The sequence below is a fragment of the Thalassophryne amazonica genome, chromosome 7 (assembly GCF_902500255.1).
Source record: "Thalassophryne amazonica chromosome 7, fThaAma1.1, whole genome shotgun sequence".
NCBI classification, from domain to species: Eukaryota; Metazoa; Chordata; class Actinopteri; order Batrachoidiformes; family Batrachoididae; genus Thalassophryne; species Thalassophryne amazonica.
Window position 1 is genome coordinate 52,310,894 of NC_047109.1, and position 144,179 is coordinate 52,455,072.

Sequence of the window (144,179 nt, forward strand, 5' to 3'; positions counted from 1 at the left end):
TGTCATGGCAGCAACAGAAAAGCCCACTTTTAGACTCTAGTGATAAGGGAAGCCGTCAGGCTGAAGAAAGAGGCCTGTTGTGCTTGGTTGGCACAGAGGTCTCCGGAATCAGTGGATAGGTATCGGCAGGCCAGAAAACAGCAGCCTCAGTGCTGGCTGAGGCAAAAACTTGAGCAAAGGAGGAGTTTGGAGAGGCCATGGAAAATGACCTCAAAGCGGTTCTGGCAAAATGTCATGCGCCTCAGGAAAGGGAGGCAGTTCTTCAGCAGGGGAGGAGAGCTGCTAAACTGTACTGAAGATATGTCAGACAGTGGAAAGAACACTTTGAGGTTCTTGTCAACCCTACTGACATGCCCTCCATCAAGTTGACAGAAATGGGTGACTTTGATGGATCTGGTGCCTTCACTGTAGTGGAAGTCACTGAAGTAGTCAATAAAACTCCTTGATGGCAAGTCACCAGGGGCGGATAAGGTTTGTCTTGAGTGTCTGAAGTCTCTGGATGTTGTTCAGCTGTCATGGTTGACATGCTTATATAACGCTGTATGGAAGTTGGGGATAGTAGCTCTAGATTGGCAAACTGAGCTGGTGGTCCCCATCTTTAAAAAAGGTTATCAGAGAATGTGTTCCACTTATAGAGGAATCACACTTCCCAGTCTGCCTGGGAAAGTCTATACCAGGGTACTAGAGAGGAGACTTAGACCGTTACTTGATCCTCAGATTCAGGAAGAGCAATACGGATTCCATCCTGGTCATGGAATGGTGGACCAGCTCTTTAACCTCAGAAGGATATTGGAGGGCTCTTGGGAGTATGACCAACCAGTCTACATGTGTTTTGTAGACTTGTAAAACGCATATGTGTTGTGGGCTGGGGTGTTTGGCTGGCTTTGTTTTTGTTTTCTGTTTCTCCCACCAGGTGGTATGCGTTCAGGACTGAGTGGCTGACGTGTGGCTGAGTATTAGGACCTCACCCTGAACACCTGAGGCTTGTTATCACGTGCAGGTCATCAGGACTCACAGCTGTGGTGTATCTGTCTTGATCAGAGCTTGCTGCACTTAAACCTTGAATGCACAGTGTGTGATTGTCAGAGACTCGACCTTGTGAGCAGACGTGTGAGATCGACGTCAGGAGAACAATCTCACCATTACGGACGCAGAGACCGCTCCAGGTTTGACGCCACAGTCTGTGAAGGAGGATTGGGTGAGGTCTCACGCTCTTCAGCACACTTCCTGAGGTAATTTGGTTTTGGTGACTTTCATGAAGTAATGACAGTGGATTTGGTGTCCCTCACACCTTGTTATATTGAGCTGTTACGCTATGCTAATCGCCTAATCAGCTTCTGCTGCAGTGGAGATTTGAACTGAGTTGTTCCGTGCCTGCAGGGTGAGAAGCTGAGTTATATTAAAGCCAGGAAGTGTTTGCTGATTGTGTGCACCTTTGAGCTGTGTCTCTCTGTGTGGAGAGTGTTGGACTCACCTCATGATTTCTTCCTTCGCAGACTCGGTTTGTCGCGGCCGCCTGGGGGGTGTCGGCGGGGTCCCTGGGTCCGAACTGCTGTGGCTCCGGACCGTTTGCGCTGCTGAGAGCGCGCCGTGTTTCCACCTCACCAGACTGCGGACTTTTTGGGTTGTTTATCACTCCACTCACTATTATGTTTATTAAATTCTGTTACCTTTTGAACTGTGCTCTGCTTATTTTATGCTGGGTCCTGTCAAACGCTGGGTCGATGCTCCGACCACGTCCGACACATAACAGTATGACCGGGTTTCTCTGTGAAACCTGTGGGGACTGCTGTGGAAATATGGGGCACCGGATTTGCTGACTGTGGAATCCGGTCTCTATGCGACCAGAGTAGGAGGCGAGTCCATATTCTTAGCATTACATCAGACTTGTTTCTGGTGAGAGTTGGACTCTGCCAGGATTGCCCCTTCTCACCAAGCTTGTATGTGATGTTCATGGACAGAATTTCAAGGCGCAGTCAGAGCATGCCCAATTTAGTGACCTCATAGTTGCATCTCTGCTTTATGCAGATGATGTGGTTTTGTTGGCTTTATCAAGCGGTGAGCTCTGATGAGCACTGAGCAGGTTTGAGGCTGAGTGTGAAGCAAATGGGATGAGAAACAGCACCTCGAAATCTGAGACCATGGTCCTCTATTGGAAAATGGTGGATTGTTCCCTCTGGGTCAGGGCAGAGTTATTGCCGAAGTGGAGGAGTTTAAGTGTCTCGTGGTCTTGTTCATGAGTGGGGGTAAATTGGAGCGTGTGATTTATAGACGAATTTGGGCGGTGCATGAAATTTTATAGACGTTATACTGGACCATTGTGGTAAAGAATGAGCTGAGCCAGAAGGAGGGCTCTCAATTTACCAGTCAGTTTACACTCCTCACCTATAGTCATGAGCATTGGGTAATGACTGAAAGAATAAGATTGCAGATACAACTGGCAGCAATGAGATTCCTCTGTCGGGTACCTGGGCTTACACTCCTGGACAGGGTGAGAAGCTTGATTATCTGGGAGGAACTCGGAGTAGATCCGCTGCTTCTTTGCATCGAAAGGAACCAGTTGAGGTGGTTTGGGAATCTGGTGGGGATGCTTCCTGGTCGTCTCCCTAAGGAGGTCTTCCAGGCACATCCAACTGTGAGGAGGCCTCGGAGAAGACCCAGGACATGCTGGAGGGATTATATTTGCCATCTGGCTTGGGAACACCTTGGGATGCCCCAGGAAGAGTTACAGGACTTGACTGAGGAGAGGGAAGTGTGGGATGAGCTACTTGTTCTGTTGGCACCATGACCCTGACCTGAATAAGCAGCTGAAAATGATCTAATGAATAACTTTCAAAGATAATCAATGATAAATGTGATTTGAGTATTAGAATATAGGTTGGATTTGGTAAAATTGAAAACCCTCTTTAGCTGCGGTGGAGGTGTGTGGTCTGTGTGTTTCTTTAGCACTCAATGAGATTGAACATTCCAACAAGTTTCATGGAGATGGGCTGAAACAAGTTTTGAACTGACAGACTAACAATGGTGATCACACCACATCTTAACATAATAAATATGTTAATCATAACAGATCAGTCGCTCTGCTAAAATGATTGTGCAGAGGAACTGCTATTTAAGCGCTCACTGACATTTTTTTTGTCATGACACAAAAGTGTTGAAAGATGAGATTATATATCTCAGATATGTTGGGATACATTTGGTCTGTGTGGATTTGGTGTTTAATTGTGCAGTGGATGCCCCCCCCCCCGGTCATGCAACAAAGTGTTTTATCGCTTTATTCGCAAAAGAGCTCAATTTCCCTCTCTGTCCACAATGCTCAAAATTGAGACTTTATTAAAAAATACCTTGATGTGCTTTAGGTTCACTAGTTCCGTATGAATAATCACAAAGTTAGTGGATCATTAACGGCTGGTGAGTCTTTTGAGATCATATTGAAAAAAAGCCTATTTTGGATTCAAGTACCTACTGTCTAATGTTGACAGAGAGAGAAAATACATTTGCAGGAGAAATGTTTAATTCCCGTGCATGTACTTTCACTTACACTTCTGAAAGTTGTGTTGTGACTTCTGACTTTATTTAATTGTAGCAATAAAGAGGAACAAGCTAAATTTACAGTGTAGGCAGATGTGCATGAGTGAACCTCACTGTGTTGGTCACCTGCACCACACTCAAAAACTAATGGTGCAAAATACCACTGAAAGTTGTTGGGTTTTTTTTGTTTAGTTTTTTTGGGGGGTTTGTTTGGGGTTTTTTCGTGTAATCAAAGAGGAACTACTTTTGCCGCTAAATAGTACCAATTATTTTACATTAAAATCCATTATATATATATATATATATATATATATATATATATATATATATATATATATATATATATATATATATATATATATATATACGAGGTCTGTCCGTAAAGTATAGGTCCTTTTTATTTTTTTCAAAAACTATATGGATTTCATTCATATGTTTTTACGTCAGACATGCTTGAACCCTCGTGCACATGCGTGAGTTTTTCCACGCCTGTCGGTGATGTCATTCGCCTGTGAGCACTCCTTGTGGGAGGAGTCGTCCAGCCCCTCGTCGGAATTCCTTTGTCTGAGAAGTTGCTGAGAGACTGGCGCTTTGTTTGATCAAATTTTTTTCTAAACCTGTGAGACACATCGAAGTGGACACGGTTCGAAAAATTAAGCTGGTCTTCAGTGAAAATTTTAACAGCTGATGAGAGATTTTGAGGTGATTCTGTCGCTTTAAGGACTTTTCACAGTGCGAGACGTCGCGCAGCACTCTCAGGTGGCGTCATCAGCCTGTTTCAAGCTTAAAACCTCCACATTTCAGGCTCTGTTGATCCAGGACGTCGTGAGAGAACAGAGAAGTTTCAGAAGAAGTCGGTTTCAGCATTTTATCCGGATATTCCACTGTTAAAGGAGATTTTTTTAATGAAAGACGTGCGGGCGGATAGCAGCGTCGGCTCGCAGCTGCCGCGACGCTCCGCCACAGAAAAAACACCTCTGTTGGAAGCCTTGAGGACAAGTTGGAACATCTCCAGCTGATAAACAATTTCTCATATACTCACTCCACTGAAAGCCATCAAAAGCCAACTGGATTTTAACAAATGGTTATCAACACGGAGGTGTTTTTCCTGTGCCGCCGCGCCGCGCCGTCCGCACGTCTTTCATTAAAAAAATCTCCTTTAACAGTGGAATATCCGGATAAAATGCTGAAACCGACTTCTTCTGAAACTTCTCTGTTCTCTCACGACGTCCTGGATCAATAGAGCCTGAAATGTGGAGGTTTTAAGCTTGAAACAGGCTGATGACACTGCCTGAGAGCGCTGAGCGACGTCTCGCACCGTGAAAAGTCCTTAAAGCGACAGAATCACCTCAAAATCTCTCATCAGCTGTTAAAATTTTCACTGAAAACCAGCTTAATTTTTCGAACCATGTCCACTTCGATGTGTCTCACAGGTTTAGAAAAAATTTTGATCAAACAAAGCGCCAGTCTCTCAGCAACTTCTCAGACAAAGGAATTCCGACGAGGGGCTGGGCGACTCCTCCCACAAGGAGTGCTCACAGGCGAATGACGTCACCGACAGGCATGGAAAAACTCACGCATGCGCATGAGGGTGCAAGCATGTCTGACATAAAAACATATGAATGAAATCCATATAGTTTTTGAAAAAAATAAAAAGGACCTATACTTTACGGACAGCCCTCGTATATATATATATATATATATATATATATATATATATATATATATATATATATACGAGGTCTATTAGAAAAGTATCCGACCTTATTATTTTTTTCAAAAACCATATGGATTTCAATCACGTGTGATTAACATCAGACATGCTTGAACCCTCATGGGCATGCGAGAGTTTTTTCACGCCTGTCAGTTACGTCATTCACCTGTGGGCAGTCTTTGAGTGAGGAGTGGCCCACCCTCTCGTCGATTTTTTTCATTGTTTAGGAATGGCTCAGAGACTGCTTTTTTCAAAAACTGTAAGGCACAACTGAGTGGACACCATTCGATAAATTCAGCTGGTTTTCGGTAAAAATTTTAACGACTGATGAGAGATTTTGGTCTGGTAGTGTCGCTTTAAGGATGGCCCACGGTGCCTGACGGTGATCTGCACTTCGAGGCGGCAGCGTCTCGCAGTTTCAAGTTGAAAACTTTCACATTTCAGGCTCTGTTGACCCAGTAAGTCGTCAGAGAACTTTCAGAAGAAGTCGGCATGAGGAGTTTATTCGGACATTCCATTGTTAACGGACATTTTGTAATGAAAGAACGTGCGGGTAGAGTCGCATGTCGGACCGGACCCGACCGCGGGAGGTCGCGACAGGAAAAACACCTCCGTTGGAAACCTTGACGGGCAAGTTGGAACATGCCCAAGCTGTTAAACAATTTCTCAGTTACTCATTTGTTGAAAGCCATCAAAAGCCGCCTGAATTTTACAAATGGTTTTAATTTGCGTGCACGTCTTTCATTAAAAAATGTCCTTAAACAGTGGAATGTCCGCACAAAGTCCTCATGCCGGCCTCTTCTGAATCTTCTCTGTTCTCTCACGACGTCCTGGGTGAATTAAGCCTTAAATTAGGATGTTTTCAGGTCGAAAAAGGCTGACGACGGCGCCTGGAAGCGCTGCACGACGTCCCGCTCCGTGGGAAGTCCTTACAGTGACAGAAACACCCCATAATCTCTCATCAGCTGTTAAACCTTTCACCAAAAACCAGCTAAATTTCTCGAATAGTGTCCACTCAGATATTCCTCACAGGTCCAGAAAAAATTTTGATAAAGCAACGCGCGCCGTCTTGAGCAGCGTGTGAAACAAAGGAATTCAGCCGAGAGGGCTGAACCACATCTCACTCAAGGCCTGCCCACAGGGAAATGACATCACCGACACGCGTGAAAAAACTCACGCATGCGCACGAGGGTTCAAGCATGATTGGTGTAATCGCACGTCATTCAAATCCATATAGTTAAAAAAAATAATAAAAGTGTCGGTTTCTTATCTAATAGACCTCGTATACACACACACACACACACACACACACACACACACACACACACACACACACACATATATATATATATATATATATATATATATATATATATATATATATATATATATATATTCAAGTGATATATATTTTTATGGCTTCTGGTGTGATTCTAGCCCCAGACCTTTTGCTGATGAGACCAAAGCACTACCAGGTCAGCCAAAGGTGATTTTGCCGCTAACCAAGCCAGTAGGAATATATTTCAGTGTGGCTTTCACATTGCTACATATCTCCTAGCACATTTTTGACCTCATCCTGGAGTCACAGGTGCTCTTAAGTATGGAAAACCTAAACCTGTTTCTGCCTGGTCAAATGCCACATCCTGCCAAGATCGCCAAGTGATATACTGTATGCTTGTATTTTCCGTATGTTGTCTGAACAGATGCATGTCTATAGATGATGTCAGCATAATCCAGGACTGTCATGAGACACTGAACATGGGAAAACTCACAATGTTTCTGTACGTGTGTGTGTGCACCTTTGATCATGGAGAAACTGGGGAGAGCTGACATTTGCTGTAGCAAGATGAAGGTCCTGGGTCCTGATTGAAAAGATGTTCCGCTAGCTTGGCTAACGGGGTATTCCCCCTTTGGCTGACCTGGTAGATGAATGGTCTTTAGTGCAAGCCGTCCGGGGTTTGATCCCACTGCCATCCCGGCCACAAAGGTCCTACGGTCACAATTGGCATTGTCAGCAGGATGTGGGTAGTCACAGAACATGCTTAAACACACCTGTGACTTCAGGACAAAGTCAAAAATGGTGGGGAGATATGTAGCAGGATGAAGGTCCTGGTTCCTGATTGAAAAGACATTCCTGCTAGCTTGGCTAACGGGGAATTCCCCTTTGGCTGACCTGGTAGAGGAATGGTCTTTAGTGCGAACCGTCAGGGGTTCGATCCCACCGCCGTCCCTGCCACAAAGGTCCTACAATCACATTTGCCTTTTGGTATGCATATGGGCTGGATGGTGTTGAAGGCGCTCAAGAAGTCCAGGAAAGGAATCCTCACTGTGCCGCTTCCCTTATCCAGGTGCGAGTGGGCTTGGTGTAGCAGGTAGTGAATGGTATCCTCCACACCAACACCTGCCCTGTATGCAAACTGCAGACTCTCCTGGGCATGTTGCATCTGGGGTTTGATGAGGCTGAGGAAGAGCTGCTCCAATGTCTTCATCAGGTGTAAGTGAGTGCCACTGTTTGGAAGTCATTCAGCTCACGAGGCTGGTTCTTCTTAGGGATTGGAACGAAGCATGATGTCTTCCAGAGGGTGGGCACTTTCCCTAGCTGCAAGCTAAGGTTGAAGATATGCTGTAACAGAGTTCTACCAGTTCAACTGCACAGGTCTTCAGTAGTTGGGGACACACCTTGTCTGGGCCTTCTGCTTTCCTGGGATGAAGCTTCCTCAGCTGTCCTTTGACCTGGTCCACAGTGATGTATGGAGGAGGTTGTGATGAGGTGGGAGAGGAGGAGGAGGGAGCCGCTACTGTGATGTCTGGGGGGAGGTGTGCTGAGGGAAGGAGGAGAGATGGCTGCAGTGAGGGAGAGGGTTGAGAAACATGGACTGGTTGAACCGGTTGAAGAAGTCATTAAGTTCATTCGCCTTCTCCACAAAGACCAGATGACTCTGGTCTTATGCCTGTAATGGATTTCATATCTTCCCAAACCTCCCTCGTGTTGTTTTCTTTCAGCTTCTGCTCCACCTTTCTCCTGTAGCTGACCTTTGCTTCCCTCATGAAGTGTTTCACCTCCAATTGTCCTGCTTTCATCGCCTCCATATCTCTGCTTCTGAAGGCAGCCTTCTTCCTGCTGAGGACAGCTTTAACTTCCTGCATTACCTATGGTTTGTTATTAGGTTAACCGTGGACAGGCTTGGTTGGGGAGACTATGTCTGCACAGAAGTTAAGATAACTCGATAACGATTTTATCATATACATGTACACTAAAGGCAATAGTAATAAATGCTGTGTCAATTGTAATCAGAATTTTATTAAATAGAACATTTCTAAACAATTGTAATAAGACATTGAAAATATCTACGACAAACACATTCAATTGATAATGTCATTGAATAGAACAGAAACAGTTGTATTAAATTACACATTGACAATATCTAGGATCGCATGTGCCGTGACGTCACATAACATATGTATGGATTGGCTGATTACCAAGGCAACATTCATTTTGTGGGTTTTACTTGGGTGGTATGAAAAATATTACCGGTCCGCATTGCTATTTATTCTTTAGTGTTTTATCCGATCATATTGGCGTATCATTTATAGGTATATGATAATACATTATCCCACCGCTCACTATTGTGACCGACCATAAAAAAAAACATCTTTTCACCTGCTTTTCTATGAAAATTAAAAAAAAAAACATTGATCATTTCAAAGGGGTACTAATGGCACATGATTTACATATTTTCATGTCTGGGAAAATTTTGGGATTAAATGGGTTAACGATGTGAAGTAATAACGAAGTGACTGGTAGTAAGATACACTGGGTCACCAGAAACTTTTTCAAGGCATCATTCAGGAAGAAACCAGCGGTCTATAAGGAAATAAGGCATGAACATGTATAATGGAACCAGTTTGTAACAGTTTATTACTAGACTTTAGACTGAAGATGCGATAGTGGGCAGCCATTGCTAAACTATTCACCTGCGGTAACCAAGTACATCCTTCTAGTTATTTTGCAGATATATTTACCACTTAGCTTAAAACATTTACCACTTTTAAAGCATTTATCTCTGCTCAGCTGTCAGCATAGTTTTGACTGTGTTGAATGCTTGGTTTGCAGAGTAAATGTCAAACAATGTTGACGTACATTGGATTCTATGACATGTGACGTATGTTACCCTGTAACGTGACAACTAAGCATGACACATGTTGCAAACTATTCCTTTTAAAAACCCTATTAACTCAACCAATAATCCGCATCACATTTGACAAAAATTTGAGGAACTTTAACTTTTGACCCCTGTACAAACTGAAACTGACCTTTCTCACCATTTTTGCTGTTTTTACCCCATAACTCCATAACATTCAGTCACAGATAGCCAAAACTATACCTTTTTGGAATCTTTGTGATCAGACACATAATGTGGTATAGCTTTCAAAATGATTGGAGCATTTTAAAATATTGACCCCTGTGTAATTCTTCATTGACCCCTACCTGCCCCTCATATTGAATTTTTACGTGGCCAGCACTTTTTTCCCAAACACTGATTTATGTAGAACTTTCATGCCAAATCTGATGCTTGCATACCCATGTGAACAATTCTGGCCAAAAGTCATTCTTATCTGCTCCACTACTTCAGTCAGTCACCACTCTTTCATGCTTGGGTACACTCTCCATCACCTCATCTCCCTCACTCCAAAGCAAAGTAAGCCCTTTGAATTTATTTATTTATTTTTAATTCTTGTCCATTCTTATTTATTTTTAAGTTGTTATTTTTAATTTGACGGTTGCCTGTTCACTTTCTATTTATTTATTTATTTATTTATGTACGTATGTCTGGCTTGGGTTAGCGTACTCCTGTCCAGTTGGTGGCGGTACAACATTGTAACAGCGTGTAGAAGAAGAAATCGAAATAAGGGAAAAGGGAAACTAAATCATCATCTGTGCACATATCGAGGTTTAACGTCGTTGTGAGAAGTTCTATCACTACAATGACTCGACACGGAAAGAACTGTACGGCTGGAGCTGTTTACACATACCACGAAAAGAAGAAGGATACAGGTGAGAAAACAGACTTGTTAGCTGCTCCGAGCTAATGCTAGAACGTAAGGAGGCTGGAGATAAATATGTGGATCCAAATTTTGGATAACTGTGTTTTCTGGAGATTATAGAGTGTTTTATACAAGTTGGTAGCTGCCTCATGATATGTGTCATAATAGCAGTATATCAAACGACAAATATTGAACAGCGTTTCGTCTTCCTCAGCGGCGTCTGGTTATGGGACACAGAGTGTTCGACTGGGCAAAGATGCCATCAAAGACTTTGACTGTTGCTGTCTTTCTCTTCAGCCCTGTCACAGTCCTGTTGTCACGTATGTTTGCATTCACATACCCACTGTAATTATAACCTGAACATGATCAAGAGACCAAAGTGAATAAAGTCTTTTTGTTTGTGTTTGCTGTTATTAGTCCCGATGGATACTTGTATGAAAAACAGGCTATTCTGGAATACATATTGCACCAGAAGACAGAAATTGCCAAAAAAATGAAGGTAACTGAACACCTGACAGGACATTTACACTAATGATGTTGAGGTGCAAGCACCTGCACCTTGCTCATACTGAGAGAAGACACTCAAGTTTTTTTTTTTATTATCATTATTATTATTATTATTATTATTATTATAAGGAAAAGGCGTGGGTACTCGACTGGAATGCCTGAAGTCCTGACCTGTCCCCAGAACATTTAAATGAACAGTCGAACAGTGACAACCCTGGTACTATTACACTCCTGAAGATTTCTTTGCAGGAAGAATGGGACAAAATAACACACAAACGCTTCAGTGTTTAGTGTCTTCAATGCCAAAACATCTTTTAAGTGTTGTGAAAAGGAATTAAACATTACAAAATGATAAATGCTTTAGCATTGCAAACTTTATTTGGAATGTGTTGCAGACCTTAAATCCAGTGATGAATGTATATTCATGTATTAAATGTTGACCACATAAAATGCGAAATAGCTTTGGTTCATTCTACAGACTGGACTCAATACCCAAGGCCATCAAATATGGCCATTGGGTATTGCGAAGCCTTCATGTGGATCTGTCTGTCCGTCTGTCTGTGCATAAGTCCAGTCCAATTACTGAGTCTTAAAATTCACAGAGAACATTCTTGGGACATACACCTTGGACAAGTTCAGAGATTTTTTGAGATTAATTCTGTTCAGGGTTTTTTTTTTATTGGGTTGGCGGGGTGACAGTCAATCAGAGTAGAGTAGCACCATGATGTCAGTGGCAGGTCTAGCTAGCTGCAAACTCTGTTAAGTTTGTGTGGAAATATAACCTCTTTGTCATAGATTCTGTAAAAGCTAGCGAGAAATAAACACTTCTAAAACTGAAAACACTGTTTTTGGTACCTGATAACACCTCTGAAGTGGTTTATAAGATGTTTTGCCAACATTAGTGTGCGCTAACTTCCACTCTGGTCAAAAGCTTGTGTATGCGCTCAGGCATGCCCTCTTGCAGATGCTGTTAATTAGTTTATAGTTAATATTGTTTATGATTCACTGATTGATGGAGGGGCTTTATTGGACATGTACCAATTGTACACAAGACAATTGGATCTTGATAATGAATGTAAATAAGAATATGTGTGTGTGTGTGTGTATGTGTGTATATATATATATATATATATATATATTAATTTAAAAATTCTAAAGAAGACAATGCTCATATGGCCGAGGGTATTTTAGCATTGCGTTTAAAGTTTTTCATTTACACATCCTGTTTATATTACATATTTGTACTGTTGTGTATTTTAAAACTCTATTTAACTTCGCACTGGGATGAATAAAATATTCTGAGTAATATCTAATGCAATTAAATAGTTGTCAAAATAAATCTAAGAAAACGTTTTTTTTTTTAAATGCATTTCTATTTTTGTATTTACCATCCCAACCTTTTTTGATTTGAGGTTATAGCATGAGGAGAGGCTCAAACATTACCAAGACTAGTCATTAGGGGGCAGTGCAAATATGTAGCTGTTCAAGTGCACTGTGTATGGCATAACTACTATCTTCTGACAGTCTAAGTGTGAACAAAGTTTGTTTTTGCTTCATGTGGTATTTCTTTGTCTATACACTGCATCCAGAAATTATGCACAGCACTTCAGTTTTTCCACATTTTATTGTCTTACAGTCTTATTCCAAAGTGTAACTTCAGTTTCCCCTCAAAATTGTACTCACAACACCCCATAATGACAACATGGAAATGTTTTTAAATTCTGCAAAAAATTAAATATAAAAAGTAAGAAATATAAAAACTAAGAAATCACATGTACATAAGTATTCACAACCTTTGCTCAGTAGTTTGTTGATGCACCTATCTTTGGGCAGTTTTGTCCATTCCTCTTTGCAACACCTCTCAAGCTCCATTAGGTTGGATGGGGAGTGTCAGTGTACAGCCATTTGCAGATCTCTCCAGAGATGTTCAGTCGGATTCAGGTCTGGACTCCAAGGATGTTCACAGAATTGTCCTGAGCCACTCTTTTAATATCTTGGCTGTGGCCGAGATGTCTCTGTACATTGCTGCATTCATCTTTCCCTCAATCCTGACTAGTCTCCCAGTTCCTGCCGCTGAAAAACATCCCCACAGCATGATGCCACCATCATACTTCACTCTATGGATGGTGCCTGGTTTCCTCCAAACAAAGAGTTCAATCTTTGTCTCATTAGACCAGAGAAGTTTATCTCATGGTCTGAAAGTCCTTCAGGTGCCTTTTGGCAAACTAGTTGGGCTGCCATGTGCCTCTTTATTAAGGTTTCTGCCTTGCTACTCTAACTACCATATAGGCCTGATTGGTGCATTGCTGCAGAGATGGTTTTCCTTTTAGAAGGTTGTCCTCTCTCCACAGAGGAGTGTCGGAGCTCTGACAGAGTGACCATCGGGTTCTTAGTCATCTCCCTGACTAAGGTCCTTGTCACCCAACCACTCAGATTAGATGGGTGCCCAGCTCTCGGAAGAATCCTGGTGGATCCGAACTTCTTTTATTTATGGATGATGGAGGCCACTGTGCTCATTGGGACCTTCAATGCAGCAGAAATGTTTCTGTACCCTTCTCCAAATTTGTGCCTCCTGTCTCGGAGGTCTACAGACAATTTCTTTGACTTCATGCTTGGTTTGTGCTCTGACATGCATTGTCAATTGTGGAACCTTATATGTCGACAGGTGTGTATCTTTCCAAATCATGTTCTAGGTTTACCCCAGGTTGACTCCAGCTAAGCTGTAGAAACATCTCAAGGATGATCAGTGGAAACAGAATGCACCTGAGCTCAATTTTGAGCTTCATGACAAAGGCTGTGAATACTTGCATACATGTGATTTCTTAGTTTTTTGTTTTGTTTTTAATACATTTGCTAAAACCTAAAAAAAAAAACTGTCATATTGTCATATGGGGCATTGTGTGTAGAATTTTGAGGAAAAATTGGAAAAAGGCTGTAACATAACAAAATGTGGAAAAATTGAAATGCTGTGAATACTTTCTGGATGTACTGTACGTTGGTAATTTTGCATTTGTTTCTAAATGTGTCTATAGAAGTTTCTGGTCCACTATTGTAAAACCTGAGAGCAAATATGTATTGTGATGGAGTCTGTGGTTCTGATGGCTTTTTTTTTTTTTTTTTTTTCCCCCCCAATTGCTCAGGCATACGAGAAGCAGAAGCAAGCGCAGAAGAGCACCAGCCAGTTGGAGTCCAAGTCAGAAGAGAGAGAAAGAGTGGAAAGGTTTAAATCCAAAGAGGACAGTATTGTATCGAAACCCATCAACCCTTTCAAATCAGGTACTTGTGTGTCCAGTGTATCTTATTCCAATGCAGCAATTATTTTTCTACAGACAAGACTTGATCTGTCTGTACTAATGGTATTTATTTGCAGTGAAGAAACTACAGGCTGTGCATTGTGCAGTGCCAGCAGCATGTTCACCCTATAGTTCATAGAGAAACCTTGAGACAATGAGTGTTCTTTTGTGTTGTTTATAAATACAATATTGTAATGGCATAAAATACAGTGATGCTGGACTGATACTTGGGGAAATCATGACCTTCACAACATATTGTTTGCTTGACAAAGTCTTGGCTGTTCTTTTACCTGGCTGTCATCTCCGGCACACACAGTGAGCCATAGACTGTAAAATATATTATACAGTTGACAGAATTCAGTTGCGCAGTTGGAGCGAGGATGACAACAGTCATTACAAGACTTTCTTTTAAAGTGCACACAACTATCCCCCAACAAGAGGAAAAGGAAAATATTAGAAGTCTACTTGTAACTGTAATTCTGTCCATTACTCGGTATATTAGGACTGCCGTTCTCCAACTTGATGTAATTGAATAAAGTTTCTCAGTTGTCTACTCATCTTGAATGGCTTTGAAGAAGAATTTAAGTAATTTTTAGGGAGTTATAACGTTTGACTCATAAGAAAGCAATCCTACGTTGGGGACATTGGCTGTAGTGTTGCAGAACTTAGAATTGCACAATAAAATTTACTACATGTTAAGTAAGGATTAAACAATGAGAAGCTGTGCATTATACGGTTTGAATGCACGACGCGAAGCGGAGTGGTATTACTCCACGAAGTGCATTCAAACCGTATAATGCACGGCTTCGAGTTGTTTAATCTGCCTATACCATGGTCCCAACACAGTGCGCTAACACAGAAATATTTAAGTTAACAGAACTTGATAAAAATGCGTAAGTATTTGGGACTATTTTATGCCAGTCTCAAGATATTTCCATCCTTGGCAACCGTTCTCTTCTTTCCCATCTCAGTCTTGTCTAGGGCTGCCACAAACGACTATTTTGATAGTTGACTAGTCAGCGATTATTTTTGCGATTAGTCGACTAGCCGGATCATACATAATTTCCTAAATTAAGGCCTGCAGCATTTTCCGAGAAACATCGGGATGAAAACATGAACATTTCCAAATCAGTAACTATTTCTTAGACTTCATTTACAGCAATCAGTCAGAAATACAAACAGTGTGGTACTTTATAGTAAATCTGTGTCAGGTAGGCAGTTTTCAAAAACTGAATGTCCATGCTGGAAGGAGACAAGTGAGGGAAGCCACCAAGACACAACTCTGGAAGAACTTTTGACTTCTGTGAGTGGAGAAACTGGGAATAGTGCAACATTTTTATTTTTGTCTTCATTTTACTTATAGTCCCAACTTTCTCTGATTTGTGGTTGTTTCTGCTGCATTTCTGAAACTACAGAACTGCTATAAAGAAAAGTATGGCATTTTATTGTGTTTTAAAACTTTGTGGACCAAATGTAAACACCAAACTCCTATAAAGAAGGAAAAAAATACACAGATGTGCAGGAAAACTTTGATATAAACTGAACAGAACAATGCAGGCTGATTTGACTCCCCCTATTTTTTTTTTTTTTTTTTTTAGAAATAAGCCAGAATAAAATAAGAGGTAACTCACTTTGAAATAATTAAAACATATAGCTGCTGCTTATAATTACTTTGAACAATAACAAAAATCAGCAGCTTGTATTTTTATTTTGACTCCAGTTCATTTTAGTGTGATGAAGTCATTTTTAAGTCATTTTTTTTCTCCTCATCAGTCACGTTTTGTGCTTGAACACTACTTTAAGCTTAAGATTGTACAAATAAATACCTTTGGAAAATAACAACTGTTAAATTTCAGAGTTCTCACCTGCTTTTTGTGATCTGTGCCTCTGAACATCACTGCAGCTTCTCCACAGCAGGGTTTTTTTTAGCCCGTGACTCGCACACACTTCCTCCGGTAAACTGCGCATTTTAAACGGCTTTGAACAAGACGGCCACTGTTTTAATTGGCCGTCTTATCCAAATTTGAACATCCAAATGACGGCGGGACGGCTCGCTGCCTAAAACTATGAATTGAGAGAAAAAAAAGACTTAAATAAAATAAACGACTCGTCGACTAATAAATTAGTTGTCGACGGTTTCACTAGTCGACATTGTTGTGACTAGTTGACTAGTTGTGGCAGCCCTAATCTTGTCCAGTTCGTCCGATGTTAAATCTTTATGCCGTTGCTTTTGCTGTTCTTCTCGTTTGCTCTCCTCCTCTTCCCATTCCTCAAAACGTTTTATTTTGGCCAAAAATATTAAAATTCACTTGGAAATCCATGTTTTATTGCATTTCTGGCATTCACCTGTCAAAACACAGCTGATCTGCGCCAACTGATTTGTGCGTTGCTGTGGTGAAGACCAGAGCGGAATGATATTACAGTGACTTAACTCGCCAAACTACGTGTGCGTATACACGAAAATAATGCACGCCAGTTAGACTTGGAATTCTCACTGACCATGGTATAATTTAGAATATATCATTCCACAGACACAGCTCTCACTAAAGTGGTAAATGATCTTCTCCTTGCAGTGGATTCTGACACTACTACGGTTCTGGAACTGTTAGATCTTTGTGCTGCTTTTGATATGGTGGATCACCGTATTGTACTTGATAGGATTGAGAATCATTTTGGGATAACTGGGAATGCCCTTGCATGGTTGACATCATACCTAACCAGTGGTTCTCACTGTATTGTCCTGTTCCACAGGGGTTCTTCTTAGGCCCCTTCCTTTTCTCCCTTTATATACCACCCCTTGGGCACATATTGTGGTGTTTTCAGATTACCTTTCATTGCTATGCTGATGGTACTCAGTTATAAATGCGGATAAGTCCTGGTAACCTCATCCTGATAAAATCCTTAGGGGATTGCCTTGCATCAGTGAGAAACTGTATGTCGAGCAATTTACTACTTTTGAACTCTGACAAGACTGAAATGATGGTTCTTGGTCCAACAAAACATCAACATCAATTTGAGGCTCGTGTGTCATACATCACACTGACAAAGAGAGGAACCATGGGGTGATTTTTGATCCTACGTTGTCCTTTGACCTACACATTAGGGATATTACGAGGACTGCTTTCTTCCATTTGTGAAATATAGTGAAGATTTATCCCATCCTGTCTATGGCTAATGCAGAGACCTGCAGTTGTTTCTGCTCGATTAGACTACTGCAGTATTCTATTTTCTGGTTATCACAGTCCAGTGTTAGGGGTCTCCAGTTGGTTCAAAATGCTGCTGCCAGGCTCTTGACATGAAGCAGAAAGTTTGACCACATTACAACCATTTTGGCATCTCTTCGCTGGCTTCCTGTTTCTGTGAGATCAGATTTTAAGGTTCTGCTACTAACCTATAAGATTATTCACGGACTAGCACCTCCCTACTTAGCTGATCTAGTCAAGCCCTACGTATCGGCCCAGGCTCTGCATTCTCAGGGCGCAGGGCTACTTTGTGTCCCTTGGGTGAATAAAAAGTCTGAGGATTAGTAAACAGAGTGTGTCTCTCCATCAACTTTATCTAAAGTCTGGGTCTGTTAGTGAATCTTAGGGCTAGTGGCTGGTGATCACCTTTGTATTTCTTCTGCTTTCCTGTTGCTTAATGCTGATGAATTATACCTTAAGTGTAGTTCTTCTGGCCGACTGATTCTGTTTTTTCTGTCTAAGATGCGGCTGGATCCACGTGCTGGATTAGATTATTTCTGTAACTGACATGGAACAGACTCTGCCGCAGGAGCAGATCCAACGAGTTGCTCGATGATACCCCCCTCCCCCCAAAACGATGGACTGGACGCCTGCATGGACTCTCATTAATTCTTTGTGTTCTGTATTGTAAACCTTTTTGGGAGAATGGCCTAAGCAGTGAGTCATACCTTTGAGTGTGGTCTGCTTGAGGTTTCTTCCTCAATATCATCAGAGGGAGTTTTTCCTTACCACTGTCACCTAGTGAGGGGTATCGATAAGATTTTATCAATATTGTTTCCCTTATCAACACCTCTTGTGAATTTTCTGTGTACTAAAAGTAGGCTTTACAGGTTTTCTATGTCAACAACATTTTATTGAGTCTTAAAGTAAATAAATATGAAATTGGTCACTGGATCCTTAAACTCTGGACATAATAAACTCTACATGGTTGATCCTTTATCTCTGGACAAAATGAAATAAAGTATAATAAGGAATAGTCAAACATGCAAAACAAAAAGAATAAATTGTGTGTGTTAACTCCAGTTAAGGGCAAAGGAAGTGAGGGTACAGTAGACAGCTCAGGAGAAACTTCCACAGCCTCTACATCCAGCCAAAACCTGCCCAGCTTCTGGATTCCCTCTCTGACACCAGAGGCTAAGCCCACCCTGCTGAAGAAACCAGTGAGTGCATTATCATCATGTTTTCACTCTTGGGGACAGTTGTGTGAAAAATGTAATTTCTAGTGGTCAACCTACGTATCGTGGCAGTCAGTGGTGGGCACAGTTCAGCTCATCCAATAACAGATATTTATCAAAGCTAATGTTTTTGCTAGCGGATTAGAGTTTTAGATAAGTTTTATAACCATCATCGGACCAATTATCTTCCAATAAATTTAGTTACGATAAGTTTCAGTCCAATAACTTTTTTTTTTCTTTTTTTGGTCAAAAACATTTGTAAACCCTAAAATCAAACATTTTAGTCCATCTGTTGTGTATTTGTAGCAGACTGGCTGCCTGTCGCTTGCTGATGACATCATCATTAAGCGCAAAACATGATTGGCCGGTCGGCGCAGGGAGCATTGTGGGTAGTGTAGTGCAGGTTCACTTTGGACGTCACAGTGAGGCGTCCGCTCGACAAAAACAAAAAGGACTAATTTTAACATGTTATTTTATTTCTTTGTGGCTGATGGTATAATTTAATTTCCAAGACTTGGCAAGACTTGCTCTCACGGTGCAGCTGTGTTTACAGAGAGACTTTTCGTCACCGTTTAGACACTGTTTTGGATTTTAAAAAAAGGACACTTTATGTTGATTATGTCTTCAGATGAATCCCACTGAAACTAACAGATAAGAATTTACATGTTGAGGACCCCCTTGACAACGAGATTATAAATCTCAGGGGGTTTATCCTTTCATGTTAAAATAAATAAATGTCTTTTACTCTGCCAATCAATGCATTAATGGACGTATTTCGGTTGTGTAAGCCACAGGGTTGAAAGCGTGTGGGGGAAAAAAGCATCAGCTTTTTAGTTAGTGTATCTAATACTGAGATAAACTGTCTTCTAATACTGTGTTGTACTGCTTTTGAAAGATGATGACAGTGTTTGGAGTTTTATTTTTTTAATTAATTCATTTTTCATGTGTTCTTAGGTGTTTTTGATCCTTTAATTTACCCAGCAGCCGCATCCAAATCAATACTAAAAGTTATCAGTTATCTGTAATAAAGATACATTTTTTTAGCAGTTTAGCATCATAAAGATAACTTTTCAGTTATCGGATTAATCAAAGCTAACTTTTTGGTTAGCTGTGCACAAATAAGCATATCATTCTATTCTACTGTGTTTCAAATTACCACACAAGGCTGTTGTCGTCTTTCATCACTTTTAACATTCTCCTCTTCTGCAGTCACACATAAGCTCATAATTGAAAGGGAGTGCACTGACACAGGGTTTTCCCCCACACAATGAAATAGTGGCACTGCTCCATTATATTCATTGTAGTGGCGCTATGCTGTGGTGTCATCTTGTGATGTTTTTTGATTTGACAATTTATTTATCAACCTTCATCAAAGCTGTTTAAAGATATCAGTGATGACTCACCTTTCTGATGATTAAAGTCACTAAGCGGGACTCTTGTCTGTTCTTGCGGGCAGGGTTCAAGCCACGGTGGGCGGCTTCAGGTGGCACTGCCCGGTACTGCAAATTTCCAGTACAAATTTTCCAAAAAATTATTTGAAATGTTCCTGAAAATGTCCCAATTCAATCGTATTTCAAGCTTATACTCGTATAGTCGTAGTTTTGCTTTATTTTGGAATTTCAAACAGATAATTAAAGAAATAAGAAATATATTTCTCATTTTCTTCATATCAGATCAGCCACTGATCACAAAAGCATTATTGTAAACAGTGGAGATCACTAGTCAGTGAATGCAGCGTTCTGTGAGGCCACAGCACTTTGTAACTGCAGCTCAGAGCGGAGCAGAGCACAGCTGAAAACAGTGTCTCTGCCATCTGAGCGAAAGGAAAAAAAACCTCCATCAAAAATCTTTCATTAAATAATCCAGAACTCCTCCTGTTTCCGTAGCTGCTGTTGCATTCAAAAACTTAGTTTATTTTACAGTTGAAAGGCTTTGTGTTTCCAAAAAGCTCCAAGTTTGCTCGGAAGAAAAACAAGACTGTGTGAGTGAGGGAGAGAGAAAAAATTGTTTTCATTAGAACAGTTTCATTAGAAAAATAGTTTTCATTAGAACAGTTTACAAACTGCACAAATTGTTTACTGTTTACAAATGATCCCATGATAATTTGTGTGAACAGCACTAACTGTTCACTAAAAGCAGCAAAGCAACTTAACCATAAGCTATCATCTTCACCACACAGTCTCAGTGAAACAGGAAAATGTGAAAAACTGATTCAGAAAGTTTCTGAATAGTTTTTTTCTGTCAAATGACAGAAAAACTAAGCTACTGTGTGTAAATTTACATTTACAGTCAGTGTCACTGTGTTAAATTGTGAGACACGGCTCTCTCCCTCACCGGATTAAAGGTGCGGTGTGTCATTTTTGTAAAGATGAGAACAAATGGTGTATGGTTTTTAACCTTTTCAGCATTATTTATGACCTTTTCAACATTATTTATTTTATTAACTTAGTCTTTGACAGAAACATGCAGCAAAGTTTGATATTACAACATTTTCAATACATCTAAAACCACTCAAAATTAGTTAAAATAGGGCTTGCCAATAGTGTTTTAGAGATATAAAACCCTATAGCTTATCATTAGAGGCGACGCAGTGCGCGCCACCTTCGGTGATAATTGTCAACAGCACCGCTATACTAAATTTTCTAGGGAGAACCCTGTGACATGAGTTTAATTCATTGTGGGATTTGATCTATTGTGTACGGAGAAGGACAGGAGAATGAGCTCAGGTCCAGTCCTGACTACATTAGACAGAATGACGTGGACTCTGTACAATTCTACGCCATGGTCACAACCAGTTCTACTTAAGCATGTGCAATCCTGAAGTAATTTATCGAGCAGGCAGCTGTGTCTGGATGCTTCAAAAGCTATGACGTCGTGAGGAACAAATCTCAACTAGTGCTTCCCACAAAGCACATGGAAGATGATTCTGTGATCTGATGGAACTGATTTTACCTTTTGGGTAAGGGAGTGAATACTTATGTACATGTTATTTCTTAGTTGTTTTTGTTTGTTTGTTTTTTTGGTTTTTAAATAAATTTGCAAAAATTAAAAAAAAAACCATGTTGTTATTACAGGGTGTTGTGAGTAGAATTTTGAGGGGAAAAATTATTTCATAGGACAGGTTCTTTAGTGCAGACATTCCTTAGGTAGTTCTCTGGTTATGTTAAGTTGGACTTAATCCCTGATTGAATCCCTGTGCCCCCAGGCAAATTTCAGGAAAATACATAGAAATTACTTACTTAATGGGTTCCCCTTATTTGGTCAGAATTATTATTGTTATTATTATTATTTTAAATAAGTGGTGTAGAAGTTTCCCTTGCAAGATTGGATGGCATCTTCATATGTTCAAATTTAGCTATGTGAGATTACTGACTAGCTTTCTACTCTTGTCCACAATTAATGTAGATGAAACTTTCATTTCTTATTTTTTGACAGAGTAAGGTTGTTATGTGTCCTATGTCGGGAAGACCCATCAAGATGAATGAGCTCATCACGGTGCGCTTCACCCCACTGGACCCAAGCCTCGACCGAGTGGCCCTGATTAACCGCCAGGTCAGTTTCACGCTGCTTGTTCATCTGTTACATGGCTGGACCCATCACTCAGCCTCGCCAAGGGTTGAAAACTGACATTACTGAGGGTTACTTTAAAAATCTCTTCTGCTCAAGTTGCTAATTACCTACTTGGAAGAAAAATCTACTCTATAATCTCAGTATCGTAATTTAAAGTAATATCTGATTACCATAATTTTAGATTGCCTCAGTGCAGTATGCCCACAAAAAATATGATCACCACCAGATGTCCTTTGCTGAGTTGTGTTCTCAGCACACCCGCTCAGTTTTTGACTTTAAATTTTGTGATTTGTTAGAGGTTTCAGCTGTTTTGGACCCACAGGCTGCCCCGAACTCTGCAGCTGCCTTCATCCAGCTCTGTTGTGAGGTTTAATAATGCTACTTCAGGCCTGGGTTCTATGGTTGCATATGCAGCAGATAATGCAGGAACAACTGCCGCTAGTGTGGACTGGCACAGCTAACGTGTCCCAAGCAGTTTCTGAAACAACAGAAGTCGTTTCCAGAGTGAAAAGAACATGCCTCAAGTCAGTGATGGTCAAACTAAGAGGGTCATTAGGAAGTAGGTGTGAATATTTTCCATTGAGTGCAAGAAAAACATGGTTGTGATGATTTTAAAGTGAGTGTATATGAGTAAAAAAAAAATAAATGGCAAGCCTCTGTGAGAGGAAAAGCACCAGCTTTTCTTGATCCACTTCTGAACATTCTAGCATTTTGTGACAAGATGCTTAAAATCATCAGCATTGGAAACAATTTGCAACCCATTTCTCTCTCTGTCTTTCTTTCAGGACAGATATGTATGTGCAGTAACCAGGGATGTCCTTGGCAACAGTGTCCCTTGTGCAGTTTTGCGACCTTCGTAAGTAATAACGTACTGGAATGCTACCCTTAGAGGCATTGAGTCACTGTGGGTGTTTTGCTTTTACTGAAATTCTGTCCTGTGTTCTGGGTTGCTACAACAGATTTCCATCAGTTGGAGTTTCAAAACGCCTTGTCTGAGATCATTGTAGATGCAAAGAAAACTGAGTCGGGGGCTCAGTCTCAACTCGGAGAAGTGGTTATGGGTGTTTAGTTTTGAATTGCCAAGCTGGTTATTTGATCTGTTAAGGGCCTTTCACACCGGAAGCGTCAGAGGCACCAGGAATTGGTCTAAAAAGCATTATTTTCAATGAGATGCGTTGCTTTTTAGAGGCGTCAGAAGCGTCGCGTCAAAAGCTGAGCTAAACCAACGCTTCTGACGGGAGCACGCATTGCCACTTGTCGACAGGCTGACGCGGTCAAAGTTCAATCCAGTCCAACTCTCGCCACTCTCAGCTGTGACGTAGCTTCACTCTGTCCAATAGGAATGACACGACGGACCAAAACAGAGTTTTCTGAAGAAAAATCCTTGCAAATGTTTTATTTTTACCTCAAAATTTCTGATTACTGTTAATAATAATAAAACAAAGAATCAGAATCAGAAAAGTTTTATTGCCATATGAGTGAACAAGTTCATAACATTAGGAAATTGCTGCAGTACTCGGTGCTAACATAAACGACAAAGTTCTAGGGCTGCAGCTATCGAATATTTTTGGAATTGAGTATTGATTATTTTATCGAGTAATCAGATAAAGAGTACTTCTGTATTTTTAAACAATATCAGTAGTGGCAGGGCTCTCCCTGAGCAATGGCACAATGTTGTTGTGCCATCATGCAGATTTTTAAGTTTAGGATGTTTTCCCTCTCTCTGTTTTCCCAGGTAATTATTTATTTTTTCACATTATTAAGTTTTGGAGCTTTGCCAAACCAGTATCTCTTTGAAATCTTCAGTCTGCGGACAGGACATACTTTTTTTTTTCTTATTGCACATTTCATTTGCACTTTTTATTACTGTGATTTATTCAGTGTTTAGTGTATATTTCTACATGCCGTACAGAGCAGCTCAAACCGAAGTCAAATTCCTTGTTTTCTGTGGATACTTGGTGAATAACAAAGCCTTTGAAAAAACGGCTGTGGAGTGCAACATTTCCACAACAGCTGCACTGATAAATTAACTCTACAGCCTTTTGATAAAAACTCTTATCAAATCTGAAAAAAGCATATATATATATATATATATATATATATATATATATATATATATAAAAAACACACTGCTTCACTTTAAATACATAATAAGTCCGTTTCAGATGATCAGCATGGACCCTTTCTCTTAAAAGGCTTTATTTTACTCAGCATGTGGCTTTGTAAACTTGTATCATCGCCTGCGACATCAATTAGCGCTTATTAGTTATGGACATGCTCTACGGTCTTCTCGTTTTTTTTGTGGGAGCGTTACAGTGCCACCTACAGGCCTGGCATATGTACTACAGCTTTAAACGAAGCTTCGAGGCAAAGAATTTACCTCAAACATTTTTTGTAATCGAATTACTCGATTAATCGTTTCGGCCCTACAAAGTTCTGTGCAAAAAAAAAAAAAAATAGAGCAGTAAAACAAATAATATATAATAAAAACTTTACACTGACAATGTTACAAAATGTACAGAATCTGTGATCTGTGCAAACAGAGTGCATAACAGGGTTGTCACTTGTAATTAAAATACACTTGTAATTAAAATAGCTAAATAAATAAATGGTTCTTTAGAAACCTTTCTTCATCTGTAAATTAAAATCACCTGTAACCTTGGACATTTATTTTTAGACAAATTAAAATAACATGGAAATTTGTGCATTTTTTTTAAGTCTGGTATATTATTTATATCTCATTTCAACCAGAAAAAGACACTGTAAATAAATATAAATGTTTATTATAAATGCAACCGGTGATAATTTAAGAATGACTGCAGTGTGATTATAAAGTAGGATTTCTGTGACATAAACCTCATGATGAAATTTTTTTTAATTGAGTCATTTCAACTTGTAATTACATCAAAATATGTGATTGTCTTTAATGTGATCATTAGTCATTTCTAAAATATGACTTTGACTATTGATTGTGAATGTTTTAAAATTGTGCACAATAAGGAGGAAGAGCTTCTACCTGTGCAAATGTCTTTTAACTTTGATTTTGTAGACATTTTAATGATCCATTCATTTATTGTTAAAATATAAAATGAAACAGCTTTTTAAAAAAAAAAATATATATATATATATATATAGTTGCTGTTTAAACAGCCTTTTATTTAGAAGCAGGTGATGTTATGCTGGATTCTCGGGACCAGATGAAGGTCTCTTCTGCAGCTTTGACCTCTGGTGTTGTTGTTGAAGACACTTTTCTCCTATTTTAAAGAGCAGAGATGTTTTCTTCCGACTGGACTTCATTCTTTTCAGCAAAAAAAAAAAAAAAGTAAGTTTCGATCTCATATCATTAAAAAGTTATTTATAATTTAGTAAAGCTTGGTCTTAGCCGTCGTATACAGAGGGTTAAACCTACACAGCAGTGCAGTAAACGTGACATTTTATTTTCATATTATTCTCACATCGATAAAGCTGGAGAACTAAGCTCCATTGATCAAACTGGGAGTTTGCATATATCCAAAAAGTGGGAGATTTCGGACTGAGTGGGTCTGCTCCATCATCCTGGCTGCCTGCCTTGCTCTGCCCAGGGATGATGCCTGAACCCCGGCTTCTCCGTGTGGGTCGGCTCGCTGTCGCAGTTCGACCGATATCCCACCAAGTCATCAGTCCTCCCTCGGTTGGCGTCACTCCGAAAAGTAGCTGAAAAGAAGCTTCTCCTAGCAGGGTGATGGGAGAATCATTCTACTGCTGTTTTTTTTAAAAGCTTTTTTTGTGGTTCAGGCGATGCAAATTCAAGATGGCAATTGCTCAACTTTTTTTTTTTTTCAGGTTTTGAAACAGCCAGAGTGTGACGTAGCAATCTCTGCCCCCCTTGCCGCTTCCTAAGCGGAGCGTGTGACGTCACGTGTTGAAGCATTGGTAGGCGTTGCCTGAAGCTTATGAAGTGTCCAGTGTGAAAGGCCTTTTAGGCTGTAGGATATCTCAGCAGTCAACGGGTGAGAGGCGTGGTACACCGTGGACAGGCTGCCAGTCTATCACAGGCTTGGCGTATATGGAGAAAAAAGTCATGCACTCCTGCAGTCATTTTGGAAGTAGGAGGAAGCCGGAGCACCTGGAGGGAACAATCGCATACACAGGGAGAAGATGCAAACCTCACACAGAGAGGATCTGGGGGGAAGAGATTCCATGACCTTCTTGCTGTGGTCAACTGTGTGAACCACTGAACCACCGTGCTGCCCTATGTCACCTCAGCAGTTAGCTTATAGCTGTATTTAGACCTGAAATGTAAACTTTTTTTTTTTTTTTTTTTGGTCTTCTGCTGACTTGACCACAAAGCTTTATGTTGAATGGCCTCTGTGTGGAAGTGTTTATAAACTGAACTGAACACATTTTATGTTGCTGTCTTTTAATTCATGTCCTGGGGGTCAGCCAGAATTTTTTATTTTTCCCCTTATTTCCTGTGTGTTACAGCGGCACTGTGGTGACTCAGGAGTGTGTGGAGAAGTTGATCAAGAAAGATATGATCGATCCTGTGTCTGGAGACAAACTGTCAGAAAAAGACATCATACCACTACAGCGGGTATCTGTGTGTGCAAGCGTGAACATGCCTGTGTTTTGTTTTTCTGGTGTGTGTGTGTGTGTGTGTGTGTGTGTGTGTGTGTGTGTGTGTGTGTGTGTGTCACTATAGAAATGCAGTCCATATAAACTTCAGCACAGAAAACCCAATTAATAGCTTTCTTACAGTATATATGATCTTCCCTGGAAAGATGCACTATACTACAAGGTGACAACTCCAGGACTGTCATTCATTGATGCTGTGTAGGAAATCACTTGTACAAATTTGTCTTTTTGGAATGTTAGCATGGGCAGCATGGTGGATTAGTGGTTAGCACTGTTGCCTCACAGCGAGAAGGTCGTGGGTTCAATTCCCATGGCCTTTCTGTGTGGAGTTTGCATGTTCTCCCCCGTGTGTGCGTGGGTTTCCTCTGGGTGCTCCGGTTTCCTCCCACGTCCAAAGACGTGGGTTAGGTGGATTGGAGTCTTTAAAATTGTCCGTAGGTGTGTGGGTGTCTGTGTTTGTTTGTCTGTTTGTGGCCCTGCGACAGACTGGCGTCCTGTCCTGGGTGTACCCCGCCTCGCACTCTATGACTGCTGGGATAGGCTCCAGCCCCCCGCGACCCTTAATTGGACTAAGCGGTAGAAGATGGATGGATGGATGGAATGTTAGCATGTAAAAAAAAAAAAAAAAACAACTGATATTTATTTTGATACATCTATAAATGAATTGTCTTTACAAGTTGATCGAGTGTTAATCCTTTCTGTATTTTGGTGTGCAGTATTCCAGTGGCAGTTCACCTTTCTACCATAAGGTGCTGTGCACACACAGTCAGGGGTGACCTTAAGTACATGCACATTTTCAGTTCTAAGTACAAATTGCTGAATCCCACACATAGAAATGTTTGTACATGTGATTTAAACACATTTCTGTTTACATACAGTGTTGTTAAACGAGGGCCCTGGATTATTTTTCTACGCTGCGCTTTCTGTCACTGTGTTGTGAACGTAAAAATTGAGTCGAGACGTGAGCCTCTGTGTTAATCTGTAGAGCAGCTGTTCCCAAACACAAATCTGAAAGTCTTCTGCAGCCCACCCAAACTTTTAAATCACAATTTGAGACAAAGATGAAGTGTTTCCATACATCTGCTAAACTAGAGCACATAATGAAGACTAAACTGGAATTTAAATCACATGGGTTTTCTTAGTTCTGATTACATTTTAAAATCATAAATATTTGTGGGCAATTTTAAACTTTGCTACAAAATTGAAAACCAAAGGCTTTATTTATATGTAATGATCTTTCACTTCCCACCTGCTGTACCTTCACTAGCCACATTTTGGGAATCACTGCTTTTAAGTAGGCACTATTTACCTGCTTACGCTGTGGGTAATTTGAACCTCAGTGATGCATAATTTTTGTAAGACTTTATTTTGTATCTAAAAAAAAAAAAAAATTGTTAAAAAGGAGTATGTTATTCCTGAAGTTGGTGTTATACTGTGGTGACACTACTCAAGAAACATGACGCAGAATTGTACTGTTGTCAAATGCATACATGTCAAATAGATGTTCTCATGTGTTCCTTAGGGTGGAACCGGATTTTCTGGCTCCGGGGTTCAACTCAGTGCCAAAGAGGCACGGCCAGTCATGCAGGTGTGATACAACAGCAGAAAGCAAGACTGCAACATGCTCCCACATGGATATGTGCTACGTGACAGTGTGATTTTGTTTAAGATTTCTTTATCTTTCTGCAGATTTTTTTTATTTCTCTTTTTGTTCCTTTAGAAAACAAAGCAACCTCTGTGTCTGAAACATCCAAGCTGTTCATTTGTTTAATCCAAAAATGACTTTTTACATAATTTTTACATTTTCTGTGACCGCATCTCAAAGTCCCACAGTTCTGTGTGTGCATGTAGATGTACCCGAGATGAAAGATTAGATTTAAGGAAAGGAAGAGGGAGAGGGGCTGCTGTGCATTTAAAGCCATGGGCACGGACCTCATTGCCTATGGGTTTTTTTTTTTTTTTTTTTTTTGCAATAAACCATTATGTTTTTGGACATCTGGTGATCTTGCTCTTACCTTGATCTTATCTTATAATGTGACCACTTCAATGATTGTCCTATTCATTCTATACTTGTTAGCAGTTTCCTACATTTTTTTAATCTGCCGTTTAGAAAAGGTTGAGCCTTTTGAACTAGAATGTGATGATTATGTATAATTAGTGCAGTGACGCCACATGCACATGCCACAAGCGGTTTTGTTTACGCAGCCATACTAGACAAGCTTCGTGTACACCACAGCAAGGCCAATGCTGGATCGTCGGTGGATGGCCAAGCTAATTTGTACGATATACAACCCCTGGCAAAAATTATGGAATCACCGGCCTCTGAGGATGTTTATTCAGTTGTTTAATTTTGTAGAAAAAAAAGCAGATCACAGACATGACACGAAACTAAAGTCATTTCAAATGGCAACTTTCTGGCTTTAAGAAACACTATAAGAAATCAAGAAAAAAAGATTGTGGCAGTCAGTAACGGTTACTTTTTTAGACCAAGCAGAGGAAAAAAATATGGAATCACTCAATTCTGAGGAAAAAATTATGGAATCACCCTGTAAATTTTCATCCCCAAAACTAACACCTGCATCATATCAGATCTGCTCATTAGTCTGCATCTAAAAAGGAGTGATCACACCTTGGAGAGCTGTTGCACCAAGTGGACTGACATGAATCATGGCTCCAACACGAGAGATGTCAATTGAAACAAAGGAGAGGATTATCAAACTCTTAAAAGAGAGTAAATCATCACGCAATGTTGCAAAAGATGTTGGTTGTTCACAGTCAGCTGTGTCTAAACTCTGGACCAAATACAAACATGGGAAGGTTGTTAAAGACAAACATACTGGTAGACCAAGGAAGACATCAAAGCGTCAAGACAGAAAACTTAAAGCAATATGTCTCAAAAATCGAAAAATGTACAACAAAACAAATGAGGAACGAATGGGAGGAAACGAGTCAACGTCTGTGACCGAACTGTAAGAAACCGCCTAAAGGAAATGGGATTTACATACAGAAAAGCTAAACGAAAGGCATCATTAACACCTAAACAGAAAAAACAAGGTTACAATGGGCTAAGGAAAAGCAATTGTGGACTGTGGATGACTGGATGAAAGTCATATTCAGTGATGAATCTCGAGTCTGCATTGGGCAAGGTGATGATGCTGGAACTTTTGTTTGGTGCCTTTCCAATGAGATTTATAAAGATGACTGCCTGAAGAGAACATGTAAATTTCCACAGTCATTGATGATATGGGGCTGCATGTCAGGTAAAGGCACTGGGGAGATGGCTGTCATTACATCATCAATAAATGCACAAGTTTATGTTGATATTTTGGACAATTGAAAGGATGTTTGGGGATGATATCATTTTTCAAGATAATGCATCTTGACATAGAGCAAAAACTGCAAAAACATTCCTTGCAAAAAGACACATAGGGTCAATGTCAATGAGCAGATCTGATTTGATGCAGGTGTTAATTTGGGCGATGAAAATTTACAGGGTGATTCCATAATTTTTTCCTCTGCTTGGTCTAAAAAAGTAACCGTTACTGACTGCCACAATATTTTTTTCTTGATTTCTTATAGTGTTTCTTAAAGCCAGAAAGTTGCCATTTGAAATGACTTTAGTTTTGTGTCATGTCTGTGATCTGCTTTTTTTCTACAAAATTAAACAACTGAATGAACATCCTCTGAGGCCGGTGATTCCATCATTTTTGCCAGGGGTTGTAGCTAAAGCACTCAATTTTGAACATCAGAAGAGATATTTAGAGAAAATACAGAGAATCAATGTGGATATCTACAATATTTCGCTGAAATTCACAAGTTTTTATCGATTTTGAGCAGAAATCAGACATGCAATATCCAGACATTATAAACTAATATAGGAACACTCCATCACCCTACACAGGAGAAGTCCTGAGGAGTTCGGCGCGTCGTGGTGCAGCCGCTTGGCGCAAAGAAACGCCGTGATAAAGCCTCACAGGACATGTTGGGCTTGTCCAGCTCAAGCTCAATTTCTCGGATATTCACACGACAGAAAAGCAACCGGAATCCATCTGAAATCCGTCCTGAGAGACCAACACCGACGTGGTTTTGTGCCGCGTCAAGAGCGGCACGGTGGCGCGTCCCTCGGCTTCCTTTTCCATGAAAAAAAAAAAAAAAAACTCCTGTAACGGTGGAATGTGCCGGAAAAAGTGCTGACGTCCACATCTTCTGCCTTTTTGTGAAAGTCAGACGAGGTCCCGGATCAACAAAGCTTTCACGTTGGAAATGATCTGGTTGGTTGTGCGGGGTGTCAGCCTGTCCATCGGCGCTGGGAGTGCGCCGCGCTCTCAGCAGTTGTGGGCTGTCCTTAAAGGGGCAGTAACACCCCGTAATCTGTTTAATCCCCATAAAATCGTCCCTGAAAGCCATATTAATTTTTCAAATGGTGTCCACCTGGAGGTCTCTTACAGTTTCTGGAAAAAAAAATTGATGCAGCAAAGATCCAAATCATTCAGACGTTTATTCGCAATAAAAAATAGGAGAGGGGTGGACCACATCTCACTCAAAGCCTGCTCACAGGCGAATGAAGCAACCAACAGGCATGAAAAAACTCACGCATGCGCACAAGGGTTCAAGCTTGGCTGACGCAATCACACGTGATTCAAATCCATATGGTTTTTGATAAATAATAAGGTCGGATACTTTTCTAACAGACCTCGTATATATATATTGATTGAACTGTCCTGCTCGAAATGGGGCAAAATGTAAAAGTGCGCTAGCTGCAACCAAGCAGTCAAACCTTGATGTGATCAACACAACTTAATGTATACGGGAAATCCCATTTTCCATAAATTTATTGAGAATGGAATAAATATGTGCATGGTGCAGGTGTTTTAAAGCTCTAATCAAACTACCATGTGTTTTGTAATCTTTCAATTTTCCTACTTTTTATTATTAGTTCTACAAATTTAAAACATTTTGTCCCACACGTCTGACAGAAATGAACTGTAGTATTGTTGCAGTTGTGCCATACATTATTTCACCAGTAGATGGCAGTTGACTGGAATGGTTAAACGAGTCTTCAGGGAAACGTCTGTCAGGCTGTCGGTATGAAATATTTGCACGGAATTCCATCTTCTTAGAAATACTACGAGTGTAGGCTGCCATCAGTTTTGCAAGTTTGTAATTAGAACTTTTTCACCTTTGCTTTGCTAGAGGACCATACCAATTAATGAAGAAAACTCATTAATTCCACAGCGTCAGCTGTCATACCAATGCAGAAAAAAACAACAAAAAAAAAACAGTTTGACCACATGGCATTTGTTCCATTCTGAAAATGTAATGTAATGTTGTATTCCTCAAACTGCTTTGAGAAATATGATTCATGAATTCAAACCAAAATGATCCCTGCAAGACAGTGGCCTCCTGTCCAGGGTCCTTACTTATCGCCCCGTGACAGCTGGAATAGACTCCAGCACCATCGTGACCCTTAATGAATGACTAACTATAAATGAATGAATGAATATCTATCTCACTGTAGCTGCACTTTGCATAGCTACGTGGTCTTTTACTGCCACCTTGTGGTCATGAGATAGAACTACACCAACCACCAGGACTTACAAACCTTTCCACACGTTTTTATTCACATACATGTTTAAAGTACATACAAATACTCACTTTTTTTGTGCATGAGATCAACAAAATCGCCTTTGTGGCAGATGTGGCAGAGTATGTAATAATAAAACATTCAGTGTAATACAATGCAATAAAATTGATGCTTATGATCATGATAATATTATTTCATTTTTATTTTCTGTGCGTTTCTACTAAAATTTCAGTAGGCAGTAATATGTTATTTTCTTTTTTCTCGTCTTTTTTCTCTCTTCTCGTGTTGGTGCAGGTTCTAGATGTTGGGTTTCACATACACATACAGGATTGATATGTGTCATGGTTTGTATTGATTACAGTCGCTTTTTAAAAAAAAAGTCAATGAGTCATAATAGTTTTGAATCCTCAGAGACCATCTCACTGAGAACCATTAGGGGACCCAGGAAGCCCAGAACTACTCCAATCAGAATGGAGCCTCCAGCCATCAGCAGCCTCTTACCACCTGCACCGCCTCCTTTTTTTGACTCAGCTTCAGCTGCTTTTTGCTGAAGCTCATCCACCAGTTTCTCCAGTTGTTCTACCTTCGCCTCCTTTTCCAACAGATCAGTTTCCATCTCATCTGTCAACTCCTGGATCCGTTTATTCGCAGCTCTCCGAGCTTCCATGATCGCCTCCTGTCTCTCCTCCATGGCTGCTCTTGTCTGTTCTTCCCTTCTCTGGACCACCATTAGTTGGTCCTTCAAGACGTAGAAGTGCTCGTTCACAGCCTTCCCAGCTTTTTCAGCCTGAAGCTCACACATCATTATGCTGCTTTGAAACTCCATCCATGTATATTTTCTGCTGTAGCCTGAAAAATTCAACGAGTTCTTTGAAACTGTGACCAATTCTCTGTTTGTGTGTCTGCTCTCCAGGGAAGGAAGACGCCAACTGACGTTATCTGCGCTGCTGTGCAGCCTTTATATCATGTTGGGCGTTCTTTATGACGTCACAGCATCAAGAGTCATAAAGCGCCCTCAAAGGGCTTGTCAAATTAATTTGTAATGAAGCAATGAAAGGACAATTTTCAAAAACTTTATTAAAAAGTATATAAATTTACAAAACAGCAACGCCCCCCCCCCCCCCACTCCCAATCTATCGATTCCCACGTCACGTCGGAGGGTGGCGGTAATGTACCAAACATGGAAATTGAGACCTGGAATGGACGTCACGTGACTAGCAGCGTGTTGCACGGCGGCCATTACTAAGGGTGGAGAGAGCACCTTGAGCCAGTTAAGGCACCTGTTAAACAGAAGAGAAATGAGGAGAAAAAAGTGCTTCACCATCAACTGCACCAACTACAAAAACAAATTCTCCAATACTAAAATGAACTGTACAAGAGCCTTAATGTAATTATGTAAAACAAATGTCTATTTTAAAGTTGTTATGTCACAATTTAATATCGATATACTGAGACTATAACTCAACACCATAAGTTCTTTTCATTAAGTTGTGTTCACATGCATACAAATACGGAAACAAAAAATGTTTAAATACATACATACATACATATATATATATATATATATATATATATATATAAAACGTCATACATTCTGAATGGCTTTATATCTACTTGTAATAAAATGTTAGTAAAAATCATATATATGTTGTTGTCATTAAAAGACTAGCAATAATATTACAGTGGAAAAAGCAGCAAGGTAAATGAGCACAATGGCAAGGCATACTTCAGATTTATATTTTAATACATAAGGATTTTTTTATCCAGGCTTGTATGGGTTCATTAGAGCTTTTAATCAGCTTGAATATGGGCATGTTTCTCCTACTATGGTGTTGGGCCAATATATCACATACCAGGTATCATGGATCAGTTTGGATATGTCAGAATACTTGAAGACGTCATGTTGCTTTATGCTGAAGAGGACATGCCCTTGAAATGGGTGTTTCAACAAGACAGTCACCCCAAGCACACCAGTAAATGAGCAGAATCTTGGTTCCAAACCAACAAAATTGATGCCTCGCAGATGTGAAGAAATCATGAAAAACTGTGGTTATACAACTAAATACTAGTTTAGTGGTTAAATAAAGGTTTGATGATGAAGGATTACGTCAAAACTACTTCATGGATTCTCACCAAATTTCCACCACATATAGATATTAGGGCATGGAAGACTCCACTGAATTTTGGAGGCGATCCAGATCCAGATTGGTGGATGTCAGAAAGGTCTGATTGTGCTTGTTAGCAATTGCCCTAGGAGACAGTTGTCTAGGGGGTAGTTATCTGGGGGGCAGTTGTCTGGGGAGCACTTGTCCTAGAATCAAAAATCAAAAAATTAACAAAATCTGCGAAGAAGCACTGACGATATTCACATCATGTTTAAATGCAGTGAGTCCTTGCAGAGATAGGACGTGGCAGATGGTTGAAATGTTTGCACCTGAAACAGATTGAAGCAGTCTTCAGTCACTGAGCAGGAAACAGCTGGCACCGACTCCCACTAAAAATTACAGTTGCAAATATCTTTCACAGTGCAGATGATCACACTTTCCAGGAAAATAAATGTTTCTCATACAGAGTGCTGTCTTGTTCTATCTCTAAGGTGCATTGAAATTATATATTTTGAAATTTAACTTTACATGAATAAAACTGAGGTGTACTGAACCCACTGACAAGCGTTTTTAACATCCTTCCTCCCAGTTGTTCTAGTTCCTGGGAGACAGCACCCAGTCATGTAGTCTTTGTTACTGTACATACTGTCGTCAATCCCAAACGTCATGGTCCTTTAAAGTGGAGGGAGAGAGAGAGAGAGAGAGAGAGAGAGAAGTTGAAGAGGACCCCTCTGTGGTTGGTTTCTGTGAGTTATTCACTGACTGCAGATCAGCTGATGAGGTAAGAGCTCTGCTGCTCTCACATCATTCTTCACAACATGATGTTTGCTCCATTCTGACTCCCAACTTTTCTTTTACAATTCTCTTCACATGTTACTCCTCCCTTGAACATTACATGCTTACAAAAGAAAGTCAACAAGGAGAAAATTGTGGAGAGCTGTGTTACAGAAATTAATTTTGTATGTGGACTTTACTGCTTGTCGGATCATCAGATATTTCATTAGAGTATATCCATAATGCTGACACAGCTGAGAATGATATGCAGAAAATAATAACTATGTATTCTGAGTGTTTGTGTATTTATTTAGTGAGAGATGTGGTTAGGATACAGGTTTTTTTATTTCATTCTTTTTTCAATTTAAGAATTACAAATGTTTTTGGATCTTTGCTGTCGAGACAAATTATTACGTGTTCAAGTTCATCATATTTTTTCATTTACAGTCAGGTCAATGAACAGACAATTTTTTGGTAATTTTGGCTCTGTGCACCACCACAACTGAAATCTATATATTTTTTGTTATTTTTAGTGCAAATCATCACTTTTACAGCAAACCATCACTTTTATTTGTTTATTTTGGGGGACAAGTCAGAGGATGAATACATGAACATTTCCAAGTCACTAAATATGTCTTAGATGACATTCACTTCAATCATTAAGAAATACAAGCAGTGTGACACTGTGGTAAAACTGTCTGGAGGAGGCATTTCTCAAAACTGAGTGACTGTGCAAGAAGTGAGGGAAGCCATCAAGACACAGTGATAACGCTGATGGAGTTCTGGGCTTCTGTGGCTCTGATTGGAGAAACTGTGCGATTTTATCTATTGCGCCACCAGCTTTGTGAAGGAGTGGCATAAAAAAGCATTTTCACACGAGCACCGCACTTGTAAAGCGCAAACCTCCACCAATGCTAGTTTCCAATTCCACAAATTTTTACCTTGGAAAAAAGTTTCAAGGCCAAAGTCCTGTTAGAAGTGGCTTTTCACAAGCTACAATATATGTGATCAAATATCAGGAGTATGTATTTAGTTCATGCACTTGAATTCAAGTTTTTTGGTGCTGTTGGCAGATTTTTTTTTCCCAACTTTTTGAGTTTCTGAATTCTTTTTCAGATAATTTTCACAGAACATTGGTTATCTCTGCTATGCACAATTAGTCATTGCTTTTTGGCACTTGACTTCTGATTGATAACTGGAAGATAGACAGACATAAAATTGGACCTCCATACAATTTTGGTGGTGTAGGTAAATCTGTTACAGAAAAATGAGTGATTGAGGCACTTTTGATTGAGATACAATGCAAAATGGACACCAAATGGGCTTTTCAATATTAAATTCAAATGTCCACAAAATGCACAATCCGCATCAGATCCAGATCAAACTTTGTCAGGTGATAATGACTGCCAGTCTGCACCTCATGTTCAAATATGTGAGTGATTGGGGCATGTTTGATTAAGATATAAAGTAAAAAGTTCTATATTATAATAGCCAAGTGGCCTATATTAGCTAACAACCCTGAACAATGGACGTTATGCTGCAATGCACCATGGGAGTTCAGGATTTTGAAGTTTTAAATGTTATGTTGTTATGTTGTGGTTCATGCTAGTTTAACAGTGTTGTTAATGTTATTGATTTATTGTGTTTTTGTAGTTCAACTGGTTTAGTCAGTTTAGTTAAATGTCATGTTGCCGTTACCATGAGTCAAAACTGTACTGCATTTGATGTCTTCCACCACAACTGTTTGGGTGTGCGTGCGTGCGTATGTATGTATGTATGCATGCATGCATTTCAAAGATGGACAAACTGAGGAGAGCTTGGTATGCTTATATATTCTTGGTCAAAGGTGAACACAACCAAAATGGAACGTTGATAGGAGTACGTAATATTTCTAGAGAAGCTACAGATATTAGCTAACACTGAACAATGGATGTTGATATTTACATTCTGGACTCACACACCAATCCAGCAGGGGTCATTAAATCATCTACATATTAAAAGCGTGCATGTGTGATTTTCTTCAGTAAATTCAATGTAAGTACAGAATATACAACCCAAATTCCAATGAAGTTGGGATGTTGTGTAAAATGTAAATAAAAATAGAATTCAATGATTTGCAAATCCTCTTCAACCTATAGTCAATTGAATACACCACAAAGACAAGATATTTAATGTTCAAAATGATAAACTTTATTGTTTTTTGCAAATACGAGTATTTGCTCATTTTGAAATGGATGCCTGCAACACGTTTCAAAAAAGCTGGGACAGTGGTATGTTTACCACTGTGTTATATCACCTTTCCTCCTAACAACACTCAATAATAAAAAAAAGAAGAATAGAAAAAGGTGTTTTGGACTGGGGGGGGGGTTCTACCTGAACTCCTGTGTCCTCTGCGCCTGGGGCCTACTCTGTGTTCCAGGAGTCAGTGCTGGAGCAGAGTTCTGCTGCGCCAAGTCCTGGAGAAGCAGGACGGAGACGAGCATGGTCCAATCCACTGGGCAGATCTATATGCACAAATCGGTGAATCCACCTGCTATCGTTCGTCCAGACCAGAACAATAAAGTCCACTTCATCAGACTGATCACGCTCTGGTTCAGACTCTGATGACACGCTCTGCACTTTGATCGCCTTCATACGCTTCAGAAAAAGAGAGAGACATCATGCGCTGTTCCAAGATTCCTCATTATTTTGATGCACGAAATAAATAAAACAACTGCACGGCAAATATCACACAACTTTAAAAACTGATCACCGACTGCTTTTCACTGCACACAAAACCACAATTTTCTTCTCTCAGCATCCAAATTACGTGCATTGGGGATCATTGTTTATTAGGTAATATAATTTACACCAGTGATAAAGAAAAATTTGTGTATTTTTTTTTTACGTTTGCTGTCGCAGATGGAGAGAGAGACGGAAGAAAAGTACCTTTCACAAAACGCACACACACACGAGCACACCCACATGGGGTCTGTGGGTTGTCATCAAATCCATGTGGAGTTGGTGATTGTGACTGGTTAGCTCCTGAGTTTTTCAGTAATGGTAACACCCCTTTCTCCTGCTGAAGATGAGGGAGTCTTTTTTCTTTCCACTAACCCTAACCCACTCCTGCAGCTGAATGAGGAAATGAGTAATTTTTGCTGGTGTCTGACAAATGCACAGCAAATATGAGAATATTATCCTTCAAAATTGCATAAATTACACTATGTAACACAATTTTTGTTCCTGACTTCTGTTATATTTCAACTGCTTATGTCTAAAGTCTATGGAAAAATGACTACATTCAGAACAAACTTTGATTTTATTTTATTTTTTTTTACATTCTAGAAAGTTCTAAAGTTTCTTAAAATTTCTAGATAATTCTGGAAACTTCTAAAAAATTCTCCACAGTTCTAGCAGTTAAAGAATATTCTAGAAGACTACTCAGTCGTAGTGAAGGCGAATCGAGAATATTCTTGAAAACAGACAAATTTCAAAATATCATTGTCCTGATCACAGAAGCAAAGTTTCTGTGGAATAACAGCTATTTTCTATTTATTTAAGGCATAACAGGTTAGGAAAACACTGTGTAGGAACAAAACAAAAATAAAAATTTGTTACATAGTGTTATTTATCATAATTCAAGCTGTATTTGGCCTATTAACAAAATTTTAAAAGTGGTGTGCAGGCTGAATTCCTCACGTTCAACACACATTCAAACAGACACTCAGAGTGGAGCGGATTATGTGCTACGTCCACTTAATTAGATCATGTGACTTTTGGCGCGGAGGCACGTCAATAGACCAAAGGGTTAATTTTAAACAGCCACAAAATCTGTAATCTGGATCAGATCTGGGTCAAACTTTGTCTGTCTATAAAGGATACCATCCTATGTAATGCTCCCAAATATGAAAGAAAGTCGACGTTTTCTGACAAAGTTATGAATTTTTGAAAATTCATTCAGTGTTAAAGGATAGGGATTTTTCCAATTTTCCATTATTTTTCCTGACTTTGGTCATTGAACTATGACCTTGAAAATCAATTCTTGCCTCTGTAAAAAATTTTTTTCATGATGATATACAGGAAGACATGCACTCATAATTTATTATAATCTGTCTTTGGTACACACTAGGTGGCGCTGTTACTGCTGCAAATGTCTTTTACTGCCACCTGGTGTTGTGATAGAGATACATTTTTATTGACAACTTCATAACATAGAACAAATTAAAAGTTACATCAATTTTCATTACACTACAGAGTCAGTCATTTCATAATTATTAGGACTTTAAAAAAGATGAAGTTTAACCTTCTTAAATAAGGGCTCAGTGTGTCTGTAGCTGCTACTTCAAAATGCTTTGAAAGCTTTCTTTTGGAAACTAATACGGGTCAGTGACCGGAAAATCACTAAGGACCTTTGGGCAAGGTCCTTAATCCCCAAGTTGCTCCCGGTGTGTAGTGAATACCTTGTATGGCAGCATCGGGGCATCGGGGTCAGTGTGAGGCATTATTGTAAAGCGCTTTGAGCATCTAATGCAAATGGAAAAGTGCTATATAAATGCAGTCCATTCATATATATATATATATATATATATATATATATATATATATATATATATATATATATACTATTATAAAATTAATACTTTAAAATCACAATGCAGGGGCGCTGCCAGAAATTTTGGGGCCCCATGAAAAGAAGTCTTACTGGGACCCCCCCCCCCCCAATATTATTTTGTCAGTATTATAATTGTATTAGGTGTAATTGGGACTTTTCTGGGCCCCTGTCAAGCATTGTCCCCAACATTATACATGTTCAACATTATTATTGAGCTGCTGTGTGTATGTGAAATGGATACAAAAAAAAATCTAAAGGCAATGTAACTGCATCCACCCTGTTTTAAAGTATTTACTTTTTTCATGACTTTCAAATAATCTTAATATGTATTTTCAAATATATCAAATAAATATATCTGTTTTTCAGTCCAGCCTTAACTGAGGATGTGGGTATAGACATGGATGGATGGATGTTGTCCAGTGCGCCTTTCTTGCCAACTGATTCAAATACAAAGTTTGTGAACAGCCATAAAATGTCTGAAATACATGTTTGACCCAGATCTGACAATGACACACATATATAATGAAAAGTCCAATCATACTGTGACAGCTGCAATGCAGCTTGTCCCAACTAGGACAAATTTGAGATTATTGGCTCCTTTGGGAATTAATTCCCTATGAAGACATGGAGATCATCCCATAAATGAGGGCAATAATTCATTATTGAAGATCCCAATGTGGCACTTTGGACTTAGAGACACACACATTAATTTATTTTCTATACCCGTTTACTCCAGTCAAAGTTCATGGGGGGCTGGAGCCTATCCCAGTAGCCATAGGGTGAGAGGTAGAGTACACCCTGGACAGGACACCAGTCTCCCGCAGGGCCACATATAGGCAGACAACCACAGTCTCACTCACACCCATGGTCAATTTGAAGTCACAAATTCACTTACATAACCTGCATGTCTTTGGAATTGGGAGGAAGCCGGAGCACCTGGGGGGAACCCTCATAAACACGCAAACGCCACACAGAAAGACGCAGGCAGGAAGCGACCCCACAGAGTCAGGATGAAAAGGATGATGAACAAATATATTAGAGAATGAAATAAATATAAAGATACCTAAAACAATCATTTATAGAGAAGTACTGGCATGTTGCCCGTGGGGATCCACAGGCTCTACATTGGCTAGTGTTTATAAAATAGGTAAATGACATTTTTCAAGGGTGGTAATAAATTAAGCAAAGCTTGTATAATGAGTTGGAATGGAATGTGAGTCCAGACTGTTTTTAGAACCTTAGACTTTAAAAATTTTTAGAAGAGGAACTCTTTTATTTTCTGATAATGGTGTAATTTTTAATGTTCATTTACTGTCTTAATGTGAGGCAGGGGTGGTGGCCAAGTGGTTAATGTGCTTGGTTTCAGTGCAGAAGGTTCCGGGTTCAAATCCCACCCCTGCCACATTTCTCCATGTAATGTGGAGTTGCGTCAGGAAGGGCATCCGGCGTAAAACCTGTGCCAATTCAACATGCAGATCCACCTTGGATTTGCTGTGGTGACCCCGAGTGCAAACAAGGGAGCAGCCGAAGGGACTTACTTTTTTTACTGTCTTAATGTATTGATAAATTGTTTAGATTCTTGTTATCATATACACACTATTATTATTGTCATCATTACTATTGTTTTATTATTACTTCTGTTATGACATTTGATTTTTAAATGGACCACATTGGAAATGTTTTCACTTTCTTGTGTCATCCATGTATTTTTAAACATATTTACAATTATATTACGTACTTACATTGAACTTAGTAAATAAAATCACACACATGCACTCATGCTTATGATTTGCCACCCCTTGCTGGAATGGTGTGTTAGTCCAGAATGTAATTAGTAATTTTAGCTAATATCAGTAGGTTCTCCAAAAATATTAGTCCTATCAATGTTCTGTTTTGGCCCTGTTCATCCTTGACCCAAAATATATCAGCATACCAAACAGTAAATGTCGGCTGTCCCCAGTTGCACGCATGCAGAGCTTTTTGTTTTTCTGCATTCTGCTGCAAGCAGGCAGTTTTAATTTTACACACACACATGGTGGCGGAAGACATCAAAAGCAATACTATTTTCAGTCAAGGTAACGACAACATGACACTTAAACTGACTAAATAAACCAATTGAACTACAAAAACACAATAAATCACTAACACTAACAGCATTGTTAAACTAACATGAACCACAATAACAATGTTTAAAACCCCAAATACTCCCATGGTGCAATGTAGCACAATGTCCATTGTTTACAGATTAGCTAAAATTTGCAATTTCTCAAAAATATTAGCCCTATCAACTTTCCGTTTTCACAGCGTTCATCCTTGACCCAAAATACAAAAGCATACCAAACGGCAAATGTCAGCTCTCCCTGGTTTCATGCAGAAAGTCAATGGGTCATAAATAACCCCACTCGGTCATACTAGTCAATAAAATAGCTTGGTCACTGGAGGGTTAAAGTAGCAGGGACTTAGGTGCTGATAAATGAGATAACACCTTGTTTAAAGTATGTGCTTTTCGTGCAGCTCTTTCTACACCTCTGCTGGTTTGCGCGTTGTCCCCACATTCAGATGCTTAAGACTGTAATTATGGTGTTACTACAACTGAAACTAGAAGATGAAGACAGCGTGCATGCCTCTGTTGGGGTTGTAATTACCACAATCATCTGATAAAGGAAAACATTAAAACATGGTTGCATGCTGCATATTCTCATTGCCGCAGAATGGGTGTAGATCTTCATAATGTCATAAGGCTAGTTCTTTATGTGAAGAAAGCGATAAAACATTTGGAATCAGTTGTGGATCTGCATCAACATTTATTTTTTAATCTCCTGTGACCCAAAGATCATTTATCAGTACAACTGCACTAAGATGGAGCTGTGTAACAAGATAAAATAAACTTTATACTGTGCCCAATTTCTTCAGTCACAGCCATAGAACTTTGTAACTCCTTCACAGTTGTCTGGTTGTTTTGGTGCCTTCCTTCACATGTCTACTTTTTTGATAGCTGCCTACTCCAGTCATATTTACCATACAGTACCATACTGTTTAAATTTTTTAATGATTGTTGCAATGAAGTCCAAGACATATTCAGTGACTTAGAAATGTTATGTATCCTTCCTTCGACTCATCAAAAGAAAACTGGTTGGAAAAGTCATGGTCTGTTTGAACAGTACCCCTTATATTTAGTTTGTTCAATAACTTATGACCTATAAAAATGAAGGAACTGTGTATAGAAATGGATGTAATTGCTAAATGGTTAAAGTGATAGTTTTGTGAAATCCTTGAATTAAAGCTGAAAGGCTGCTCTTCACAGTGGCGGCGCCAGGAAATTTTTGTTGGGGGGGCTGAGGTGGGGCTGGGGTAAAAGTTGGAGGGGCTCCACAAAATGTTGTTGAAATGAACAATATGTCCACAATTTCTCGGATAGTCACACCATGTAGTACACCATGACTACTTCATTTCAATTTCATTGTGGTAGTCAAAATTACAAATCTCATGTAATTGTAAATACTTGTGGATCTGAATGAGTGGTTTTGAAGTCACATGCAGCTTGAAAGGAGCATGTGTGTTAGTTTCTTTCATTTCCACAGCTTTCGTCTGGTGGCCACTCAGGCCATCGGTGCTTGTGGTTATTTATAGTGATAATATCTCAGAATGTGTTTGATTTACTCTGTCTCCAGATTAAACTGTGAAACAATTGTAGAGAAGCTTGAATCTGACTTCTGTCTTGACTCTTGTAGAGAAGAATAACTTCTTCTCTACAAGAGTCAAGACAGAAGTCAGACTACCAGAGCAAGAATTTTAGCTGAGAAAGCTTCTGCGATTAGAAGCAAAACTTCCTCGCGTCAAGCAACCCAGTCCAGCCGAAGATTCAAGCTTCTCTACTATGGAAACCACCTAGACAACTGAGAGCCTTCACAGAAACGTGTGAAACAATTGAAACAAATTATGCTTTTGCAGGGCCTGAGCTTCATTCAGTCACTACACAGTAGTAAAGAGCGCTACAAACACTTATTTAAGATACGCAGACTATGTGCCTGTGCTAAATCCATAAGTAAGTATCCTTCTTATGCCACGTTGCATTTACCTCAGACATCATAAATTGGGACTTGTAATGATGTCACACTCAAGGTAAACATGTTCCAGTTTTCATGCAACACTACAAGTTGGAAAATATGCTCAATACTTCCAGGATTTTGGAGTATAGCACACTACAAGAATATTTGGTCCACCATAGAGACCTCATCAAAGAGGATAGATGGCAAAGAAGTTTTATTAGTGTTTTAATTTACATTTTGTAGTGATGTATAGCATGTCATTGTTGTTAACAAGATCAACTGAGTTAGCAGTAGCAGTTGTCAACACATTACATGGTGTGTCATGCATAAGGTCACTGTGGCAACATTTTAGGACAGTACTGTATGTATGATTTATTAAATTTGACACAAAAAACATCACATCATCAGCCATCCAACAGCCATCTTGGATTGTGAACTCGGTATTTGGTTGGTGATGGGAATAACTGAAATTAAAACCTCAGAATACAACTGGAATACACCATTATTGATTATATTATATTCTGGACCTTTACATATAGTAAAAAACTGAAAAGCAATTTTTTTCTTTTCATTGTGACATCTGATGAGCTTAAGCACAAGGACTGGGGCAGTCCTTTATTAATACAACCCCTGGCAAAAATTATGGAATCACCAGCCTCGGAGGATGTTCATTCAGTTGTTTAATTTTGTAGAAAAAAAGCAGATCACAGACATGACACAAAACTAAAGTCATTTCAAATGGCAACTTTCTGGCTTTAAGAAACACTATAAGAAATCAGGAAAAAAAATTGTGGCAGTCAGTAACGGTTACTTTTTTAGACCAAGCAAAGGAAAAAAATATGGAATCACTCAATTCTGAGGAAAAAATTATGGAATCATGAAAAACAAAAGAGCGCTCCAACACATCACTAGTATTTTGTTGCACCACCTCTGGCTTTTATAACAGCTTGCAGTCTCCGAGGCATGGACTTAATGAGTGACAAACAGTACTCTTCATCAATCTGGCTCCAACTTTCTCTGATTGCTGTTGCCAGATCAGCTTTGCAGGTTGGAGCCTTGTCACGGACCATTTTCTTCAACTTCCACCAAAGATTTTCAATTGGATTAAGATCTGGACTATTTGCAGGCCATGACATTGACCCTATGTGTCTTTTTGCAAGGAATGTTTTCAGTTTTTTGCTCTATGGCAAGATGCATTATCATCTTGAAAAATGATTTCATCATCCCCAAACATCCTTTCAATTGATGGGATAAGAAAAGTGTCCAAAATATCAATGTAAACTTGTGCATTTATTGATGATGTAATGACAGCCATCTCCCCAGTGCCTTTACCTGACATGCACACCCATATCATCAATGACTGTGGAAATTTACATGTTCTCTTCAGGCAGTCACCTTTATAAATCTCATTGGAACGGCACCAAACAAAAGTTCCAGCATCATCACCTTGCCCAATGCAGATTCAAGATTCATCACTGAATATGACTTTCATCCAGTCATCCACAGTCCACGATTGCTTTTCCTTAACCCATTGTAACCTTGTTTTTTCTGTTTAGGTGTTAATGATGGCTTTCGTTTAGCTTTTCTGTATGTAAATCCCATTTCCTTTAGGCGGTTTCTTACAGTTCGGTCACAGACGTTGACTCCAGTTTCCTCCCATTCGTTCCTCATTTGTTTTGTTGTGCATTTCTGATTTTTGAGACATATTGCTTTAAGTTTTCTGTCTTGACGCTTTGATGTCTTCCTTGGTCTACCAGTATGTTTGCCTTTAACAACCTTCCCATGTTGTTTGTATTTGGTCCAGAGTTTAGACACAGCTGACTGTGAACAACCAACATCTTTTGCAACATTGCATGATGATTTACCCTCTTTTAAGAGTTTGATAATCCTCTCCTTTGTTTCAATTGACATCTCTCGTGTTGGAGCCATGATTCATTTCAGTCCACTTGGTGCAACAACTCTCCAAGGTGTGATCACTCCTTTTTAGATGCAGACTAACGGTGCAGGTGTTAGGTTTGGGGATGAAAATTTACAGGGTGATTCCATAATTTATTCCTCAGAATTGAGTGATTCCATATTTTTTTCCCTCTGCTTGGTCTAAAAAAGTAACCATTACTGACTGCCACAATTTTTTTCCCTGATTTCTTATAGTGTTTCTTAAAGCCAGAAAGTTGCCATTTGAAATGACTTTAGTTTTGTGTCATGTCTGTGATCTGCTTTTTTCTACAAAATTAAACAACTGAATGAACATCCTCCGAGGTCGGTGATTTCATAATTTTTGCCAGGGGTTGTATTACTTTGCTAATGTTAGGCAAGGCCAATGTGATTGTCTGCTTTATCTAGCTCATGTTAGCTATTTAAACTGTACATTAAGGCAAAAGTTAGAAACTAGCTAAAGTTAGCATTCATTAATGCACATTATATAATATCTGTGTGGATCCTTGTCATTTGATTGGTGGCTTGTATGTCACGTGAAATGGATTATTCGTACCATTTGCCATTGTGTTTCATTGACTGTGCAATAGTTGTTTTTAGCGTGGAATTTTCATGCTATATGAAATTTGCTATTGCACGCCTGGGCGGCGTTTAGCTAAACATGGCAGAGTTTGTTTTGCTGGTGGACAATGATTTGAAGGAACTAATTGACTGTGCTAATTCTTCTAACAGAAAAAAAAAAATCCACCACACCATAAGCCGTCTGGAGGCATGAAGAGCTGTTAGGATGAAAAGCTGGACAAATTTCTGACATGATTTTTCCCTGGACTGAGGAAAGCAGACGGCAATCTGTACACAAAGTCAGTGGATGTCATCACGGGCTACTGAGAACAATTTTAGACTCCTATTTAAAGTTTGTATTGGACCGTTAAGCACCAGTGACGAACACCAAAATGTAAGTCCCTTTTCTGTTGTTTATAAATTAATAAAATATCTAATGACAAGGATCTTTTTTTTTGCCATTATATAAAACAAATAATGTTTCTCCATTCTTTCAATGGAACGAATATTTAATTCGGTGAAAGCTGGAACATACTGAAGGAAAGAAAGTAAAGTGTATTAAATAAGCTAAGTAACTACATACATGAACGTACAACAGTATTCTTTGGCTGGACAATAACCTGAAACATAGACTGAAATGAGCCATTGTAATGATGGAAGTGAACCTAAAATTAAGAAATGGTATGGTCCACTTTGGAGTGTCTGAAACCATACTACAAGATACCTCCGGGCATGACTATGAGACCTATACTTTAATATTTGCAATTTGAGGTAAGAAGGATATATTGGTGTTTTTTTCCTCTTTTGCAGGGTTCCAAGTCTAATTTTGTAATGAGGACCATGGTCTTTCTCCTGGTTTTGACAAAATACTTGCCAAAAGTTTTTGATACATTTTTTTTCTACACTGAGGCATCAAGATGTCACTGTTGATTAAAATTAGCAGATAGCATTTCCTCAATAGCTGTTCATTTATTTGCAAACTGGAGCCATCCACACTTTCTGCATTGAAATGCACAATGGATTCTTTTTCATTATGTTCTGTCATTAAACACAATATCAGCATTCCTGTCTGTCACCCCCAACCCCTCACTGTTTATAACACTGAAGGTCCATGTCTGCCTGTGTAGATGTGTCAGTGATGCTGAGTAGAGCAACAATAAATGTTGTCAGCTGCTGAAACTTTATCAGTTGTCATAACTGATCAGTAAATGATTAAGTGAGGTATCTTTAAAAGCAACGCAGGTGTGAAAGTACAGCTGGCCTTGCAAGTGTACCCATAATTCTTAGTTGCTGTCTTGTTCTAACCATGATTGAACACCAACAGTCGAGCCACTTAACAACATGGAGAGAAAGGTCAAACAAAAGCAAGACAGAGATAAACGAGCAAGGGCAGAGAAAAGGGGATTGTTGTGATTAAAAGACAATTATCTGTGCACATCGACTTCCCAGTGTTGTGCGGTGTCAGGCTCGAGCTGAGCCCTTCTCTCCCAGAAGGCCTTGGGAGACAATGGCTACTGTGTCAGGCAGAAGGGAGGGGGCGTGATGCCAAGACTCAATGACAAAGTCACAGCACCATACAACTGTAAGAGCACTCCCAAAGCACAAAACAAAACAGGTTTTAGCTGAACGACAAGAAAACAGGACGCTCATTAGAGTGCGTGGCTTCACCTAAGCACCAAGTGCCCAACGGTACAATAGTAAACTATAAGGACGTGCTGCAGTAATAATGACTGACCATTATTACTGCAGCAGCTGACAAACTCTCAATTCTTTAATTTGCACCTGCTCTTTGTGATGAACAAAGAAGAGAAAAAAGGAAATCATCTGATGCACATCTGGATCACCACCAAAAATGTTTTGTATTTTTTTTAATTTTCTGCTTTTATCCATTTAATTTTCTTTGTGGGCTGGGTTTCCTTTGATCCTTTGCATTGCATTCTGTAAAACATCTATACCCACACACTGACTGGTTGACATTCACAAATGTGATTCAACAAAGATTGGCAGTCAGCAGAGGGATACACCACATGCTGTCTCCAAACTGTGCCAGTATGTCCGTGTTGTTGTTTCATGTGCAGTAAATCAACATTCAAGTACCTCACATGAGTGCATAAAACCTAGATGTCTAATTGTTCTGTTACATCGGTTGGTGGACTGTGACGGTAATTATGGCGTTATTACTTTTTCTGAATACATCAGAATATGTCAAAAACAAAATTAAATTTCAGTGAAATTTGTTGTAGAGTTATATCTTCAGTCAAAGAACAGAGCCAGATGCAGATCCAAGATCACTTTTAAATCAGATTTTTATAATGTTTCGATTGCCATTTTATTTGTAGTTTAGCAAAAAGTGTTTCCACCTGTGTGTCAACTCAGTTAAGGCCACATAAACATATGCAGTGACAGTTGAGATGTAGCAGAGGTCTGCATGCAGAGGTCTGAGTGCCATCCTCGTATTGTTCTCAGTCCTGTGCAGCTGTCCACCTGTCCGGCTGCAGATTAGTCTGACTAAACCAAGACAAGACCAAAGTACATCCGCTGGAAGAAATACATTTCCAATATATCCTTCCGCATGTTTCTTTTTAGTACATCACCTTTAACCTTGTGTTACAATCACAGTGCAAACTCAAGATCATAATTGTTTAACTAAAACATGATGGAAAGGTTCTGTGTTAGTCAAGGATAAAATACATCAGTTCTGGATACAATTGCTCAAATGTCAAGGCCACATGATGGTATCACTGAATCTCAGAAAACTGCATGGCTCGGTGTCAAACAGGTAAAGTCCCAGTCACACATGGATAAGACTGTTGGCCATTTGTGAGATTCACCAACGCCACAGCCCCTTCAACAATTTGGTCGCTGATGTTTTGGCAAAAAATAAAGTTCATGCAAATGCACTGTGGCACAACATGTACACAATGGTGGTGATTGTGTTGTGGGTCACTCGTGTATGTGGCATGAACTTATAAGACTGTCTTCTTTTTTTCAAAGAATCACAATTGTGGTAGGATTGTTGCAGGACTGATGTGCACATGTTTTGCATCTGCTGTTAAAACAATTTTTACCTCCAAAATCATTGTGACAGTCACTGACATTTGCACCTATGTATGTGGCCTCTGGTGGCACCGCGATGGTACATGTCTCTGAAACCAATCACTGCATTTTAGAGTTGCATGTTCAAAACACACTGACTGATTTTCAGCCGGTGACACATTGCTGACAACCATTTTTCTGCAACAGTCGAGAGAATGTGATGCGCACACCTGCAAGATTTTGTCTTGAACCTGTGGTTTGGTGGTCGTAACCCCCTGTGTGACTGGGGCATCAGGCATGAGTGTTGCACTCTCTGAGCGTTCCTTCTTTTTGATAATGTACTTTATTACACAAAGTCATCTTTTCCTACCGCTGTTCAGGGTCAGCGTGCACTGTATTTGTGCAGTTTTGGGTTCAGAAACATGCAACAAACCCCAAAACGTACATTATATCAAATCATCTCTTGGTTCCCATTCTGCGTGTGTTGTGAAAATCCTGCAGAAGCATTTTGACATACTTAATCCAAACCTGTGATGCTTTTCTTTGGTCAAACTTATATTGTTGCTGTATAATGCAGTGGAGTTTTTTTTTAATTATACTTTACTGCACAGCAATAAACCAAACAAGATGGATTACTTCTCCCAAGCAACTTTCTCCAGCTTAATTTTCATTCTGTAGAGAAATTATTGGAAACCAATGGGTGCCTGGAAGGTAGGAAAACACATTTAAAGTATAAATCATAAGGCTGTGCTCTGAAAAGCATGTTTGTTGGCAACGGGCCAATGCCAGCAAAAACACTTTCAACATTCCAGCCTTTTGAAATGCTGGACAAACTGATTGGCATATAGGAGCTTCACTAGTTCATGCTTTCATTTATTCTCCCTGTCTGCTCAGCACTTGTTGTCGCCTTTGATCATATAACTCCTGGAGTCGCTTCCTGTTCTTTGTTGCAAGCATCTAAAAAAAAGTGGATGTTCAGTTCATCAGTCCAGAGTGAAATATGCAAAATTCCATTCAGTGTAAAAGGGGTGCTCGTGTCGGACTTGGAGCTTTGGAGCTCAAAGCTCTTTTTTGGGTGGGGACAGTGCAGCCCTTTGTGGTCCTGTGTGTATTTCTGAATGGTGGCGCCTCAGGACAAAGTTGCAGAACAATGCTGCTACACTGAAGGCCTGATTTTCATATGGGAGGGCTGATGGTGGGGGTTCGAGGCGGGGGGTGGGGTGCACTTTGTTCTCTGCCACTGGGGCTTGGTACAGAGAATAGCGAGAGGTCTTGTTGGCGTGACGCTTTGTGTCAGATCACTCAGGAGCTGCAGACCCTCAGGTATCACACGATTTTATAACTTCTATTTGTTTGTGAATTTGCCATTTTGTTGTTGTTAAAGGTCAAACACCTCCAGCCGTTGCTGAGAGCTGTTTGGATGAGTGTTTGTCGAGATGATGCCACGATGAGTCATAAGTGGAGCTGTACGTGCGTATGTTGTGCTGATGAATATGCGTGCATGATGTAAGTGTGCACACACGAGTGAGTGTGTGCGTGGTGATGGTGTGGGCGGGGTCCAAAAAAATGACAGGTCAGGTTTTCCTGCTTGTGCTGTGAGAACCCACCCGTTTGTGTAGCCAGATTGTTTCAGCAGGCGTGATGTCAGGTAGAGCAGCGTCACGTAACACCACGAACACATTTGACGTGATTCTTTGTTGTTTTCATTCACATACTAAAGACTCTGCTGTATTTGAATCTCCAGACTGATGCTGCCACAACGAGGTTTCATTCAGATTTTTTTTTAAGTGCTTTGTTCTCAGGGAATTACAAATTGTGTGCTTTCAAAGACATCTCATGGTTGTGAGGAGCAAATGAGACCGTGCCAAAAAGAGCCGTCTCTCCATTTGTAGACCAGATCGCATCAGTATCACATTTGTTTTTTAAATTTTCACTTCATTTTTGTTCAGCCTTTGGTGCATTTCATGAATTTTCCATGATTCCTGTATCAAGTCTCTCTATCAAAATTAAAAATTTTAAATACAACTCATCTCCGTGCCAGGCTTTGTTTAATATAACTACAATATATAATATAAAGATCCATCTAAATGATCAGTACTATAGAAACAATTTCTCCCATGCCCAATCGCTTTCAGCCTTTCATGATGTCCGCCAAGGATGTTGTCAGTCCCACTTACTTTTTTATTCCCTCTGGTTTAACACAATAACTCAAAAACAATAAATGCTATGTGTTTGTAATTTTCCAAATTCAAAGGGCATAAAATAGCTAAAGTTTGATTATTTTGATGCACCAGATCAATACAAATACAACATAGTAAGTTATGAAATATAGCATATACCTATCTGCCACCAGCTCAACACATCTGGGCTTGTTGCAGGAATAAAATATTATCACCATATGCATGATGGAAATTAGGAGCAGGTGTGGTTAAAATTTCTTTCATTTCCAAAGACTAGGCCCGGTGGCCGCCAATGCCATCACTGCATTTTAGCAGGATATCTCAAAAACAAAACAACAAATATACACTCAATTTGGCAAAGAGGTATATAAGTACATACAGTCTACATTGGTTTTTGCCACAAGTAAGAGGTAAACTGATTTTGAGACACGTGGTCATCCAGCAGAATTTTAAAGTAACATTTTCATTAAGTGTCCCACTGAGTGCCAGATTACACGTTGGTGAAAGAACACATCCATTTGCACTTCAGATCATTTAAGGACAGATAAACAGAGGACTAGCTGTCCTTGGCAGACTCACACGCTCTCTGAGCACTTCTCGGTCGGTGCTGAGACAGAAGATACATCACATCAGTACTTACTGATTCAGACTTCACCTCCTGATGTGGGACAAGTCAAGTGGAGGGTTTTAAGGAGCATCAGGATGTGGCCACACTTTGTGTGGATGAACAGGTGTGGGCTCTGTTTGTTCAGAGCGGAAGGGAGAGTGGTGCACTAAGAGTAGAGGCCTGTGGCGCTCCATCTGCACGCGGGGTGGGGATTGCCAGGGTCACTGGGTTTGCCAGATACAAAAGATGGAATGAAGCTTTTGATTCTCCTGTTTTTTTCCTTTTTTTTTTTTTTTTTTTTGGCGTGTACCAGTTAAAGCGTGCTCTGTTGTTAACTTACTACAACCCCATTCTTTAAAAAAAAAAAAAAAAAAAAAAAACTTCCACCAAAAAGAATGTGCTGCTGCCTTTGTCTAATGACCAAATTCCACTCTTGCACTGGGCATTACCTGAATTTGGGGTGGATCTGCTTAAAAATGGGTGGCGTGAGGAATATTATGCGTAAATTGTGAAACGGGGTAAGTTCATTGAACCTGTTTTCATGATATGTGGTGAAAAAGTTGAACCCTTTCTTAAAAAGAGGTGAATAACAGAGAAGAATCCAGATAAAGGGACAGAGACAGGATCTTTTAAGTCATTTTTGTCTTATAGTTCCAACTCAGACTGACTGGTAAATACAGAGTTTAGTGAAACTTGATGAAAATATTGGACCTGGTCAACTTTGAGTGGACTTCAACTAAAGGATTGAAGTCAGTTTGTCGTGGTGTAGAAGGAGCTTAGCCAGAAGGTGAGGCTCTTGATTTGCCATGCAGTCGATTTATGCTCCTGTCCTCTCTTTTGGTCATGAACTTTGGGTAGTGACTGTTAGAACATGATATAAGCAGTGGAGATGAGATTCCTCCGTTATGTGTCTGGGTTTACAGGACAGGGTGAGAAGTTTGAATATCCAGGAGGGACTCAGAGTAGAGCTTGGAAAGGAGGATGCTCCCTGTCATCTGCTGATGGAGGTCTTCCAGGTACATCCAACTGGGAGGTGACCTGGACAAAGACCCAGGACACACAGGAGGGACTACATCTCCCAGGTGGATTGTGGGAACACCTTGGGATTCCTCAGGAACAGTTAGAGAAAAATTAGGCCATATTATTTGAACCCATTTTATCAGAATCCACTGAAATCACTGGGATTGATCTTTTGTTGGAATGGATTCAGGTAAAGATGCAAATTCAAATCAAGTCTGGGAGCATACACAGGTTCCACACACCACCACATATGGAACCGCTTTGGCTCCTGGATGCAAGGCACCCGAACGGACAATGGTCCATCCCCACCTCTTGAAAGCAAAAATCTGTTTGCTGCAGCCAGAGGAGGCACAGGCGTTCCTTTGACCTTCTTTTTGTTCTCACCAAACCCGAGTAATAGTTTGAATTAAATTTGGCTTATACATTACACTTAAATATCTTTGCTTCATGTGCAAAAGATAAATTACTTCAGACAAAATGTAGATGTCTCGAAAGACTTAACGTACACTTGAAAGTATCAGCAGTAATGTAAGAGACAGGCAGCAGTGGTTTTATATGATATGATTATCTCAGACTGAATCCTTTATTTATGCAGCACTCTCTGCGGTACCTTGCACAGACTGTGTGATTGGATATTGGCATATCTTCCTGTTTATGTTTGCGTGTGTGTGTGTGTGTTGGGCTCATCACAGCTCAGCGCAGCGTGTGTGGGAGGGGGAGCAGTCATGTTTTAATACCATCTGCTCCTCTGAGTATTTTTGTGGGGGCCTTAGCTCATGGACCAACACGCGTCACAGGCAAACGGTGAAGCCCAAGCTGTGAGCGGGCCTGTTCCGGAAAAATTCCTCCACTTTGTGCTTCGTACAATGGGCAGTGTTCTTCATACAAGGTTGCCATTCTTCACCCAAAGTGCACCGGCAAAGCTGTCGTACACGAGGCTGAGGATGATATTCACCATGAAAATGTTCTTCTTGGCACAGCTGGTTGTTTGTGTGAAGCTTTTTGAGTTGTGTGAGTAATTTCAATTATGTACAATAACTCATAAGAGGTGTCACGACCTGATTTAGCAGAGCTGATTGCTCAGACTGAGTCTTTGTCTCTGAAGCGTGGTGTGACCATGATGGAGTATTATTACTGTTGAATTTATAAGATCTGATTTGCACAAGAAAGCCAAAGGGTCAGATGAAAGATGTGATCTACTTTTAGATGAGATATGGCTGCTTTGTTAGGTGAGACGAGTCCTTTCCTTTCTTTCGTTTTCTGGCATTTACTGCACACCACCAACATGCCAGTCTCCTCTGTGTCAGCCTGATCCCATCACATCTCAGAAAATAACCAGTATGGGGCCTGGTTAGTACTTAGATGGGAGACCTCTTTGGATCATCAGGTGGTGTGTGTGTTTCTCCAGGTGAAACTGGAGTTCTGTCAGGAACGGCAGCCGGTGTAAAACTTGTGCCATCAGTATCAATGAGGATCTGGCTGTATCTGCTGTGGTGACCTCAAACAAAACTGGAGTAGCCGAAAGGACAACAACTGCACACCACAAACATCTTATAAAGGGTATAATGACACTAGCATGTTCCCCATGGGGATTCACGTGCTCCAGATTGGGTAGTGTTTATAAAATAGGTGGCTGACATTTTTGTGGTAAGGATGGTAATAGATTAAGCAAAGCTTGTATAATGAGTTGGAATGGCATGTGAGTCCAGAATGTTTTTAGGACCTTAGACCTCAACAATTTTTAGAAGAAGAACTCAACTCTTTTATTTCCTGTTAATTACATAATTTTAAAAGTTAATGTACTGTCTTAATGTATTTATAAATTGTTTGGGTTCTTATTATCATATACACTATTATTATTTTATTTCTACTTCTGTTTTGTGACTTGATTTTCAAATGGACCACAATAGAAATACGTGTTTTTATTTTCTTGTGTCATCCATGTATTTTTAACTTATTACCTCCGCCAAAGATTTTATAAAATCGCTTGTGTTTATTTGTCTGTCTGTCTGTCTGTTAGCAGGATTATGTCAAAACTACTGCACGGATTTTGATGAAATTTTCACCACAAATTCATATTAGGCCATGGAAGAACCCATTAAATATTGGAGGTGATCCATATCTGAATCCAGATTTTGGATCAAGATTTTACTTTATATAGGCTTTGAAGGATTATGTCAAAACTACATCACAGATCTTGCCGAAAGTTTCAACACAGATACATATTAGGCCATGGAAGACTCCATTAAATTTTAGGGGCGATCTGGATCTGGATTCTGGATCAAGATTTCACTTTATATAGGCTTTGAAGCATTATTTCAAAACTACTTAACAGATCCTCACCAAATTTGCACCAAATATAGATATTAGGGGATGGAAGACTCCATTAAATTTTGGAGGTGATCCGGATCTGGATTGGTGGACGTCAATTTCTAAAATAACATCTGTATTCCTATTGATAAGACCTTTTAGAACTATTCTTATATTTCTTATATTCTTATTTATATATTCTTTGTTGGGTCTATTCCTCATAGTAAAGGCACGATTTTAACACAAACCCCATTCAGCTGAAACTGGGGGAAAAAAAAAAAAGTTTTTGGAAAAATTTAGAAGACATGTCAAAAAAAAAAAAAAGACACTGGAGAAGTCGGGAAACGGCCATTATTTCAATGAAATGGTTGTAATTCATGCTGCCATAAATGCTGCATGCTGCCTAGCATGTACAAAACTGTTTATTCATCGATTCTGATATCTGTTGATTAATAAAACAAGGTTCTTATAAAAATTGAGTAGGGTAGGGAGCGTCCACTTAACAGTTGTAGATTGCATGTCAAACAAAGATACTTTAAAAGTGGACCAAAGGCCAATATTTCAATGAAATCGTGCCATTCATTCTTCCATAAACGACAAAGGATTTATTGTTTTGTTTTTGTTTCTTTCTAAATTGACATCTCAACTTCAATTGATTTTTGGTTGGCTGTGATGGCCATACACTCCGATACATTGGTTCTCTGGCTCATGCTAATGCAATTATTCACCACTAGGAGCACTGCTTTCTTAGAGAGAAATACCCAGATGCCCCATGGCAGTGAGGGCCAAGGAGATCAGTGATGTTTTGCCAAACTAAAAGATACCGCTGCTCATGTGAGTATTTCTTAAAACATACCTACTGCTGTAAAGGTCCCACATACCAAATGTCACGTGTCTCAGGCAGGCCACACATTGCAGAGTTCATGCCGAACACAAACCATGCTGCATACATACATATATAGATTGCCTTTTATATACTCAACAAAAATATAAACACAACACTTTTGATTTTGCTCCCATTTTGTATGAGATGAACTCAAAGATCTAAAACTTTTTCCACATACACAATATCACCATTTCCCTCAAATATTGTTCACAAACCAGTCTAAATCTGTGATAGTGAGCACTTCTCCTTTGCTGAGATAATCCATCCCACCTCACAGGTGTGCCATATCAAGATGCTGATTAGACACCATGATTAGTGCACAGGTGTGCCTTAGACTGCCAACAATAAAAGGCCACTCTGAAAGGTGCAGTTTTGTTTTATTGGGGGGGGGATACCAGTCAGTATCTGGTGTGACCACCATTTGCCTCATGCAGTGCAACACATCTCCTTCGCATAGAGTTGATCAGGTTGTCAATTGTGGCCTGTGGAATGTTGGTCCACTCCTCTTCAATGGCTGTGCGAAGGTGCGACGACGAACTGGAGTCAGGTCGAGACCCCGATGAGGACAACGAGCATGCAGATGAGCTTCCCTGAGACGGTTTCTGACAGTTTGTGCAGAATTTCTTTTGTTATGCAAACCGATTGTTTCAGCAGCTGTCCGAGTGGCTGGTCTCAGACGATCTTGGAGGTGAACATGCTGGATGTGGAGGTCCTGGGCTGGTGTGGTTACACGTGGTCTGCGGTTGTGAGGCTGGTTGGATGTACTGCCAAATTCTCCGAAACGCCTTTGGAGACGGCTTATGGTAGAGAAATGAACATTCAATACACGAGTAACAGCTCTGGTTGACATTCCTGCTGTCAGCATGCCAATTGCACGCTCCCTCAAATCTTGCGACATCTGTGGCATTGTGCTGTGTGATAAAACTGCACCTTTCAGAGTTTTATTGTGGGCAGTCTAAGGCACACCTGTGCACTAATCATGGTGTCTAATCAGCATCTTGATATGGCACACCTGTGAGGTGGGATGGATTATCTCAGCAAAGGAGAAGTGCTCACTATCACAGATTTAGACTGGTTTGTGAACAATATTTGAGGGAAATTGTGATATTGTGTATGTGGAAAAAGTTTTAGATCTTTGAGTTCATCTCATACAAAATGGGAGCAAAACCAAAAGTGTTGTGTTTATATTTTTGTTGAGTGTATGTAGATGACATTTAAAAGAGGCCACAGCAATAATGAATGTATTGGTGGTTGGCTTCCATGTTCTCAGTGATGCTTTGTGATAAAATTACTTTATCTATAAATTTGGTGAGTTATTCAAAATTATTGAAGTCACAGCTGCATTCATCATATATGAATAAGCAAATGTTTCTGTGGTGTGTTCTAAATGTATTTCTATAATGGTAATATATCAATGGATAGTTAATGTAACATTAAAACTGTACAATATGTAGCTGTTCTATTACAAGTTTGACATATGACATAATAGCACTTTCAAACAAATGTGAGAAAGTCACAACATAAAATTAACAACGGAACACAAACAAGCTAACAAAATAAAACGAATTAAACAGTAGTCATTAAAAAAATACATGAAACATCATAGTGAGTTTAAAATGAAAATTAAACCCACAGGTGTACCTACAACACAAGATGTCTGTCCAGTTAGCCTCAAAGACAATGGAAGAGGTAGACAACATTTCACAACCATAAATAATATTACAGAAGTGTCTAATCCGGCAGTAAAAACCCTCCCATGTGTTGCTTCTACCTGTGCACCTAAACAGGTGATCTCAATAATTAGCTCATCCACCTGCCTGAAGAGCTGAACTAATTACAATCATCTGGTTTATTGGGAAGATGGAACAAATATGTGGCTGGACTTTTACTTTCTGAAGCTGGATTTGCCACCTCTGAGTATAGGGCAGTAAATTTAGTTAAATGACCGAATCTTCAGATTGCTAGGTGATTCTGTTGGTGACTGTAGCATAGCAGCTAGTTGCAAATCTGCATGCTAGCTTGCTAACTCCAGTGAGAAGGAGAAGAGTTAAGCAAATACATGTGCACAACCCATTTTTTTAGTGCATTAATTTTCTGTAATGAACATTTAAATTATTATTATTTATGAAACTGGCTCAGTAGTAATGCTTTTCAACCTACTAATTTGAAAAGGTACTTTGGTACAGTACTGAAAGTCATAACTGTAATTCTAAATGGCAAAAAATAATTAAACAAATGAAAATAACAAATACAACAAACAAAACAACAACAACAAAAATGAAAATAAACTCCATATATCCAAACCTCACAAAGTAAGGTAGACTTTGACTGTGCCTTGAACAGGCACAATGGCAACAGTGGTAAGGAAAAATTCCTTGAGCACTTTTTAAAATATTATTTTACAGAAACAACCCTTGTGACCGAAACTTAGTGGGGTGGCCATCTGCTGTGGCCATTGTAACAGAACACACAACACAGGATTGACAGAACATGCAGTACAACTGAAACAACAAAATGTAATTGTGTCCAAATGTGGGATATCATAAATTTATTTACAACAACAAAGTGTAGATCAAAGTCTCATAGAAAAAGAAGACATAGTGTTTGTGTGTATGTGGATGCAGGACTGCAAGAAATGCAGATAGGAGATATTCAGAAGTTTATTCCATACCAAATGGACTAAACGTTGGTGTGGTATCAGGATGACTTGACATCCTGATATCAACCTTTAAACAGGATGGTGGTGATTTGGAGATGATATTGAGCAGGGGTTGGTTTGGCAGCTGGTTTAGAGCAGATCAGAGGTGGAAAAGATGGATTGCAGAATTGTGAGTGGGGCAGCAGGGGTTGTCCAGGGCATCAACCCAACCTCTGTCAGATGGCCAGGGAGGTGTAGGGAGCAGGTTCAACAGGAAGCAGATCCATAAGTTCCAGCAGGCAGCAGTTCAAGCAGAACAGAGCGAATAGTGAGAGCATTTAACATCAGTTTATTATCCATTTAAACATGTTTGTTGGCAGGAGAGTCCTATAGAGTTGATGAGGCTGAATCCTACCCCATGTGTGATGTGACTAAGAAAAGTAAGAGACCTAGAAATAGTAATTTAGTACCACTAATTATAAGTTAAAGAGAACAAATGTCACTCTGACATCAGTAAACATAGCAAGACTCAATAAATCAGGGAATCATCCTGCATCTGACTGATACTGTAAATAACGTAGAACTGGGCCCTCTCTGATAAGATAAAACTGTGCCTAAATAAGATACTGGGCCCTATCTTGAGGATCTCTGGCACTTCTAAAATGCAGAATGCAAATTCATTTTGGTGTGTCCAAGTTCCTGTCACTATCTTGCAGACGTGTATGAGCGCAAAAGTGTTTGGGTTTATCCGGTTCATTAGTCATGGGTATGTTGTAGCCTTCATAATTTCCACCAACCAGAGTGCCACCTGCCACTCCCTTAAAGCCAGAAGGGAAAGCGCTATTGTACCGAATGGATGCAAGTGAAAGGTGTGGAGAGTGAGAAAAGAATGAATTTGTGCAAGTGAGTCCATGTGCATATTATGCACTTTAACACTTCTGCATTTGATGAGTCTTCGTCGACCATCATGTATGAGCCATGAACGTAAGGTGCAGCTGTGTCAACTCATCTTTGAAATGCTCCTCAGTAGCTGCTCAATCTGTGTTAAGTAGAATTTTTGCAATTTTGTATGCTGGTCACTAGTGTTGTAGCTCTGCTTAGTACCAGTGGTGGGCACAGATAACCAAAATGTTGGCTTCGATAACAGCTAATCAGCTAACTGAAAAGTTATCTTTTATAAAGCTAAACCGATAAGCCACCCAAAAATTTATCAGAAGCTACAGCTAACCGATAACTTTCAGAATTGAGTTTTAACACCACGATCACAAACCCAAACAAAGAATCATCACTTCTGTCCCTGCTGGAAGCTCCTGTTTACTCCATATTTTACTCTATCGCAGCAAAAGGAGCCTGACCTCCAGGTTGTCACAACAACAACAACAACAAAAAACACATTCAGCTGTTCCACCGTGAGGCAGAGGTCTTGGAAAATACAGCAGTTTTGACTTATGGTTTTGATTTATACATTAAATTATTCTGGATAGAATAATTACATTAATGCCAATTCTGTCATTTGTACAAAGTTAAAATCTAACACATATACTTTAATTTTAAATAATGCACTAATTCTGAAGTTTTGTAACAAACACAGATGCCAAAGGGATTATGGGTAAAATGAGCCTCCGCTAACACTGATTGGTTGACTCATTCATTCTATGTAAAAACAAGCACATTAATGTGACGTGTATGTTGGTTTACATTATAAGGGGTTTTGTAAAATATGCCATTTTTTTCATATGTAAAAAAAAAAGCTATTTGCAGAAGCCAAAAGTCAAGTTGTGATTAGACAACCGTCTCATATAACCGGGGTCAAAATGCATAGAACACTGCCATCTACTGGTGCCCAGACGCTCAGACCCCAACCCATAATCCTTTGTGTGCCAGAGAATTGCTGCGGTTTAAACAGCACAGAGAGAAAACACATGACGACAATTGTAAATTAACATTATACAACCAATATGTACATCTTTATTTATTTTCATTGGCTGCAGCAACTCTCTGGTGCACAAAGGATTATGGAATATCTCAATACATAGGGCAAATGCTGCCATGAATACTACTGGCCAGTAGATGGCAGTAGAGACCGTAAAAACTTGCCCACACAAATATTCCAAATAATCCGTGTCTGCTACATTTAATCTGTGTGGAATTTAATAAACGCAAACCAAATTTCAGACATCTTATATACTACTCTGGAACAAAGATGACAAACAGTCTTGTAAAGGACAATAACCAGGACATTATAGAGCAAACAGGAAGCAATTGCAGCTCACAGTGATTCCAATTGAAAATAATGGAGAAGTAACCTGGGCTTCTTCTGGCATTTTTACATAAAACAAACACAATAACTACGTCTATAAACCCAGAGAATATATTCACGAGAGTTTTAGGCACAATATACAAAGAGTTTTAATGCTGTTGCCCGTATGGAACCTGATCAGAGCGTTTCAAATGCATTTCTCCTGTCGTGAAGTTTTACGGTACCCATAATGCACTGCACACACACCATGGCCACTCTCATTTTGTTTGTCTTCTGTGACCAGTTCTCCTGTAATTGCAGAGGATAGAGCGGTTTTCCTGAAACCAGCTGTCCTCTGTCTGTAGAGGATAGAACTGTACGTCTACTACAAACAATTAACAGGCAGGCTCTAAAATCTTTGATATCAAACTTTAAAAATGTTTAACTGTTAAAGCTTTATTCACTAAGCTTGCAATAATATGTTTATGTATAATATGTTTAATATGGCGTTTTTCTTGGAATGCTGTGTTCTTTTTCAGCCATGCATACCACCCCTTGTTATGACCAAATAACTCAATTTTAGTTTCATCAGTCTACAGCACCTTATTCCAAAATGAAGCTGGCTTGTCCAAATGTGCTTTAGCATACCTCAAGTGACTGTCTGTGGTGTACACAGAAAAGGCTTCCTCTCCATTACAGCATCATACAGCATCTCTTTGTGCAAAGTGCGCTGTATAGTTGAACAATGCACAGAGACACTATCTGAAGCAAGATCATGTTTTAGGTCTTCGAAGCAGGTCTGTGGGTTGACTATGACTGTTCTCACCATTCTTTGCTTCAGCTTATCTGAGATTTTTTTTTTGGGCCTGCCACTTCAGACCTTAACTACTACTGTGCTGGTGGTCTTCCTTTGCCCAGACTTTTGCATACAACTGTATCTTGGCAGTAACATTCATGTATGTGGGTCCTTGACCATCAGAAAGAGAGAGAACTGGGAAAAGCCTATGGAGTCATAGGTCACTGGACTGAGGTGTTTGGTGATATGATACCTTTGCAGGAGAATGCCAGCTCAACTTGTTCAGGTCCTTGCTCCTGTCTGTCTCTGTATAGTTGTGAGACATGGACTCTAACCAGTGAACTAAGATAATGCCTCGATTTTAAGGATTGTTGCATATTGTTGGAATGACTGTGTCAACTGGATGTCTACTCAAGGAGACTTAGATGAGAAGTACCAATTACATTGCAAGAGAAACTCTGCTACAACTTTAAGGGCATGCGGTGCTTTTCTCTGAGTGTGATCAATTTCAATTTTTTTTAAATTTATTTTAATTTATATCACAACAGAGTTGCCTCAAGGCGCTTCACACAAGTAAGGTCTAACCCCACTAACCCCCAGAGCAGCAGTGGTAAGGAAAAACTCCAACTGAGGAAGAAACCTCAAGCAGACCAGACTCAAAGGGGTGACCCTCTGCTTGGGCCATGCTACAGACACAAATTACAGAACAATTCACAAAATGAATATACAGGAATTGCTGTTGGTGCACAGGACAGGAGGGTCTCCAGCACAAATACTACCCGCACCTTAACAAAGAGAAAAAACAGAATCTGGCATCAAAAAGACAAGAAATACAGCATAATTTGCCAGCATTAAACAACAAGAAAAACAGGAAATAATAAGGTGATCGCTGGCCACTAGCCCTAAGCTTCACTAAAAGACCCAGCATGCAGGTGCGTCATTCTTGACAAAATGAGCAACTGGAAAAGGCCATGGGTCTGCCCATGTTTTGCCTAGCTGCAGCAGATAGATGGTTCCTTTCTGCCTGGGTCAGTCTATGGGGGTGGTTGCAATCCAGGACTCAGTGTGGTTCTGTAGTGTGGTGGATGTGGCGATACATTGTACCAGAGTCTACTCCCAGACCTGACCTGACCTTCACTCCATCAAAAACCTCTATGTCAGAGTTCAGCACATTTCCAAATAAAGGGGGAGTGGTTTTCAGCATCTAGCTTAATTTCCCCCACTTCTTTCTTTCTCTGTTTGTGATATGGATCAATTTAGTTTTGGGGAGGAAACCCTACCAATGTTCTCACCAACATTTCCTAATTCATTAACGATAAAATATATGTATCAAAATTTTTTATGGCATCGTCCCGTGAATGGACGATGCCATGCATGCATCCCTGGCCAGTCCACCTACCGCGCTGATTCTGCCCTCAGGTTTCAGTAAAGACTATTCCATTGGTCTCGCCATTTTTTTTTTTTTTTTTTTTGTTTTTAATGTTCACAGAATGGAAGCAGGCATCCATCTTTTCTGTAGAGTCTATTTTTGCACACAAGCAAAGTCTCATCAGAACACTGGGACAGGCTGAGCTTCCATACAGCACCCAGGGGACGGAGAAGAAGGTCGCATAGCTGTACACCCCACACTGTGGAGTGTGTTGGCATGCCTTATGCTGCGTGTGTGTAGGGGGATTAAAGCATGCTGCGCGTCTGTTTGTACACGGCTCCAGACTGTGAATGCAGCATTCTCTGCTTCAGCTCTTCTCCATACTCATCCGAGTTCACACAGGGATTCCCTTGAGCTTGTCCACAGCACACTCGCTGCCATCACTCGGCCTGTCGGCTTTCAGAGACGGTGACTCGCCCTGCGTGTAATAACGGAGGGACAATTAGCTTTTGTTACTGTTATATGTAAACTAAGTAGAAAAATGAGTGGCTCCATGCTGGTATTTTTCACCTACTAACTTTCCTTCATAGGGAAATAATTATCATAAAGAAGATCAGCCATGATTTATTTCCATTCCCTTTACATTATCATCAAATTGAATTGAAAGCTGAAATTTATGTATAAAATCCGATTCAAATCACAAGTTCTATGTTCCTCCACCTTTCATATGTTCCTCTATGGCAGTCTTACTTAAAGTGAATCATCGTTCCAATATCACACAATATTTGTGATTCTGAGAAAAAGGCTGCTTAATGTCAACATACTTTGTGCTGACATCTGAAAGGAAAATGATCAAAAGCGTCGAGGCACTCGGGATGGTGGAACAGAGGATAAGAATGTTGAGTGGGCCAAGGAACGTCTCCAGAAATGCCTGAATGCGTATTCAGCACTGCCCACGACGCATGTATACCAGATCTCATACAGACTCCTTCTCTTCCCCTTCCTCTGTCTCCTTCTCAGATCTTTCTTCATCTTTATTTTCCATCCACTCCCACAGAATCTAACGTCTCAGATTCCTCGATCTGCAGAAACGGTCGGTCAGCGCAAGGAGGACGTCTTCAAGTACAACTACAAGAAAAACTGAAGAGGGAGCAGGAGCCTGGTGCTGAGGCTGGTATGAGGCAAGTGTCGTGTGTGTGTGTGTATGTGTGTGTGTGTGTGTGTGTGTGTGTGCGTGCGTGCGTGCACATATGGTGTTTCTGTGCCAGCCATTTGTCTGCTCCGTCAAAGAGGTCGTTGTTGTTGGAGATGGTGGTGGTGTCAGGGACCCTGCTCGGCTCTGTTCTACCATCTCTGATGCACGACCTGTCGTGTCCAGCTCTTGGCCTTTTGTTGGACTGCAGATGGCGGGGCTTGACGCAACACTGGAGAAAAGTTCAGATTGTAACAGACACAGTAATGCTTCATTATGGTGTGAAGAAACATGGTCAACGTATCTCAAAGTACCCTTTTCAATTTGAGATATTTGTTTCAAAACAAGGATGGAACATTGACTTATATATGTCTGCTGCAGAGAGCCACCTGTCAAATAAACATCTTTCAGAGGTACATTCTGTGTTCATGCAATGCACGTTTTATCTTCATAGGTTTTTGAGCGTCATTGCTATGAGCAGTCAGATGATCACAAAGCTTTTCAAGAGCTACCATCACAAATAGGAATGACAGCCTCAGAAATGAGTGTTCAGTTATGAGCATGAATTCTCTTGTCAAATACATCATTTTCTTCCAAATACCTGCTATATAAATGTAATCTTTGGCTGGTTGTCAAAGTGATTTGTGCACTTCTTGGCAAATTCATATCCTCTTGCATTCGAATTTGTCACTTCTCTCTCTATCAACACGGCTAATATTCGCCATGGATTCTCCGGGGGATGTTGGGATGTGTTAATCACAAAGCTCCACAATCCACTCTTTGGTCTGCCATCTGCACATACCAGCTGCTGCAGCATGAAGCTAAATTCTCAGCTTCTACTTCTGCCTGTTGTAAATTGTAATGAACGGGGAGGGGCCACACACTCAAAAAATGACTCACTGGATGAACTTAATTCAATTATGAGCAGGATTTCCATCTAATATATATATATATATGTGGTTAGCACTGTTGCCTTACAGTAAGAAGGTCATGGGATCGATTCCCACCTGTGGCCTTTCTGTGTGGAGTTTGCATGTTCTCCCCGTGTTTACGTGGGTTTCCTCCAGGTGCTCCGGTTTCCTCCCACATTTCAAGACATGCTGGTGAGGTGAATTGGAAACTTTGTAATTGTCTAGGTCTCCCTTGCAAAAGAGGTCTTGATCTAAATGAGACTGACCTGGTTAAATTAAAAAATGTAGCCCCAACTCAAATAAAGCACATCCATGCAACATAATTTAATGTAGTTGGGACTACATATATTTATTAGATGGAAATCTAATCCAATGAGTCAGTTTTTTGAGTACAAGTGCCCCTATAACAAGTGATTTGGCCCCAGAAGTCCCCTTTCCAAACACCTAAAATGTGCATCTTTTAAGGCCTTGTCCACACAGAAATGGAACTTTCCCTGTATGATCATTTATTTTTTGTTTACAGAATTTGTTTCGTAAACATGCCACCATTTCAAGACATCCCATGAAGCTGCTGAAAACATTGTAGTACATATGCCAGGCTTGTATGTGTCGCTGTAACGCTTCCACAAAAAAAGGGGGAGACGATGTGAAGCATGAGCATAACCAGTGTAAGGAGCTAATCAATGTAGCAGCAGAAGCTAGAACTTTACAAAGCGGCACACTGAGTAAATATAAAGTCTTCTAATCTCACCTGTTGCATCATTTCAGTTGGATTCATCATCACAGTCTGCCGAAAACATGCTCTGGAAGACTACGTCTGGAAATGCATTAACTGCTTGCTTATCATGGAGTCTTGCAAATAGATGCAGTATTTTTAAAGAAGTCCCTCAGTGTTTGTCTGCTCTGGGTGCATTTCTCAGCCCGAGCTGGAGGACGCTGCTGCTTTGTCCTGCCACCAACAAAAAGAAAAAAATAACTTATTTTAAAAGCTAAAAGTCTTTTCTGCAATTATTTTGTCACAAAGGTCCCAGTGTTCACCATAGGCATTCTTCGTCTCTTTAGCATTCTACTAGTGATGAAAATAAATCCTATTAAGGATCCACCAAGACAAAAAAGTTAAATTACCCTGTTAACAACAACAACACTTCATTTGTTATGAGCGGTTGAGGTTAAAGAGATGAGGCTGTGACATCATCGTTTCAGAAAAGTCCCATGTTGCTCGTCTGCATGAAGATACAAACCCGGCGTTTTCACATTTATTCACTTTGGGACACGTTTTCAAAAACAGCATTTTTGGCCACCAAAAACACCGGCTCCATGTGGAAGAAATGGCAATATGATACAAAACCTTTGCGGCTATGCCTAAGCCAGTCTCCGTGTGCACAGGGCCTAAAAGAGGAGGTTGTGTCTTGGAGCATGCAGTGGTGGCGCAAATTGCTGCATCCACAGCAGTACAGAACTGACTTGGTCCTAGATGGCAACCACCCAGGCAGACAACTGGTCCGTCCCTACTTCCTAAACACTGAATGTTTAAAATGAAATGAGGATGAAGTGCATCCAGACGTTTTCACAGCACAGCACCTTTTCCATAGTTTGTTTTATGTTACAGCCTCATTCCAAAATAGATTAAATTTATTTTTCCTCAAAATTCTACACACAATACACCATAATGTCAATGTGAAACAGTTACTTTATTTTATTTTATATAAGAAATCACCTGCACATAAGTATTCAAAGCCTTTGCCATGAAGCTCAAAATTGAGCTCAGTTGCTTCCTGTTTCCACTGATCATCCTTGAGATGTTTCTAAAGCTTAATTCGGCAACAGGAACATAGGGAAAATAGTCAGGTTTGAGGGAAAGATGAATGCAGCAATGTACAGAGACATCCTGGATGAAAACCTGCTCAAGAGCGCACTTGACCTCAGACTGGGGTTCATCTTTCAGCAGGACAATGACCCTCATCACACAACAAAGATATCAAAGGAGTGGCTTCAGGACAACTCTATGAATGTCCTTGAGTGGCCCAGCCAGAGACCAGTCCTGAATCCGATTGAACATCTCTGGAGAGATCTGAAAATGGCTGTGCACCGATGCTCCCCATCCAACCTGATGGAGCTTGAGAGGTGCTACAAAAAGGAATGGGCAAAACTGCCCAAAGATAGGTGCACCAAACTTGTGGCATTATATTCAAGAAGACTTGAGGCAGTAATTGCTGCCAAAGGTGCATCGACAAAGAGAAAGGTGTGTGAATATTTATTTACATGTGATTTCTTAGTATTTTTTTTTAATTTAAATTAAAGTTTAAATCCAAATTTAAACATTTTTCATGTTGTCATTATGGGGTGTTGTGAGTACAACCCCGATTCCAATGAAGTTGGGACGTTGTGTAAAATGTAAATAAAAACAGAAGACAATGATTTGCAAATCCTCTTCAACCTATGTTCAATTGAATACACCACAAAGACAAGATATTTAATATTCAACCTTATAAACTTTATTGTTTTTGTGCAAATATTTGCTCATTTTGAAATGGATGCCTGCAACACGTTTCAAAAAAGCTGGGTCAGTGGTATGTTTACCAATTTTTCAGTTTCAATTTATTTTCACTTATACAGTATAGCGCCAAATCACAACAGAGTTGCCTCAAGACGCTTCACACAAGTAACCACTGTGTTACATCACATCACACGACATCCATGATTTCCAAAAACTATTTGAAATGTGGACTCATGAGACCACAGCACACTTCTCCACTTTGCGTCTGTCCATTTCAAATGAGCTCGGGCCCAGAGAAGGCAGCGGAGTTTGTGGATGTTGATGTATGGCTTTCGCTTTGCATGGTAGAGTTTTAACGTTGAGAAACATTGTTCTGAACGGCTGAGCCTTTTGGGGATGCTCCTTTTATACTCAGTCATGACGCTCACAATTAGTGTCCTCAGTTCCCAAATGTTTAAGGAAAAGTGATGTAACACAGTGGTAAACATACCACTGTCCCAGCTTTTTTGAAATGTGTTGCAGGCATCCATTTCAAAATGAGCAAATATCTGCACAAAAACAACAAAGTTTATCAGTTTGAACATTAAATATCTTGTCTTTGTGGTGTATTCAATTGAATATAGGTTGAAGAGGATTTGCAAATCATTAAATTCTGTTTTTATTTACATTTTGCACAACGTCCCAACTTCGTTGGAATTGGGGTTGTAGAATTTTGAAGGAAAACAATTAATTTGCTCGATTTTGGAATAAGGCTGTAACATAACAAAATGTAGAAAAAGTGAAGCGCTGTGAATACTTTCCGGATGCTCTGTATGCCTAAAAGAACACAAAAACCTGCAGGCACCAAGGGAAATGAAATGTGTGAATTGGAATCACGTAATCAGGATTAACAAAACAAACAAACCAACCAACCAACCAACCAACAAACAAACAATGCTCACCAATTTATAACAAACATATTTTCTAGTACAGTTATGAAGAAAAATGTGAAGAGTGCTGACACATAAAGGAACTATAGGGATTATTTTGCATGAATAAAGGATTTTCTGCAAAGCACACATCAACACTGTGAATCAGTCACATCAGAGCTGTATGTGTTACTCATTTTTTCTTTATTCAAAAAGCATTAAACTATTATTAGGTTGCTGCTAATAAATGCTTTGTGGAACTTCATCAAGAAAGCTCTGTTAGATATTGATTAAATGATCTGTTGTTGCTATGTGAGAAACTGATAAATACATTTTACTGACAACACATGCACAGGTACAAATACAGAGTTTGAAACAACAAGATTCAGATACTGCCTTGTGAATTCCATCTGATGGTAATAACTCTGTGATGAGATGTGACTTGGCCCATAAAGGAAATGAAATTGAAATTGAAATTACCACCAAGTACTAGGACTGAAGACATATTTTGGATGAAAAGTGCTATTGTCTGCAATTCTCTAAACCCTGAGGATGAATAATCACAATAAAGCTGCACATTATTTTTGAAATATGACCCAAACAATCAGTATCCGTCAAATATGCAGTCAGCTCTGTAAATATTTAGACAGTAACATAATTTTTGTACTTTTGCCTCTGTACACGACCACAATGGCCTGGCACAGCCAGACTAATTTTTAAATTGAGAATCTGCAAAGCAAATTTATTTGTGAAGTGAATGGGTCTGGTTTACAAGGCTACCACCACAACGGAACTGAAATCAAACAATGAAGATGTGCTTGTACTGTAGACTTTCAGATTTTATTCAATGGGTTTAACAAATTATCACATTAACCATTTAGGAATTACAACCATTTGTATACGTAGTCCCTCCATTTTCAGAGCCCATAAGTAATTGTACAAACTAAGTCTAAGGAATATTGTAAATACAAATAATCACTTTTACATCCAGTTTTCTTGACACAAGTCAGACGATGGATACATGAACATTTCCCCCTTTGGCTGCTGTTTTGTTTTCACTTGCGGTTGCCACTGTAGATCCAAGGTGGATCTGCATGCTAATTTGGCATGTTTTACACCATATTACGGTTAACCTTCATATAAGAACAAATAATTTGCCACAGTTTATTTGTATGAATATCAGTGAAACACAAAATTCATTTATGTATGACTTTTTAAATGTTTTTTTCAGTGATGGAATTGAGTTGTCTGCTGTCCTCTTCAAAATATCTTCTCTTTGTGTGTTTTTGAGTCTCATTTTAGTTTGAAGATAAGAACTTTTTCAATATACAGGATTTTACACAGATTAAGAACAGCGATTGTATGTATGTGTTAAAAATGTACATAACCTGTGAAATAAATGCCTGAAAGTTGTATTTAAACACAGAACCTCGCTAAAAGACTCCAACATCACTCCTAGTCTGAAACTTTCTGATCAAATTATTGAACTCATAGCAATGTATGCATGTGAAATCTGGGGCATGATTCATAGCTTTAAACCTAAAGATATTAAAAATGGCAAACTTAAAGTGTGAGACAGCTGCAATAAAGAAACTCCATATGAAATACTATAAATATACTTTGGGGGTGCATGAGTGCAGTACTAATTATGCCGTATTAGATAAAGTGGGTTGGTACTCATGCCACGGTGATATGATTAAATACATTTATAAATACATAGTCCATTTAGAATAGAGAATAAAATGATGAATAATGAGTACTTCCAGCTCTCAAAGAAATGAAAAATAAAGGCCTGACTGGGAGTAGGTCTTGGTTCTCAGGCATAAAAGTGATTCCTGGTGGGTTTAATATTAATCTTGATTTCCTCAACAGGTCTGCAATAAATGTGATAAAAAATTCTCAAGAAAGAGAAAAAAAATGTTACCAGCTGGATGAAAACAATCCAACACTGTGACATTGATGAATGTAAGAAATTGAGACCCTACAGACTTTTGTAATGAGAATTATCTCACAGATGTTACTAATAAAACCTATGCAGAGGGTAAGAATAAGTGCTCATAGGCTCCTTGTCAAAAGGCAGGTACTAAAATTTACAAAAAAAAAAAAAATGTAATAAATGTGAATTTAAAAAGGGTATAAAGGATGAGTTTCACATTTTATTGGCATGTCCATATTTAAAAATACTTGTGATATTACTTTGCCAAAGATAACAAAAATGTTATTAATTTTCCCTTCTGGATATGCGTGTTGTGACATGTATGGGTTAAATCTTAGCACTCTCCCTGTCTCTGTAAATCTACCAATCTGCTTTAGTGTTTTAGATTTTTAAAGACTTTGCATTTCCTTATATGTGATAGTTTTTGTTGTAGTTATCTTTATTGTCGTGGAGCATTGAATGTCCTATTTGGATGTCCGTATTCTGTTTAAAGTCTAACTGAACCTTGAATCTTGTTACCACGTTAGACTTATTAGACATTTAACCACATTTCGGCTTGAATTTTACATTTTTGGTTTCACAATTTAACTTTAGATTCTGTTTGTCCTAGTTAGAGGTCTGACCCTAATAATATCTGGCAGTATGAGTCACAGTCACGTAATTAATGTGACCATCACAGACAGTTTGTCTTCATTTCAAACCCACACTATAAAACATTTTAAATGCTGCATTCTAATCTAGAATAGGAATGAATTCAATTCAACAAATGACCTTTCCTTGCTTTCGACTGACTTGAAAAACAATAAATCAGGCTGGTGACAGTGATGATTCTGGCTCTGCTTTTACTAAGCCGTTCGGTGATACTCGCTCATTGTGTACCTCCCTTTTTAACCAGAGAAGATGATCTTGCGTAGCTCCATTTTCTTTGGTTGTAGTACAGTAGATTTATTGTCAGCACGCTGCACAACGCTGACGACATGATGTGTGGTGACTGGAGGTTGGCGTGGTATCAGAGTTCAGCTAACAGTGAGCGTCATTCATTGGCTCATCTTACATACAGCCACTGTCTGCTGAGGGAGAACAAACAGGTACAGAGCCACGCTGACTGTGTGTGTGGGTGTCTTACTACTGTTGTGTGTGGACAGAGTGACGGAGGCTGTAATGGATGTCATCACATAACCATGCTCGTCTCACTTTTTTTTTCCCTCCAACAGAGAAGGCGGCTTTGCAACTGTGTGGGTGTGAGTTAGCACCCTCTAGTGGAGCAGCTGGCAATCTTTCCTGCACAACTTGCGTCTGTTTCCTGTGATCAGCATTTCAAGGTAAACCCACAGGGTGACCTGCACCTGCACCTGTACCCTCACATCATGAATATATGTGGTCTTCATGGGACACCTAGCTGATCCTCTTCTTAGTGGAAAGCAACATCCTGGACAAACTTGACCTTCTGTGACAGGGTTCTTCAACTCGTTCCAGAAAGGGCTGAGAGGTCGCAGGTTTTCTTCACAACCACCCACTGCACCAGGTGATTTCACTGATTAACATCACTTTGAGCAGATGCAATCAGTTAATCTGTGAAATCACCTGGTGCAGTGGGTGGTTGCGAAGAAAACCTGCGACCTCTCGGCCCTTTCTGGAACGGACCCCTGTTCTATGACATCAACACATATTTGATGAAAACTATTTTAATGCAGTGGTGTGTGTGGATAGAAATGGGTGTAGCACTTTTTGCTCATATCGGTCCTGAACAGAGTGTTTGAGATAAACACAGAATTCTTTAACGAATAATGATGAAATAATAATAATAATGAAATAATGAACTTGACACTGAATAAAAAAACGCAACTACAGAACAACTGATGAGGTTTTATATTGTTGATCGCAGTGACACATATGCAAACATGCTTAAGTTATTTATTTTTTTCTTTTGGTAAAAGCTTTTCTAAATAAGTTTGATTGATGGTTTTATTCAAAGTACCTCATCAGACTGTTTTGTACATTTTTAATTGTGTGGAATTGAACTCCTGTTTAGAAACCACTTCTCCATTAAAATGAGCTCTCAGAAATATTTTCTATGACCAAATAACTAAGCAAAAATAAAAATCAAAGGTGTTATTTTAATACTTAGGGGAATATTTCATTCCATTCAGGAATGGGTCAGGATATTTGTACAGTGAGACAGAACTCAACTAGTAAAAGGTTCACAAAAAAATAAAACAACAGCAACAGACTCCTTCATTGCACTTGAGGGAAGGGTTTAGAAATTTAATATTGTGTTATGAATAGCAACTGACGAGCAGAAAGCTCGGTGGGTTAAGTAGTTGTTGGGCTATCAATATGTAGATCTGTGTTCGATTCCCTGTGTCCTTGAAAAAGTACACTTCATGTGCATTCTCAGTTCACCCAGCTGTAAACAGGTAGCGGCCTTGCTGTGGAAGTAAGCTGCGTTGGACTGGTGTCTCATCCAGGATTGGTCAGGACTTTTTGCTTTACACTATGGAATCCTGAGATAAGCCCCACTGACAATGGGCCGCAGTATCTATGGAGGATAGAATAGAATAGAATAGAATAGAACATGCCTCAATTCTATTTTATTCTATTCTATGGAATCCTGAGATAAGCCCCACTGACAATGGGCCGCAGTATCTATGGAGGATTACTTTGTTATTCCTGTTATGTATGTAATTTTGACTGAAAGAGTGCAAGATGACAAACAAGATGTGACCTATAACGTGACCTAACAAAGCACAGAAAACAATTCCAATTCCAAATATTTATTCTACACTTACAGGCAAGGGTGGTGGAGAAGCAACATGCTGGACAAACTTGACCTTCTATGACATCAAAACATATTTGATGAAAAATACTATAATGCAATGGTGTGTGTGGATTAAAAACCTTGCCTACACTTGTTTTCAGTGCAGAAACAAGCCCCTGCCCCTGTCCTGTCCTAAGGGCATACTGCATAAAACTTGTGCCAAATCATCAAGCAGATCCACCTTGGATCTACTGTGGCGATCCCGAGTGAAAACAAGGGAGATGTCGAAGGGACTTATTTCTTTATATTAAAAGCCAAATGGCCTCTGTGTATGTGTATGTGCGCGTGCATGAGTGTGTGTACCTTCAAACATGGAGAACATGGGGATAGCTGACATTTTCCATTTGGTATGCGCATGTCTTTTGGGTCAAGGATGAATGCCGCCAAAGCGGAATGTTGATAGGACTCATATTTTTGGAGAAATTACAGATATTATGTAACAACAGTGAATACTGTTGGAAAAGTACAGAGAAGGACAGAAAGAGTTACATTGTGTGTTTGTGGACTTAGAAAAAGCTTATGATAGGGTGCCAAGAGAAGAGTTGTGGTATTGTATAAGGAAGTCTGGAGTGGCAGAGAAGTATGTCAGGGTAGTGCAGGACATGTACAAGAATAGTGTGACAGCGGTGAGATGCACAGTCGGAATGACAGACTCATTCAAGGTGGAGGTGGGATTACACCAAGGATCAGCTCTGAGTCCTTTCTTGTTTGCAGTGGTGATGGACAGGTTGACGGATGAGATCAGACAGGAGTCCCCATGGACTATGATGTTTGCAGATGACATTGTGATCTGTAGTGAGAGTAGAGAGCAAGTTGAGTCTAGTCTGGAGAAGTGGAGATATGCTTTGGAGAGAAGGGGAATGAAAGTCAGTAGAAGCAAGACTGAGTACATGTGTGTGAATGAGAGGGAGCCCAGTGGAATAGTGCAGTTACAAGGAGTAGAAGTGGTGAAAGTAGATGAGTTTAAATATTTGGGGTCAACTGTTCAAAGTAATGGAGAGTGTGGTAGAGAGGTGAAGAAGACAGTGCAGGCAGGGTGGAGTGGGTGGAGAAAGGTGGCAGGAGTGATTTGTGACCGAAGAATATCAGCAAGAGTGAAGGGGAAAGTTTACAAAACAGTAGTGAGACCAGCTATGTTGTATGGTTTAGAGACAGTGGCACTAACAAAAAGACAGGAGGCAGAGCTGGAGGTGGCAGAGCTGAAGATGTTGAGATTCTCTTTGGGAGTGACAAGAATGGACAAGATTAGGAATGAACATATCAGAGGGACAGCTCAGGTGGGACGGTTTGGAGACAAAGTCAGAGAGGCGAGATTGAGATGGTTTGGACATGTGCAGAGGAGGGACCCAGTGTATCTAGGGAGAAGGATGCTGAGGATGGAGCCACCAGGCAGGAGGAGAAGAGGGAGACCAAAGAGGAGGTTCATGGATGTGCTGAGAGAGGACATGCAGGTGGTTGGTGTTGTGAAAGTGTAGGAACACGGACCCACAACAGGGGGCGCAATGAACGGACAATGGAGGAAGGTGAATAACAAGGTTTACTATTGTGAAACGAGCACAATGAATACAACAATCACAATTTGGGGTCGAATCCGCTGGTGTCGTGTGGGCAGGCTCGAAGGTAGGAGACGTCCGTCTCAGTCGAACCGAAACCACCCAGATCTCCTCTGCCACCGAACCCTGGAAATACTGGAACCGCCAAGTCCCGAATTCCCAGGTGGCCACTGCCTCCGCTCGTCGGATCCGGTACTGCTGGTGGGAGAGAGCAACAACACAGGCGTGGATGCGACAGCACCCAGTAACGGAGAGGGGAGAAGCCGCCTCCACCTCTAGTCACAATATGGCAGGCAGGTGAGTACTTATCCAAGCAATTTAGCTTACAGTAATCAGCTGTCCTGAAAAGGTTTAACAAGTCTTTTAGCTAGTTAGTCAGAATATACATGCAGAGAACGTTACCTCAGTCTAAAGGCGATATCTCGGCACTGAGGTGGAGACGCCGTCCTCCTGATATACCTCTGTGCTGAGTGGAACAGCTGTGTCCAGTGATGGGTGACAGCTGTCACCCCGGCTGCTCCCATAAGGCGGCAGCGCCCTCTGGTGCCTGGAGCCCGCACTCCAGGCAGGGCGCCCTCTGGTGGTGGTGGGCCAGCAGTACCTTCTCTTCAGCGGCCCACACAACAGGTTGGTGTGACAGAGGAAGATACAGAGGACAGGGTGAGATGGAAACGATTGATCTGCTGTGGCGACCCCTAACGGGAACAGCCGAAAGACAAAGAAGAAGAAGATGTAACAACAGTGAACAATGGACATTGATAATTACATTCTGGACTCACACGCCATTTCAAATCATTACATAAACGTTGCATAATTTATTACCACCCTTGAAAAATGTCAGCTACCTATTTTACAAACACTACCCAATCTAGAGCCCATGGATCCCCATGGACAATGCACTAGATAATTTTATACTTATGACACATTAAATAATGAAAATTAGATGCAATGAAGCTAGATGAAATAATGCCTACTGAAACACACTAAAGAAGTAGAGTGACTTTTTGAATTTAACCTGAAATTGGAAGTCCCAGTTTATTGGCTCATGTCCTCTTAGAAGAACAGAAAAATGGCTTTTACTACAGTCAAAGGTCATAGTTACTCTTAATTAAAATGAACCAAATTCAATTTAATGGGCACAAAGTTTAATTACAACCCCAAATCAGAAAAAAAAAAACCCTTGGATAATTGGGCAGGGCATACAAGGAACTATAAACAGTATGGTCTTGGCGGCTTCCCTCACTAGTTTCCTTTCAGCATCACTCAGTTTGAGAACTGCCTACTTCACACAGATTTACCATACAGTACCATACATTTGTACTCGTATTTCTTAATAATTGACATAAATTAAGTCTAAAACATATTCAGTGACTTGGAAATGTTCAGTATCCATCCTCTGACTTTTCTTAAGAAAGCTGTCTGTAAAAGTGATGATTCAGTCTTTATATTTACAATAAATTTCCCTCGTCCTAACTTGTTCTGAAATTTTCTGCAGGTTTTAAATGCAGAAATGGATCTATATTACCAAATGAAATTAAGCTGACAAGAAAAAAAAGACATGAAATATCTCAGGTGGATGCAGTCTGCAATGAAACAGAAGTCAAAATAAATGGAAGGATTGCTGCATTTGTTTGTTTGCTTGTTTGCTTGCTTGTTTTTAATGTGCATTTTCCATTTCATTACAGCTTTTTCTGATTTGGGTTTGTGATTGATGAGTATTATTTGTGAGTGGCGTATCCGTGCCACCCATTATGGGTGGAAGACAGGCATGCCCCTCTAAAAGGGGAGGTGATGGTCTAGTAGTTAAGTAGTGGGCTTGAGACCACTGGCAGAACCCTGACATCGGTGTGTGAGTGTGTGTGAATGGGTGAATGCGAGGCATCATTGTAAAGCACTTTGAGCTTCTGATATAGATGGAAATGCGCTGTATAAATGCACTCCATTTATCCATTTTATTTTATTTTATTTTATTTTTGTAATGTTTAATCAATACCCTGTTGATCTGGTGGGACAGTGTACCACTAGTCTTTGATCTCTGGGGCTTGGAGAGGGTTTTGTCTGATAGGATGGGGTAACTGTCTGAAGAGGATCCTGATATTCAGCTCCAGTTCCCAGCCCTTTATTGGTGCTGAGATGGTTCTGTCTTTTCCTGCTATCCACACTGACAATGTTCTTACAATTTTGTCTATGTCTGTGATTTTTGAGGAAGAGTTTTGTATTTGAGTTACACACTCTCTGGATGAACTGACATCAGTGTTATCTGTTGCAGAGGTCTATGGTCCAGTTCTAAGCAGAGACCATGCGGTGTTTGGAGCTGCTCTTACTACTGTTGTTGATCATTTATGGTAATAAACTCAAGTGTCTCTTTATTTTTGATGATAAATTACTTTTTAGGAGTTTCTACATTAAAAACTCTCTGCAAACACCTGCGCAGTATGTTGACAGTGGAAGCTAATCAATGAATGATATGACGACAGTGTTGCTAATCTGTGTCCTATTTTCTCTCAGATGCCAGTTGTCAGTGGAACGTATGGGTACCTCGAGATATCTCGGCCATGACTAACTCCTGCGTGGTCATCCCCTGCACTTTCGTATATCCATCTGGTATCCGACCGTATCATGGCATTCACGGTATCTGGTACTTTGGCCAGCCCTACCCTCAACTCTTCCCTCCTGTAGTCTTCAAATCACGCACAGATATTGTGCATGAGAGCTACAAGGGCCGCACCAAACTTCTGGGAGATCTGCACCAGAGAAACTGCACACTTCTCATTAACAACATCGGTGCAGAGCACTCAGGAAAATACTACTTTCGAGCTGACCTCGGTGGAGCCAACATGTATACGTTCCCTGACTTTGCTGAGCTTAAAGTTCTGGGTAAGTCAGTGAAGAAGGTAAGAATTAGTAAGGCATTGGAAAGGCTGAATTGGAAAGGCATTATATTTTGTCTGTTAATGATAAACCAAAAATAATTATCAATTGTATTTATGTACCTCTGCCAATGACACTGAGCTTTCACAGTCATGTCTGAATATGCCCTGTACTTAGTACATGGTTTAAAAGAACCAAGCTAAACTGGCCAATCGAGGACCTGCTGAACCTGGTCACCCTCTTCTTCTTTGGGCTGCTCCCGTTAGGGGTCGCCACAGCATAGCAGTCATAAACATCTCACCGTGCTGAGGACACGGTGAGATGTCAGTCAGATGTTCTCTGCTCTCACTGCAATTAAACTCTTGTTTATTTGGTTCATCAAACCTACTGCTGAAGATCATCTGCTCTACATGATTTCTAGCTCTCACTGGTTCACCCATTGCTAATTAACTAAGTTAGGTGTGCTCAGCCAATCAAGAACTCAGAGACACATCTGACTAATGAGCTGTGGTTACAGCAGGTACACTGTAAAAAATGAACCACTGTCTCAACGAGAAAAAAAATGATGTAACAGTTTGCATAGATTATTTTACGTTATTTCAACTTAACTAAAGTTATTTCAACTTAACTAGAGAAGTCTTGTGGCATTAACTCAAATGAAGGTTCAAATAACTTAAAAACTAGAGACATTCGTCACGAAATGCCCCGCGCGCAGTACTATTTTCCATGTAAAGTGCAGTAATATGTACGTGTGGGGTCGGTATTTGGTTGAACCTTCATGTGTTTGATGTAAACTGGGATACACAGTGGAAAATTGTAGACTGACATATTTATTTAGAGGATGTGGCCAACTATTGATAATTTTTAAAAGTAGGTCAAGGTCACTGGTCTTTGAACCCATGCGAAGTACTCCTCCAAGGCATGTACCCACCAAATATGAAGTTATTGCAAGCAATAGGTGCTGAGGTACATTGCGGCGAACAAATTTCAGGTGAAGGATTTGACAGTTGTGACCATTAGTGACCTTGGAAAGTAGGTCAAGGTCTCCGGCCTTCAAACCCATGCAAAGTACTCTTCCAAAGAATGTACCCACCAAATATGAAGTATCTGTGAGCAAAAGGTGCCGAGATACGTTGCAGCAAAGGATATGACAGTTGTGACCACTGGTGACCTTCAAAAGTAGGTCAAGGTCACTGGCCTTCGAACCCATGCGAAGTACTCCTCCAAGGCATGTACCCACCAAATATGAAGTTTTTGTGAACAATAGGTGCCGAGCTACGTTGCGGCGAACGAATTGCGCCCGGACAGACGGAAGGATGGACAACCCAGATGCTATATGCCCCGCCTCATGGCGCAAGCGCCGCGCAGGGCATAAAAATCTATGCAAATTGTTACATCAATTTTTCTCATTGAGACAGCAGTTCCTTTTTTTAGAGTGTAGACATGAAAGACATGCAGGGCAGGTGGTCTCCGGGAGCAGGGTTGGTGATCCCTGGGCTAAGGTATATATATATCAATCCTGGAAACCATGATCAGAAACCCTGTGGTTGGAGGAATCATAAAATGAAGGGTGCAAATTTTCCTCATATGCAAGCTCAAATATATCCAGCAGATGACACTGTTCAGTTGTTGGCAGACAGGACTGGTATATTTTGTAAACATAAAGTTGCTTTTTGGATCAGTTTGGTGCATCAATGTTAACTGACATGTAATCAGTTTATCATTAAGGTATGACTTTTTAATTTGCTTATAGTTTAATATTTTTGAGTCCCTTTGTTAAAAAAGTGAAGCGGATGGACTCATTTATCTATTAATTCATGCACTACATTTTACAGGATACATGCTTAGCCTTTTATGTAGCTTAGCAAAAGCCAAAAATTGGTCTTACCAGAAAGCAATAATTGAAAAGCAAGGCTTGCAATCTCAGTGTAGCCAAACAAATCTAGTAATCCTTTCCTGACCAACAGATCAACCAAACATCGACATGCCCGAGGAGATCGTCAGTGATGAGAGTTTGGAGCTGACGTGCTACGCTCCTGATAACTGCCCTAACATGACTCCAGAAATCCAGTGGATGTACACTGACTACCTGCCTGACCCAGAGTTATCTTCTGATTACCTGGAGGAGAGTAACACTGCAGTACTTTCCAGCACACTCACCTTCACGCCCAGACCCATGCACAATGGACAGCTGCTGGGCTGCAGGGTCTACTACCCCAACACCACGCTCGTCTATGAGAGGCTCATCTCTTTAGACATCAAGTGTAAGTAAAAATAAAAAATAATTAATTAATTAATTGATTAAAACACACACACACACACACACACACACACACACACACACACACACACACACACACAGACATTAAGCAAACATAATGTTTCACTGCAATCTACCAGTCGATCCATAGAAATACTGCACATTATTTTTTTTTAATTGTGCAGACTGTAAAATACATTTGTTACAGTGATATACAGAAATTGCTCATTTTTTATATTATAAAGACAACAAATGAAGAAAAAACATAACACTTAACATAAAAAAAAAAAAGAAATACTGCGCATTCACTGGCCGAGACACTATCTCTGGAGCTGCCACACCCACATGTGCACAATACCTACCCAATACCAGACACACTGTTGAGAAGATCCCCTTTGATTTCTGACTTGTATGCAAATACAGGACAATAGCTGTGGTACGTCTGTTCTCCCTGTTAACCCTGAAATTCCCAGTGAGGTAAATAATTGCTGCTATTCAGTCAGTCAAAGTCACTTTCTGTCAAAGCTCAGTGGAAGGCAATGCATACACTATAAATTTGTTGTTGTTGTTGTTTTGTGTTTTGGGGATTTTCATCATTAACAGCCTTTTTCTAAAATAAAGATTTTGATTTGTGTATACAATATACTATCTAGACACTGAAGAATACAACTGGATTCTGTATATTTCAGATGATGTATGAATTATTACTGTATCTTAAATATAACTTGACTTTCAACATTTTCAGTGTTGATGAATTTAGCCTTGTTTTCATTAACATATTTTGTTATAAATGTGGCAGCACTATGACAACAGTGGTAATATGTATATGTCATGTATGGACATGAACAAGTGAAGCTCTTCAGCATCTCACCATGTAATTTAGGTCCTTCATACTTTTTTCAGTAAATGCTTCTGGGGAGCATTAGCATGGCTAAAAACCTTCAGCTTCTGGGGGGAGCTTTGAGCCTCAATGCCAAGACATCCAAGTTCAAGGCCTGGAAAATGGCCTGGAAAAAGAGTAGGTGACACCAAAAAATGTACACAAATAGTCACCAAAAATGATGAAATATTGATATTTAAAAAATATATTAATAGAGTGTGTGCCAGTTATAGGGGCATCACACTACTCAGCCTCCCTGGTAAAGTCTACTCCAAGGTGCTAGAAAGGAGGGTTCGGCCAATAGTCAAACCTCTGATTGAAGAGGTTCCCTCCTCGCCGTGGAACAACCAACCAGCTCCTCACTCTCACAAGGACCCTGGAGGGTGCCTGGGATTATGCCCATCCAGTCTACATGTGTTTTGTGGACTTGGCAAAGGCGTATGATCGGGTACCCTGGGAGATACTGTGGGAGGTGCTGCGGGAGTATGGAGTGAGGAGGTCCCTTCTCAGGGCCATCCAATCTCTGTACTCGCAAAGCGAGAGCTGTGTTCGGGTGCTCGGCAGTAAGTCGGACTTGTTTCTGGTGGAGGTTGGCCTCCTCCAGGGCTGCACCTTGTCACCAATCCTGTTTGTGATATTCATGGACATGTTATCGAGGCGTAGTCAGGGAGAGGAGGGTTTCCAGTTTGGTGGGCTCAGGGTCTCATCACTGCTTTTTGCAGATGATGTGATCCTGTTGGCTTCATCAGCCTGTGACCTCCAGCATTCACTGGGTCGGTTTGCAGCCGAATGTGAAGCGACTGGGATGAGGATCAGCACTTCTAAATCTGAGGCCATGGTTCTCTGCAGGAAACCGATGGATTGCCTACTCCAGGTAGGGGATGAGGTCTTGCCCCAAGTGAAGGAGTTCAAGTACCTTGGGGTCTTGTTCATGAGTGAGGGGACAGTGGAGCATGAAATTGGCTGGAAAATCAGCACAGCAAGGGCAGTATTGCATTCGCGCTACCATACTGCTGTGACGAAGAGGATGCTGAGCCAAAAGGCGAACCTCTCAATCTACTGGTCAGCCTTTGTTCCTACTCTCACCTATGGTCATTGGTTGGGTTATGACGGAAAGAACTAGATCGCGGGTACAAGCGGCCAAAGTGGGCTTCCATAGGAGCGTGGCTGGTGTATCTCTTATAAGGCCTGTTAATGTTCTATTAAAATGCGACTTGCCAAAGTACAGGACCATGTCTTAGCCAATATATGCTTCATCCTTCCAGATGGCCCTCGATCGGTGTGGGTGAACATCTCCTCAGAGGTGATGGAGGGCAGCTCTGTGACGCTGCACTGTGAGGTAGACAGTAACCCTCCTCCCAGGATCTCCTGGATGTTTGGAGACCAGGAACTGCTGTGGGACACAGCATCCAATGTCTCTTTGTCCCTGGACGATCTGACACCTGCACAGGAAGGAGTCTACACTTGTGTTGGGCACAATGGCTACGGGACCATGAACACTTCAATGTACCTCGCTGTCAAGTGTGAGTAACTAAGACTGTGTCTGATATTCAATGAGATCAGAGCGCACATTCAGTATGTATGACCTACTGGACGAAGTGTACAGTCTTGATTTGGTGTCTAATTATTCCCAACATACAAAATCATTTCTCTTCTGCATTGTGTTACCATAAGACAGATGCTGAATTGTTTACATTCTGTTAAGATATGGAAAAATTTTTGGACCTCTTACTAAGACACAGTGAGTGGACATTTCATCATGGTTAAACATCAAAACATATTTGCAGTTGTTCTTGGGGAAAAATTCAGTTATTTTAAATATGAACTTGGAGTCACTGAGTAGTTTAGATCCAAGAACTTAGATGGGGAAAATGTTGCTATTTTTTATTTTTACTTTGCCAACACATCAGTGTCTGGCAAAATGTTCCATCTGAGTTTATGGAAAATGTAGCCAGTAATTACATTAATTTAGTTGACAGTTTTGTCCAAAGCAACTGACAAGTACGGAGTCACAGTCAAGCTACAGTTTGAAGGAGGACTTCACTCATTCAGTCAGTAATCTTCAAATGCTTACTCCAATTAACCCATTTATGCCCAAATGTTTTTTATAAGTGGAAAAAGTAGCATTAGAACCTTTGAGATTTTTTATTTTGAGTAGAAAATGACAGTGATACACTTCAGCAACAATTGTTGCCAGTGGGGCAAAACGAGTTAAGGGTCATGGGAGGCTGGAGCCTATCCCAGCAGTCATAGGGTGTGAGGGGTACGTCCTGGAAAGGACGCCAGTCTGTTGCAGGAACACACATAGACAATCAAACACATTCACACCCGCACATACGGACAATTTTAAGTTTCCAATCCACCTAACCTGCATGCCTTTGGATGTGGGAAGAAGCTGGAGCACCCGGAGGGAACCCATGCAAATGCATGGAGAACATACAAACTCCATACAGGAAGGTCACAGATGGGAATTGATCCCATAACCTTCTTACTGTAAGGCAACAGTACTAACCACTAAGCCACCGTGCTGCCCAGGAAGACTTGAACATAAAAATAAACCATATTTTCTATCATTTAAGGGAAACTGATGTATACCATTTTAAATACACATACAAACCATCTAGTGACGGTGCAGAAATGTAAGTTGATACCAGACAGTGAAATCTGAGAAGAAATGAAAAGAAAAGAGAGAAAAGAAGTGCATGGTAAGTGGGAGTTAGGCATGGTCGGGTTGTTAGAGATGTTGGGAGAGGAGGTACTCTTGGAAGAGCTGGGCTTTCAATAGTTTCTGCTCTGAACAGAGAAGGACAGGTGCGCTACAGTGCACTCATACCTGTACACACCTGGGTGGTTGCTTGTTAGGCAGAGATACAGAGACAAAGAAAAAGCACCAAACCAGATTTCACAAAATTTGATGTAAAGCATGGGCCATGGAGTGGAGTTTTTTTCTTCATAATATTTGAGGGTTTTTTTTTTTTTGTTTTTTGTTGGGGTTTTTTTTTTTTACATTTTCTACTTGCACCAAATAAAGCATTTATATCCTGTTTTCCTCATATTTCCATAAAAAAATATCTGTCTAGGATGGGCCAGTCTTGCCTGAAGTATGTATTCTACTGAGTGCCTTTGACAGTTTTTTCCCCTTGACAGCAACTAATCTGTTTTGATCCCATCAAATGTCAGACGTTATGCAGCATAGGTCCTGATTTGTACTTGGCTGGACGACTGCTTGGGAAGACCAGGGGCTGTGTGTGTTTGTCCATGTACAATTAGTGTTGACTCAATAAGAGCATCTGGTGTAAAATTTGTGCCAAATCCCAATGCAGATCTGTACTGGATTTGCTTTGGGCCCCTGGACAACTGGGGTAGCCATAAGACAAATAAAGATGGCTTGACACTTGAACACACCCACTTCAGTGTTTAAATTTGCATTCAGTCTCATGTGTGTGAAAGATGCGTGGAGTGATTTAAGCCAACAGCAAGTTGTTTTGAATGGGTAATTCTGTTGCATAGACCGTTTTTCTTTCTGTCTAATAATAATATTTGCCATTTCAGTTTCTTTCATCAGAATGTTTGCAGCTCTGTCATAGTTTCAAAATGAGCCATGTAGTGCCACAGAACAAGCATTTGTGCACAGCATCAATGTAGTTTTGGAAAGATGAACACAGCAATGACCTAGGATCATCATCAAGGCAGAACATTTTTCACGATTTGAAACAAAGGCTCATCATCTCCAGATGTACTAAACACATTGGAAAACAATGAAGGTTGCCCTTTCAAATTCAGATATTTGAGGCCAGAAAAGAACTATGTTCCATATAGTCCCTGAGACCTATTAATGCCAGTGCTTTTTTCCCAGATTCCATAGTGAGAAGCAGATAAGAGTATGTAGCTGTATCCCAATTCAGGAGCTACAGACATCTAAGACTATAACCTATGCAGATCAGGTCTTTCGAGACAACGGGTGTCAGAACAAACCGTGCTGAAATGAGGCTGCAATGAGTATTTTCCCATTATGTCAGTAGTTTAGTGCTAGCATAGTGGTTTAGTGATCTTTTTTCAGTACTTACAGTATTTATACTTTACTTATAAATATTACTTATTTATAGGAGCCCAAAATTGTCCTTTTGAAAAATTTACCCACCATTTTGCCTTGAAAGTAAAATATTGCACAGTGTCTCTTGGGATTGTTTGGACAACAAAAGACATGTTTCATTTTCAGGGGAAAGAATGTTGCATTTGTCGGCTGCATTCCAAGGAGCCTTCTAAATGAAACAGCCTAGTCGTCAGTCTGAAGCAAGTTATTTCCGCCGCCAAGGCTTGTAGTCATTTTCTAGATGTCTTGTCCAAAGACACAGAGAGATAGTGTGCCTGGGAACCTAGCCTTGCGCTCAGTTTTATGCAATTACTTGCAATGTCCAGAGGCCAACTATGTTGTGAAATGAGAACAAACGAGCCAATTAACTACCTTTAAAATTAAAATATAACTCATGTTTCACCGAGGTGCCACCACTCACACCAGTGTTTTTACAGTTTAACGATGTGAACCATTAAGTGACATTTTCTGCCCCAATATGCACAACAATAAAATATAAATTCTGTTTTTGCAGACCCTCCCCGTGAGCCTTTGGTAAATGGCTCCATGACAGTACTGGAGGGCACCACTCTGGCCCTACATTGCAGCACCCAGGGAAGCCCGGCCCCGACCCTGACCTGGCTGAAGGATGGGGAGCTGGTGGGCATGATCACTGCTGATGAGTTGTCAGTGCTGGAGATCACAGAGATCACACCGCAGGGAGATGGGCAGTACCGCTGTCTGGCTGAGAATGAACATGGGCGTGCCAGCAGCTCCCTCAACATCACTGTTGAGTGTAAGCACTTCAGTCTTCTGCACTTTATTCAACAGCGCTGAAATTAATACTGATATTCAAACATCATCATCATCACCATTTGCTGATTGAACGTTTGGAGCCCTAAGGAGTCATGGTGGATTTTGTTTTGTAAGAACCTTTGCCTTCCCTTGCAAAACGATTTTTCCTTCCCTTTTATTCATGTTTACACTGAACCATTTTACATGTTATGCATTGGAAACAAAACTCATTTGGAGTGAAGTAACACTTTTAGACAGTCATAAAAGTTTAGCATGATGTTTCCACAGTAAAATTCCCACCAAAATGACCCCCTGCTCCATCCAGAGCTGATTGGCTTTCCACACCTGACTGAGTTAATCAAGAACTGGGAAGCAATAGGATGAAATAATTTACAGATGCATCTCAAAAAATTAGAATATCATGAAAAAGTTCAATATTTTTGTCAGGTTTTTCAGAAAGTGAAAATTTTTATATATTCACTCAACTCATTAACTGAAATGTTTCAAGCACTTTATTTTAATTTTGATACATACTGCCTACAGCTCTAAAAAATAAATAATAGTGAATGTGTATCCCAAAATATTAGAGTTGTTTATTTCAAGTTTGAATAGCTTGCAACTTATACAGTATAAATACCACAAATCTCTTAGTCTGGTTCAGTACACACAGCTGCAATCATGGGGAAAACTGCTTACTTGACAGATGTCCAGAAGACACTTACTGGAACCCCCCCCCCACCCCACCCCCCCACACACACACACACAAACACAAGGAGGGTAAGCCACAGAAGGACATGAAACATATTCATGGAAAGGTGACAAGAAGAGAAAAGTGTGGTAGGAAAACATGTGTAAGCAACAGGGATGACTGCAGTCTTGAGAAGTATGTCAAACAAAGCTGATTCAGGAACTTGGAATAGCTTCACATGGAGTGGACTGGTGTTGGAATCAGTGCATCATGAGCCACCATGCACAGAAAAATGTCCAGGAAAGTGAAGTGTCCCATTCCTATTGTCAAGCCAGTCCTGAACTAGAAAATGAACATCAGAAGCATCTTACCTGAGCTAAGGAGAAAAAGAACTGGAATATTGCTCAGTGGTGAAAGTAAATGTTTGTGTGAGCCAGGTCTGTGTGAGCCAGAATTCTTGCTGGTTGGTAGGTGTTCAAATACTTATTTGCAGCAGTAACATACAAATAAAAATTTAAAAAATCATACATTGTGATTTCCGGATTTTTATTTTTTATTTTTAGATTATGTCTCTCACAGTGGACATGCACCTAAGATGAAAATTTCAGACCCCTCCATGATTTCTAAGTAGGAGAACCTGCAAAATCGCAGGGTGTTCAAATACTTATTTCCTCACAGTATGTAATGAGTCTAGAATATCTATCTATCTATCTATCTATCTATCTATCTATCTATCTATCTATCTATCTATCTATCTATCTATCTATCTATCTATCTATCTATCTATCTATCTATCTATCTATCTATCTATCTATCTATCTATCTATCTATCTATCTATATATATATATATATATATATATATATATACACTCAACAAAAATATAAACGCAACACTTTTGGTTTTGCTCCCATTTTGTATGAGATGAACTCAAAGATCTAAAACTTTTTCCACATACACAATATCACCATTTCCCTCAAATATTGTTCACAAACCAGTCTAAATCTGTGATAGTGAGCACTTCTCCTTTGCTGAGATAATCCATCCCACCTCACAGGTGTGCCATATCAAGATGCTGATTAGACACCATGATTAGTGCACAGGTGTGCCTTAGACTGTCCACAATAAAAGGCCACTCTGAAAGGTGCAGTTTTATCACACAGCACAATGCCACAGATGTCGCAAGATTTGAGGGAGCGTTCAATTGGCATGCTGACAGCAGGAATGTCAACCAGAGCTGTTGCTCGTGTATTGAATGTTCATGTCTCTACCATAAGCCGTCTCCAAAGGCGTTTCAGAGAATTTGGCAGTACATCCAACCAGCCTCATAACCGCAGACCACGTGTAACCACACCAGCCCAGGACCTCCACATCCAGCATGTTCACCTCCAAGATCGTCTGAGACCAGCCACTTGGACAGCTGCTGAAACAATCGGTTTGCATAACCAAAGAATTTCTGCACAAACTGCCAGAAACCGTCTCAGGGAAGCTCATCTGCATGCTCGTCGTCCTCATCGGGGTCTCGACCTGACTCCAGTTCGTCGTCGTAACCGACTTGAGTGGGCAAATGCTCACATTCGCTGGCGTTTGGCACATTGGAGAGGTGTTCTCTTCACGGATGAATCCCGGTTCACACTGTCCAGGGCAGATGGCAGACAGCGTGTGTGGCGTCGTGTGGGTGAGCGGTTTTCTGATGTCAATGTTGTGGATCGAGTGGCCCATAGTGGCGGTGGGGTTATGGTATGGGCAGGCGTCTGTTATGGACGAAGAACACAGGTGCATTTTATTGATGGCATTTTGAATGCACAGAGATACCGTGACGAGATCCTGAGGCCCATTGTTGTGCCATACATCCAAGAACATCACCTCATGTTGCAGCAGGATAATGCACAGCCCCATGTTGCAAGGATCTGTACACAATTCTTGGAAGCTGAAAATGTCCCAGTTCTTGCATGGCCGGCATATTCACCGGACATGTCACCCATTGAGCATGTTTGGGATGCTCTGGACCGGCGTATATGACAGCGTGTACCAGTTCCTGCCAATATCCAGCAACTTCGCACAGCCATTGAAGAGGAGTGGACCAACATTCCACAGGCCACAATTGACAACCTGATCAACTCTATGCAAAGGAGATGTGTTGCACTGCATGAGGCAAATGGTGGTCACACCAGATACTGACTGGTATCCTCCCCCCAATAAAACAAAACTGCACCTTTCAGAGTGGCCTTTTATTGTGGGCAGTCTAAGGCACACCTGTGCACTAATCATGGTGTCTAATAAGCATCTTGATATGGCACACCTGTGAGGTGGGATGGATTATCTCAGCAAAGGAGAAGTGCTCACTATCACAGATTTAGACTGGTTTATGAACAATATTTGAGGTAAATCTTGATATTGAGTATGTGGAAAAAGTTTTAGATCTTTGAGTTCATCTCATACAAATGGGGGCAAAACCAAAAGTGTTGCGTTTATATTTCTGTTGAGTGTATTTTATTCACACATGGACGGACAGATGGATGGACACACACGACTGAAAACAATAGCCTGCATGCAAACTATGTTTAATTACAGTACCTCAGATTTTGGGAAGTACTTCAGATAGCTTCCAGGTGATTTGTGTTTGACCTGGCTGTACACCAGGTGCAGTCTTTGGATAGTTTTCGGATGATTTTTGGAAGAATAACTTCTAATGTATTTATTGAGTAAATAGGCATTAATTCTTGAAAAAAAAAACATGTTCTGTACTTCATTTGTCCAGGAATGAAAGTCTAACATGTAATGATTGGTGTCCTGTTTACCCCAACACTAAGATGACAGATATAAAGTCCATCCATCCATTTTCTATACCTGCTCGTTCCAATTCAGGGTCACATGGGAGCTGGAGCCTATCCCAGCAGTCATAGGGTGTGAGGCAGGGTACACCCTGGACAGGACACCAGTCTGTCGCAGGGCCACATATAGACAGACACACACATTCACACCCACACACACACACCTATTTAAAGATTCCAGTTCACCGAACCTGCATGTCTTTGGATGCGGGAGGAAGCCGGAGCACCCGGAGGAAACCCACACAAACACGGGGAGTACATGCAAACTCCACAAAGAAAGGGTGGGAAGCAATCCCACAACCCCCTTGCTGTGAGGCATCATTGCTAACCACTAAGCCACTGTGCCACTCAGATATAAAGTGCAGACTTTAATCATGAGGCATGATTTAATCATGAGACATGAGGCAGGCCAAGGACAAACACAGGTGATCCATCAGCGAGGCAGATTTGTCTGTTTGGGATGGAGCAGCAGCAGTATTAATGAGAAACACAGCAAAGTTTGTACACAGGTAAGCAGCCAAACCAAGCAAATAAATCCAAAGGGGCAGGCAAAGACAGTGAGGAAAACACTGGAATGTGAAGCAGGTTGGCAATGAGAAAAAACACCATGAACCATCAATATGAGCAGAATTGGCAAATGGCTGAAGATGTACGAGGTCTATTAGATAAGAAACCGACACTTTTACTTTTTTTTTTAACTATATGGATTTGAATGACGTGCGATTACACCAATCATGCTTGAACCCTCGTGCGCATGCGTGAGTTTTTTCACGCGTGTCGGTGACATCATTGCCCTGTGGGCAGGCCTTGAGTGAGATGTGGTTCAGCCCTCTCGGCTGAATTCCTTTGTTTCACACGCTGCTCGAGACGGCGCGCGTTGCTTTATCAAAATTTTTTCTGGACCTGTGAGGAATATCCGAGTGGACACTATTTGAGAAATTTAGCTGGTTTTCGGTGAAAAGTTTAACGGCTGATGAGAGATTATGGAGTGTTTCTGTCGCTGTAAGGACTTCCCACGGAGCGGGACGTCGCGCAGCGCCTCCAGGCGCCGTCGTCTGCCTGTTTCGACCTGAAAACATCCTAATTTAAGGCTTAATTCACCCAGGACGTCGTGAGAGAACAGAGAAGATTCAGAAGAGGCCGGCATGAGGACTTTATGCGGACATTCCACTGTTTAAGGACATTTTGTAATGAAAGACGTGCGGGCAAATTCGGCGAGTTGTTTCCGTGACGACTCGGCGAATCTGTGTTCGCCACGACAGGAAAAACACCTCTGTGTTGAAAACCATTTGTAAAATTCAGGCGGCTTTTGATGGCTTTCAACAAGTGAGTAACTGAGAAATTGTTGAGAAATTGTTTAAGAGCTTGGGCATGTTCCAACTTGCCCGTTAAGGTTTCCAACGGAGGTGTTTTTCCTGTTGCGACCCCCCGCGGTCGGGTCCGGCCCGACATGCGACTCTGCCCGCACGTTCTTTCATTACAAAATGTCCGTTAACAATGGAATGTCCGAATAAACTCCTCATGCCGACGACTTCTGAAAGTTCTCTGTTCTCTGGCGACTTACTGGGTCAACAGAGCCTGAAATGTGGAAGTTTTCAACTTGAAACGGCGAGACGCTGCCGCCTCGAAGCGCAGATCGCCGTCAGGTGCCGTGGGCCGTCCTTAAAGCGACACTACCAGACCAAAATCTCTCATCAGCCGTTAAAATTTTTACCGAAAACCAGCTGAATTTATCGAATGGTGTCCACTCAGTTGTGCCTTACAGTTTTTGAAAAAATTTTGATCAAACAAAGCAGCAGTCTCTGAGCCATTCCTAAACAATGAAAAAACGATGAGAGGGTGGGCGACTCTTCACTCAAAGACTGCCCACAGGCGAATGATGTAACCGACAGGCATGAAAAAACTCACGCATGCCCACGAGGGTTCAAGTATGTCTGATGTAATCACACGTGATTCAATTCCATATGGTTTTTGAAAAAAATAATAAGGTCGAATACTTTTCTAACAGACCTCGTACTTACAATATGGAACATAAAAGAAGGGTTTTATAGACAATTTTAAAGGGATCAATCAGAGAAAAAAAACGGTGTAGGCTAAAATGGAAATGAAACAAATGACTCAAGATGAGGGCGACGCTATCAAATGAGAGCAATCAGAGATTTCTGACATCCACCCATCCAGATCTGGATGACCTCCAAAATTCAGTGGAGTCTTCCATGCCCCAATATCTATCTGTGGTGCAAATTTAGTGAGAATCCGTGAAGTAATTTTGATGTAATCCTTCAAAGTCTATATAAAGTGAAATCCTGAGGCAGAATCCAGATCCAGATCACCTCCAAAATTCTATGGACGACTCCACAGGCTAATATGTATGTGTGGTGCAAATTTGGTGAGAATCCCTAAAGTAGTTTTGTTGTAATCCTTCAAAGCCTACAGTGAGGAAAATAAGTATTTGAACACCCTGCAGTTTTGCAAGTTCTCCCACTTAGAAATCATGGAGGGGTCTGAAATTTTCATCTTAGGTGCATGTCCACTGTGAGAGACATAATCTAAAAAAAAAAAAAATCCGGAAATCACAATGTATGATTTTTTAAATTTTTATTTGTATGTTACTGCTGCAAATAAGTATTTGAACACCTACCAACCAGCAAGAATTCTGGCTCACACAGACCTGTTAATTTTTCTTTAAGAAGCCCTCTTATTCTGCATCATACTCTGGGGGTGGTCTTCTGCAAAGGGGACAGGACAACTGCACCGTATTGAAGGGAGGATGGATGGGGTCATGTATTGCGAGATTTTGGCAAACAACCTCCTTCCCTCAGTAAGAGCATTGAAGATGGGTCATGGCTGGGTCTTCCAGCATGACAATGACCCAAACACACAGCCAGGGCAACTAAGGAGGGGCTCCGTAAGAAGCATTTCAAGGTCCTGGAGTGGCCTGGCCAGTCTCCAGACCTGGACTCAATAGAAAATCTTTGGAGGGAGCTGAAACTCCAAACCAGAAAGATTTGGAGAAGATCTGTATGGAGGAGTGGACCAAAATCCCTGCTGCAGTGTGTGCAAACCTGGTGAAAAACTACAGGAAACATTTGACCTCTGTAATTGCAAACAAAGGCTACTGTACCAAATATTAACATTGATTTTCACAGGTGTTCAAATACTTATTTGCAGCAGTAACATACAAATAAATTATTAAAAAAATCAAACATTGTGATTTCCAGATTTATTTTTAGATTATGTCTCTCACAGTGGACATGCACCTAAGATGAAAATTTCAGACCCCTCCATGATTTCTAAGTGGGAGAACTTGCAAAACTGCAGGGTGTTCAAATACTTATTTTCCTCACTGTATATAAAGTGAAACTTGATCAAGAATCTGGATTTGAATCACCTCCAAAACTTAATGGAGTCTTCCATTGGCTAATATGTACCTGTGATGAAATTTTCATCACAATCCGTGCAGTAGTTTTGATGTAACAGACAGACAAATAAATAAATGAACCCTGATGATTTTATTACGTCCTTGGTGGATGTAAATATAAAAGGAAGTGATGAAGAAACCCAGACCGACATTACGCAGATTAACACTTCTCCAGGTTAAAAGAGTCATTGCCTGACTAGTCTATGAGTCACTTCATTGTGTTGTTATTCTAGGTCTTTAATCTGCTGTATCCTTTCTCAGATGCCCCAGTCCTTCTGGAAGAGTCTAAATGTACGGTGGTGAGGGAGGGTGTCCAGTGTGTCTGCATGGCCTCAGGGAACCCTGAACCCACCATTGAGTTCTACTTGCCTGATCTGAACATCACCATCAATGAAACCAATGGACATTACAACTTCTACACGCACACAGACGGGCACACATCCACAGGCATGATCAAGCTGCGGGAGAAAGGCGAGCGTGTCGGCAATGGCGTCCCTGCCGTCAATGTCCACTGCAGTATCTCCAACATGTATGGAACAGAAAGTGTGCATCTGGAGTTCCAGCAGGAGAGTGAGTCAAACCATGCACCTAAAATCATGACTGACACTTTCAAATGTGTTGACATTGACATTTTTAGAGCCCACAGTCTAGTCTCGAGTCTACAGTAAATACGGTAGAGTCTACAGTAAATGCTGCTTTAACTGTTGACAAGCTGAAAGAGCCAACTATTACTGTCAAAGCAGCTACAAAGTTAAATGCTTCATTTTTGCATTTGGAATGAAACAAGAGTTTTTGAATAATCAAACATTAAACTACATCTAGATTAGTTTAAGTCATTGAAGGTATTATCATTTCCTTCTAAGTCCAGTTTGAGTTTTGCTGTCAGTGGCGTTCACAACACAAAATTGACAGTCTGATGTTTGCTGCTAAAATGCTCCATTAGAGGCAGGTTTACTCATAAAGGTTTATGTGCAAATGTAATGAAGATTTGTCAGGCATAATAACTGAATTAAAATCAAAGAAACCAAAGTCTATATCTGTTTTAGCTCCTGTCATCATGGTGCAGGAGTTATTAAAATTGGCTCCCTCCATGTGTACACTCATCTCATCTTCACCTGCTTATCCAGCATCGAGTCGCGGGGACAACAGTTCCATCAGGGGACCCCAAACTCCCCTTTTCTGGGACACATTATCCACCTCTGACAAGAGGATCACAAGTGTTCCCAGGCCAGTGTGGAGATGTAATCTCCCACCAAGTTTGGGGACTTCCTATGGGGCCCCTCCCAGGTGGGCATGCCTGAAACACCTCTCTAGGGAGGGTCCCTTAGGAGGCATCCTTACCAGATGCCCGAACCACCTCAGCTGGCTCCTCTCAATGTTAAGGAGCAGCGAATCTACTCCGAGCTCCTCACAAATGACTGAGCTTCTCACCCTATCTCTAAGGGAGACCCCAGCCATCCTCCTGAAACCCATTTCGGCTGCTTGTACCCACAGTCTAGTTCTTTCAGTCATGGCCCAACCATCATGACCATGGGTGAGAGTAGGAACAAAGATTGACCAGTAGATCAAGAGCTTTGCCTTTTGGCTCAGCTCCCTTTTTGTCACAACAGTACAGTAGAACGAATGCAATAACACCACTGCTGTGCCAATTCTCCAGCCAATGTCACGCTCCATTGTCCTCTCGCTTGTGAACAAGACCCCGAGGTACTTCAACTCTTTCACTTGAGGCAAGACCTCATTCCCTACCCGGAGTAGGCAATCCATTAGTTTCCTGTTGAGAACCATGGTCTCAGATTTAGAGGTGCTGATCCTCATCGCAGCAGCTCCACACTCGGCTACAAACTGACCCAGTGGGTGTTGGAGGTCACAGGCTGATGATGCCAACAGGACCACATCAACTGCAAAAAGCAGTGATGAGACCCTGAGCCCACCAAACTGAAGACCCTCCTCCCCCCCGACTACACCTCAATATCCTGTCCATGAATATCAGAAACAGGATTGGTGAAAAGGCGCAGCCATGGCAGAAGCCAACCCTCACCGGAAACGAGTCAGACTTACTGCCGGGGACCCAAACACAGCTCCCACTTTGTGAGTACAGAGTTTGGATGACCCTGAGAAGGGACTTCCTCACTCCATACTCCCGCAGTACCTTCCACAGCATCTCCTGGGGTACCCGATCATACGCCTTCTCCAACTCCACAAAACACATGTAGACTGGATGGGCATACTCCTAGGCCCCCTCCAGGATCCTTGTGCAAGTGAAGAGCTGGTCGGTTGTTCCACAGTCAGGACGGAACCCACATTGTTCCTCTTCAATCTGAGGTTCAGCTGTCAGTCGAACACTCTTTTGCAGCACCCTGGAGTAGACTTTACCAGGGAGGCTGAGTAGTGTGATGCCCCTGTAGTTGGCACATGCTCTGGTTCCCTGGTAAAGTCTACTCCAGAGTGCTGGAAAAGAGTGTTTGACTCTGGTTCCCTTTTTTTAAATATGAGGCCCACCACCCCAATTTGCCACTGCTTTAGCACTGTCCTAGACCTCCACGTAGTGTTGAAGAGACGTCTCATCAAAGATAGTCCCTCTACGCCCAAAGCCTTCAGCTTTTCTGAACGGATCTTATCAATCCCCAGGGCTTCGCCACTGCTGAGTTATTTAACTACCTCAGTGACTTCCACCCGGGAAATTGATGATGATCCCTCATCAGCTTCAAGCTTTGCCTCTACTGTAGAGGGCACTCCAGTCTGATGGAGTTCCTCAAATTCCTCCTTCCAGCGACCAATTACCTATTCAGTTACGGTCAACAGAATCCCATCCTCACTGTATACAACTTGGATCGTTCGGGATTTTCCTCTCTTGAGGTGCAGACTGAAAGTCCTTCTCAATGGTTGTCCCAAACTCCTCCCACACCCACTGCTTTGCCTCCCCACAACAGAGGCTGCCAGCCTTCAGGCCTGTTATTACCTTGCACCTGCCTCCGGAGTCCTCCAAGATAACATATCCCAGAAGGACTCCTTCAGTCAGACTGCTTCCTTGACCACCGGTGTCCACCATGGTGTTCAAGGGTTACCGCCCCTTGAGGCACCTAAGGCCTTCAGTCTAGAGCTCCCTGCTGCACCTTTAGCAATGGAAGCTTTGAACATTGCCCATTCTGGTTCAATGCTCCCAACCTTCACAGGGACGTCAGAAAAGCTCCGCTGGAGGTGTGAGTTGAAGATTTGTTGGCTCCTCCAGATGTTCCCAGTTCACCTGTACTATCCATTTGGGTTTACCAGGTCTGTCCAAAGTCCTCCCCCACCCTCTGATCCAACTCACCACCACATGGTGATCAGTTGATAGCTCTTCACCTCTCTTCACGCGAGTGTCCAGAACATGCAGCCTCAGATCAGATGATATGATCACAAAATTGATCATCGGCCTAGAGTGCTTGCGTACCATGTGCAGTTATGAGCATCCTTATGGTCGAACATGAAGTTTGGTATGGACAGTCCATGACTAGCACAGAAGTCCAATAACAAACAACAGCTCGGGTTTAGATCTGGGGGGCATTTCTCCCAATCACGCCTTTCCAGGGGTGTCTGTCACTGCCCACGCATGCATTGAAGTCCGCCACAGAACAATAAATTCCCCCACTGGAGCCCCATGCAGGACTTCATCCAGCCAGGGACTCCAAGAAGGCCGAATACTCCAAATTACTGTGAGCTTGAAAATGGTCAACCACTAGGTTGCAATACAGACAGGCAAAAATAAACAAAATGTTATAGTATTTAGTGGAAAACCAACATTCATCCCACTTGCAAAATGAATGTTGTGTCATCTGATTTTATTTTTTAATGGGTATTTAAAAGTTCATATCTTAATAAATTATTCATTTATTTGACATAAAAAGTGAAATAACTGTCTTTTACACATATATTTTATTTAATTTTGAGACATTTCAGGAAAACACAAAGGAAAATGAATGTACATAAATCTGTCCTTTCCTTTTTAATCAGATATGCATGATAAATCTAGTTTTCAAATAGTCCTGAGAAGAAATTTATAATTAGTGGCTCTGTTTACCAACCTCAACATTACCCCAGCTGAAAAAGCAAATATAAGGCCTATTGTTAATGCAAACAATCACTTTTACAGCCAATTTTCTTTAGATAAATGAGGGGATGGATACATGAAGATTTCCAAGTCACTGAATATGTCTTTGACTTAAATGACACCAATCTTTAAAGCCCGTACCTAATGGAGCAGTGAATGCTGACGAATGTAGCAAATTTTTGGCTTTGTCAGGTTTGTACAACAGTTTGCAAACAGTTTTTAGGGTTGTAAACAGTACTGTCACCAATAAATTTTGAACATGTTCAAAATTTCTTAGCAAATTTATTTTTCTGTGAATAGTTGCAGATGTCTAAAAACCGTTTTAAGCATTTGTAAATGGTTGTAATTCATGTCGCTAAAGATCTTTTTGGTTCGCAACCACTCTGACCCAAACAGTGTACAACTTTCTCTTCCTTTTGTCTTTTACTTCCTCTTTTTTTCCTTCTCTTCTGCAGAAGGATAGCTGCAGCAGCAGCCAGACAAAGCAGTTCTTCCTGAAGGGCAGCAGAAATTCTTTACGTTCATCAGCATTTGCTGCTCTGTGAGATACTAGTCTAAGAAATACAGCCAGTATGGTAAAGCTGTATAGAGTGGGCAGATCTCAATAGCTGAATGACCATGTGAGAATCAAACCAGTGAGCCAGCAGTGCAGCCACACAATTCTGAAGGAGTTATAGGTTTCTGTGGCTGTGAAGCAACAGACAAAAACAGCAGTATGCTGTATGTTTCTCCAATCACAACCACAGTAGGCTGTTATATAGAGGTTGATAGACTGACCACAAGCGTTGTTTGCTTGGGCAGTTGTCCGTGGTTGGACCTAGGCACTTCTATGGTGTGGTGGATGCAGAAATGCATGACACCAAGAATTTACTGTAGAATCGTGTGTGTGGTCTGAACCATTTGTTGCTTTCTGATTGATGTGCTTTAAAACGAACCAAACTAATTTATCATTTTTAATTGTACTGATTTATTTTCAGAAAAGTACATGATGGCCGTTATAGTCGGAACCATTGGGGGCGTGGCAGTAATAGCCTTCATCATTGCAGCAGTGAGATATGTTGGCCACAACAACAAAAAGTGAGTACACATGTCGAACTAATGGAGGCCGGTGCGAGGCAGAAGTAGACATTTTTCTCACAAAGCATTTTCTGAGATACGCGGAAACACTTAAGCCTAGTCATCCATTCTAAAACGCATTGACGCATAACGGATCTGAGTGAATGTGGGTCTGAAGGACATGAGAATCTCCTCTCCAGAGCAATTTCACTTTATTTGACACAACAAGTAAGCTTTGGAGATCCACATTGGCTGGCTTGTGGAATTGGTTAGCAAGCTGGACTAACCTCATATTTCTGCAGGCTCAATTCCCTGCTCTGACACCGCTTTGTATCCATGATCTGCTCCACTAAATGAAACCTAAGAAGTCCTCTTAACCAACATTTAAACCCAAAAGCACATTGGACTGCCAAAATGGCAAGCTTTCTTTGACAAACCACCCTAGAAGTGGGTGCGAGCTCAGCAACTAAACCCATACAATAACCACATCACTCACAACCACAGTCAGCCTTCAGCATAACCTTATCCAGCTTGATGTTTTAAAATGGATGCCCAGGCTTGGCGTGTCGCCCTGCTTTAGCGGCAGTGAGACCGAGTCTGATTATGTGACTCCGCCCCCCCAGAGAGAATGGCAACCCTAGGCAGGACGTGGTCCTGGAGAACCCAGCTTTGTACTACAGCGCAGTCAAGAAGGACAAACATAATCTGAGGAAGAAAGTGGTGAGACACGCTGATGTAAATGAATATGGTTATGATGGTGGAGGATGGGCTGGACAACCATTCTCATATTATTATTATAATTTTTTTGGCCTAAACGTTTTGTGTTGTGAACTTAGTTGTAAATTATGACACCCCACTTCATCCTCTGAAAACAAGATCATTCAGAGGAGAAATCTGTCCTGCTACCTGTCTAGTACCTCCAACCATGACCTTTCCAAACACTGTTTTCTCTTGCTTTCATCGCTGCTCTGCATTTTCTGTCTGTTTTTGTCTCCCCTAACTCCTGCACAGCTTAAGACAGAGCTGTTGGGCTCAAAGTTTAACTCCATTCTAGAAGAGACCACGGTAAGGTTCCTAAACAAGTCCCCATTAAAAACAATCCTCAGTGATAGACCCAACTCCTCGCACATCAGCTTCCGTGTTCTGTATGGTGCCACTGGCTTCCAATCTGGCTGTTGCATGGCTGTTTCACTGTTATGACAAACTGCTGAACTAACAAGAACCATCCCAGCATCCTTGTTCATCCTACAGACCAGTGAAGACTAACATCTCTTCCATCCGGTTGTATTTTTCTTTGAATTGAGGCTTTACCTGCTCTGCATGTGTTAGCTTTTTTTGTTTTTCCTCTCTCTCTGTGCAGGGAGAAGACGGGGATTATCAGCATGTGGGCTCTATGGCAGAACTGGAGAGGCGAGAGCTGAACTACGCTGCCCTGGATTTTGCCCGGGCGAGGGCCAGGGAAGGGAGCTCAGGAAGAGAGGATGACAGCAGCAACTACATGGAAATCAAAGCCAAATGAATTGCGATCCTTCCCTGATCCCTCGTCTAGGCGAGACGCAGTGGCAGCCCTGAAACCCTCCTCGTGTTCTTGTCTCAAACTCTGTAACAACCACACTCTTCTGGATTTCTCTCCGCATACGATGGCGTCTATTTTTTACATTTATTTAGGTTTGTTACCTATAATACCCAGTACTTCCCCATTTTCCAGAAGTCCCCACTTTGGGGCAACTGGTACTTTTTAGTCAAAACAAAAACTACTGGACAATGTCATGAATTGACTTCCAGCATCTGATGTAATATACAGGTTCTAACGTTTGCAGAAACTATGTTGATGTTGCTTTTGTCATATTCTTCATTGTGAAAGTCGATTTTCTTTTCAAACACCCTGACGTCTGTGATCGTGTTCTACAGGCGTCTGAAGTAATGGTCACTGTGTCTGCTGCCGGTCGAAGTGTCAGGGGAAGGGGTAACTGTGCTTTTCACTTTCTTATCTATATATATATATGTATGTATGTATGTATGTATGTATGTTGTGTGTGTGTGTGTGTCTGCTGCCCGATGGCAAGAGAATTCCCGCTCCTCTCACACTTCATTAATTACACCCCATGAAGATAAGTGATTGAGGTGAGAGATACAAACACATCTGAGTGTTTTGTTTCCACATAGTTTTATTTGGCGTGTTGTGACTCCATCACCTCTGATGATAAATAAAAATGTTGAGAATTTGTCACCATCACCTTTATATTATCAGAAATGAATATGTGTTGTGGTTTTCATTGACATCATCAAGTCTCAGCAAATGGTGATGCTGCTACCATGATCCAATGAGATGGGAGAAAATGTAAAAAAAAAAAAAAGCAGCATATTCCTAGGCTTTTGTGAAAGCCTGGTTGCATTGATTGAATAAATCAAGAGAGATGGGTCTATACCTTTTAATTTCTTAACATGATAGCTGAAAAACAGTTAATATTATCAACCTGTAAGTATCCAAATTAAAAGAACATATAATTGGGATGAGTTGAAGTCAGAAGTGCTTTTGTTTTGTTTGTGTAATATACTGTGATCTGCTACCTGCTAGACATGGATGGGCTTGACGTACTGAATAACCTCATCATTACATACTTTTAGTAATTTAGGAGCGGGCATGGAATAAGTTACATTTACCATGAAATGAACTCGTTTATGAGTTTCTGTTTCTTTCATTTTTAAAACCTTGGTCTGTCTGGTGTCCACCAAGATGGCCGCTGCATTTGTCGCAATTGTCAACTTACGCATACGCAATTATGTTATACATCAGACAGTTAAATATTCAGTTAATGTACACAAACCTTAATGGTTAGCACTGTTGCTTCACAGCAAGAAGGTTGTGGGATTGCTTCCCACCTGGGGCCTGTGTGGAGTTGGTATGTGCTCCCCGTGTTTGTGTGGGTTACCGCCGGGTGCTCCGGCTTCCTCCCACATCCCATTCCTCCCACAGGGGGTACTCTGCCGCATGCCCTATGACTACTGGGATAGGCTCCAGCACCCCACCCCCACCCCAGTGACCCTTAAATGGAGTAAGTGGGTATATAAAATGAATGGATGGATGGACGTGCATACGGTTGTGAATGTGTTTGTCTATATGTGGCCCTGGTATAGACTGGTGTCCTGTCCAGGCTGTACCCCGCCTCAAGATGTATGATTGCTGGGATAGGCTCCCACCCCATCACCTTTAACTGGAGTAATCGGGTATAGAAAATGGATGAATGGTTGGATGTACACAAATCAGTTAGCATGAAGCCACAAGTAATTAATGATGCATCACTTATGATTGCTCTCAAAGACATATTGGCCTAGCTTCCCATTTACTTTCACAGCATGTTTAACAAAATCAAACAAACCATTTAACATCTGGTTGTTCAATACCCCATCAAGCCATTAATGTGGTACATCAAACAAACTACTCAATTTCATGTTTATTCACAAACATCTAGTAAGCAATGAATGGCGCAAACTGCTCTGAGGAGCAGGAAGTCTCAATGAACAATATCAGTTGAACACAAAGTGAGTCACAACATTCTCATTCCTTCAGGTAAAACACAGGCCGACGTATGAGCCAGTGGCTACGTTTACATGCCGTTAATATTCAGGATAAGGTCAATATTCCGGTTTCTGAATCATTAGGAATAACCCGTTTACATGCTTAAGCAGACAGAGTTACTCCTGTATACATGGTCATTGGTATCATTTGGAATATCCTCATCTAAACAGCGACACACGTCTTCCACCAGTGCTTGATTTGGTCTGGCATTCCTGCAAATCCTGCTTCGTGTAACTTTTCGGCCACATTCTTGTAAATGTCGCTATCTCGGTACTTTCTACCATCAATAAAAGACATTATATTCATGTCTTTCACAGTACTAATGAAGTACTCGGTTTCCTCCTCACTCCAAAAGTATGGTGCTGTGCTGCCACGTCTGGATTTCCCCATGCTTGTTTACATCTGCTTCTGTGGTGTCCGGTGGGTTGCGCGCGCTGCATACAAGTAGTTGCCGTACTCAAAAGACCAAGATTCCTTGCGGATAGGACATGCACAGAACACAAAATAATGTTCCTTTCTATGAGGATATTCCAATGCCCGTTTATATGACCTGATATTCAGGTTAGAAAAGGAGTAACCCAGGGGTCATATTCGGGTTTTTAAAAACCGGAATATGAGCATATTCGGGTTTTTGCGGGTGTTTACATGGCCGTGCGCAACCGGGTTATTGCTCATATTCCGGTTATGAAAGGGTTATTGGCTGCATGTAAATGTAGTTACAGATGGACTGCGGTATATAAATAACTAAAAAATGTGAACTAACATATAGTAAACAAATCTTTGAAAAAAAGTCAGTTCTGTAAAACATCTTTCATCAGTCCTACATTAAATAGAGGTTTATAAAAATTGTAAATGCTTACATCCTACATACGGTCACTTATGAATAGATGTTTCTATGATTAATAACACACTTTGACTGTAAATGTACTAAATGAACCAGCAGATACATGGTTCTTTTTCAGCTCTTAGTTTGTTCAAGTGATGAGACAGACAAAGTTGCTTTGTTTTCTGAGCCTAGTTGGCAACAACGATGAACTTTGCAGAAAATCAACTGATTTTAGCAACTGCACGAATGTTGGCCATGACCTATCATAATCGTCTGTCACACATTTACAATGTGGGCCACAAGTACAACCAAGAGTTAGTTTGAGGTACACTGTAATGCATACCACGAGGAAGGTGAAGTCAGTTAGTGTGACACCCATGTTTTGCTTTATCCCGAATAACCATGAGCAAGTTTGAAATGTTATGATCCCTCAAGCCAGTTAACCACACAATGATCCAAAACTGCAGCAGCAGATCAATATCTGTTTGGGCCCTGACAAGACTGATATTTGGGTCTGGCTCCAGTTGTTCCTGGACCATGTAATCGTAAACCCTTTAGAGGTGAATTATTCAACCAATTCCTACATCCAACATGATCAAAGTGACCTCTTGGAGAACTCATACCATGCCGTACCAATTTATGACAACTTAGTGAAATGTGAAAAATGCTTAATGCTGATTACTGCTTAAAGCAGACCCATGTGGAAGTCTTCATGCTGTGCTGCCATTGTCCACACTCATGGCAGCTTCTCGGGAACCTTGTGAAGCGGTTAGTCAATTCTTGGACCAACATCTGGATGTAACCCAATGAGCAGGAATCACTACAACACTGCCAGGACTTTCCGCTTTTAACAAGATGATGTCCATCAGCAATCAGCCTCACCCAAATCATGAACACATAACAGCCCGTCTCTTGACAAACTATAAAATCTTTGACCGAAAATATGGTAGCTACACCAGGGATCATGGGATTTGGTGATGTCATGAAAAACTGTAGCTTGTGGTAGTATACTGTACTGTTTTCAACACAAAACTGCTCATTTCCCATATTTTCCATTAAGTAGAACATGTTAAAAAGTTTTTTATGGGAATTTACAACAAGACAAATATAAAACATGGACATCATGTTCTACTCTGTGTTTTACACAACAAAACGTGCGTGTTTGGCCTCAAACTGATGTCCTCTTCCATCTTTGACAATGCAGGTGATTATGTGATTGATTTTGTGTGTGTGTGTGTGTGTGTGTGTGTGTGTGTGTGTGTGTGTGTGTGTGTGTGTGTGTGTGTGTGTGTGTGTGTGTGTGTGTGTGTGTGTGTGTGTGTGTGTTCGTTCAAATTGTGCTGAAAGACCACAGAACATTGATCACTGCAGTCTTCTTGGGATTACAGCATCTTCATGTGTTGTGGATGGATATGATGTTTTGAACTCACATGGTTGCATCAGGTATTTGAATCACAAAACATGTGGCTCAAAAGCTGCTTGGATGTTTTATTCAAAACCATTTGATCAACCTGTGATGTAATATCAAAGTTCTCTAACAAGTTGTCTTAACAACAATGGTGTCAATAATATGTTAATAATATGTAAATTGATAAAGAAAACTATGTTAATACATTGCATGATTTTTTTTTTTTTTTTTTGTATGTTGTATGTATGTATTTATTTTTTGCCGGCAGGCATATATTTAAGTATTAATTAATGGGGAAAAACTGTATGGTAAGTTAAAAACTGTTTTGTTACACAGCATATAATCACTGAATACTGTCTTAATGAGTTTAATAAATGGTACCATCCCCTACATAGTGTGTATTGATCATGTGTGAATTCAAGTGATATTTACACAGTAAATTTTGCTGAGTAAAATATACTCTGCCGTGATAACATTTGGTCCCTGTGTAAATAGAGTAAAATAAATTCTATTATAGAGTGAAATCAACTCTACTAGCTCTACTAGTTGTATGTCAACTCAAGTGTTTCTAGTCCAATAAGAGTTGATTTGGCACTTTGATAGAGTATATTTAACTCTATTTGGACTGGGACAAATGTTATCCCAGCAGAGATTACAAAATTTACTGTGTACATGTATGTACTCTGATTACAATATACAAACTGTGCTGGAAATGCTGGATTATATTTATCTCCACCTATATTTATTTTCCCCCTGTTTGTTTGTCTGTTTACTTGTGAAGAGCCTGGAGCCCACAATTTTTCTATGAAATTTTTATTGATGATTCATATCCTGATAGTCAAGAAGTGATGTAATTTTCAAGATCATAGGTCAAAGGTCAAAGTCAGAAAAATCTTGGAAAATTGGAAAAATCCCTATTTTTAACATTGAATGAATTTTCAAAAATTCATACCTCTGTCAAAAAAGATTTCTTTCATATTTGAATGTTATAATGTAGGATAGTACCCTTTAACGACTGCCAAAGTTTGATCCAGATCAGATCGAGATTGCAGATTTTGTGACCATTTAAATTTAACATTGAAAGCCCTATTGTATATTTTACGTTATATCTTAATCAAACACTCTCATATTTGAAAGTAAGGTGCAGACTGTCACACACTGTCGCCTGACAAACTTTGATCTGGATCTGATCCGGATTGTGGATTTTGTGGACATTTGAATTTAATATTGAAAAGTCCATTTTGTGTACATTTTGCATTATATTTCAACCAAAAGTGCAGCAATCACGCTCATGTTTCTCTTATGGATTTACCTACATCACCAAAAGTGGATGGAGGTTCCAATTTTATGCCTGTTTGTTTGTCTTCCAGTTATCAGTCGGAAACCAAGTGCCAAAATGCAATGACAAATTGTGCATAACAGAGATAACCAAATTTTTGTGAAAATTATCTGAAAAAGAATTCAGAAACCAAAAAAAATCCTTAAAAAAAAATCTGACAACACCACACTTTGATTTAAGTGCATGAACTACAACCCCAATTCCAATGAAGTTGGGATGTTGTGTAAAATGTAAATAAAAACAGAATAAAATGATTTGCACATCCTCTTCATCCTATATTCAATTGAACACACCACAAAGACAAGATATTTAATGTTCAAGCTGATAAAATTTATTGTTTTTGTGCAAATATTTGCTCATTTTGAAATGGATGCCTGCAACACGTTTCAAAAAAGTTGGGACAGTGGCATGTTTACCACTGTGTTACATCACCTTTCCTTCTAACAACACTCAATAAGCATTTTGGAACTGAGGACACTAATTGTGAGTGTCATGATTGGGTATAAAAAGAGCATCCCCAAAAGGCTCAGCCGTTCACAAGCAAAGATGGGGCAGGATCACCACTTTGTGCACAACTGCGTGAAAAAATAGTCCAGCAGTTTAAGAATAATGTTTCTCAATGTTCAACTGCAATGAATTTAGGGATTCCATCATCTACAGCCCATAATATAATCAGAAGATCCAGAGAATCTGAGAACTTTCTACACATAAGCGGCAAGGCCAAAAACCAACATTGAATGCCCATGACCTTCAATCCCTCAGTCAGCACTGCATTAAAAAACCGACATCATTGTGTAAAGTATCTTACCATGTGGGCTCAGGAACACTTAAGAGAACCATTGTCAGTTAACACAGTTCGTCACTACATCTACAAGTGCAAGTTAAAACTATACCATGCAAAGAGAAAGCCATACATCAGCAACATCCAGAAATGCCGCCGCCTTCTCTGGGCCCAAGCTCATTTAAAATGTAACCTGTTAAAAATGTAAACTTTTAAATAATGGCTAAAATTATGAAATAAGTCAGTGGCATGTGACAAAGTCAAAAAATGTAATCTGTTAAATAATGTTGAATAATGATGCTTAAAATTGAAAGATTGTATTGTAAAAAGGGGCAGAAAATATAAGACTTGTTCTTCCCTCTGCTCCTTTTCATTCAGTGTCTTGTAATATATTCATTTCTGCTTTTCTGTTTTCCTTTAAATTAATGAAATAAATATTGAAGAAGAAGAAAATGAACAGATGCAAAGTGGAAAAGTGTGCTATGGCCTGATGAGTCCACATTTCAAATTGTTTTTGGAAATCATGGACATCATGTCCTCTGGACATAAGAGGAAAAAGACCATCCAGATTTTTACCAGCGCAAAGTTCAAAAGCCAGCATCTGTTGGTATGGGGGTGTGTTAGTGCCCATGGCATGGGTAACTTACACATCTGTGATGGCACCATCAATGCTGAAAGGTACATGCAGGTTTTGGAACAACACATGCTACCATCCAAGCAACATCTTTTTCAGGGACGTCCCTGCTTATTTCAGCAAGACAATGCCAAGCCACATTCTGCACGTGTCACAACAGCGTGGCTTCATAGTAAAAGAGTACTGGTACTAAACTGGCCTGCCTGCAGTCCAGACCTGTCGCCAACTGAAAATGTGTCATGCATTATGAAGCGCAAAATACGACAACGGAGACCATGGACTGTTGAACAACTGAAGTTGTACATCAAGCAAGAATGGGAAAGAATTCCACCTACAAAGCTTCAGCAATTAGTGTCCTCAGTTCCCAAACGCTTATTGAGTGTTGTTAGGAGGAAAGGTGATGTAACACAGTGGTAAACATACCACTGTCCCAGCTTTTTTGAAACGTGTTTCAGGCATCCATTTCAAAATGAGCAAATATTTGCACAAAACAATAAGGTTTATCAGTTTGAACATTAAATATCTTGTCGTTGTGGTGTATTCAATTGAATATAGGTTGAAGAGGATTTGAAAATCATTGTATTATGTTTTTATTTATATTTTGCACAACGTCCCAACTTCTTTGGAACTGTAAATACATACTCCTGACAATTTATCACATCTAATTTAGCTTCTGAAAAGCCACTTCTAACAGGACTTTGACACTTACAAATTTTTCCAAGGTAAAAATTTGTGGAATTGGAAATTAGTGTTGGCAGAGGTTTGTGCTCTATGAGCATGATGCTCTAGTTTATATTATAGTTCTATGCTGTACAATCATTCTGACTGAGAAAGAGAACTGTTCAAAAAATATTTGAACATTATATTGTCATTATATTTGTAATTTCTGACATAATCAATACAAGGCCAAAATTATGCTGCTACCCTGGGATGGATGTCATACATTTTTGTGTAGGCCATGATACACTGAGGCCAGATTCTAAGTGTTGTCGCCTTTACTTCAGTCACCTTAAATGGTACTGATTAGGTCAACATCAATGACTGGCTCATGGACTATTTAATATACATCCATTCCTGTATTTCAGGCCTGCAATACATTTAAAAAAAAAGTTGGGACAGGGGCAATTTAGAACTAGTAATAAAGTTAAAAATAAATAAATAATGACATTATTTCAAACAGCTCATATGAACAGGTGATTGTAGTCATGATTTTGAACAAACGCAGTATTCACGAAAGGCTGAGTCTTTGAGGAAAGAAGAAGGCCAGAAGATCTTCAGTTTGTCAACAATAACGTAAGAAAATTATTGAAAAAAATTTGCCTCAAAGAAAGACAAGAAGGGATTTGCGTATTTCTCCCTCTGTCATGCAACCAAGTGGGGCTACTGTATTTTTGGCCCCTCCCAAATATGACATTTTTAATAATAATAATAATAATAAAAAAAAAGGCCTACCATGAATCTGTCAATTTGCTTACTAACTGCTGCTATTCTTTTTTTTTTCACAGGAATTGTCCCATTGGTGTGGCAAGCATAATGGAACGCCGTGTGGGGTGATTTATGAACCTGGAAAGATACAGTAGGTATATTTTCTTTAACATTAATGGCTTAGATGTTACCACATGAAATTAATAAATAATTCTATTATAACATTTCACAATGTCTGTCACAGATAAAGGAAGTAGTACAGGTATATGGTGGAGACAGTGAGATGCAGGAGGACTCCAGTCAGGAAGCACCCCACAGTACAGGAAATCTCTTAGCGCCAGTTTTGCCCAAAGTCACAGGAGGGACTTTCCTTTTGTCAGTATTAGTACCCAACCAGAGCAAGAAAGAGTGAGATGACCTCTGGCAAATGACACTGCAGTGCGGAAACAACTACAGCAGGACTTTGACAGGGTTCTAGAGACTATATTAGCGGGAACAGCCAAGAGAAAGGTCGACACCCTAACTATGATTACGTATCTTCAGTATGACCAAATTATTCTTAGAGGAGAGGAGAATAAGAGCATCAGCAGAACACCACGAAAACAGTCCAAAAGGAAGGAAAGAGAAATCTTGTCAATAAACAGTTCAAAAGAGCAACTGGTGATGAAATTAACGGTATAAAAAAGCTGATCAATAGACTTTGGGGGCAGCTGCTTAATCTGAGAAGGGCAGAAAGGTCTAAGAGACTGAGGAAGAAGAAGGTGGTTAACAGAGTGCAGTTTACAAAGGAAACAGTACTCATGAGGAAATTGAGCAACCCAAGGCGCCCGAGTTAGTGTCACAACTGTCATTGTTATGGTCTGATTCCTCAGCTGAATCTTCTCTTTCTGACCGTTCTGGCTCAAACCTGTAAGTCTGTACACCACCTGTGTTGTGTGCGCCGCTGAAGAGGAGGTACTGCTGGCCCACCACCACCAGATGGCGCCCTGCTTGGAGTGCGGGCTTCAAGCACGAGAGGGCGCCGGAGCCACTGGGAGTGACAGCTGTCACTCTTCATCAGCACCAGCTGTCACTCAGCCAACTCATCACCATCTCCATAAAGGCCGGACTGCGACTCCACCTCCTCGCCGAGAAATCAACTACCAATCAGGTAATTTTCTCTGCTGACTCAAAAACATTGAGTAATAATCTGAACTTCTTTGCAGCCGTTTTCCTGTGGTGTGTCCTTATCTGTGGGATTGGCGTTTGGTGTGATCAGCGACGGCTTCGCTTCACACCCCAACCAGATAAGTGGTTAGACAGGAGCTGCACGAGTGTGTGATTGGAGGTGGAGGTGCTCCCTCCTAACTGAATACAGACTGTGGGATTACTGAGTGTGTGACCTCACACTCATCAGGACTGTCTCTGTTCTCTGCCAGCAGTACCGGGTCTGACTGCTGAAGACAGCGGCCACCTGGGGCGCAGGGCTTGGCGGCTCCGGTGTTCTTCAGCTCCGTTGGCGGTGGAAGCTGTGTGGATCTGGCTCTTCTCTCGCCAGGCGTCTTCTATCGTCGAGCCTGCCCACACGTCACCTGGTGTATGATTGACAGTCACTATATTGTTATTGTCTGTACGTCGTTGTGTGATTCACAACATTAAATTGTTACTTTTGGCTTATCCATTGTCCGTTCATTAACGCCCCCTGTTGTGGGTCCGTGTCACGACACTTTCACAACAACCTGGGTTCTCTACTGTCAAAATCAACTCAGTGTGGTCCATTTCATCGTCAACATTCAGAGAAATGTTGGAGGAAAAGCTTTCCAATTCGCTCTTTGTATTCTTCGCCACTGTAAACTAAACTAATCGAGAATGGACCGTCTCCGCACTGACAGAACACATTCTCACCAGCACTGGATATTGCAGGAACAATGTGTGACCAAATAAGCAATGAAATAAATTAATATGAGTGAAGCTCACCCATGGTACAGGGCATTCTGAACAGGAAGTGCCAATTTTCAAATCTACAGTAAAACAGGAAATGTTCAAATGTCAAACACTTCCTGGATTGACAGACGAGATCCCATGGAATCTCACGGGAACTCAGTAGCAAGCTCACACTCAAACAGGAAATGTTCAAATGTCAAACACTTCCTGGCATGGGTGGAGTTAGAGCAGAGGCAGGGGTTTCACTGGACTCTCCTGAAATCTGATTGGACACAGATGATTGACATGTCACAGCACCACAGGTCTGGTTGAAAGACCTGCATTTTCAAATCAGTGAGTCACATTGACTGCGAGGTTCCTCCTGTCCAGTAGTTTGTGCTGTGTACCACAAAAAGTTCTAATCCACCTGAGTAGAAACCACCAGGTGATTTCACTGATTAACTGATTCCATCTGTTCAAAGTGATATTAATCAATGAAATCACCTGGTGCAGTCAATGGCTGCAAAGAAAACCTGCACCCACTTGGCCCTTTCTGGAACAAGTTGTCCACCCCTGATTTTGACCCCTGTGTAATTCTTCATTTGAAACCTACCTGGTTGCCTATTAAAAATTCAAGTGGCCAATCAGTTGTTTTTTAAAAAAGAGTTAATGTCTATGGATTATTTGTGCCACATTTGATGTTTGTATCACCATTTGCAGGATTCCGCTCTAAATATTCTCTTATCTGCTGCACTATATATGAGATGTAAGATGCTGCTCCTCAGTGTTTCTCAGTTGCCCTCAAAAATATTGGAACACTTAGTATTTCATACATTTTAATTTGTTTATTCCATTTCAAATACATTTTTTTTTCTAAAATTATCTTCCTTAACTCAAACTGAGAGGAAATCTCTACAACTTGGTATAAATTAATTACAAATATAAAATCCAGCTTCCTGATGAAGTGGTGTAGAGGAGGATTTTCTTAAAAAGAAGACCTGAAAGTTCAGCTACAATTTGACAGAAAGTACATTTGAGATGAAAGCCTAGATTTGATGTTTTGCTGAAAGAAACTTTTGTATTTCTTCATAACTGATGTAAATAAAGTCCAAGACATATTCAATGACTTGGAAATGTTCATGTTTCCATCCCCTGACTTGTCTAAAGAAAACTGGCAATAAAACTGATTATTATTTACAGGTTTTATCAAGTTTTAGAGATTTGCTTTCAGTCTGAGTTTGAGGAAGATAATTTTAGAAATTTTAGAAATTTTAATTTTTTTTGTTTGTTTGTTGTTTTTTTTTTGGGGTTTTTTTTTTTTTTTTTTTTTTTTTGTATTTCTAGTATTTAAAATGGCATAAACAAATTAAAATGTGTGAAATTCCAAGTGTTCCAATACTTTTGGAGGGCACAGTATCCTATTCTTATAATGAGTGCAAAATGAGTGTGGTATTATTACTGTTTTGTTTAAGAATGTTTAAATTTCACTGTTGCTGCACTTTGTGTCAAATCATAATCATACTGTATATCATTGATATGAAAATTCAGTAAGGTATATCTTCTATTATACATTCCAAATCTAAGGTGGAACTCTACTAGTGTTTACTAAGGTACACTGAAATATCTATATAAAAAAAAAAGAGAGTAAAGCCACTTAGGTGCCTGGTCATAACAACCAGGGATGGTAGGTTGAAAAGCTTTTTTTATCCCATGGGAACTCTCCCTACCCACCTAAGCGACTCAAGAATATGGACAGCATGTATATAAGTGACATTTACCTGACAATTTATATGACAATATTGAGATACAATAATTTGGCCATATTGTACAGCCCTACTGTCAACTAGCTGAAAACTTTGAATATTAATTTACATCTACAGTTGTGCTCAAAAGTTTACATACCCTGGCAGAATTTTTGCTTTTTTGGCCATTTTTAAGAGAATATGAATGACAACACAAAAACCTTTTGTTCACTCATGGTTAGTGGTTGGGTGAAGCCATTTATTGTCAAACAACTGTTTCCTCTTTTTAAATCAAAATGACAAGAGATCTACCCAAATGACCCTGATCTAAAGTTTACATACCCCTGTTCTTAATACTGTGTATTGCCCCTTTAACATCAACGGCAGCTTGGAGTCTTTTGTTGTAGTTTTGGACGAGGCTCTCTGATGGTAAAGCTGCCACTGAATACATCTTGGACTTTATTTACATTAATTACAAAGAAATACAAACAGTATGGCGCTTTATGGTAAATCTGCATGAAGTAGACAGTTCTCAAAAACTGAGTGACTGTGCAAGAAGGAGAAGAGTGAGGAAACCCTTTCCAAAAAGTAGTATATGCAAGCATGTTTCAAGTATACTTCTAGTTTACTTTTTATATACTTACCAGTACTTTTTTTGGTAAGGGAAGCCACCAAGACACCCAGACAACCCAGGAGAAGTTATGGGCTTATATGGCTGTGATTGGAGAAATTGTGCACAGTGTAAGCTTTGCATTTTGCATCGCTACTCTTAGCTTCATAGTGGAGTAGAGCAGAGAAGGATTTTCTTTCACCAAAACAGATCAAATCCAGGCTTGCATCACAGATGTACCTTCTAGCAATTTGTAGCTAAACTTTTAGGTGTTCTTTTTAAGAAAATCTTCTTCTATACCACTTCATCATGAAGATGGATAACTGGTGATACAAAATGCAAAGCTTGCACTGTGCAGCCCCCCCCCCCCCAGCCTCTGGTGCTACCTGTCTTGCTGCATGGTTGTGAGACTTGGATGATAGCCAGTAAACTAAAGTGAAGACTGGATGTCTGGTGCTGGTCTTGTCAGAGGATCCTTGGGTACTGCTAAAATGACTGCATGTTTCTCTTTGCATGATCCAGCACATGTGCCTGAGTGCTGAGGACCTCAGTAGCTATGAGAGATGTCCAAGGATACGCTACAACAGATACATGCTTATTTTAGAAATGTGGGAATTGACGGGTTGTCTGACTGGGTAGTTGCCATCCAGACCCAAGGTGGTAGGACATAACGACAACCAACCGGTTTCTTATAGCAGTAGATATATAAAATTAATTCATTATTTATAGTATATAAATTATTCTAATTAGGGGTCACAGCCCTCATAGATGGTAGATGGTGCACTCACCCAATGACTGCTTGTCCCAGCATTCACTGGGTGAGAGGTTGCGTACACCCTGGACAGGCCGCCAGCCTGTTGCAGGGCCACATACAGACACACTCTCACCAACAACCATTTTACAGCCATCATGAACATGCAAACTCAACACAGAAAGGATCACTTTGGAAGCGAACCTGGTACCTTCAATGTGAGGCAACAGTGTGAACCACGAAGCCATTATGCTGCTGTGTGTGTGTGTGTGTGTGTGTGTGTGTGTGTGTGTGTGTGTGTGTGTGTGTGTGTGTGTGTGTGTGTGTGTGTGTGTGTGTGTGTGTGTGTGTGTGTGTGTGTGTGTGTGCTCTGAAATGACCATGCTGTTATAAACCAATGTGACACATCATCAGTTGTGTACCCTGACTTCACTGGGTGTTTCTGCCATTTATCACAGTACGCCCTCAGCAGAGGCAGGCCCACTGCTGGCTGATCAGACCAGCGTGTGTGTCGCATGGTGAGAAAAGGTTTGGCAGCCCATACAGCGTCCCTCCACTTCAGCCTCATCTGCTTCTTTCAATGGTGGCGGCGAGTTCTTTTATGACCTTCCCCTGCGCTTGCCCTCTAATGCCCACTTCCTTGTGGTGAACTGCAGCCATACTTCCACCAGACACAATTTCACCTTCCATCCCTGTCCCTCTGCCTCAGCTGTTATCTCGGCATATTACAGATTTTTTCTTTCAAATGCCTCATCAATAGTGTCTTCCCATGGGACTGTGACTTCAGTGATGAGGATATAGCAGCAGGAGTTGGACCATAGGACAAGGTCAGGATCCATGTTGCTTCTGTGCGATATCAGGCGGGAAGGTAAGTGTTTGGTGGACATCGACATGCATTTCTCAGTCCTTGGTTATTGCCAGCAGGTATGCATTGGGATGAGAGGGCTTGGTGTGCAGCTTTTTACCTCACCAGATGAAGGGTGTTACATGTGGGAGAGTAGGCTGAGCATTTGGGAGATGGTGTTGTTTGAGGTTCTCTTATCCTCCTGCGCTGAGGCACAAACTCCACAGTACCCGATTGTGATGCCAGGTATGTATAAATCCTCTGCATCAGGGTGGTTTTGCAACCCAACACAATGTGTGTGAGGGTTGCCAGGGTTGCACAGAAGTGATAGGCCAGGTCCTCTCCAAGCCAAAGATGTAGATTGTTGGCGAGGGCAGTACATCGTAGGTGGCTCTGACAATGAAGCTTAACCTGCTTGTGTTCATATTTCACAGCTGGCTCCATTTTTTGCGCTGTTCTATGAATTACCACTTCTTCCAACTGCCTTGCTGTTCTATGGACACTGCCCTGGCACATTTGGCAGCTTCCTCCTGTTATTCCCAAGACCAATCCCCCTCTTCCATGTTGTATTTGGCCGTATGATGTCTCTGTGTTTGAGGGCAGCCTTTGCTGCTGCAACATTGAGGCTGAGTCCCACTTCCAGCCTGTTTTCAGGGTTAAGATGGTAATATACAATGAGGAAAATAAGTATTTGAACACCCTGCGATTCTCCCATTTAGAAATCATGGAGGGGTCTGAAATTTTCATCTTAGGTGCATGTCCACTGTGAGAGACATAATCTAAAACAAAAAAAAAATCCGGAAATCACAATGTATGATTTTTTTAAAATAATTTATTTGTATGTTGCTGCTGCAAATAAGTATTTGAACACCTACCAACCAGCAAGAATTCTGGCTCACACAGACCTGTTAATTTTTCTTTAAGAAGCCCTCTTATTCTGCACTCTTTACCTGTATTAATTGCACCTGTTTGAACTTGTTACCTGTATAAAAGACACCTGTTCACACACTCAATCAATCACACTCCAACCTGTCCACCATAGCCAAGAACAAAGAGCTGTCTAAGGACACCGGGGACAAAACTGTAGACCTGCACAAGGCTGAGATGGACTACAGGACAACAGGCAAGCAGCTTGGTAGAAGACAACAACTTAGAAAGTGGAAGAAACACAAGATGACTGTCAGTCTCCCTCGGTTTGGGATTCCATGCAACATCTCACTTTGTGGGGTAAGGATGATTCTGAGAAAGCTCAGAACTACACAGGAGGACCTGGTCAATGACCTGAAGAGAGCTGGGACCACAGTCACAAAGATTATATTAGTAACACATGATGCTGTCATGGTTTAAAATCCTGCAGGGCAGCAAGGTCCCCCTGCTCAAGCCAGCACATGTCCAGGCCCGTTTGAAGTTCACCAGTGACCATCTGGATGATCCAGAGGAGGCATGGGAGAAGGTCATGTGGTCAGATGAGACCAGAATAGAGCTTTTAGGAATCAACTCCACTTACCATGTTTAGAGGATGAGAACAACCCCAAGAAAACCATCCCAACCGTGAAGCATGGGGGTGGAAACATCATACTCTGGGGTGCTCTTCTGCAAAGGGGACAGGACGACTGCACCGTATTGAAGGGAGGATGGATGGAGTCATGTATTGTGAGATTTTGGCAAACAACCTCCTTCCCTCAGTAAGAGCATTGTCTGTCACTGTTTTATTTTTGTATCTTGAATAAACTCTGCATGGCAGTCTGAAAGAAATCGTTCGCCTCTGCACAAGTACACGCCACAGTTTGTACATACGTATGTAAATAACTTACATTTTACATTTGAGGTCATTGTCATGGCTGGGTCTTCCAGCATGACAATGACCCCAAACACACAGCCAGGGCAACTAAGGAGGGGCTCTGTAAGAAGCATTTCAAGGTCCTGGAGTGGCCTGGCCAGTCGCCAGACCAGAACTCAATAGAAAATCTTTGGAGGGAGCTGAAACTCCAAACCTGAAAGATTTGGAGATGATCTGTATGGAGGAGTAGACCAAAATCCCTGCTGCAGTGTGTGTAAACCTGGTGAAAAACTACAGGAACCATTTGACCTCTGTAATTGCAAACAAAGGCTACTGTACCAAATATTAACATTGATTTTCACAGGTGTTCAAATACTTATTTGCAGCAGTAACATACAAATAAATTATTAAAAAATCATACATTGTGATTTCTGAATATATATATATTTTTTAGATTATGTCTCTCACAGTGGACATGCACCTAAGATGAAAATTTCAGACCCCTTCATGATTTCTAAGTGGGAGAACTTGCAAAATCGCAGGGTGTTCAAATACTTATTTTCCTCACTGTATATGTATATATATATGAGGGCTGTCAATAAAGTATAGGTCCTTTTTATTTTTTTCAAAAATTATATGGATTTCATTCATATGTTTTTACGTCAGACATGCTTGAACCCTCGTGCGCATGCGTGAGTTTTTCCATGCTTGTCGGTGACGTCATTCACCTGTGAGCACCCCTTGTGGGAGGAGTCGTCCAGCCCCTTGTCGGAATTCCTTTGTCTGAGAAGTTGCTGAGAGACTGGCGCTTTGTTTGATCAAATTTTTTTCTAAATCTGTGAGACACATCGAAGTGGACACGGTTCGAAAAATTAAGCTGGTTTTCGGTGAAAATTTTAACAGCTGATGAGAGATTTTGAGGTGATACTGTCACTTTAAGGACTTCCCACGGAGCGGGACGTCGCGCAGCGCTCCCAGGTGCCGTCGTCAGCCTGTTTCAAGCTGAAAACCTCCACATTTCAGGCTCTATTGATCCAGGACGTCGTGAGAGAACAGAGAAGTTTCAGAAGAAGTCAGTTTCAGCATTTTATCCGGATATTCCACTGTTAAAGGAGATTTTTTTAATGAAAGACGTGCGGACGGGTCCGCGCGTCGGGACGCAGCCGGCGCAGTGCGGCGGCACAGGAAAAACACCTCCGTGTTGATAACCATTTGTAAAATCCAGGTGGCTTTTGATGGCTTTCAGTGGAGTGAGTATATGAGAAATTGTTTAACAGCTGGGCATGTTCCAACTTGTCCTTAAGGCTTCCAACAGAGGTGTTGGAAGTCTTATATATATATATATATATATATATATATATATATATATATATATATATATATATATATATATATATTGCTAATTAATTAAAATGTGTGCTGAGCCAGGCAAGAGCTAGTGACTCCTGCTTTAATCACTTCAGGGTGTCATTCAGTATATTGTTAAATCAACTCCACTACAGTGTTACTGTGAGAATATATGGCTCAGTTATTATGGAGTTAAATCAACTCTATCATAATGTTAGTGTATTAAATCAGTTATTTTGCAGTATGACAAGATCTGATTCATCACCCTGATATTATTAACTTTTGAACAGGACCATAAGCAGTTACTGCTGCATTAGTTTCAAACCCAAATGTAATCAGAAAAAATAAATCTTTCATGATCAAGTTTTCAAGTTGACAGTCATCCTGACTATGCAATAACTGCATAATTGTGAGAGTATTAGGAAAAACAATACACCAGCTTGCAATCGGCCGCTTAACTTCCTAAAAATTTGTTGCAGTGCAAAGAGGGAAGTGGCAAAACTGTGAAGTGTCAGCTCAGACATGGGAGAGCCACAAAACAACAAAAGGTAAAGCTCAACATTTCTGTATTAAGATATTAATGCAGATTGCATACATGTAACAATCATCTCGGATTAAACAAACAAACAAATGCAGATCATATAGCTACAAAATGTGTGTTGGCAGAAACTGCATCCCCTGCTAGTTTTTTCCTTTATGGACACTTTTTGGTGAACATATGGAACACTCGTCTTGGCTAAAAGATTTAATAAAAAGGGAAATGCTGGTTATTGGTGGAATGGATGCAAGCACTAATGTCTTCTCTTTTTTGGCCATTTTGGCTCAAACTGTGAATTTCATACATTAACACTGGGACTACCAGCATTTTCTCACTACTCCTTTTTCTACCAGAGGCTGCCAAATGGCAGCGCTGGGGTAATTTACAACTCATTAGGCCACCTTTTCTTATGTACATGCAGCCATTAGATCGGAATGTGCCAGTACCAGAGTGACCGACAGTTTGAAGAAAGTCTGAATGCAAGTGTAATTATAGGCCGTGGTGTGGAGGCTGTATTGTGAAACGTTGTTTCACTAATTCAAGAACTATATGCATGCAGACAAATAATCAACAATGAGACAAAGATAAATAGTCTCAATAAAACACAGCAATGAGTTTTTAAAAAATGACCACAAAATTGATCAAATTTAAGACTTAAAACACAAACCTAAGCTTCATGAGTTAAATGTAAAGGCAGTTTTCTTTTAAAAGGTTGCAGTGATGATGAGCTCTCTGTTACATTTCTTTTATCATTCCATATTTGTACGACACAATATCTGATGGAAAACAGACCATGGTTAGTTTTATAGAAAGGACAGTGAAGATGACTATTCTGTTTCGTGTTTTATGAATAAATCTGTAACTTTAATATGAACAACTTTCTAAATGCTAATGGTAAACAGGGATGGGTGTGGGTGTGAACGATGATGATCCAGGGCCTCCAGGTGGATAAATAGCCAGGTCACAACACATATTTCACTTACTCTGTTGACTGAGAAGCAAAGATGCCAAAGGTTTACAGCGCTCAGCAGGCTTTGGACATGATCCTCAACCATGTCAACCCCTGTGACTCCGATGGAGAAGAAATAACCCTTGTGCTGAGTTCCGACTCTGAAATTTCTTCTGGTAAGATTTCCTATTTTTGTTTGCCGATTGTGGCTGTTGTGTTTTAGGAATGAGACACACTGCAAAAAGTACCATCTTGATCAGTTAAAATTGCTCAAAAAATATTATTTTATCTTAATTTGAGTCATTTTGACTTGTCAAGAAAAAATGTTTGCCATTGGGGTAAGATATTTTGACTTAAAACAAGACAAAATGTCTTGATAAGATGTTTTTACTTAGGTTTTTATGAAAGTTTAAGTAAAAAATGTCTTTTTTTCAAGTAGCTGAGGGTTGGGGGGGGGTTTTTTGTCTAAATTTATGTAAAAATATCTTTACCTATTGGCAGTTTTTCAAAAGTCAAAATTACTTAAAATAAGGTTAAAAAAATCTGAACTTGAGCTATTTTGACTAATCAATATGCCACTTTTTGTAGTGTGAAAACAATCCTAAATTAGTACAAAGGAGGCTATACTTGAGATGTTTTGGAATTATAATTCAAATAATATCTTTGTGTCAATTTCACATTACTTCAACATTTCACTAATCAAATCTCAAACATATGATCACCCTGTAGATGAGGAGACTTCGCCACCTCCAGAAAAGAGAGGTCGCATGGAGACACACGAGTGGCTGACAGATGGCAAAAGACAGCACAGTGTGGCGTGAAGAACAGATCAGAAGGCCTCTGCATCACAGCCCAATTGAATGTCATGCCACAGATGGAGAGCCAACTGCTTTGGCCAGAAGAAAGGTGTTGAGCTGCTTACAGAGTTTTCTCTGTTTCATCACTCTGGAAATGCTTCGGACCATTCAGGAGTGGACTGTCCAGCATGCACGCCAGACACAGCATGGAAACTGGCCCTCCCTGAACTAATGGCGTTCATTGCAATCGTCATCCTGCGAGGGATTGTCCGCCTTCCAGTGGTGCATGACGGATGGTCAGCAACACAGGGAGTGCCCTTGATCAGCAAGATTATGGCTCGAAACCGCTTCCAGGACATTATGCGGCACCTACGCTTGGATGACAAGGACACACGCAGTGAACGAGTTGCAAATGACCGGTTTGCTGCCGTCTCTGATGTTTGGGGGTCTTTTATTGCCAACTGCATCACTTCTTACAACCAACTCAGCCACATGGGGTGTGCAGCCAGTACATTCTGAGTGCCGGTCCCAAGCCCGGATAAATCAATCAATCAATCAGTTTTTTTTTTTATATATAGCGCCAAATCACAACAAACAGTTGCCCCAAGGCGCTTTATATTGTAAGGCAAGGCCATACAATAATTATGTAAAACCCCAACGGTCAAAACGACCCCCTGTGAGCAAGCACTTGGCTACAGTGAGAAGGAAAAACTCCCTTTTAACAGGAAGAAACCTCCAGCAGAACCAGGCTCAGGGAGGGGCAGTCTTCTGCTGGGACTGGTTGGGGCTGAGGGAGAGAACCAGGAAAAAGACATGCTGTGGAGGGGAGCAGAGATCGATCACTAATGATTAAATGCAGAGTGGTGCATACAGAGCAAAAAGAGAAAGAAACACTGCATCATGGGAACCCCCCAGCAGTCTACGTCTATAGCAGCATAACTAAGGGATGGTTCAGGGTCACCCGATCCAGCCCTAACTATAAGCTTTAGCAAAAAGGAAAGTTTTAAGCCTAATCTTAAAAGTAGAGAGGGTGTCTGTCTCCCTGATCTGAATTGGGAGCTGGTTCCACAGGAGAGGAGCCTGAAAGCTGAAGGCTCTGCCTCCCATTCTACTCTTACAAACCCTAGGAACTACAAGTAAGCCTGCAGTCTGAGAGCGAAGCGCTCTATTGGGGTGATATGGTACTACGAGGTCCCTAAGATAAGATGGGACCTGATTATTCAAAACCTTATAAGTAAGAAGAAGAATTTTAAATTCTATTCTAGAATTAACAGGAAGCCAATGAAGAGAGGCCAATATGGGTGAGATATGCTCTCTCCTTCTAGTCCCCGTTAGTACTCTAGCTGCAGCATTTTGAATTAACTGAAGGCTTTTTAGGGAACTTTTAGGACAACCTGATAATAATGAATTACAATAGTCCAGCCTAGAGGAAATAAATGCATGAATTAGTTTTTCAGCATCACTCTGAGACAAGACCTTTCTAATTTTATTTTAAATGAGGAGGGTTGCGTCAGGAAGGGCATCCGGCGTAAAACAAGCCAACCGAACTATGCAGACTCAGAATCGAATTCCCATACCGGATCGGTCGCGGCCCGGGTTAACAACGTCCGCCACCGGTGCTATTGCCCAACAGGGTGCCGGTGGAAATTGGGCTACTGCTGGGCAAAGACGACGAAGAAGAGGAGGAAAACGTTGACAGAGGAAGATACAGAGGACAGGGTGAGATGGAAACGATTGATCTGCTGTGGCGACCCCTAACGGGAACAGCCGAAAGACAAAGAAGAAGATCACTTCTTACAACCCAGGAAGGCACATCACCATAGATGAGCAACGTTTTCCAACTAAGACTCGTTGCTGTTTCCTGCAGTACATAGCAACAAAACATGACAAGTTTGGCATAAAGTTCTGGGTGGCATGTGACCTGAAATCCAAGTATGTATGCAACATCATCCCATATCTTGGCAAAGACCCCAGTCATCCCACGGGGGAAAAACTATTGGAAAATGTGGTGATGAAGCTTATGGAACCATTTATGGACAAAGGAAGAACCGTTACCACAGACAATTTTTTTTTACCTCATTGTCACTAGCACAACGACTGCTCAGCCGGAAGACCACCCTCCTTGGCACAGTAAACAAGATTCGCCATGAGCTTCCAGACTCTGCCAAAAAGACTTTGGACCGTGAGGAATTCAGTACACAGGTGTTTTCAACCTCTGGTGCCACACTGACCATTTAAATCACTTGATTTGAAGACAGAACTTTGATCTTTCGTTTGTGTTGCACAGCAGTATGTATCCTTTACTGTTAGCAGTTATGGTTGAAAGCACAACTTCTCAGTACTAAAGCTTAAAAAAAATAAATGCATAAATAAACAACCAACAACTGTGAGTGATGAGATGCTTTGGAATAGTGGACTATTAAACTAGTGAGGATTGCAGAGCAACAGTTTGGTTAATAATAATAATGCACGGGGGGGGGGGGGGTATTGGTCCTATCTCACTGGGCGCAACTGTTGGAGAGCAGCTGGAAACGTGAATTAGTGGCAAAACACATGACAAGCTGTCATGTCTGTGCGATTACATATTAATAAAATCATCAGGCTCACTCAGAGGTTAAGTTCCCATGTGAAAACATCATTCGGCTTCATACTTCAATAACCAATAGAAGGAACAAAGTGGAGGAGAGTACTTGCGCATAAAGAAATAGGTCCTTATAAACACTACACTCCCCCCTTTTAGATGAACACCACACAACTAAATGTGTAAATACTACAAAACATTCTGCTTTGCAGATCCTGTTTGTATGGAAACATATTGCATTCACAGGATAAAACAAAAAATTAGACCACTAATCTCGTAATTACGCGAAAAGATCCCATAATTACGAGAAAAGATCTCGTAATTACGCAAAAAGATCCCATAATTACGAGTTCAGGATCTCGTAATTATGAGATAAGTTGTTTTGTTTTTTTTTGTAATCGCTTCCGTATAATGGGCTTCCGTACTTCCAGTCCCTCAGTAAAGAAAACGTAAGAATTCCAGAGTCATAATCAAAAATCGGCCAATTTGTAACCGCCAACACTGCACTGTGATCGCACACCAAGTGCTCTCAAAGTGTGGATTTTCCCCTAAGATGTTCCTGGATGAATGAAACTCCTCCAGCGAGGTGGGGCATGGAGCACTCAGACTGGCATGCGCCCACCTGGGAGTGAGTCCCTCTTTGTCCCTCAGTGGTCGGTGGGGCTGTGTGAGTGAAAGCTGGAAGTCTGGAGGGGAGCGAGACACATCTCATTTTGGTGAGGCGCCCCGTCATCCTCCCTGGACATTCATCCAGGAGCACCTTAGGAGAAAATCCACACTTTGTATATGATTACAGTGCATTATTATCAGCTAACCTCAGCCCCCTTTTTTACTGAGGGACTGGAAGTATGGAAGTATAATTATGAGATCTTTTCTCATAATTACAAGATCAGTGGTCTAATTTTTTTTTTTTTTTTATCCAGTGAATGCAATACGCTTCTGTATGTTTGAAATTGTACAGGTTTTTTTTTTTTTTTTTTAAGAACAGTCCATAACTTTGTTACAGCCACCTCAGTTCATCATCACAAATCTAGTCTTTTAGGTTGTGCCCTGGTTCTTTCTGGGTAACGCCTTGGATGCTGTGGTGTCTTCTTTGGGGACACACTTTCCTTTGCAGGTGTCATATGACTGAGCAGGGTGTCTGGTGGCGTATTTTGTTGGTTAAATACAAACAGCTCAGAGATGCTGTTTGGCTGCACGTTCAGTAACTGATCTTAACTTCACACATGAAAACACCACTCCGATTTTTACTCCCACCAAAGTATCCATGTTGTTGTGAAAGTGTAATGACACGAACCCACAACAGGGGGCGTAAATGAATGGACAATAGATGAGCCAAAAATACAACACTTTACTGTTGTGAAGCATGCACAATGAAATACAGACAAATACAGAATTTGGACAGAGTCAAATGTACTAAGGTGACGTGTGGGCAGGCTCGAGGATAGAAGACATCCGTCCAGAGAAGAGCCGGATCCCACACGATTTCCACTGCCACCGAACCCGGAGAATACTGGAGCCGCCAAGTTCCGAGTCCCCAGGTGGCCACCATCTCCGGCTGTCGGATCTGGTACTGCTGGCAGGAAGCAGAAACAGTTATGTGTGGGTGTGTGTACACCCAGCAATACAATCAGCGACAGTTCCTCAATGGTGGGAAAAACACCTCCACCTCCATAACAGGAACACACTAAGAATTAAGAGTAGCACCTACTACTTAATTGAGTACGGCTGAGAAAATACCTCGAAGGCAAACGATATCTCGGCAGCACCCTCTCGTGCCTGAAGCCCGCACTCCAGGCAGGGCGCCCTCAAATGGTGGGCCAGCAGTACCTCCTCTTCAGCGGCCCACACAACACGTGCATGGTGAATAACCAATAGAAGTAAAACAGTATAGGAGAGCACTCGCGCATAACGAACTAGGTCCTTATAAACACTTATGCGAGCATTAATGTCACAGTTATCTCACTGAAGTGGCCACTCACAGCTGAAATGATACGCTTGCGAACAAAGTGTTCAGCTCTTATTATGCTGCTATTATCCATGTGAATAGACTGTTGAAATTCTCCCACTGCCCCAATAATGGCCAATTAAATTTAAATAAATAATTATAATAAAAAAAAAATATATATAATAATCTTAATAATAAAGCACATACAGTGCACTCACCAACTTGCGGAATGTTGTCCCTACTGGTTCCACTGTCCTATCTTCCATGTATAGCATATAATGCACCACTTGATCCTTTTTTCCTTGGCTCCAAGATCCATGCACAGCAATTGTTCATGTGCTGGAACAACCTCTTTTCCATGATGCAGCAATGTCCAGCAGCGCTTTAGGGCTGTGTGTCCTTTGATTTGATGTATTCTGCAATAACCTTTTAAGTTCCTTTGACTGTTCCCTTGTTTTTTTCATTCAGGGTGTTCACAGCAGATCTGAGGTGGATCTGCATGTTGATTTGTCACAGATACAGTACATCCTCCTCTGTCCTCCTGTATTTTGGCTCTGATGAACACATCACATTTCCATGGCACAGCATTTAGTGGAAACATTTTCCCGGTTTAAAGACACATACCATATTTTCCGGACTATAAGTCGCACCGGAGTATAAGTCGCACCAGCCACTTTATCCATTATAAAGAAAAATAAACCATAAATAAGTCGGACTGGACTATAAGTCGCATGGACATACAGGTATGTTAACTTAACATGAAAAGTTCAGATGATAATATTGTGACGGCTACTGTTTTCAGGTGCATATTTCACCAGTCACAACTTGTAATCTGCAGAGTATGATTTTCTTTTTGGTGGCATTTTTTCGGGCCTTCTCCGTTGTCTTATTAAGTTATCAGTAATGTTTGAAATTTTTATTTTTCTATGGTAGTCAGAAGTCGCAGGAACAGTCACGCAAGCCTTGAGTGGCCTCTTGTGAGCTGCATTTTACCTACGGATATGTTTGTATTTTGCAGACCACATTGCGAGCCGAACCATAACCCACATCATCGCTGAACGGTTCTTTTCTAACATATTACCTGCTGTGGACCATAGTACACACCAGGTGTCAGCTGCTGATGTTCATGCAGCACCTACCTGCGCAGCTCATGACCTCCCCGTGGTGTCGACGCCAGCTCCTTCCAAGTGCAGATGCTAATCCTCCGCCGTTGCTCACCCAGTCCCCCCACGCAGCTCTCAGCGTCAACTTAAACACTCTGCTCACACTGATATCCAGGGTTTGAAGCTGTGTTGTTAGCCCTCCCGGAATAACAGCAAGCACCGTGTTCGTCTGCTTCACACGCTGTTCTCTGATTGGTTATCGCGACCAGCATGACCTATAGGGCAGCCGCCATACTACAGTGCCCATGATGCATTGCGTTTCCATTTCCAGTGGCCATTTTAAAACATAGAGCGACTCTTTCATGAAAAATTGTTTTATTACGGTAAATTAATTGAGAATTTACCGGTATATTTTTCATTTATAAGTCGCTCTGGAGTATAGGTCGCACCCCCGGCCAAAACATGTAAAAAAGTGCGACTTATAGTCCAAAAAATACGGTATGTCCGCTGTTGGAGCTGGATATGAGTAGTGTGCAGTTTAATGAAAGCATGTCATCATATTTCCTCCCTGTTCATGTGTCCCACACAATGAGCACATCAAAGGACTCCCACCGCACATCCTGGGGGGGGGGGGGGGGGGGGGGGGGGGGGGTTAAAATAAAAACAACACAGTGTGGCATGCTCTGCTCAGAATTGTGCACCTCAATAAAACATAAAAAAAAACAAAACAACAACATAAAAGAAAATAAATGCATAAGTCCAGAAGCCCTGATGTCCGCTGCAACTGCAGCCAGGCTGGCAGCAGCTCAGCCACTTCCAGAATCAGCAGCGCCTCTCCGATCATCTTCGCTATTGTGATGTGCTCCCCTGCAGCTCAACCATTTGGCAAAAAAAAGTTTTTAATGTTTTCATTATGGGGTCTTGTGAGTAGAATTTTGACAGGAAAAAATTCATTTACTCCATTTTGGAATAAGACTGTAACATAACAAAATGTGGAAAAATTGAAGCGATGTGAATACTTTCCAAATGCACTTTATCTAGCTGAGTCACTTGCTGAATAAAAGGTTCATCTGGTCCATGAAAAGGGAGGGGGGGCTGCAACCCCCACCCAATCTGCATAGGAACTCCAAATCAGTACACGTCAACAAAATGGCACACATAACAAAACAGCATGATGGAATGAGAAGTGGAAAATGAAAACTTAGTGAGAAATTTTTTCATCATTTACAGTGTTTAGTTTTTTAAGGCTCAGACAAAAGTGGTCCTGGTATATGGTGGTAACAAAGTCAATATTCAGGATGTCTTGGCTAATTTTTAAAAAGTACATTTTTAATTGCAGCTGTCCAGAAAGAAAAGACTTCAAGTGCTTTACTGCTTAGTGCAGCCAATCCTCCTGTAGCAAGATGCAGTCCAGATTGAAAAGACGTTCCTGCTAGCTTGGCTAACGGGGATTTCCCACAAAGGAATTGTGATCGTAGGACCTTTGTGGCCGGGACGGCGGTGGGATCGAACCCCGGACTGTTCAAACTAAAGACCAGAACTCTACCAGGTCAACCAAAGGGGAATTCCCCATTAGCCAAGCTAGCGAGAACGTCTTTTCAATCCGGACTTCATCTTGCTACATAATCTCCCCACCATTTTTGAGTTCGTCCCGAAGTCCCGAAGTCACAGTTGCATTTAAGCATGTTCTGTGACTACCCACATCCTGCCGACAATGCCAGTTGTGACCGTAGGACCTTTGTGGCTGGGACAGTGGTGGGATTGAACCCCATACTGCTCGCACTAAAGACCAGAACTCTACCAGGTCAGCCAAAGGGGAATTAACTATTAGCCAAGCTAGTGGGAACGTCTTTTCAGTCCACACTTCATTTTGCTACACTCCTAAAAAGGCAAGTGACAGAATTTAGACAAGTAACTAAGGAAAGGCAAGTGACAGAATTTAGACAAGTAACTAAGGAAAGGCAAGTGACAGAATTTAGACAACTAACTAAGGAAGTGCCAATTTTATGACCTTGTAAACTTCCTCTAAGTCCAGTTTCATTAATGTCTTGTATCCTTCTTTTTGCCCTTCTCAAAGACAGGCATTCATCCTGAAGAAAAGATTGATTATCAACCATCTCACTGGGATGATCATTCTCATCTTGGTGGCTGTGATCTCCTCTGCCACAGGTATTCATCCAAGTCATAATACTACAATAGACTACCCAACCACAACCAAAAATCACTTTGTGGTTGCTGTTTACTGATTCATTATTAAATAAAAATTGTTTTCCTGACACAGCAGAAAATCAGAGGCATTTAGAATTCAGGTTGTTAACTCAGCAGTTCATTAAGTTTTAGATAAGACACCATCTGTATAGTACTTGCAGGAAAACTGGGAAAAATCGTTCCCCTTATGTTGTGATTTTATTCAATTAAAATGTTATTTATAAATATATTAATGGACACTTAACTAGAGAGGAAATGAACAAGGCTTTTGCTTGAGAAAATATTTAAAAAGGCCTAGCTAAGGGCCCTATCCCACTGGGGAGAGGATTAATTGCGCAAGAATTGAGTACACAAAGTACGGGCATTCGTTGTCGTCTGCAACAAAAATGGCCAAAAATGACAAATGTCACAGTATGAATTACGGATATATTAATAATATATAGCGAATATATGATGAACAATCACGGTTATATAACGCATGTAGTGAGGAAACTGATCCGACACATTGAGATTATCACGGCAGTATTACGGGTGTATTATGAATGCATCACGCATGTGTTGCGCCTGCACGGCATCTGCATTGTGGTCATAAAAGAAGCACACTCGCTCCTTTCAGCATCACTATTCACACCAACAATACAGCCTCTGGAGCATTTGCTGGACTTGGACAAGTTGATCACAGAGTTAATGTTCATGTTGTCATGCGAGGGTTAACTGTTCATGAGTTTGGGGAGCGGGAGGGGGGGAAGCCGCTCGGGGTGTGAGACGGTGGTTTTTTGTTTTTTTGGGGTTTTTTTGAGCGAATTGTGGATAAACAGCAACTCTTCCTTTTGTTGGTGTTAAATAAAAGTCCTGGATTGCAGCAGCTATTACGTCTTTGTGGATTTACACAGCCGGACCGGCACTGACTGGCAGGTATGCCGCTTTCTGCCACATATAATACTTTGGGTATACGTGATGCGTTTGTTATGCATTCACAGATTGTCCGCAAATCAGCTGCTAAGCGCTTGCGGACAATCTGCAGTCTGCTTGCGCTTGGAGCAGCGCAAGCTTTTCTGTTCCCTGTTTAAACTCCTGATTTGGCCACGTGTGCACATTCAGTGCATCTGGTGTCTGTATGTGCATGTTTAGTGTGAGTCCCAGCCTATGAAACTGTTTCCCTTCATTTAGAAAAAGATAACAGTACTCAACTACTCACCGTGCAGCTGTGGATATTTATTTTTTTAAGATAGTGGATGGTGGCTGCTTTCTGGAAATTCTTCCAAAAACCCATATGCAGAGGCAAAAAATGTTTTTGGTTAAGAAGGCAGTTGAACTAGGTTCCACATACATTTGACTTTTCTCACATGGAGAGAAATTAGACTCGTTCAAAGGCTCCTACTGATGTTCCTTCTTCTCATTGTGGAGGAGGGATATTTGAGGAGGAGTGATCAAAGGCGGAGCTTTGTTTATATCTTGAAATGTGACATTAGTACGCCATTTAGTGGCAGAAAAAAAATTGTAGCACCTTTAAATCCTAGCCTCTAAACTTCAATGATAAATGACTGAATGTTGCTGACAATGATTATATAAACAAAGTACAAAACTCTCAGTCTTCATTAATTATTACAAATATTGACGTATTATAAAAGTATTCATATGTCCTTTTCCTTGATGTGTTTACAGGTATATCTCAGGGTATAAGACAAAGGTGTGACACCCAACAATTCTGTGTCACAATGAGTGGAGAGGAAATAACAGCAGAAGCTGGACTCTGCGCCATTTTACCCTGTTCTTTCACTACTGTCAATAGATTCACTCCTCAGAGTGCAGTTTGGTACAAATGTTCTCCGTCAAAGCGTAAATGTCCTTCATCAGACATAATATTCCATTCCAAGGACAGTGACAAAGCTCAGCTTGATTTTCTTGGACGTGTGGCATTGCTGGATCCTGATCTGAGCCACAACAACTGCACCATCATCATTAATGACCTGGCAAAGTCAGACTCTGGATCATATCAGCTCAGAGTTAATGGTATGCTAAATGGCCAGAAAGACGGATTTTTATTCTCAATGAGAACGACTTTCTCTGTTCAAGGTAGGAAAAATTCTAGATTCATGTATTAGTAGCATTCATTTTTGGTACAACCATTTTTACCTATACTAATGTAATGCACTAATATACCACACTGGACCAAATACATATAAGACTGTATTTTTTTTTTTCGAAAAAACAATAAAAAAATATAGGGAAGGATATAAATTTGTGCCAATATAGTTTTTTCTTTTTTTTAAGCACAACTATGTGGAGCTGGCTTTTGTTTTGTTTAGGCAGACTGTTAGAAAATTTGAAGGAATGTCTCTTTAACACTGCATCAAATCGAGGACCTTTTGTGACCCCTGCTGGTGAGTAGAAACACTAATAGTAATCGCACTCTAATCTTCAATTGGGTAGCGGGACTAATAGTAATAATAAAATGAATTTATTTTGTAGCGCTGGCTCTTTAAGACCTGTTTAGTGAATCAAGACTTGGCTATTTATGAATGACCCTGCACGCTCGTAAGTCACCCAGATCATCAGAGCTACCTCCTGAAAGAACATCTCGAGTTTTGCTTCAATTTTGTTTCAGCTGTATCACTCAAGTGACTTCCTTAGTCAAAGCAGTTCTTCCTGTTCTTTTTTTCTTTTGTTTTTCTCTTCTTCATTCTCTCCCAAATCTAAAAAGAGCTTCCATGACTTGCTACACCAGATAGGCAGAGTTCTGACACTTATCTGATTTTGTATATGATGCCATTAATACTACTTGTCTCTTTGATACCGTGACCGTGACTATCCAGGGTTGGGACCAGGAAGCAGAGTTGTAGTCTTACACACCTCTCTGCAGCTTCTCTCCCCCTGCCATCCCCTCATTACCCCATTCCCATAGAGATGGTGCCTGCTCCCAGACCACCAACAACCAGTAAAAATCTATTTAAGCATAAAAATTCAAAAAGAAAAAATAATATAGCACCTTCAACTGCACCACAGACTAAAACAGTTAAATGTGGTCTATTAAACATTAGATCTCTCTCTTCTAAGTCCCTGTTAGTAAATGATATAATAATGGATCAACATATTGATTTATTCTGCCTTACAGAAACCTGGTTACAGCAGGATGAATATGTTAGTTTAAATGAGTCAACACCCCCGAGTCACACTAACTGCCAGAATGCTCGTAGCACGGGCCGAGGCGGAGGATTAGCAGCAATCTTCCACTCCAGCTTATTAATTAATCAAAAACCCAGACAGAGCTTTAATTCATTTGAAAGCTTGTCTCTTAGTCTTGTCCATCCAAATTGGAAGTCCCCAAAAGCCAGTTTTATTTGTTGTTATCTATCGTCCTCCTGGTCATTACTGTGAGTTTCTCTGTGAATTTTCGGACCTTTTGTCTGACTTAGTGCTTAGCTCAGATAAGATAATTATAGTGGGCGATTTTAACATCCACACAGATGCTGAGAATGACAGCCTCAACACTGCATTTAATCTATTGTTAGACTCAATTGGCTTTGCTCAAAATGTAAATGAGTCCACCCACCACTTTAATCATACCTTAGATCTTGTTCTGACTTATGGTATGGAAATTGAAGACTTAACAGTATTCCCTGAAAACCCCCTTCTGTCTGATCATTTCTTAATAACATTTACATTTACTCTGATGGACTACCCAGTAGTGGGGAATAAGTTTCATTACAGTAGAAGTCTTTCAGAAAGCGCTGTAACTAGGTTTAAGGATATGATTCCTTCTTTATGTTCTCCAATGCCATATACCAACACAGGGCAGAGTAGCTACCTAAACTCTGTGAGTGAGATAGATTATCTCGTCAATAGTTTTATATCCTCATTGAGGACAACTTTGGATGCTGTAGCTCCTCTGAAAAAGAGAGCCTTAAATGAGAAGTGTCTGACTCCGTGTTATAACTCACAAACTCACAGCTTAAAGCAGATAACCCGTAAGTTGGAGAGGAAATGGCGTCTCACTAATTTAGAAGATCTTCACTTAGCCTGGAAAAAGTCTCTGTTGCTCTATAAAAAAGCCCTCCGTAAAGCTAGGACATCTTACTACTCATCACTAATTGAAGAAAATAAGAACAACCCCAGGTTTCTTTTCAGCACTGTAGCCAGGCTGACAAAGAGTCAGAGCTCTATTGAGCCGAGTATTCCTTTAACTTTAACTAGTAATGACTTCATGACTTTCTTTGCTAATAAAATTTTAGCTATTAGAGAAAAAATTACTCATAACCATCCCAAAGACATATCGTTCTCTTTGGCTGCTTTCAGTGATGCCGGTATTTGGTTAGACTCTTTCTCTCCGATTGTTCTGTCTGAGTTATTTTCATTAGTTACTTCCTCCAAACCATCAACATGTCTATTAGACCCCATTCCTACCAGGCTGCTCAAGGAAGCCCTACCATTAATTAATGCTTTGATCTTAAATATGATCAATCTGTCTTTATTAGTTGGCTATGTACCACAGGCTTTTAAGGTGGCAGTAATTAAACCATTACTTAAAAAGCCATCACTTGACCCAGCTATCTTAGCTAATTATAAGCCAATCTCCAACCTTCCTTTTCTCTCAAAAATTCTTGAAAGGGTAGTTGTAAAACAGCTAACTGATCATCTGCAGAGGAATGGTCTATCTGAAGAGTTTCAGTCAGGGTTTAGAATTCATCATAGTACAGAAACAGCATTAGTGAAGGTTACAAATGATCTTCTTATGGCCTCAGACAGTGGACTCATCTTGTTCTGTGCTTGTTCTATTAGACCTCAGTGCTGCTTTTGATACTGTTGACCATAAAAGTTTATTTCAGAGATTAGAGCATGCCATAGGTATTAAAGGCACTGCGCTGCGGTGGTTTGAATCATATTTATCTAATAGATTACAATTTGTTCATGTAAATGGGGAATCTTCTTCACAGACTAAGGTTAATTATGGAGTTCCACAAGGTTCTGTGCTAGGACCAATTTTATTCACTTTATACATGCTTCCCTTAGGCAGTATTATTAGACAGCATTGCTTAAATTTTCATTGTTACGCAGATGATACTCAGCTTTATCTATCCATGAAGCCAGAGGACACACACCAATTAGCTAAACTACAGGACTGTCTTACAGACATAAAGACATGGATGACCTCTAATTTCCTGCTTTTAAACTCAGATAAAACTGAAGTTATTGTACTTGGCCCCACAAATCTTAGAAACATGGTGTCTAGCCAGATCCTACTCTGGATGGCATTACCCTGACCTCTAGTAATACTGTGAGAAATCTTGGAGTCATTTTTGATCAGGATATGTCATTCAATGCGCATATTAAACAAATATGTAGGACTGCTTTTTTGCATTTGCGCAATATCTCTAAAATTAGAAAGGTCTTGTCTCAGAGTGATGCTGAAAAACTAATTCATGCATTTATTTCCTCTAGGCTGGACTATTGTAATTCATTATTATCAGGTTGTCCTAAAAGTTCCCTGAAAAGCCTTCAGTTAATTCAAAATGCTGCAGCTAGAGTACTGACAGGGACTAGAAGGAGAGAGCATATCTCACCCATATTGGCCTCTCTTCATTGGCTTCCTGTTAATTCTAGAATAGAATTTAAAATTCTTCTTCTTACTTATAAGGTTTTGAATAATCAGGTCCCATCTTATCTTAGGGACCTCATAGTACCATATCACCCCAACAGAGCGCTTCGCTCTCAGACTGCAGGCTTACTTGTAGTTCCTAGGGTTTGTAAGAGTAGAATGGGAGGCAGAGCCTTCAGCTTTCAGGCTCCTCTCCTCTGGAACCAGCTCCCAATTCGGATCAGGGAGACAGACACCCTCTCTACTTTTAAGATTAGGCTTAAAACTTTCCTTTTTGCTAAAGCTTATAGTTAGGGCTGGATCAGGTGACCCTGAACCATCCCTTAGTTATGCTGCGACTGCTGGGGGGTTTCCATGATGCACTGAGTGTTTCTTTCTCTTTTTGCTATGTATGCACCACTCTGCATTTAATCATTAGTGATTGATCTCTGCTCCCCTCCACAGCATGTCTTTTTCCTGGTTCTCTCCCTCAGCCCCAACCAGTCCCAGCAGAAGACTGCCCCTCCCTGAGCCTGGTTCTGCTGGAGGTTTCTTCCTGTTAAAAGGGAGTTTTTCCTTCCCACTGTCGCCAAGTGCTTGCTCACAGGGGGTCGTTTTGACAGTTGGGGTTTCTCTGTAATTATTGTATGGCTTTGCCTTGCAATATGAAGCGCCTTGGGGCAACTGTTTGTTGTGATTTGGCGCTATATAAATGAAATTGATTTGATTTGATACTTTAGCAAATAAAATGTTTTAGGATTTCTGGTCTGTATTCTAAACCAATTACATGTGTTACGCAAATCTGATTGGTTAATCATGTGAGATTTCTGACCATAAAATATTGCATAGACGGTGGCAAAATATTTGATGGTTTCAGATTTGATGTATTACTCCGCGCCCTGACTGCGTAGCTACGTAGATGACGTCAGTAATGGCACTGTCAGCTGAGAGCGAGAGAAACGACGCTGTTGCTACAGTAAGCTTCGCGGATCGAATTATACAGAAAAATAATCTGTGCAAACAATGGAATTGGAACGGAGCCGGTAAAACTCAATTTGTGACCGTAAAATCCAGCATTAACATCCGCAAATCATCAGACACAAGGGGGTTATTCTCTAATTATAACTCACTAAACTGAATACATTAATCTGTTGCTTACCGCACAGCAAAATCAAATTAACACAGCAAAAAATAAAATAAAACCAGAAAATCCACTCTTTTCAGTGTTAAATTAACACACAGGCTTTTTATATTGCAATTTCTAAAATTCTGCCCTTTAAACTCACAATGAAAAGTCATTTGTACATCATGAATTAAAAGAAATAAAAATCTAAAAGCCAAAATGATGGTGTGAATAAGTAAGTGCCCTCTTTAGTATAACACATACAAACCAAAACTGTTACATGCAGTCTTCTTCAGACAAGTCAGGAGATGGATACATGAACATTGCATCATTTTGCATCACTACTCATAGCTTCATAGTGGAGCAGAGCAGAGAATTTTCTTCCAACAAAACAGATCAAATCTAGGCTTGCATCTCTATTGTGCATTTTGGCAAATTGTAGCTGACCTTTCATTTCTTCTTTAAAATAATAATAATAATATAAAATCCTTATCTGTACCACTTCATCATGAAGCTGTATAACTGGGGATACAAAATTCAAAACTTGCACTATGTGTAATTTCTTCAGTCACAGCCACAGAAGCCTATAACTTACTCAGGCTTGTCTGAGTGTCTTGTGGCTTTCCTCAGTCGTGTCCTTCTTGGGCAGTCACTCAGTTTTTGAGAACTACACACAGATTTACCATAGAGTACCACCATACTGTTTGTATTTCTACATAATTTATGTAAATTTCAAGACATATTCAGTGTCTTGGAAATGTTCATGTATCCATCCCGTGACTTGTCTGAAGACTGGATGTAGCAGTTTTGGTTTGTATGTGTTATACTAAAGAGGGCACTTACTTATTCACACCATCATTTTGGCTTTTAAATTTTTATTTCTTTTAATTCATGATGTAGAGATTACTTTTCACTGTGAGTTTGAGAAACTTTAATATAAAAAGCCTGAATGTTTGTTTTGATTTTTAATGTCCTAAAAAAAATTCAAACATATTAACACACAAATATTCACTAACCTTTTCACAGTACTCTAACTGCTATACACCATGATGTGTGAGGCCCCAAATATTACAGGAAAAACAAAAAGAAAGCAGTGAGTGACAGAAAACTTCTAATAGACAACAATTTCATATCAATTTTGAAAATCACAGGAAGAGCTTGTTTTGTTTTGTAGTTACTGCAAACACTTACTACATTTACTACACACACACACACACACACCACTCATGTAGCAACACAAAGAATAAACATACTAACAGCACATTACTGTCCCATTGCCAAAGAAAAGTTTATGTTTTTGCATGAAAATATGTCTCTTTAAAACAGGGTTTTCACAGCAAGTGGTGTTTGCAAATTTTCATTAAGTAAAATGTACATCATGCATTCTGTGATTAAAATGGATTTTCAAAGGCTCACAGACAAATGCATATCAGTGGGGCTACGTTTGTTCCTGTGACAACCCTTGACTTGTTCTGGTGATCTCATTGCATTTTCTTCATTAGATCTGAGCCAGAGGCCGACAGTGATGATTCCGGCACTGACAGAGGGACAACAAACAGCACTGATCTGCACTGCTCCAGGACTCTGCTCTGGATCTGTTCCTACATTCACATGGACATGGAGAAGAAGACAGGAGAGTCCTTACATAGTGGAAAATAACATGACGTTAAGCACCGAGAGCCTGACTGCTGTGGCACAGACACACACTTCAACTCTGTCTTTCAGCCCTTCAGCCGGACAGCACGGCACAAAGCTCACTTGTGCTGTCATTTTCAGACATAACGTGATCACAGAGGAGATGGCAATTCTGAAAGTTACATGTGAGTAACTCTGAACTTTGAAATATTTTCACCCTCTGATTTTCTCAAACTGCAGATGGAAGAGTGAGCTTAACAGGAAAAACATCACAATGGGACAAATCTTGGGGAGGGTTTCAGGTTTCCATACTGTCCCAACCTTTTCCGTCTTGGGGTTGTATTTTGCACATGTATTGCTAAGAAACTTCTTATTATTTGACGGTGTCTATATGTGTCTGTCACTGGTTTTTGCAGATGTGAAAGAACTGAAAATCACTGGAGATAAAATTGTGATGGAAGGTGAAGATTTGAATCTGATCTGCAGTGTTGAAAGTTACCCTCCATCTCTTATCACATGGATTCGACTTGAATCCAACAAAAACCTGCCTAATGAAACAAACACCATTCAGCTGAATGACACAGGAACTGACGCGGTGAACAACACAAGGAAAGTCACACTTGTCATCAATAACGCGAGTGCAGAAGATTCTGGACAGTACATCTGTAAGGCAAAACATCTGAACAAGACCTTGACAGAAAAAATTAATATAACAGTGATGTGTAAGTATGCTTAACATCAGTTTATTTGTTATTGTTTTGTTGTGAGGCATTCCGTTTGTTAAGGATTATGAATTCAGAAGGCAAAAGCCCACCACTGACACGTTATATTCTACACACACACTTTCACAAACATTTTTGTTTTGTCTGTACCACTGAAGACATTTGATCCAGTTGACCGGGCTGTTCTCTGGGCCATCTTGAGAATTTGCACAATCCCCAACAATTTGGTGGATATCACTTCCAGTATACACACGGGCACTGTGAGTGTTGTGTGTCGTGTGGGTAGAGTCTGGCATTTTTCACATATGAATACTGGCTTTCATCAGGGATGTGTTCTGACTCCTGCACTCTTCAAAGCTTGCATTTGTAACTGAATGACATATATCTTTGTGCCTCCGGTGGGATTCGAACACCAAAATCCTCACTCACACGGCCAGTGCTCCACCATTTCAGCCAAAAGGGGAATCATCCCACTCCCCAAGCTAGTAGGAACATATTTAAATCTGGATTTCACCTTGTTACACATCTCCCTACCACATTTTGACCTCATTCTGATGTCACATATGCATGTTAAGCTTTAAGAACTTTCTCCTGCGACTATTTGGTTCACTGCCAAATCCTGCCAATAATGACAATTTGTAACCAAGTGACATAAATTGTTGTGGATCCTGGTGGGATCTGAATACTAGTCTCCTCTCTCATGAGGCTCTACCAGGTCAACCAAAGGAGAATTCCCCTACTAGTCAAGCCAGTAGGTATATTTTTCAGTCTGGATTTCACATTTGTACAAGTGGACTCCCTTGCACAGTTGGGGAAAACCAGCCCTTTAGGTGCCTTTGATGGCTTGGAAAGTTTTAATGACCTTGACTTTCTAGAGGATGCTGTGATCTATGTCGAATCGATGGATACCCTGACTGCAGCAGTTGAGTACCTGAGTACGGTATCACAGTGTCTTAGTTTGTGGAGCTAATGGAGTCATGAGACTGCTGGACAGAAGTGCTTGGTGATGCCAATACCTTTGCAGGTGAATGAAGGTGAAAGTCCACAGAATCCTGCTCCTTCCCATCTTACTGGAACATGAACGCTAACTACTAAGTTAGAGTGACAACTGTTTTGGTACTCTGACCTTTGAAGGATACTTAATTATCACTGCAATGACTTTGTGTCAAACAAATGGTTATGTTTGGAGACTCAGAAGAGGAGAATCAACTGCTTTGTGAGGGAACTTCAGCTACATTTCTCGAGGAACAATCCCACACACAGGTGCATCAGTGTTGAAGACACAGAGCTGCTGGAGGAGACAAAGTCCATGCCCACGTTTCACCTGGTTGTAGCAGATTGATGGTTACTTTCAAGAGGTGTGGATGAACTGGTTGTCTTGTTGTGTGTTGGGGGGTTTGGCTGGACATTTTGGTGTTGTTTTCTTTTCTTTGCTCTCCAGGTGGTATGCAAACTGGTTTTTGTCTGTGGAGAAGGTGCTGGCAGAAGAATCCTTCACCCTCATCAGCATTATTGGCTGCACTTGTGGAGAATGTTCACGTGCAGGCCTAATGACTTGCAGCACCTGTGGATGATGCTCACGTGCAAACTTAAAGACTTTCAGCTGAAGCAGATAATGAGCTGGCGTTCTGCATTTAAGCCATGACTGATTCGAGCAGAATTGCCGGGAACTCGACCTTGTGACGTTCGTTTGTGAGACGCTGAGGACCGCGCCAGGGTTTGACACATCGTGCCTGTGAAGGAGGACGGGTGAGGGACACATGCTGTCAGCACACATCAGAGGTGATGATTGTCTGAATAAGTGTTAACAGTAATTTGGTATTTTGTTACGCAGTATATTTGAACAGTGATGAGAATTGTGAAGTTTGCTTCTCACTGCCGTGGCGTACGGAATGATGATTCTCCACCTGTTGTGAGAAGCTGCTCATTTACATAAAGCTTAAATTCAGACCTGAATGTGTTGCTGATAGTGTGTGCCTCTGAAGGATATTTGTTGTAGCTGTGTTAACTTACCTCACCTTTTCCATCCTTCACAGAGTCAGTTTGTCGTATCCACCTGGGGGGTGTTCAGCGGTGAGTCTGGGTCCAGAAGCGCCAAGCTTTGATTCATCTTCCTGTTAAAAGGGAGTTTTTCCTTCCCACTGTAGCCAAGTGCTTGCTCACAGGGGGTCGTTTTGACCGTTGGGGTTTTACATCATTATTGTATGGCCTTGCCTTACAATATAAAGCGCCTTGGGGCAACTGTTTGTTGTGATTTGGCGCTATATAAAAAAAAAATTGATTGATTGATTGATTGATTTGGGCGCTGGAGAGCGCGCTGTCCTTCACCTCGCCAGACAACCGCACATTTATGTTGTACACAAAGTATTGCACATTTACGCAATATCTCTAAAATCAGAAAGGTCTTGTCTCAGAGTGATGCTGAAAAAGTAATTCATGCATTTATTTCCTCTAGGCTGGACTATTGTAATTCATTATTATCAGGTTGTCCTAAAAGTTCCCTAAAAAGCCTTCAGTTGGTTCAGAATGCTGCAGCTAGAGTACTGACGGGGACTAGCAGGAGAGAGCATATCTCACCCGTGTTGGCCTCTCTTCAATGGCTTCCTGTTAATTCTAGAATAGAATTTAAAATTCTTCTTCTTACTTATAAGGTTTTGAATAATCAGGTCCCATCTTATCTTAGGGACCTCGTAGTACCATATTACCCCATTAGAGCGCTTCGCTCTCAGACTGCGGGCTTACTTGTAGTTCCTAGGGTTTGTAAGAGTAGAATGGGAGGCAGAGCCTTCAGCTTTCAGGCTCCTCTCCTGTGGAACCAGCTCCCAATTCAGATCAGGGAGACAGATACCCTCTCTACTTTTAAGATTAGGCTTAAAACTTTCCTTTTCGCTAAGGCTTATAGTTAGGGCTGGATCGGGTGACCCTGGACCATCCCTTGGTTATGCTGCTTTAGACGTAGATTGTGGGGGGGTTCCCATGATGCACTGTTTCTTTCTCTTTTTGCTCCGTATGCATTACTCTGCATTTAATCATTAGTGATCGATCTCTGCCCCCCTTCACGGCATGTCTTTTCCTGTTTTTTTCCCTCAGCCCCAACCAGTCTCAGCAGAAGACTGCCCCTCCCTGAGCCTGGTTCTGCTGGAGGTTTCTTCCTGTTAAAAGGGAGTTTTTCCTTCCCACTGTTGCCAAGTGCTTGCTCATAGGGGGTCGTTTTGACCGTTGGGGTTTTTCATAATTATTGTATGGCCTTGCCTTACAATATGGAGCTCCTTGGGGCAACTGTTTGTTGTGATTTGGCGCTATATAAGAAAAAAGTTGATTGATTGATTGACAAGAGGGAAATAAAACTGTTTTGTTTTTGGAATGCTTTCTGGTTATTTAGCGCTGGGTTCGGTCAGACGTTGGTCCGCTCCTCAACCTGCGTCTGCACATAACAGTAGTTCCCGGCCATTCTAAAATGGACCCAGCGGCAGAAGCGGTTCCTTTTGCTGAAAGAGTTCAAGAATACTTGGAGAAGATATGGGAGCAATTACGGCCTCTCGCAAATCAAATTAAACAAACAGATGCTTGCATGATGGAGCTTGCAGCGCAAGCCGTTCTGCTTCCTGCTGCTCCACTATCGATACTGGTGCAGATAACTCCGTCACCCAAGGGGAGGCGGAGTGCGGCGGATTATTCCGTGGATTTCCGAATTTTTTCTGCTCAGTCCGGTTGGAATGCCGCAGCTTTGAGAGGAGTGTTTGTGGATGGTTTGAACGATTCTTTAAAAGACGAGCTAGCGTTCCGTAACGAACCAAAAGATTTAGATGAGCTAATATCTTTGGCTATTCGTCTAGATGATCAGATAAAGGAGCGTGGACGCGAGAGAGGGCGGACATCAGAGCGGGTCTTTTCGTCTCGGGGTTTTCCTCTTCTTCGCCCCACTGAGACTCCTCCGATGGGACCTCTGGCTCCTCTTGCGGATGAGCCCATGCAGCTCGGACGAGCTGAAGCCGCCATATTGCCCCGGTCACATAAGCGTCAAGAAAGATAGTGATGACGTATCTCCAGGTGTTCTTAGACAGGCATAATAATGGACACAAAAAAAAAAAACAGACCTTTGGTTGTTTAGTTATTTGGGCTGTTTTTGTTTTCATGTAAGGGGTTATAAATTGTTTGGGGATTTAGAGGCGGTTCTGGTGGAGTGAACGACTGGCAGTTCAGAGCTCGGCTGGACTCAGGAAATCATATGTTTTCATTTTTTGGACTTAGGTATTTTCTGTTTGAGGATTGGGTCGTTTTGTTTTGTTGTTTTTTATTTCCCTGATTCCCTAACCCCAACCTCACATGCTCTAAGACCGTTTGTCTTTTGGGTTGTGGAGTGGTGCAGGTTGGTCACGCTGAGCGTTTCTCAGAAGACCTCTGCACCTGGGGGGGGGGGTTGTCAGGGGCGTTTTTTTTGGTTTGGTTGATGCCCGGTTCCTCTCCAGCCCTGGTGGACCTTTGACCGTTCGTCATTTTTGTTACCGGGGTATGGTGCAGCGGGAACGTACCTCAGTCAGAGTGGTGGGCCGATCTGAGCCGTTCGCCATTTCGGTGGTTCGGTCGGTTTGGGGCACCGGACGTATTTCCGGTTTTCCGCTGCGCTTAGGGGATGGGACTGGGTTGGTTTTTCCTGTTTCCTTCCCCAGCTTGGTAGTTTTGTGCCGTTCGCCAAAATTGAGCTGACGTTAGGCTCTGGGAGTGATCTGGGGTCTTTCGGGGTGCTGGGGGGGGGTAACAGGGTTTGCCGGTTGTTTTATTTGCCCCCGGGGTGGTTTAATTAAGTCCACCAAAGTATTGCACAAGAGAGAAATAAAACTGTTTTGTTTTTGGAACCGCTTTCTGGTTATTTAGCGCTGGGTTCGGTCAGACGTTGGTCCGCTCCTCAACCTGCGTCTGCAGATAACATGTCTGCCTGGTTGGTTACCCAAAATATTTTCTTCAGAGTGGTGAATGTGCCGATGTGCAGCAACACCGCATGCATTGCTCACATTCCAGAACTTCGAGATAAAAACAGGAAGAAATGCAGTTTCAGAAATTTTTGGGAGTAATTTTGAAGATTTACTTGAGTATCTCAGCCTACACGCAGCTACAGTTTTGGTAAGACAAGACCTTAGGTTTTGTGATAAATTAAAGTGATGCAATGTTAGTATTTTTTTTCAGATGTGAGAGAACCTGTCCTCACAGGAAACAAAACTGTGGAGGAGGGTGATGCTCTGAACCTGACTTGCGGTGTTGAAAGTGTTCCTCCATCTCTTATCACATGGACTAAACCTGTCTCCAACATAAACCTCCAAAGTAAAACCAAATCCAAGCTGATGAGCAACACTGGAACGGCCACTCTTGTCATTCCCCACCTAACAGCACAAGATTCTGGATGGTACCACTGTACTGCAAACTACCTAAACACTACGCAGACTATACATGCCTACGTAACAGTGTTTTGTAAGTACATCTTGCCAATACTGTCAAAAATTAAATGTATTTTCTTAATTACCACCTTCTGTTTTCTGCAATGTTGTTTCTGCTTGGGTGCCTGTAGCGCTGCCAAAGATCCTGGCCGGCTCTGGATGCACACTTCAGTCTGAGGTCCTGACTTGTGTATGTGCCACTCGAGGAATTCCGTTACCTGTCATCAAATGGCCACTGTTGGAAAAACACACAGAATACTCTGTGGTTACCACTGTGACAAACTACACAGTTAACACCACCCTCATGTTGTCGGTGAAAGACATCAACAATTCCACAACCGAGTGTGTCAGCAGCAATAAAAATGGCAACGCCAAAGAGAAGCTCACCATTATCATGAAGGAACAGAAACCAGTGGAGGGTAACCATGTTCTTTCCCCAACTGCACAAATGTGCACGACCTTCTTCCTTATCGATTCATGTAGAAACAACAGAGAATACAGTTACATTTTAAAAGCATTACTTATTCTCTTTGATTACAGAGCAGACCAGTGAATCATTCGTTGTGACACGGCCAGAAGTGATCATTGCATTTTTGATTGGTGCACTTCTTTGTGCAGTGCTGTTCTGTTTGATAAAATTATGCCACAGGTACAAGTTTTTTTCCTTGCATATTAAAAAAAATTCTAGATTGAAATGCTGTTTTTTGTTTTTTGTTATTTTGCCATATCAGGATTTGTTCATGCACAATGCTGTCCAGAATTTAACAAAAGTAGGTATTTGCTATCCTGAGATACACTGATCTTTTCTCAACCACTAACTTACAAGGTTGAAGCCTATTGAGACCAATGTTTAAAAAAAAAGATTAGGGGGCTTGTTTAATATTTTCAGAAAATAATCTGATTTCCCTTGTTTAAACTTGTAAATTTATGAGAAATAAGCTTGGGTATTCTTTGAAATTATAAATATACAAGTTTGTAAGAAAAACACAGATATTCTGCATATATAAAGTCACAAATTTTGGGGATTTTTTTTTTTGAGAATTTTTTAACCAGCAATGGTGCTAATGCCCACATGTGTTCATGACTTTGTGCACATTATTCTAATGTTCCCAAACTCGTGAGAATAGCATTGCAAAGTAACTGAACACTCCCTATTTCTTCTTCTGAACTGTTATCAGTTGCCAGTATTTGTGTTGGCACATTAAAAAACCCACCTGGACTAAGGGATGATGACAGGTGCTTGTTTCAGTTCTGATAAACTGCTGCATATTTCAGTGTGACATGTGGTCACAATCAACCAAAAACAATGTGATTTAGAGAAACAAAATACAGATAATGTAATGCAAAAATTACTGGAGTTTGCACGTTCTCCTCATGTTTGCGTGGGTTTCCTCCAGGTGCTGCGGTTTCCTACATCTAAAGACATGCAGGTTGGGTGAATTGGAAACTTTATAATTGTCCAGGTCTCCCTTGCAAAAGAGATCTCAATCTCAATGGGACTAAATAAAAGTTAAATTCTTTTTTTTAAATCGTGTAATTACATACATCACTTGAAATTCAGCGGTCAGCTGGTAAAAGTGGAGGCATAATTATTTTTCCTGTTGTTACTGTGTAAAGCAATGCCCTGGTTAGCACTATCATGTCACCAACTGTTTGTTGAAACCAAGGTCATTGGTGTACAGTACTTCACATTTTTGTTACTAAAAGTGTCCTTCCTCCTTGTATGCTCCAGCTTCCTCCCACAGTTCAAATCATGCTATGCATTTTAAAGCAGTTGTTGGCAGAACTACGGTTTGAGCCTACAAATGTTCTGATAATGTTAATTGAGCATGAGTTGGGGAAAATACACATGGTTTTTGAAAGTAAACATTTTGTTTGTTTGTATAATACCTGACATTTTTATGTATTTTTCCCCAGAAAAAAACTGAAGAGCTCCAGAAACCTGGCTGACAACCTAGAAATGGAGACCGGTCGTCAGGAACCACTGGTATTGACACAATTATTAAATTTTTGCTAAAACAGTAACTCTTTAAAATGCTCCTTTAACACAGAAGTAAACGCTTCTATACTCACAAAACGTCTAGTGCTAGGGGTGGGCAAAGCAAAAGACAAGTGTGGTTCGTAGTTTCTAACCACCACTGTTATGGTTTTTATGTGATATGCCTACATTATGATAATAACAAGCTGAAATATACAATTTTTTTGCACCCATGGGTATGGTTGTCCAACAATGGGGTCTGTTCAGGAACAGTTCCTGTACCATGGTATAATGTGGCAGCAGAACACGTTTGTGCCATAGAGTAGCCAAAATTTGGTCTGACGTCTAGTGCCCCATTTTAGTGGTAATTTATTGCCACAGCACGCTGACACTTGTATAGGACCTAACAGTGTTGCTAAGAACATATCTTCAAACATGAATAAAGTGCTGGAAACACAGAATGAATGT

At 40.7% G+C, this 144,179-nt stretch overlaps 3 protein-coding genes and 1 long non-coding RNA gene across 7 annotated transcripts in view; all 4 read left to right on the plus strand.

Annotated features, from left to right (window-relative positions):
* Window positions 1-10,113: 10,113 nt before the first annotated feature.
* Window positions 10,114-28,589, plus strand: nosip (nitric oxide synthase interacting protein). Its single transcript, XM_034174154.1, has 9 exons — window positions 10,114-10,301; window positions 10,506-10,611; window positions 10,709-10,790; window positions 13,939-14,074; window positions 18,357-18,493; window positions 21,944-22,060; window positions 22,864-22,934; window positions 26,543-26,651; window positions 28,215-28,589. The coding sequence occupies exons 1-9, from the start codon at window positions 10,232-10,234 to the stop codon at window positions 28,284-28,286; spliced, it is 900 nt and encodes a 299-aa protein (XP_034030045.1). The 5' UTR covers window positions 10,114-10,231; the 3' UTR covers window positions 28,287-28,589.
* A 21,951-nt stretch (window positions 28,590-50,540) lies between these two features.
* LOC117513913 lies at window positions 50,541-64,515 on the plus strand. The gene is made up of 2 exons (XR_004561747.1): window positions 50,541-50,653; window positions 64,433-64,515. It is a non-coding gene; the product is annotated as an uncharacterized LOC117513913 (long non-coding RNA).
* Window positions 64,516-71,754: 7,239 nt separating this feature from the next.
* Window positions 71,755-100,494, plus strand: mag (myelin associated glycoprotein). Of its 4 annotated transcripts, XM_034174155.1 has the most exons (12): window positions 71,755-71,907; window positions 72,034-72,141; window positions 77,460-77,535; window positions 77,699-78,067; window positions 80,029-80,325; window positions 82,467-82,724; window positions 85,809-86,069; window positions 93,272-93,580; window positions 98,075-98,174; window positions 98,777-98,873; window positions 99,165-99,218; window positions 99,514-100,494. In XM_034174155.1, the coding sequence occupies exons 3-12, from the start codon at window positions 77,490-77,492 to the stop codon at window positions 99,670-99,672; spliced, it is 1,950 nt and encodes a 649-aa protein (XP_034030046.1). In that variant the 5' UTR covers window positions 71,755-71,907; window positions 72,034-72,141; window positions 77,460-77,489; the 3' UTR covers window positions 99,673-100,494. The 4 variants fall into 4 exon arrangements, with proteins under 4 accessions (XP_034030046.1, XP_034030047.1, XP_034030050.1 ...); XM_034174156.1 differs by lacking the exon at window positions 99,165-99,218; XM_034174159.1 differs by lacking the exon at window positions 98,777-98,873 and having other exon boundaries at window positions 99,514-99,560.
* A 26,509-nt stretch (window positions 100,495-127,003) lies between these two features.
* The window catches only part of LOC117513914 (sialic acid-binding Ig-like lectin 10), a 19,099-nt gene continuing 1,923 nt past the window's right edge, over window positions 127,004-144,179 (plus strand). The window contains exons 1-8 of the mRNA XM_034174160.1: window positions 127,004-127,207; window positions 128,912-129,322; window positions 135,447-135,764; window positions 135,996-136,301; window positions 141,486-141,767; window positions 141,865-142,152; window positions 142,274-142,382; window positions 143,651-143,720. Coding sequence (XP_034030051.1) covers window positions 127,165-127,207; window positions 128,912-129,322; window positions 135,447-135,764; window positions 135,996-136,301; window positions 141,486-141,767; window positions 141,865-142,152; window positions 142,274-142,382; window positions 143,651-143,720 — 1,827 coding nt within the window. The 5' untranslated portion in view covers window positions 127,004-127,164. The remainder of the gene's footprint in view (window positions 127,208-128,911; window positions 129,323-135,446; window positions 135,765-135,995; window positions 136,302-141,485; window positions 141,768-141,864; window positions 142,153-142,273; window positions 142,383-143,650; window positions 143,721-144,179) is intronic.

Excerpts from the sequence above, each read along its gene's own strand:
- mag (XM_034174155.1), top strand. The coding sequence starts at position 77,490 with ATGCGGTGTTTGGAGCTGCTCTTACTACTGTTGTTGATCATTTATG. Across the intron at positions 86,070-93,271 it reads CCTCAACATCACTGTTGAGT|ATGCCCCAGTCCTTCTGGAA; the intron begins GTAAGCACTTCA and ends ATCCTTTCTCAG. Across the intron at positions 93,581-98,074 it reads TCTGGAGTTCCAGCAGGAGA|AAAAGTACATGATGGCCGTT; the intron begins GTGAGTCAAACC and ends ATTTATTTTCAG.
- nosip (XM_034174154.1), top strand. The coding sequence starts at position 10,232 with ATGACTCGACACGGAAAGAACTGTACGGCTGGAGCTGTTTACACATAC. Across the intron at positions 10,302-10,505 it reads CGAAAAGAAGAAGGATACAG|CGGCGTCTGGTTATGGGACA; the intron begins GTGAGAAAACAG and ends CGTCTTCCTCAG. Across the intron at positions 10,791-13,938 it reads AAATTGCCAAAAAAATGAAG|GCATACGAGAAGCAGAAGCA; the intron begins GTAACTGAACAC and ends CCAATTGCTCAG.